This window comes from Lonchura striata, chromosome Z (genome assembly GCF_046129695.1).
Source record: "Lonchura striata isolate bLonStr1 chromosome Z, bLonStr1.mat, whole genome shotgun sequence".
Classification (NCBI taxonomy): Eukaryota; Metazoa; Chordata; class Aves; order Passeriformes; family Estrildidae; genus Lonchura; species Lonchura striata.
In genome coordinates this window covers 3,232,139-3,376,317 of record NC_134642.1, presented here as the reverse complement: position 1 = coordinate 3,376,317, position 144,179 = coordinate 3,232,139, and the positions used below count along the sequence as shown (strand labels likewise).

Here is a 144,179-nt window from a genome sequence, read left to right as displayed (position 1 = left end):
GGTAGCAGGGCCTAGACCAATAAAAGTCAGAATGCTGTATAGCTTGTTCAAGAAGACAAGGCCCTCAAGAAAAAAATTCTTCTGCAAGTGAGTATATCTTTAAAAAAGATTTCATTGTGATTTTCCTAGGAGTCAAAAACTCAAAACTGCATCCTCCACCACATGCAAAAAATTCTGGAAAAAATTATTTTTGTAGTCAGACAATAGTCTGACTACAGCAACAGTCATACAGGAGGTGTTTCTCAGCCTGCCACTCATTTCAGCCAAGTCACTTCATCTCTCAGGGCCCCAGTTTCTTGCTCTCTAAATTGAATAAATACTCAGGTTCATCTGAGAGGTACTTTCAGCTTTACCTATATATGGTTTATAAAATAGCTCTCCCTAATTGTTCTTCCTTAAGAAATGCATTATTAGGCTATTTCATTCATGTCAGTTTCGTTACTAAGGCCAAGGATTTGTTTATTACAGTAGTCAGAGGATGTCTGTTGAGAGGGCAAACCCTCTAAACCACCCTCTCCCTTCCTGGTTCAGAAGAACCAGGAAGGGCTCTAGGACCACTGATTTATTCTCAAATAAGCTACTTTTATGCTTCTTAGCTTGTAAAAGGGGCGACTCTGGCTGTGTATCTGTTCACTCTTTCCATTTTCAATTTACTCAGGAAAGGGTTTGGTTAGATCTCTGTCTGGATGCTGGATATGGCTTTCAAAACCAGTGGACTAAAAATTCTTCTCAAAGTGAAACATGTTTTATATGTGGTGGGATTTTTAACACAACTTGCCTTTTTTTTTTTTTTTCCCTTAAGCATACAGTTCTCAGTAATTACATTTCATTTTTATTATCAACCTTGAGTGTATTTTTAGCTGTCTATATATGCATGCAGGATCACGAATATCTTAAATGTCACATATAAATGGAGTCCTTTTTCCCATCATACTGATAGCACAGCTGGTGGCAATCATTCCAACTTCAAGCTAACTAAGGTCATCCTATTTAAATTTCTACCAAGGATGAGTTTAATAAAGAAAGATTCGTGACAACAGCCAAAGCTTTGCAGAGACTACAGATCATTGGACCTCCTGTGATTTATTTTTTTATTGAGATGGAGTCTTCCTGTCTATTAATTCTGATTTTTATACCAGCTTCCTGTCTATTATAATTTTTCATGGCCTATCCCCAAATTTTTCAATAATCCTGATGATTCTTTGCAAAGATATCTCGCTAACTCCACTAAATTAAAGTCAAATAATCTGTGGCAGACAAGAGAAACATAGTTAGAAGAAGTTTAATAACAGTATTCAATATTCACATTCATGTGTGGGTTTTTTTCTGGCTTTATCTCTCCTGGTGAAATTCAATTTTTAATATCTCCTGAGGTGTTCTTCAGCACAGTATGGCACAATATAATAGGACTTACTAGATATAATTAAAATCTCACAATTCTGAACTCAAACGTCTTGCAGGAAGATTGCCTCCCATTTCTAGAGACCTATTAAGCACCCACAACAGCAAGCAGCCTGTTGGCTAGTACAAATTGTGGTGAGACAGGTATAATCCTAAACCTGCTACTGCCTCAGACCAGGGCTCATTAGCCTGTCAGTGACTTAGCTGGTTTGCTAGCATGATTTACACCTACACACACACCTGTGGGTATGACAAGTACCATCGTGGTCTCTGTGCCTACCTAGCATCCCTTCCCCATTCCTGCCCGTGGTTCCCTGACTCACTGCTGGTGTAGTTTGGTGCTTACTGCAGACACACAGCACTTATGGACTCATCCCACAGCATCCCTCGCTCACGGGTCCCCCAGATCCCAGTGGGGACTGACCACTCACCTGACAGCTCGGAGCTGAGTTGAAGTGATAAGCAGAATAAATAAATAGACTCCACAACTTGATGTAGTTATGAAGTAGGTATGTATGTCAGCGCCCGGCACAAGCAAGATAGCTCTCCAAAAACTTGTGCCCCGAGCCTCAGCCTGTCCCACATCTTTATTCACAAAGGTGTTCCATATGCAATACATTACACAACTTTTCTATGCATATTCAACCCCTGGCCCCGCCTGTCCTCGCCTCTCATGCTAAATAGGTCCATGCCCTTTTGGGCATGCATGGTTCGCTGTGGTGGTCTCACGGGGGTCCCTGGTGGTCTCTGAGGCCGAAGGTCATAGTCTTCCTCTGGATTGAACTTTTGAACTTTTGCCCTCTGCGCACATGCTTTTGGTCCTTTGGGGTCTTATCTGAGTATGTCTGTTAGCCTTGACATGATTGAAGACAGAGGGGTCTCCTTATCTGGGTTCTTTTCCTTCCCAGAGACAGATGGGCCTTTGTCTGGGTCCTATGCATTCCCTGGTTTTCCCTGGTATTGTCTTTTATGCAGGAAGCTCTAAAGATTTATGTTTCCCTATGTCCCTTGTCTCATGGCAGAGGTTTCTTTCACGATACATTCATCTTGTTAGCTCAAGTGAACTTCGAAAATCTCTATTTCAGTGTCTCCCCTGTCATCAGCTGGTGTCAGCCTGAAGGCTGCAGTGGGCACACACACAAGCACACACACATTCACTCATCACTCCCACTCCCTCTCCATGCAGGCAGGACCCGCTGCAGGATCGGTGCGGGGCTCCCAGAGCAGCCACGAGCAGCTCATGGCAGCGGGGCCCTTCTGCACCTCTGCCCATCCCAGCTCTGCTCCTCCTGCTCCTCCTCCCTGCACATCTCCTCCGTGGCTGGCACAGCCTCACCGACCCACCGCAGCCTCCTGCATCCCCAATTTGCATCCTTTTCTGTGCACATTGCCAAGCTTTTCTGCAGGCTCTTGATTCCTCACCAGGTAGTGTGGCTGACCAGATTTGTTTCTGGTTATTGCTTTCAGCAAAGGTAATTGCCCATATTTGAGTCTGATTGGTCTTTTTTTCTTTATTTATTGCCACAGTTGAGAAAATAAAGATTCTCACACTCCACGTAGCCATACAAAAGCATCTAATTTATAAGCTTTTCTGTCTATCCCTGTATTCTGCCCTTTTCTCCTGTATGTCCCTTATGTGTCTGTACAACTCTTTTGATACCCTCACTTTCCCCAGCTGGTGGTCTAAGAACAGCTTGGATTGGAAGGGACCGTAAAGATCACTCAGCTCTTAGGACTTTGCTGTGACAAGGACATTTTCCACTACAGTAAAGCTGCTCAAAGTTCCATCCAACCTCATCTTGGGCAATTCCAGGAATGAGGCATTCTCTAGGCAACCTGTTTCATTGCCTCAACACCCTTACAGTGCTTTGCTGGTATAAAATTCTCCACTCCACTTCCTTCCTTACCAATCACCCTTACATTGCTTTGCTGCTACAAAATTCTCCACTCCACTTCTTTCCTTACCAATTGGTGCAACTGAGCAGGCTTCTTTTGGGCCACTGTCTTTGTTCAGCACTTGATCAGGATTTCTGTCCTCTGAGACAGCCATTTGCACCTTCCTATCATCCCAGTTTTGCAAAGGCTCTTGTTGGAAAATCTTCTAGGAATAAAGATTCTCATACTTCCTATATACTTTCAGTATTGTGTAGCAGTTGTCTTCAACAGACTTGTCAAATAAATGGAAAAATTCAGGAGTAGGCATTCCAGTTATTCATCTGGTCTGCCAGGTCAGGCCATCAGGTAGATCAGTTTGTTACTTAGTTTGAACAGCTCCCAGATTTCCAGTCATCCCAACTATCTGACAATTATCTGGGCTTTTTTCCACAAATTAAATTATTCAATCCTGCTGCAAATATTGCTTATGTGTGTTTTCATTCCAGTTCAGGATAGAATAAATTGATATTTGAAAACTTGGTGCTTTTTCCAGAGAATTGAAAAGTCAATTTTCTAGCCTACTCTTGGTCTTGATCTCCTTCCTAGAAACTTGGTAAAGTGCTAACTGCAGTATATATAGTCACATACTGAGGAATTAATTATATTTTCTTGTATGCATTTTTATCACAGACAAAATCTCTCGGCCATCAGAAATCTCTAGAGTTTTCTGTGTAATCTCACTGAAAATATGCAACTGAAAAATATTCAGGAAAATATCAGTCAAGGAGAGGAAACTAGCTTTGTATTGTTACACCTGGCAGATTGATGGCTGAGGGAAGAACTAGGATTCTAGCTAAGCACCTTAATGAACTGAACTGAATTAGATGAAAAGTACTTAATTGTTAGGCATCATGACATTTCTAATGCAGTGAAATATTAAGCACAGGAAAATAACTATCCATTCTGTATCCTTTAGTACCTGTCAGGGTAATGATCAGAAATTCAGTTTGAACAGTGGGAATGATCTTTTTAGCAGAAGAAATTCCAGGGGCCTTCTAGTATACACATTAATCTTTCTCTTCACAAAAACTCTGTATGAATTCAGCATACTAATAATAATGCCATGGTAGCTCTGGGGCAAAGACCACTGCTTTGTTGTGGGTGCCCCATAACTTGGATAGAATTTGGTTAATTAATGGCCATTCAATACATAATTTTCCTTTCTCCAGCATCAGCATCCTTCTCTTAATATGCAACTGCAATATGGTTTGGAAATTTTGGTTTGGGAAATTGCAGGAGTTCTATATCCAACCATTTGAATTAACCAAAGCCTTAGGGCAGAAGAAGCTTCCAGACATTCAGGTACAAGTAAAGTCAGACTGCTTCTTTCTAACTTCTAAAGTTCAGTAAATATTTTGTGAAAAATACAGATTTTTGAAGTGAATGTCAGCAGAGCCCTTTCTTCGGTACAAGACACCTGTATTTTGAAAGACCTTTTTATCTTGTTTTGTCTTCTTTGATACAATGTCCAGTGTAATAAAAATGTTGTCTCTTGATCTCTGCATTCTCATTTGTCTCTCTCTGTTTATCCTACTGCAGAGCGGATCTGGACAGCTTTATATCAATCAAAAAATATCTTATCCCTTTCCAAAATAGTTATTTTTCTCTCAGCTTGCCTTTTCTTTCTTTCTTTCTTTCTTTCTTTCTTTCTTTCTTTCTTTCTTTCTTTCTTTCTTTCTTTCTTTCTTTCTTTCTTTCTTTCTTTCTTTCTTTCTTTCTTTCTTTCTTTCTTTCTTTCTTTCTTTCTTTCTTTTTCTTTCTTTCTTTCTTTCTTTCTTTCTTTCTTTCTTTCTTTCTTTCTTTCTTTCTTTTATCTCTTTCTCTTCAGAGTAGCAACATGAAAACTCCATAAAATAGCAACAAAATTCTGGAAAAATGAAAATGCCACTGCTTTTCAAAGTTCCAAATCAAAATATTATTGAAAAATCTGAAGGGTTTCATTGAAAAAAAAAAAAAAAAAGTTTAAATTTTTAATAGGGCTTTTTGTCCAGAAGGAGCGCTGACAAATAGATGAGAATCTTTATATGGAACACCATGTACCTGATCTTTTGTGTTTCTGACACACTTCAGGTAGTCCCCATTCTTATTCTTTCTGTGTCCCTCCCATTTACATGCATCACAGTCATTATTTCTGTGGGATTTTTTGTCCAAATCAAGTTTTGAACCTTCCAAATTCATCAGCTTTTTTGCCTCCAGTCCCTGACCTGCAGAATGCTATCATTGTGTATGTATCCTGGGACATCATTATGATTTCCAGTAGTTTACAGGCACTAGGCCAATTCAGTCAGCTTTACAACTGATTTTATTAATGCATGGATACAGATAAGTGTATTTAGATTCCTCAGTCGTGCCTACTTGAAGCCATGTGCAGCATCTGTCTGGTTCTGGTGTTTCCAGAACAGATTCTGTCAGTTTACACAGAATATACTTTCACATTGTATTTCTGCCTTTTTAATAACATTTAGATTTGTTTTTACAGCTAATTCATTTTCTAGGCATTGCAGTTGTTCTGCCTTACATTTTAATGGGTTAATGAAAATAACTGGACCTGGTATCATTGTGCCCTCTACTTGTGAGCAATTCAAGTGTCCTTAGGGGTTTCCTTTATGGAAATTACAATCTTTTTTCATTTGGCTTTTATTGTTCAATTTCTCCCTAATGAGATTAAACTTTTTTACACCACTTTGGGATACTTTTTAGCATTTTTGTCTCAAAGGTTATGATTATTTGGCTGATTCAATTACATGGAGGAAAAATCCAGAGAATCTAACAGAGCAAATGTTTTATCTCCTAAATGGGAGCACAGATTCCTCATGACTTCTGCTTGTCTTGTACAAATTTCTAATGTTTCATAAGAGTGTGAATTACATAAGCCTTTCTATAAAGCATTATTTCTCCTATTAATTGAAGATAGGTAAAAAGCACCATATGTAAATATAAGAATGTCTTTTACTTGCACAAAAAAAACACAAACAGGAAAACATTTTTATTGACTGAAAACAATGGTTAGCATAGAAAATATAATAGTGATCCTGCCCTTATAGTGAGCCTTAGAGAGACACATCTGGAGTTCTGGGCTCCTCAGTAGGAGAGAGACATAGAGCTCCTGAAATGAGTCCAAAAGAGGGTTATGAAGACATTTGAGGAATAGGAGCTGGTCCTGTTCAGACAACTTGGAGGGGGCCCCATCAATATCTATCAGTATCTGAAGGGAGGGTGTCAGAGAAGGGAGACAGAGGAGGGAGCCAGGCTCTTTTCAGAGATGCTGAACAAGGGGCAATGGGCAGAAACTGATGCATAGGGTGTTCCATTTGAACATGAGGAAAAGTTTCTTTACTGTGCAGGTGACCATGCACTAGAACAGGCTGCCCAGAGAGGTTGTGGAGTCTCCCTCACTGGAGATATTCAAGAAATATCTGGATGAAATCCTGTGCAATGTTCTCTAGGATGACCCTGCTTGAAACTTCAGCAGGAAGGCTGGATCAGATGCCCCACTGTGATCTCATCCAATTCTACCCATTTTGCGAGCCTGTGATACATTTATAAAAAACTGGTTTTGAAAAAAGTATTTGTTGAAATTACTTGATTTTTGCCCTTTAAATCTAAATGCATTCTCTGTCCATTCCTTATGCTTTTTCCGAAATGTTTTCTAATTATCTTCAGAAGGAGCAAATATTTTCTGCAGATCGCTCAGAGTTGTGAAACATTACTAAGACATACTAGGATGTATCACAATTAATTAAAAGAACTTGGGAACATTATTCCAACACACATGTGTTTGATAAGGTGATGGTTGTGAATGAGACACTGAATATTACCGACTGAAATATTTACCTCAGGTTGTGGACCTCACTTGCCCTGGGAGTTGAGAGGCATATCTATCCTTCATGTTGATGGGTATGAATGAGGTATTTGTCACCCTTCTTGTGGTGGCATTACTCCACTGTGCAAAACAGCCCCGAAGAAGTTAGAGCAGGGAAAAACAGGCACAAATTTGCTCAGTGAAGTACCATGGGCCAGGTTAAGTTTCTTACTAAGTACTCATGTCCATACCATTTTTCTCCCAGGATGGGTGAGTGATAAACCTTCTGCAGAAGACGCAATATTACCAATGGCAAGTCCTGAAACTCTTTTGAAGTCTGGAGTAGGTAAAATTTGCAACTGTGCTATTTTTTCTTTCTGTGCAGCAAAAACATTCTATTTTAATAGGTTTATCCAAATTTATATCTCTGTTTGAGCTGTATCTCTGTGCAAAATGCTACAATACCAATATCTACACTGTGACTTTGTGCAGCATCTGTCACACAAGAACCAAACTAAGCCTAACATGCAAAGTGTTTACTACGAGTCTTATGAAGGCTTTGCTAGAAATCATGGCAGCAAGAAATTATAATACATATGCATCTGAATTCCAGACATTCCTGAAGTTTCTGCCGAATCATGAAGACTCAAGTAGAATGTATGGTTATAAATAAATGGGACAAACTTTGTTTTGGACATAAAAAAGTTCCACAGAACTGAAGTATTCTGAATTAAATGAAGAGAAGGATGTAAAGAATGTAAGGAACATTTACAGCCTTACTCAATTAACTTCTGAGTGGGAAGGTGCCCCATTTTCAGCAATGCATTTTTGAAAAACCAAACTAAGATTCAGCTGCTGGGAGTAATTTCCAATACTTGCTCTCAGCATCAGAAAAGATTGCTTACATCTGGCACTTCAAGGTGTCTCTAGCATTCACTGTAGCTGCATATATTCTGCATGATTTTGATGATAAATTAGATTTCTGAGAATGAAGGGTAGTAGAAAACAGATACACAAATACTGGACTCTATATGAAGGGCAACTGGTCTTGGTACAAAAGTCCTCTTTTTGGCTCTGGCAAAGCCTTCAAAGTTGCTCAAAAGTGTCATACTTGATGATGGAAATATAATATTTTTGGTTTTCATAACTGGTGATAGGCTGGGGAAAGAATTTTAAAAACAAACAATAAAACAAACGCACACAAAACCCCAAACAAACAAAAACTTAACAGCAAAAAAACACAGAGACTTTCTGAAGCTCTTTTTCCATGATAAGCTTTGTGATCGTGCTCAGCTCCAGGAAAATAACAAAAAAAAAAAAAAAAAGATATGTTATTAAAAGGAAAACAAATTACAGAAAGATTAATTGTCTAACAAGAATAAAAGAAGGCGGTGTCCTGGACCAACAGGTTGAGTGGCTTTGAAGTGCCATTGAAGTTCTTGCTTCTACAAAAACCACAATCCTCTATTGGAAGTGAAATAAAGATGTAGCAGTAGAATTGTTTGCCAAAAAAAAAAGTTATGAAATGCACATGTAGAAGGAAGAAGGGCTAAGCCACTTGAACTTACTTGAAGTGCACTTGTCTTAGTCAAACAAAGTGCATGTTGTGGCAAGCAAAGAGCAGTGTTTTGTAGACTTCTTTATAGGACAAGGCAAGAGGGAGAGAGGGAAGGTGCAGAATGCAGAGGACTTCCAGGTTTCGGAAAAAATTCTGTGTTTATTGAAGCTTGGAACCCAAAGACAACCTTATGCCATCTGCAAGACTAAAATGATCAATGATATTAAAAACATGTTGTAAGAGAAGTATTGAATTTTGCCAAGTTGTATACCTGTGGATTGCTATATGACTTCAGTTGGAGGCCAAGTGGGGACTGCAACGTCTTCTAATATTTCTTAAAGTCACATTTACAGACAAGAACTAATCCAAACAATAATTTTTCTCAAATTATAGTGGTCCATTATGGACACAGTTCTGCAGATGAAATCTTTTCCCCTCCCCTGGAGTGTGGATTCAATATTTTTATTAACACATCCCAAAACAGGTGGAGCAGAATCTTGCTGTTCTTTGTGAGTTAGTTTCACCCTCAAACCCCTAACACCATACTAGACATCTGGTTGCCTTTCTCATATGTGACCTTTGTTTTTTTCCCCTCAAAATATATCACTTGTCTCTGTGGCATTTCTTCTTGTTGACCCCAGGTTAATTGTCCAATTTGTAGAGATCATTTTGAATTCTGTTCCAGTCCCCCTGCGTGCAACTTTCAGTTTGGGTCATCTGCAAATACTGTAAATGTACTGACTTTTCATCTTCCTAATCATTAATGAAACAATTGAATAACACAAGGCTCACAGAGACCCCCATGGAATCAGTTTGCATCTCTTCCCACAAATTGCAGTGAATCTTCAATAAATATTCTGATTGTCTTCTAAGAAACAAGTAGACTACCACCCAACTGGGTCTCTAGATAGCTCCCTAGAACCATAGGTTCATTGTGTCCTAACAAGAAGTGATGTGCAGGTTTATTGAAGCTGTTATGTATTACACCCATTGAGTGTACCCTTACAAGAGAGGCTAAATACTCCATCCTTAATTACCTTTAATTCTTCCTGTCTCTGTCATCTTTTCCTCTGTGGTGAGCTCCATTGAGTCCCAAATTCTGTGGTTTCCATAGCTGAAGTGAGAATGAATACCCCAGAGCTCTCAAAGGATCAGATTTCCCTTTTACAAAAGTAGGTGTGCGTTTGCCCTGAACTTTCACAGGGCTTCACATTCCCTCTACTACTTTTCAAAACCAGTAATCCTCATGATTACTTTGCCTGTTTCCTTCACTGTTCTGCAAAATTGGCCAGATTTCATGGCATTTTTATGCTGTTCTTTTCCTTAGTGTAGCCAGTGGTTTTTTGTGCTATAATGTTGTCTGATGACAATTTAGTGAAGATTAGTTAGAGAGAAAAAGAAGCACAGTATTTGTTCATATCACCCATTGTTTGCTCTTTTTTCTTATGCAGCAACAGATTTATTCTTTGCTTTCAAATATTCTGTTGTTCTAAAGAAGCCTTTTTCTTTGCTTTCTCACATGTCTCATACATATTCCTCCCTATTTATAACATTGTACTGTAGCTTTTGAGCCTCTAGGGTAACATTTGTGGTAACAGCTGTGAAGACTTCCATTGGTGGAAAGGAAATTCTCCTGAAGATGAGATTATCAATAAAAATGCAGATGTGATGCTATAAAAAGTCAAAATGTGAGGAGCTGATGGGGCAAATATTAAGGGAGGTTGGTAAGGTCATAACAGACTAGTAGAACAGATCTGTGAGAGTAAGACAAGAACATACCCTCACGATTTTGCATTCCCTTTGTGTTGCTCTATTACTTATTTTCGCCTTGTTAGGATGTGGGCTGATCAAGAAATAGATGGGGAAATAAGAAAGCCTAAAGAATTTGTACAGTACACTTATTTTTGCTGCTTTGATATAAGTTTTCTAGGCCACAGAATCAGCTCCAGTCAGTTCACTAGGAATAATGTTAGGATGTGGGCTGATATGATCAAGAAATAGATGGGGAAATAAGAGAGCCTAAAGAATTTGTACAGTACACTTATTTTTGCTCTTTTGATATAATTTTTTTAGACTCAGCTCCAGTCAGTTCACTAGGAATAATCACATGTAGTTGCTCTCTAAAGACAGCTGAATATCTTAAATGGCTTGGTGACATAACTATTTTATGTATCTCTCTCAATGTGATGTTCCAGCCTAATGCATATTGCAGCCTGCGGAACTTCAAGTATAAATGGTTAATCAGAGTAACTGGAAGCAGTTTAGGACTATGACATTGATTGAGAAGTAATATTTGCAGTTTTAGACTAATGTAAGAAAATTAAAGATCAATCTTGTTGTTGGCCCAATCTTAAAAGTGAACGCCCACAAAGTGACAGCACAGATGTCTTGCAAATCTTGTAAGAGAGAATTGGCATTAATTGCAAGGCTGAGCTGGAGAAGAGTTTCAGATTCTCACTGTTCAGTTGTGGTTTCCTATCGCAAGACTAGTCATTACATATCAAACTGGATATGAAATGAATATCCAGTGGCTTGGTACCTAATGGGTAGAGGTATGAGTGACAGTACCTGATCATTACAGTGCTCATTCCCTAGTTGCCATCATGTCTGCAGATGCTATGGTTGATGAAACATCACAAATTTATTTTTTTTTTTTTTCTCAGTGAAGGTGGCTGACACAGCTTCTTGTGCCATGTTCTTCCCTATTTAGGAATTCTGACCTAATGGCTCTGATCAGTGTATACTACAGTGATGATCAGGAATGGCTGCATGTGAGAAGACTTCTTCCATCAGGTCAGCTTCTGCTCATGTGAATAAGAATACAATGTGGTCATACCCAGCAGGGTCACATCTGCTCGTCTAAAGAGCTGGTAAGATGATCTTTTAATTTCTTGGGAATAAATATGAGGATTCTTCCAGATGGCCTCATTGAGGATTTTTATTATGAGTCTGGTCATCAGACGTGTGTTGAGTAGGCAACAGGCATCATATATGTGTATATGCTTAGCTGACTGATGTTGTGTGGCCTATTTGGTTTAAGCAAGTTTGGAGATATTATGTGTTTTTACTTCAGAACCTATTTCTCTGTAGAATTAATGTTTTTTGTAGACAAGACAAGAAATGAGCCATAACTGACACTCAATAAATATTTACATGTAAGTGTAACTAATCTACACTATGGCAGAGATTATTCTTCTACAAGACTACTTCCAGTGAAACAGTATTATGTATAGGATGGCTTTTAACATCATGGAAAATTGTTAATCACACACAGAATCACAGAATCACAAAATCACAAAATCACAGAATCACAGAATAATGAGGTTGGAAGAGACCTCTAAGATCATCAAGTCCAACCTGTGCCCTAGCACCACAACTAGACTATAGCACCAAGTGCCAAGTCCAGTCTTTTTTAAACACATCCAGAGATGGTGATTCTACCACCTCCCTAGGAAGACAATTCCAGTACTTTATTATTCTTTCAGTGAAAATTTGTTTCCTAATATCCAACCTAAACCTTCCCTGAGACTGTGTCCTCTTGTTCTGCTAGTTGCTGCCCGGTGGAAGCATGCCTGCTTGGAAAAAATACTCTGAAGTCTGAATTAGAAGAGCCCTGTCCCCATTTCCAGCATTGTGTTGAATATGAAGCCAATTAATACTTGTTTAATGGGATTTGGATAGTCCACACAGGAAGTTAGAGACTACAAATGCAAATTGCAAAGTGTTTGATGCTGTCCCACACAACATCCTTGCCACCAAATAGAAGAGACATGGACTTGAGGGGTGGAGCACTTGGTGGATAAAGAATTGGCTGAATGTCTGCACACAAAGGGCTGTGGGCAACAGCTCATTTCCTATGTGAATATCAGTGGTCAGTGGTGTTCCCCAGGGGTCAGTACTGGGGCTGACACTGTTCAGCATCTTGTTAGCGACATGTACAGTGGGATCAAGGATGCCCTCAGCAAGTTTGGCACCGACACCAAGCTCTGTGGAGCAGTCAACATGCTGGCAGGCAGCAATGCCATTCAGAGGGGCCTGGACAGGCTGGAGAGCTGGGGATGTGCAAACCCCATGTCGTGGTTTGACACGGAAAGATAATTTTTTCCGGAAGGAAGAGGTCAATTTAGATATTGACCAATTGAAAGTAGACACGCCTCTGAGAACACAGAGGGGTTGAAAGCAGAATTCCCAGGGGAACTCGCTCTCTTTGGCTCCGGTCAGCGTGCAGTGCAAACCTCCCCTGCCCAGCCACGAGCTGGGTGGGGGAGGGGAAGCCCCATGGCTTGAGAAAGAGTTCCTCTCCCGAGAGGGAGAGAGAAAGCCACAAGGAAGGAGGAGCAGGGGGAGCTGCAAGGTGCCCAGTGCGTGGGAGTTGCTGGATGTCCGGGCATCGAGCCATCCTGGGAGTTCGGACTTTTAACCCTTCCTTGAGAAATGAAAGCTTGTGAATTTTCCTTTCCCCTCCTCGGTTTGAAAGAGAGGAAGAGGGACACCTTGGACCCTGGGATGGGATGTTGGAAGGAGGAATTCTGGATGGGAGGGGGACAAGGAGTGGCTTTTGGCTGGACTTTTCCGTGTTAGCCACAACCTGAACCAATCTTCTCCTTCAAGAGGGACTGTGTTTTGGGAGGATGCCAGTGAGTCAAGAGACCTGCTTCAGCTGGGAAAAAGACAAAAGTGGAGTGAACAGAGAAAAAGTTAGGGGGTTTGTGGTGGCGCCCCCTTGCCCTGGAAAGGAAAGAGAAGAGAAGAAGATCTCTGTTCTTGAGCCCTCGGCCCCAGGGGAAAATGGGGGGACTGTGGTCCCAAACAATGAAAAACTGAACTGTTGTTTCCTCCCCTCTTGGCAGGGCATCCTTGAAAGGAAAAATCCTAAAGGCAGTGACCATCCATGCATTGTGGTGAGAGCACTGTGCATGGAAAGGAGAAGGGTCACCATGGCAAACTTTTTCTCCGGGCGGTGCCATGTGTGACATGGAAACACAGGATGTGGAGCTGTGTTTCTTGGGGGGTCTGTGGCACAGGAGAGACTCTGTTCCCTCGATAGACTGAGTATCGATTGCTTGGAGGGTGGAAACCTGATTGGGGTCCAGATTGTGTCTCACTGTGGTTTGTTGGAGTTGGGTGGTGTGGGGAGGAATGTTTTGCAAGGTTTTCATTTGGATCTTTGTGTGTTTTTTTTTTCCCTTCTTTAGTTTTCTCTTTTCTTTTGTAGTGGTAGTTTAATAAAGTTTTTTTTCCTGTTATTAAGCTTGGGCCTGCTTTGCTCTGTTCTAGATTCCACTTCACAGCATTCAAGGTAGGGATCACATTTTCATGGGGGCACTGGCATTGTGCCAGTGTCAAACCATGACACCCCATCAAAATCAACAAGTCCAAGTGCAAGGTCCTGTACCTGTATCAGAGCAACCCCAGACACAACTGCAGGTGGGAGCAGATCCTGCCCCTCTGCTTGGCTCTTGTGAGACCCCCACCCTAAACATTTTAACCAGCTTTGGTGCCCCAGCATAAGGAGAAAATGTTGGAGCAAGTCCAGAGGAGGGCCACGGATCTGCTAAGGGGGCTGGAGCACCTTGCCTATAAATACAGACTGAGAAATTAGTGTCTATTCATCCTGGAGAAGGGAAAGTTGTGTGGAGACCTCCTAGCAACCCTGAAGTGTCTGAAGGGTCCTCCAGGGAAGCTGGAGAGGGATTCTGCATCAGGAACCCCAGTGTAATGTCAAGGACTAATGGGTGCAAACTGCAAGAGGGGAAATTTAGGTTGCATATTGGGAAGAAATTCTTTACTCTGAGGATAGTGAGACACCAGAACAGGTTGTCCTGGGAGGTTGTGGAGCTCCCAACACCATCAGGGTTGAAGTCCAGGTTAGAAAGGGGTTTGAGCAACCTGATAGAGTGAAAGATGCTCCTGCCCAAGGCAGCACTGTTGGGACTGGATGATCTTTAAGGTTCCTTCCAACTCTTAATTTGTGATTCTATGAATCTAACTTATACAGCTTTGCCTGAGTTTTCTGTACAAATCTTCATGTTCCCTCTACTAGAGTTTCTCTCCATTGGAATAGGCAGTCTGCCATCCTGGGGTTTCTCTTTATTTCCTTCAGCACATCTCACCACTCATGGCTGTTGCTTCTGCTTTCACCAAGTTTCAGATTGTTTTGTTTTAGTCTGAAGAGCACAATGAAAAGTTACAACCTGTAAATTCTGGCTCTTCCACCTCAACCAGGAGGCACTTCCTTTCCTTCTTCTGTTAGAAAAAAAAAAAAGAAAAAAAACAAAAACAAAAGAAATCTGAGTCTCTGTTTTATTCGTCTTCTGGTTGCCTTTAAGAAGTCTTAATTTTTCTGCAGTTTTGCAGGGCGAGACCAAGAAGAGATGAAGCAAGACTAAGGAAAACTATTTTTTTTCATGCTTGCTGCCTATAGGACTGTCCACTTCCTCCATTATAGAGCCCTGAAGACTTTTTGTTTTTCCCTTTCTTCTCCTTTCTTTTTATTTCAATTCTCCTCATTGTCTTCAATCAAGCCCTTGAATTTATGTATTCAGTCCCATCTGCTCCAAAGAAAGTGGATGGGAATGTGTCAAGATGGAAAATCAGTTCTTAATTACAATATCATAATAGAAGAAAAAGAGGTTATTCTGGAAATGTTCCCCTTTATCATATTTCTTCATAGCATCTGTGAAGACAAGCTTCATTCCAGGTTCTCTGAGGACAGATTTACCAAATATGCTTCAACAGGAAGGGAGGAAATTGAGAAGTAAATTTTGGAGTTATGGATAGTCCTGCAGGTCTTGCAGATTAGATCTATGTGGGACTATCAGACTATCTTTAGCATAATATTAGATGTGAGGTGTTCTGTTTATTACTGGTGAATGAAAAGCCTTACTGCAAGAAAAGTGCAGTTTCCAAGGGAAAAAAAGAAAACTCCTCATGCTTAATTGACAAATAACATTGTTTAGAAATGAAAAAAAAAAAAAAAAAGTCAAGGGAAAGGGTCCATATAAGATTTGAAACATTCTTTTTAAGGTATGAGATTTCTTTGAAGTTTGACTTTAATATCAAAAGGTTGTACAATCAAAGATGGTATTAGAGTCATTTATTTGTTTGTCAGGCTCAACACATCAAAAATTCAGACATCTTTGGTTAAATGACAGAAGAATTAAGGGGGAGGAAAGTAGTCCTGCACTTCCACACTGCTTCTGCAACTCAATGTGGACCCATGTATTTCTATATACAAAAGGTAGGTTTGAACACTGGCCGAGAGCATTATACCAACATATGCAGATGTCCAGCACTCCTTGGTTGTGTAGGACCTTTCACAACAAACAGGTTTACACATGTCTTAGTTTGAAAAGGCAGGAATCTGTAAAGGAAGGCAAGAGCCTCCTCTGAAATGGAAAAGGTAAATCCCCTTCCACCGAGTTACCACAATTTCAAAATTAAAAGGCTCTCAGGCAAAGATATGGGAATGGAAAGAACAGTTCTTTACTAGGAAAAAAAATAAATAAAATAAAGGGGAAAAATTTAATTGGTACAAACAAAACTACTGATCGAGTAAGAAACCTGACTCCCTGAGGAGTCAGGGTGTTGGAAGTAGTCCAGTGAAATGGTGGCTGCTCCTCCTGGAGTGGCAGCTGAAATGCTGAAGCGGGGATCAGTAGAAGGGTGAAGTTTTCTGAAGGTCTGGTGATGGAACAGATGGGCCTGGTCTTCCTCTGGGAATCCAGCAGAGAAGAAGCTGCTCCTCTGGGAATCCAGCAAAGGGCTGCTCGATGCCTCAAAACTGCTGATTTTTTGGAGGTAAGAATGCTTGGCTCCTCCCTCTGGGTGGAGCATCTCACCATGGGATGATGGAACTTTACCAGTCATGAAGTGAGTCATTAACAGAAAATGTCTCTCCAGAGGGAGACATTGTTCTTGGAAGAGATAAGAAAACTGCCCAACCTCCAACAGATGGCAATAGAATACATGCTTATCTTACAAGCCAGGACAGCACAGTTTGGGACAGATCACAGATTATATTGGGCTATTTTTGTTCAGCACTGGGAAGGCACATCAGAGCACCCATGTGGTAGGCAGTGCTAATAATGCACAGCAAGCAGAGAAGGCAATGCTGCAGTTTCCTAAGAGAGAAGGCAAAGCAGCAGGACCCCAGAGACAGCTTTGGACAGAGATGAAGGAATTAACAGGCATAAAGAGCTGAGAAATATCTTGAAATACCAAGTTCTGAAGAGGGTAGGGTAGAAAAATCAGAATTTGCTACAGAACATGGTGACTGATCGTGAAAACTTCATTAATTTTACAGCAGTTCATTTTTTAGCACTAATGGAATGCATTCATAATATATAAAGTTAAAAGAAAGTTTCAGGATAGCCTTAGGAAGCTATGAACAAGAAGGTAATTAAACCATCTCTAACTCAATACTGTACTTTGACTAACGTGTAGAAAAAAATGGCATCACAGCCTTGTGATGAAACAGGGTAAAGCATAAACATTTTTGAGATGGAAGAATTTGAAAACTTCAAACATTTTAAGAATTCAGTTTTGCAGCAGAAGTGGCGATATTTCCTAGTGCAAATTGCTTCTGAATGAAAAACAGGTTTCTATTTATGGAAAATATGTTCTGTTAACAACTTCAGAAAAAATTTTATGCCTTTGCTAAAGGAAGAAATATGCAATCAAAAAATTCCTGACCAGGAATAGTTAAAAAATTGTGAGATTGATTTCTTCTTTTCTTCCATACTATTAAAACAAAATGCTATCCATGTAACTGTGTCTTTTGAAGACTGTGCTTTTGCTAACAGCATAAATCACCAGGATTTCCATGTCCTTTGAAGGTAGAACAGTGAAAATGTGAGGTCAACCAGACATTGTGTTAAGTATAATCACATTGAGACATAGAAAACAAGCCTACTTTCCTGCCAAAAAGAATTGGTTCAATAAAGAAGGGTTTTATGTGTACCTTTTATCCAGGAACAATGCAAAGTGCAAGTTATATAAAAAGGTTGGGATATATTGACTGTGCGGTTGCTATCTGATTGTGATAAAAATTGCGAACAATTGTGCCAATTAGACAGCCATAAATCACCCATTTGAGACTAGATGCTGGTGGAAGCAGCTGGAAATAAATGATCATGTCTGCAAGCAGTATCTTATTTTCTAGAAGCAGGTGAATCAAAATGAGCATGGATCAGGCAAGTCATGTGTGCCTGTCAGGTGTGCTGTGGAACACTGCCAGTTGTATTGTGTACTGAAACAGATCTCTGGAAAAACTACATCTTATTTTCCTTTGTCTCATTTCTCATCTTCTCTCAAAAGGGAGAAGGCAGGTCCTGGCCTCTGTACAATTAGCAAATGTTCTGAGAGTCATTTCTATTTTGGTTTTGGTGTTTGCTCTTAGCTTTCCCTGTTAATGGAGCTGCCTGGAAGAAAAAAGACTATTTTCTTCTCAACAGTAAAGAATTAAGTATTAGTTCGTTTGGGTTTTGTTTTGTTTTGTTTTGTTTGTTTTTTTTATAATGTCTTGATGAAATTAGCATTTTCTTTCACTGTCAGTTTCCAGAGGGGAATTTAATTTTGCTCGAATTTATGGGAAAAAGAAACTTTTGACTGGCAAGTTTCCTCACTAAAGAGGACACAGTAAACCCTCAAATGGCATGAAATATTTACCCAAATAAAGCTGAAATATTTACTGAAAGAACAAGAACACTTTTGATGCTGCTACTGAAAAACTGCAACAAGCATATTCTCTTTTCATGTTCTTTCATCTTGTCCAAAAACTCAGAAGAGAATAAGAAGTATTGTAGAAGAATTCTCACTGCCTCTGATAAGATTTTTTCTACTTTAAACCCCAGAAGATTCTTTCATACCAAAGTGAACGTTTTTAAGAAGCTCAGACCATTCCAATGGCATTGATGTCTCTGGGATAAATCTGACAAAGTGAAAGGACCTTCCCTGGGGTTTACTTTATAGAGCTAACCAAATTACCTATGGTGTTAAACCAAACAATAATGCATGCACTCTTTCACCTGGATTTTTGGAACAGTATGTGCTCAGTTTATTCCAGCAGAATTCTGTTGAAAAAATGACACAGGAGAGTTCAGAAAATAATCTCTGGGCACCTGCAGCTCCTCATATTAGTTCTTTGACTTTCTTTGACTTTCTCCATCTTCATAGACACCAGAAGGTGTCTGAAAGGGGACATGAAGAGGATCTGAAAGGTATTCAGAACAGAATGCCTTTGCTACCAGGGGACTTCTCCACACTTTCAGGCTTCACTTAGGAAGGCATTTGACCATGCTTTGTGTCTTGAGAGAAACCTCTTCTTCTTTCTTGTGCTTGGAATTGCACACAGTACATGCCCTTTTACTGGGAATGGGAGGTGGCCTATCCAGATGACTTTGATGTTTGAGGTTTGTAAGGTTCAATGCTGTCCCATGCAGGAATCAGGGAATAATTGCCCACTGCTTCTTGCTTGCGTGAAAACAAGGGCCTGGAGTAATGTCACTCAACATGGGCTCACCAAGACTATTTTCTTCCACTATACAACTGGAAAATGAAAACAGAGTACCCAGGAATGAAGGATTTCTTTTTTTCTCCAAAACACCTCTCCTTGCCCACAGATCTGCTTTAAGTACAAGCTACTGTTAGCAATAAGCATGAACTGAATCCATGGGAGATGTATCATAACCTTGAACTGGGGAGCAAATGTCCCACTTGGGCTGCAGTGGCCCTGTTAAGCATAGCAGCATCCCTAAGATAATTTATTATCCAGTACAACTGGGATTTACAAGGATAAATATCTGATGGAGTCTTTTAGTGTGAGCAAATGTGATTAATTCATTTTGATCCCTATACTGGTTGGCACAGGCACTCTGAGACCAGCACATTTGAGAACAATTTCCTGTGAAATTCTGTGATGGTAAATCATTAGGGAACCTAGCAGGAACAGGTAGCAGCAGCAGATTCTTCAGCTATGCTCCCAAAAATGTTTGTTAATGTTTAATATTGCTTTGATATAGCAGGTTGGGTTTTCTTGTACATTAATTTTAAGAAATATATGGATCCTGATGAGTAAGTCTCCTACCTGAGCTGTTCCAGTTCAGGAGTTGAAACTGAAAAAATTATCTAGATTTAAAGAACAAGAAACCCTTTAGATTATTGTCACAACCTTAGTGGGTGGTGACAGACTGACGTGTACTTTGGAAAAAACAGTATTGCAAACAGAAAAGGGTCAGATTTCCCCAGCTGACAAGAAATTTATAAAGGCCCTAAACCTTTTAAAAGCTTAGTTTATCAGGGATTCCACTTAAGCTTTCCAGGGACCAAAGGAATTAGTATTTGCTCAAGGAAGGGATCAGCTTTCTGCCGCAGCTGTGCTTCCCTGTACTGAAAGATCAGAGCAAGCCACAATGATATTAATGTCAGCAAATGACCTCCCTACTTAGTACTGACTTACACTTCACTGTCTCTCCATGTAATGCTGTAAGGTTCAAAGAATTAGCTGTGTTCTGTACAAGATGAACTAAGCAATCAGTTTTCCAGGAGTGCTTTTTAAGTACCAATTTTTATAAAAGCTGGTATCTTAAAATTGATTTTGCAATTTTATCTCCCATGTAGTGATGAATCTGCCTGCTCTGTACCCCTGTTAAAACCATGCACAAAACCTTAACTCTTGCATCGGGTTTTGGTTATGATGTTATTTATCCTTGTTAGTCCAAGGGATACCAAATTACTGAATGGGAATAAAGAATGACAGCAGAAGGACCAGTAAGTAATTTCATCTGCATGGAGGAGCAGGCCTAGTTAGTAGTTTGTGCTAAACTAAGGCTAAGGATTTTTCCACAGCTGCCATGGAGGAGGGTCCATGCTTTGTAATCCAGTTCACAGCATTACTGTGTGTGGCCTGAATACAAGATAATCCTTGGTTAGTAGCTGCACTATAAGAACATGTACTTTGAAGATGCTGTCAGAAGGAACTGGGCAAAGCTCATACAAATCACAAGAAATACACTGATTTTCAGGACACATCACAAGAGCCCTTCTCTTTGTCTAGATCTGCATCACATAACCACAAGGATTTTAATTTTGCCATCCACATAGATAATATTCTTCCCAGAGTGCTGGCCTAGGGATTATGTGAGTGTCATTTTTTTCTCTAGTCTCTGGAGCTTCCAGGAGAAAAAACCCCAGAAGAGAATTTACTTCAGTTGCTGTGCAATACAGCCAATTTTTGGTCACAATCTTCTTAGAGCCTACCTGTTTGTAGTTTTACTTCTCAAGGAAAACTAAGGGGTCAAAAACTTCCGTCTCTCCTAAGAAACTCCCACTTTACAGGAATTCAAGCATCCACGTTAGCAGGAAGAGATGCAATTCATAGAGAACATAGGAATCCACTGTGGTCATCATGATGGCTATTGCAAAAAGAACTATTGAAAAGGACACAAAAAGGGAAAGAATCAAGGAATTCTACAATTAAAGCTTTAATTCAACAGAACAACAAAAAGCTCAAAGCTGAATTTTCTTCTCTCCTTACTGATCCTTTGAATACTTCCTGTCTTCAAGGAAAATGCATTAATTTTGATGGAAACATATTATTCACTGCTTCATTTTACCTATAAAGGCCACAGACAAATGCAAATTATAAAGAAAGCACTAATGTGAAATGGCAATTTCATGTTACCATTTATAAAAAATACCTGGAGGCAGTAAAGCCCAATCTGAATAGCTTTCAAGGCTGTAATTTTCAAAGCTATCCAAGAAATGATGAATTTTTTTCTTGATTACCTTGTCTGAAAAATCTCTTAAGCTTTCATTCAAAATCTCAGTGCTACCACTCATAAAAAAAGTGTGAAACAAGAGATAAATTAAGCAAAACGCTACTGCAGAATGGTGGATTTTCACTCTTTCTCCACATCTGTAAGGAAGAAGTAAGGTGCCAGTGAAAGCTGGAGAGAACAAATACTATTTTTTTCTGGTTAAGGGAGGAAAGGAGAACAAGGAAATCCAAGGTAAAACCTTTTTCTCAAAGTGATATCTAGACCATTTTTTTTTTACATGAAGTCCATGGAAAACAAGTTAACAGAAAAACAGAATGCACTGGTCTCCAATTTCCACAAGAAAAGTGACTAATGACAGGGAACATTTTTGCAGAGTTATTGGACAATCTACTCAATTGACTACTGAACTACTTAAAAAACCCATAGAGGATTATCTTTCACATTTTGGATGAAAGACCTGGAAAGCAAAGAATTATGTAGGTTTTAAAAAAACTCTCTATGAGACAATGAAAATACCCTTCCCTTTGATGGTCTTAAGACACTTTAAGTTATTTTCAGCTTTAACTTTTGCCTTACTGTGGCTGAGTTGGGGGATTAACACAGTGCATATTTCATAAAACTATATATATTCTCTTCTGGGAGAACACTGTCCCTGCTGTGCCTCCCATAGCCTGCTTTCTCCTGGCATGCCCATTCAGAAGATTGATTGAAAATGAGTCATTCTAAAAATACATTGTTTTTTAAATCTTCTTGCAAACTCAAGAAGATTTAATAGTGCAAATATATCACTGTGACAAATTTAATTAAGAAAGAAAAAAAGGCAGATTAAACCAATGTCTTTCCTAAATGATATGAAGTTACTTTCATCCAATTAAATGATGTCAGCTTCTGCTAACCATTTTCTTGAGAAGTATAAAGAGAAAAAAGGCTCCTCCAAAGATAGCTGAGAACCTGTAAAAAATGTTCTCGCCTGTGCTGGAACAACACCCTTTAAACTCCATTTTAATAATGTTCTTAGAGTACCTGCATCTTTGTGGGTCTGCCACTGCTGAAATCCATTCATTCTAGAAAATAAATGCTCAGCTGGAATTACTTTTAATATGCTAGGTGTTTAGTGACTCATTGTATCCTCAGAAAGTTGTCTCAGATAGGTGAGATTAGTTTGAGAATGATGCTGATCCGAATTTGACATCCTAGTTTGCTTTACAAGGACTTCCTCTTCTTCCTCCTGCTGTGGGATGAGAACTAAGCACAGGTCCTGTTTGAGACAGAATTGGCATTAGTCCTCACTACTCAGCCTAGCACAAGCACAAATCAGTGTTAAACCCCCTGCAAACCAGGACAGGAGGAGGGTGAGAGCAGAAAAATGACAGAAACTGGATTTTCAGAAAGGCATCAGGATTTATCCATGAGGAAGAAGAACCAAAAAGGGATTCAGAAAGAGCACAAAGCAGACCTAAAGGCAGCAGCTGTTGAAGCAGGAGTTCAGAGCTGTACAAAGTAAGGAATGTAAGACAGTATCAATCCTCCACCAATTTTGTTCTGCGGAGAAGCAGTTCTGAAAAATCAACGAACAATTAATTGATTAGAAGATTACAGCGAGCACTTAGCAGCAACAGGGATTAATAGTATTCTTAAGACCTATAAACTTGTTCATGTTTTTAATTCAGTTAATACACAAACACATGGAAAGCTGCTCTTCTACTAAACTCCTTCATGGAATCTGTCAACATCATAAGCCACACTTAGAAAAACTGTAGAAGGAAATTTATCCAAGATTTACAAAGCTTGGAGATGGTTTCAGTTTTATGTCATTTACCTTACAACCATATGCATAAGTTTATAAATTATATCACCCCCAAAAAATAATATCTGACACAAAAATTAAATACAAATTGATTAATAAGTGGAAAATTTCAGTAAATTACTGTCTCTCTGCATCATTTCAAATGCAAGAGGTTTTCTATTTCCATTTTCTCACCCCGTATTCTTTAGCTCATTAACTAAAGATCCTATCATTGCTCTGCTGCAGTTAAGCTGTGTAACTAACTCTATTCTGGTATTCTCATCAATTTAAAATAGCACTGTCATTTCTTAACCTGCAGCACATTGAAATGCACACTAAGCATGTGGTTAAAATCCAGTATTGCCCAAGTTTTGTCAGAAAAAGTTTTTACTGTCTGTGGATCTCTCATTTTCTCAAAAATCTTGATGGTTATTGATCACAGGTCTAAATTTTATGCTTATTCTTTTGTACAAGTCCCATCTTCCAGCACATAACATAAAGATGAGAGAACATTTTTCTATATGTGGAAGCATCCCCTTGAGCATTTTGATAACTTTAAAAATTGAATACCCTCATATATTTTGCATTCATCATTCATGCAGATTTCAGTCTGAAACAGCCTTTTTCTGGAAGTTTCTGCAGAAGGAAATCTTGGAATCCCAGATGGTTGTTTTTTCCTTGCAAGGGGAATCTAATAATTAATCCATACCACAGGATATAAACACCCAAATTCTTTGGATTTCACTTTTGTCTTATTTTGCAAGAAGGATCAGCTCTGTCTTGGCAGTTTTTTCCTTCAATGTAAATAAATATCTATATAATGATTTATATTCTAGGAGTGTCTCATAATCCCAGACACCTGAAGCCACACTGGCACACAGCACCTGAAAAAAACATCAATGCAAAATTTGTAGGTTCAAGGTGAAAGTAAACAAAAAGAAGAGGCAGAGAAAAGCCACACAAGCCTGGTCTGGTGACCTAGTTCCTAGTCCACCTTTTTTTCTCCATGCTAGTGACACTCCAGCATTCTTCCTCTGGCATGTAATTCATCATCTTTGGAACAAGCCAGATTTTCCCCAGGGCATGAAGAAGAGAATTTTATTCCTCTGACAACCTGTACTCATTCAGTTTGGTTTTGTCTCAGGCACAGAATATCCTAAGAGCAGGATGAGCCACCAAACCCTGTATCTTCATCTTATTTTAGTGATATCTTTTCCCAGACAGGTCTCAAAACCAAGAAAAAGGTTCAAGTGAAAATAAGCATCATGTCATGTTTGTCAATGAGAAAGGAGAATTTTGCTAGCAAGAGCTCAGTGCTTGTGACATATCTTCATCAGGTTTTCTAGTTGGCTAGGATATTTTGTCTGGCATGTTTGTGTATCTGAATGTGTTTGACTGCTTGCATGTTCTATAGCAGCCTTTTCTCCCAGGAACTTCACATGGCTTGTGGACTTGCTGGGTAATTTGAATAGATCAGACTCACTTATAGCCAGCTCTGACAAGTGCTTTCATCTGCATCTTCCTATTAGCTCCACAGTGTTTATTCAGTTCTTGTCCTTAGTACGGGAGGGAGGTTTTCAGGGCTGTGTTTATTGCTGTGGAATTAGTTCCTCCACTTCTCCCACTGGTTGTAATTGTTATTTTCAAGCAATTCCTTGACAGTGACAAATTTACACTTGCCTACAGGTTTTCTTCCTCAAAAATGTGACTGCAATGACATCCATACCTCATTTGTTGGTCTGTTCTGCCTTTATTTCCCCTGCTTTGTCTTGAACAGTTTAACTTTTGTACAGTCACAAGAGCAACAGGGATTCTTTTAAAGTACTGGTAAGCTGTAATGCTAAAATTCAAAGTAATGCCTAGCTTGAATGTTGTGGGCCCACTGGATTCTTTTCTGTAGTGACTGCTACTAAAATACCAGTGCTTGGTAGTGAGTACTGCATTTAGAAGTTATTTTCATGTAGAGTGAACATGGTTTTGTTATTATGTTTTACCCAACAATCTCACTGTGTATAGCACATTTTGTGTGGAAGAGATCTAAGGCAGTGGCTAAAATGAAAAATCTATTCATTTAATTTTACCATTTTACATGCAATGTTATAAGAAATCATCCTATGCTTTATATCTGATCTTGAATTTAAGAAAAAATTGCTATTGCTGAGTAATTGCCAAGTAAATTGATAGATGTGGTTTTGTGGAAATAATAGGGGAAAACTGCTAACTGGGGCTTCACTCTTAGCTTTAGACCATGAGTTCACAGAAAATGTGCAGGACTCCAAGGAAGGTGCAACCTTGTTATTACAAATTTCTTTGTCCTGTGCTCCATCCCATCTCATATTATTTTGGAAAACATATGCTACTTTACATAAGGACATTTGGTTGCTCTGTTTTCTCAATGTCTTCTTGCCAAAGAAGAGCCAAGCTATATCTGGTGATTCACAGACATATAATAGCATAGTCTGTTCTTAAAAAGACATTTCCACAGCAAACCTGACCACAAGGGAAGATTAGAAGGAGGGAACTATGGAGGGAGCACCTACTCTGTGGAGCCAGGTCTCAGTGGTGCACCATAGCCATGCATCTTCTGCCTTAACTTTTCACAAGAGCTCATGACACAATTAGAAATGTTCACTAGCAACATGTTACTGGAAAGAAATCTGCCTTTAGCAGTTAGACTGCAAAACCTGGTAGTCTCCCAGTGTTGTCTGGTTCTCCTTTCCATTAATCTAAATGTTATTTGTACCATATTGTGCCCACACTGGTGCCTTGGTAGTGACCAAAAAAACATTACAGCTTCTGTTTGGGTATGCATGACACCCATGGTCCTGATGGAACGTGTTTTTCTATAAAGTCTCATTGCAGAGGGTGAGAGAGTAACACAGTCATGTTGAGATGAAGCCTGCTCATGTTACCTCAGTGCCACCCAGAATTGCTTTGAACCTAAAGACCTGGATTTGGATGCAGTGCATTTTTTTTGTTAAGACAATTCAAAGTTTTAGATATTGGAGGGTTTTGTCAGATAAGTATCTCTGATCCTCCTGGGAAATGTGCATTGTTTGATGAATCAATTAAAATTAATTTCCCCACAGCCAAGCCATCTTTGGGCTTATTAATATGGGTAAATTTCTTGTTAATCTGTCATTTTTCATCACATTAATATCATCCCAAGAGCATGGGAAGCTTAGTATAGTTAATCCTCTTGAAGATGAGAGTTGCTGGTTTTTTTCCCTCCCTAGAACATGAAGGTCTTCCTTGGAGAAGCATAAATAGAGTTTCTTCACTGTCAGCTGACAAAGTCTATTGGCAATAGCAAGGCAGTCTGTGAAAGATGTAAGCTTAAGTCTCCACCAATTAATGAACCAAAGCACTGTTAAATGCCAGCAGAGACCCAGGGCGGACCAGAGCCAGACATTCTCTGCCAAACAGCAACACACTGGGGAAAAGTGGATGTGCATTACCTCTAAATACGAGCTTGCAGATGTGGCTGTTATTTTTCTTATTTAAACATTCCTGGGTGACTTCATTTTAAAATGTTGCATAAACCTGGGTGAAGCTCTCACTCTTGGGAAAGAAATGGAGCAAGCCTGGCAGAGAAATATGTTTCTTAAGCCTACCACTCACAATAAACAAATCCTAGGCTCTTAAGCAAAAGGACTGTCCTGGCATCTTTACCACAAAAGCAAGGAAGCTCAATGAGAGCTCAGGTGTCTTTATTGAGGGAAGAGATTTGTTTCAAATGTCCCTTTTTGGCCTGCTTATACCCAGAACTGGGTTCTCCATGGACATATTGATAACCAAATAATCAGGATGACATTAGGCAGAAGGAAAGTAGGGAAGCAGAAAGCAAAGTATGAAGATGCTGTGTGTTGTCACTGGCTTTCTGTGTCCCCCTGACAGCTGGGCAACTTGCTGGCACAGTGTGCAGTTTCTGGGGTGGTCTCCCAGAACAAATGTGGACATCAGCTTGCCAAGATGCTGTTGAAGGCCAGGCTGTACAGCCTGCTCTGTTGCATGATTTGTAATTCTCATCAGCTTCTTTTCTGCCTGGAAAAACCTTCTAGCATGCCTGACATGGCTGGCATAAGTGATAAGGGAACAGAGAAGCTACTAATCTTGTGAACTGGTAGTAGTGAGGGCAGAGGTTCCAGCTCCACATCAACAGACAGACATAGAAGGAATGAGTCCTGCAAACATGGCAATGGAGATACGAGTCATTTAATGCAAGAGCAGAGCTGGCCAAAACTGTTTCCACCTGGAAATGTCACATCCTTTCTCTTTACAGGTAAAAAATCGGGAGGTTTGGAAAGCCAATTATGTGATATGTAGGTTTGGGATGTGGTGTAGGGTATATGTTTCTCTGTAATCACAGGGCAGAGCAGGAAACAGCTTTCTTTGCTAGGCAAGGAAGGTAAATGTGTTTTCTGGCAGAGATCAGTTGACATGAGAGATCAGTTAAGACAATGAAGCAGGCTCTATGAAGCTCTTCCAATATTTCCATAGCCAAGCTTCCCAGGTTTATGAAACCTTTTCCCTGGCAACTGCAAGTCCTTCACTGTCAGCAAACAGGAGTACTGCCAAGAGTCACTGTGCAGAGACTCACAAACTGCAGAAAGGAGAGCTATGAACCCTTGCCTTGTCTCTCTAGAACATTTCAAGGATCCCTGAGCCTTGCTCAGCAGCCTTTCCTTGTTTCCATAACACATCACTATTAGTGTGTTTGTGCCCTTCTTCACACCTTTTGCTTTTATTTAGTCACAAAATATGTGTACTCTGGAAAGAAGCAAGCCAGGAATTTACCAGCTAGGGAGGTTGGGGCTTAGGAGGTCTTTCATTGTCATCAGTGGAGAAATGTGATGTGAATTTAGCACAGTAAGCCACTTTCTTCATGTAATGCTCTCTCTCTCACACAAATCTCTGCTCTCTTGACCAGACAATCATGCTCTGGCACAGGAGATATGCTGGGCACTGGGCTCCTGACAGGGCTGTGCCCCTATCCCAACTACAGCTAGTACAGATATCTGAAACCTTGGATGCAGCCCAGCCTGCTTCCACGGGGAACTGTTCTACACTGGAGGCTTCATGTCACCTGTCTGACAGTGACCATGACCAGTCACAGGACTGTGGAATATCACTCATAATGAACTTGGCTTTTTTTCTCTACTAAGCGTTGTTTTCCATGCTGACTACAGCCTCTCTTGGACCCTCACTCAAAGCTACTAATAGGAAAGAGGCAGAAGAGGTCTTGGCAAAATTTTTGTTCTTTATTATCTCTTATGTTATTCACTAATATGTAAAGTCTTTAGAGTTTTATTCTTCATCTGCTTTGACTAAAAAAAAAATAATTTTAAAAGCCAAGAATTTTGCCTTCTTGCTTTTCCTGGAAGATCCTTGGCCTTGATTTAGAAGAACTCATGAAAACGTCCTTGGCATTCTACTTCTGCTGAGACTTACTTTAACAACCATTTAACAACCAACAACATCTGCTGAATTCCTTGGGTTGTGCAGGACTGTCTTCTTTCAGCACTCAAAAGAGGAAAAGAGGACTCAAAGACATGTTTTTGAGTGGAAAACACTTGGAGTGTCTGAGAAATAAAGAAGTTCTAAGTGAAAGATGGCCATTCTCAGCTCACCTTTAAAGAGGCTTAGATCAGCTCATGCAGAGGGGAAAAAAGTCACCAACAGGTAAGATTTACCACCCATGAACATTTAATTGTATTGAACTGACTATGCCTGCCCTGTTTGCTAATATTCTCTAAGGGAGCACTCCATGTGTCCTGCTGCTTAAGTATGGAGTAGAATTTAAAGCAGGTAAATAAATTTCCATCTAAAAATACATGTATTTAAATATCTGACTATCAGCTAGGTTGCTTTAATTAATATTCTTGGTGTTATAACCTGCAGCAACATTTAGTAAGTGATATCCTTTTAATCTGCTGCATCTCTTCGTTCCCAGGAGTCTTTCTGACACAGATTCCTGCGATGTTGTTGACATCTGTTTCAAGAGTCCTCAGAGAAGACTGCTTATGTAAAGGACAATCTGTCTTGCTGGAACAGCTCAAAGATGGTTCAGTATCATTCCTCTCACTTCATCAGCAGGTGAAAATTATTAGCTCTGTTACTCTAGCTTCCTACTCAGGCAAGTGAGCTGACAATGGGTCATGCTCTCCCCTTTTGCTTTGCATGAGGGTGGATCTCCACAACCTGCTTTTGTGCATGGTTTTAGTGTTCATGCTCACCTATCCTTCATAACCACAGTAAAAAAAAAAAACCACAAAAACTTGTAGAGTTTGCCTAGGAAATTTCCACTAAATTCTAGTAATACTATACTCTCATTTTTCTCCTCCAAATGTAGTGCAGAGCTCTGTTGAGTTAACCAAAAAAAGAAAAAATCCCAAACCCATGAGCAATTACCATCTGCTTGCCCATTATTTTAAATGTGTTGTGGGCATTTTTTTTTCTCCTCTCGTTGTCAGAGCCTATTAAGCTAGTCTGGCTCATGTCCACACTAAAAAAAGCTGCAATACCACCAGAAAAGGAATTATTTTATTTTTTAGGTAAAAATATGAGATCATTAGGAGTTTCCTAACACTATACTATAACAAAATGTGAAAATTTTCCAAACACCTTGCATCTCATTTCCATTTACCACTGTGAAACCAAATTCTTTTTTTAATCATATAAATAAGAAGGTCTTTCAGTCTGTAACTTGATTGTCAGTCGGCAATACATGTGTTGGAATTTCTTCAAATATTACTTTGAAAAAGGCAATAACGGGTTTTGTCCCCAAGCGCCCCAGATGAGTTTCAGTAGCAAGATACTTTTTCAGAGAATCAATCTCTACTTATCTATTTATTTCTAAGTGCATTCACTTTAAAATGTTCAGATTTAGTCTGAGATTCCCACAGCATTCTCCTGATGAAATGGTGCTTCCATGGTGCACTGTTCACTTGGTAAAAAACTTTTAGGATGGCCAGGCCCAGAGAGTGGTGGTGAATGGAGTTGCATCCAGCTGGGGACCAACCACAAATGGAGCTCCTCAGGGTTCAGTTTTGGGGCTGGTTCTTCACTGATACCTGGATGAGCACGTCCAGAGAAGAGCAATGGAGCAGGTGAAGGATCTGGAGCACAAGTCCTTTGAGGAGCAGCTGAGGGAGCTGGGGTTGCTCAGCCTGGAGAAAAGGAAACTCAGGGGAGACCTTTTAACCCTCTACAGCTGCCTGGAAGGAGGAGGTACCAGGTAGGGGTGGGTCTCTTCCCCAGGTAGCAAGTGACAGGGTGAGAGGGAATAATCTCTAGTTGCCCCAAGGGAGGCCTAAACTAAAGATTAGGATATTCTTTTTAATTTTTTTTTCCCCCAGGAAGAATTGTAGAACATTGAAACAGATTGGAGCAGGGAAGTCGTGGGTGGAGTCACCATTCCTGGAAGTATTCTAAAAACACCTCAATACAGCCCTCAAGGATGTGGTTTAATGCTAAGCATAGTGGTGGAGCTAAACTGATGACCCCAAGAGTCTTTTCCTTCCATGATGCTATGATTTGTCATGCTCAGTCTTCACAAAAAAGAGGTTTCTTTGTGGCTGAGGGGAGAATGTCTGATTTGCATCTGCTCAGGTCTTGACAAGATATGGAAACCTGAAAATGTGTCTCAATTTCAGTAATTTAAAAGCAAGCTGCTAGATATTGGGTTTGTACATGCAGAAAATGCCCCGCTTATCCAGCTATGAAACTGATAGTCCCATATCAGCCATACACTGGCTTCAGGATGATGGAACACACAAACAAATTAGAAATCATCATACACATACTTTGGCCATTTTCAGCAAAAGTAAAGTGAAAATTGAAACAGAATATGAAGTAGGAATACCTTAATTACATTTCAGTACATGTTCTCCCTTTTTGTGCAGACTGACCTTTCTTGGGTTCGACTTTTTTGACCAGCAGTTGACAAATTGGCAAGATATGTTCTATTATCTATAAACTTAAAGATATTTCTTAAATTAAAAATGTAATAGAAATGAATTATACTTTCATTCAGACAGTTGTTGTTTGTGATAGCCTAAGCCTCTCATAGCCCAGCTGAAATGTTCACCACACAGGTTTAAATAAGTCGTTTTCTAATTCAAAATATGCCCAGCTGCTGCAGCTCGAGGTTCCCAAATACAATGTTATAGCTGACCCTCTCATACAAAAATAGATTTTCTGAGAAAAGCAAATCTCAAACGAAAAAAATGTTTCCATCTCACAGCACTAGCAGAATTCAGCTTCCCAATACAAAGGGCTTAGCAAAGCTTGGGTGTTTGACATCACATGTTAAGGCCATTTGTCTTTTTCAGATATATTTTTACTACCTATCTCAAGCTGTCTGTAAAATCACAGGTGACAGGCTGTGGCAGAGTTATCTTCAACAAGGAATTCCCCAGTGCAGTTACAATCGTGATGTGTGGGGTTTTTGGTGGGTTTTTTGGTGGTGGTGGTGGTGAGTGTTTTGGATTTTTAATGAAAAGGGGTTAATTACAGAATAAATAAAAACCTCAGTTGGGATTTTTTAACTGGGGATGTTTATGGTGGCCACAAACCACCTGGTATGTGAATATATAGAACAGCATCATGCCAACATTGTTCAGTAGCCTTCATTTAAATCACATTTCCAGAGAGAGCTTTATGGACTTTAGATCATCCGTGGCACTTCAGGAAGAAAGTGAAATTAAGACATTAAAATGGACTTAATCAGGACTATGATGAGTATCTTTCCACCCAGACTTTCATTTGGAAGTTAAATATTTGCCCCAAGTACCTAGTCCATGCCACCACTGCTGTCAGTGAAGAGAAGGAGCTTGCAGTAGGGCTAATAATTTCATCCCAGGATCAGTGTCTGAGGAATAAATCACTAATGCATCTTCATAAATGGAGTAATTTTTAATTCCAGAGGTCCTAATAATGTGCTGTGGATTTCTTTTTTTGTTTTCCACTAGAGAGGATTTTACCTGACAAAATGTACTTTTAAAATGGGAAAAAGTAGATTGCACCAGTCTAACCACTGTAATTTAACCTTCATTTTTCTTTTCTTTCCTTTCCTTTCCTTTCCTTTCCTTTCCTTTCCTTTCCTTTCCTTTCCTTTCCTTTCCTTTCCTTTCCTTTCCTTTCCTTTCCTTTCCTTTCCTTTCCTTTCCTTTCCTTTCCTTTCCTTTCCTTTCCTTTCCTTTCCTTTCCTTTCCTTTCCTTTCCTTTCCTTTCCTTTTCTTTTCTTTTCTTTTCTTTTTTTAATAAGAAAGCAGAAACTGTTTAAAAATAATAATTTACCTCCATTGCAAAATGAAACCTGTCAGTATCACCTGCTTTCATTCTTCAGTATCTGGCTCTTGTGCCCAACACTTGTCTGATATGATAGTTCTGGTTCCCTTAAGCTGTCTGTTTCTTGGGGAAACCAGTGAAAAATATTTTCTTGCCTTGTTATCTTCTTCACAGAACTTTCCATGGGGAGCCTGCCCTTGAACTCACAGTCTGCATTAGCATGTGTTAATTTTAGCAGTGTTGGGTTAAAATTCTGAGTAGGTGTTCTGGCACGTAAATAAAATGGGCTGATTCTCCACGACAGTTGTTTGGCTGCTTCTGTTAGTAAAACACCCAAAAAAAGGTGAATGATCAAACAATGGTCCTAGGGAAGGGTAGGTAAAAAGGTATTGGGTTTTCCTATGAGATGTATGGCAATATGTTTTTCTAAAGTAATGCAACACTTATATGCTGAATATAACAGTTAATGATTTGCCTGAGCAAGTAAAAAGCTGTGTGGAACTTGCCATTCAAAACCATGTTTCGATTTCCAAATGTAGCCTGACAGGAATTTCACAGGAAAGCATTGCAAACAATTTATGAAATCACTGGGGTTTTTTATTGGCTGTGATTCCATTTTAAAAGAACATCATACCATTTACCCACATCATGCAGGAAAAAATACCAGGAAAATAACAAATTAAAATCACATTCACAATGTCTCTACTTTAAATCATCCTCAAGTACTGCATGCATCTGAAAGAAAGCTGGGGAGCATTTCTACTAGAAAATGCATGACTAAGTTAAGTTTTGTTCTGTGTGTATGAAAGAGAGAAACAGGCAATTTTTTTAATGACAGTACTGAAACATTTTACTAACTCAGTGCATGAAGAAACAGTTATCTTGATAACATATATTCAGAACAAATACAGACAACTTTCAGATACAGAAGACGTTACATTTAGATCACAACAGCTAATTTCTAACAATGCTTGTTCTAGCACAAAAAGCTTGGCAAAAAGATGTATTCAGCAGCACTGGTATGGTCTTTCTTGATGAAGGAAAGAGGCTGGGAGGGATCTAAGCCATGTATGATACTAGAAACATAGACAGAGGAACTCCAAAGTGATTAAGCACATGATCTTATATTTTGTTTTATTCATTTTAAACACAAGAGTAGCATTGATAATTAATATTGCAGTCTGATTTCATATGGCTTTCTCTACATATAAATGTGAGTTCACAAGGTCAATGGCAAACTAAATCATTTACCCTCCAAATGAGAAGGCCCTTTGACTGTTTTTTTACTAACCTGTAAGGTCTTGGAGTTGTGAGGGAAAATGACTGCAGTGTCTAGCCAACAACCTTTCTGTGTAAATAAAAACTAGTTATAAAACTAAAATACCTCATTTACCTGAGATTGAACAGACCAGTGATGCAAATAAAACAATGTCATGAAAGACAAAAAGATAGTCAGAATCCAAACAATGAACCATACTTCTCTTTGGTCTCTTAAGTGCTTCATCACCTGCTTGAGTGCCAAGGGGAGAAGTGTGTGAGACAACGCTTCTGACTTCCACACATGAGCCAAAGGTGTCTGTGTCCCTTGTTACCAGCTCTGAGTGGGAAGGGAAATAGATGGGCAGAAGAGAAGGGAGAGTGCCTTGCTCTTGAGTCTGTTCCACATGGCTTAGGCACTTCAGGGCCGTGGAATGACTTGAGGACAGATCCACTCTCATGCAAATGCCAGAGTTATGTGAGGCAAAACCAAACAAAACCTATCCAGGACCTGTGGTAGATCTTCTGTCATGTTTCTTATGGCAAGAAAAGGGAAATGGGAACCAGCACACACCTGGATGAACTCTCCGCTGTCAGTGGAGGAAGGGCTGGTGCAGGTGTGGCTAGGTGAGAATACAGAAGTGATTAAATGGCTGAGCTGGGAAGCCCCCACAATGAAAAAGACTCAGTAAACACTATTTAATAAATCACCTTCCCTTTCTCTCTTGTTTTGTGAACCTGGAATGAGGCCTACCAGACTCAGTATAGTGGTCCTATGTCTCTCTTCAGGGGTTCAATCCAGATGTTCACACAGCTCAGGAGCTCAGCTCACAGGGGCAGTATTTTCAGTGTTCTGAGCCCAGGGATAGCAATACTTGTTTAAGAAATTTTAGTATAGTCTACACAAGATCCTGACTTCGACCAATCATTCAATACCAGCAAACTGCTGAGACACAATAATCTAAAATGGTACTAAAGTCTTCCTTTCTCTCTCTCTTCTCCCCATCTTCTCCAATTTCCTCACCTGCCACAGATGTGTGCACAAACACGTACATCAAGCTGTCAGAGAGACTGTGAAAACAATCAGCACTAACACTCTGCAAGAAGAATGCTGGGTAGAAAATTCTGATTTTATATCAGAACAGTCTTTGGTTGGATGAAGAAAGGAATCAGTAACTGGTGTTAGGGAAAGGACAGCAAGCAAGTTGTAGAGAAAAGCCCAAGTAAAGTGGAATAAGCTCATCTTCTGATTTGTTTGTTTGCAGAGTTCTCCAGCACAAGGCCAGGGGAATATATGAATGGATGTGTTCATTTTAGCACAGGCACACTTCTGCTGGTTTTACTTATGTATTACAGGATGAGTGCCACAGAGATTAATCAAGGCATTTCAAAAGTATTGATGTTTCTATGTCAGTGATGTAGGATAGGAGATAGTGACCAATGAGTGGCTGAAATTAAGAACCAGGCTCTGCCTTGTAGCTTTTGGGGATGTTTGGTACTCTGTAGTAGAGCATCAAAATAAGCTGCTGCCCCTGTGATAGAAAGAGAGTTTCCAATTTTGTGAGATTTACTAAAACAGCCTCAAATTACTAGTTGCTGAATTTGCATGGAGTGAGTAGGACACTCTTCCTAGAAAATGGTAAATTGTTCAACACTGCCATGCTGTACTGATTTATAGAGTGTTTTGGGTTTATTGAAAGTCTCAGGAGGGAAGCAGTCATCTTGTTTTAAATGAAAGTTAGGCGGAAAAAAGTCTCACTGACATTATCCAAATGAGTAAAACCTGCCTTCTGGATAGCCCTTGGCAGCTTGTACTTGAACAAACAAGTCTTTTTCATAGATTCAGCTGGAAACAAGTTGTATCTTTATCAACATGTTCTGACTTGTATATCAGCCAAACCTCTTCAAGCTCTGCCTTGGATTCAATAAAAAGTTACATTTGAAATTATTTGAGAAGAAGTGAGGACTATAACACCTGAATAAAAATTGTGCAAAGAGGGCATACTATATTTATTCTCTTTCAAAATACTCCTTTCCTATTACAACAGATGCTACTGGAAGGTACAGATCTCTCATGCTCAATTCCTTAATCATGGTACAGATTTCTTTTGCTTATCTGGAAAGGTGATAAATGTTTCTAAAATATCTTATTCATTATAATATTAAGGTGTTTGCCTAAATTTAGTTGCACTGAACAAGTGTAAAGAAGATACATTGAAATAAAATGGTTAATTTAGGCACATAATGAAGTGTCTGATATTATCCTCCTTTACCTTGCCATCAGAAAGAGTGTATTTGCTTTCAAATTTCATCCATGTACTTAGGAAATTTTTGTTGTTCCCAGGACAGGGACAAGCAATGCTAGTTCTGCCAGCCAAACCCTGATTCTCCTGACAAGATTGTGAGACTGAGATGGCATGTCTACAGCATCGACTACAGAGACCTAGCCAGATGCAAAATTTCAGGATTAGTTCTTCAGATGACAAGCCAGATACCTGATCAAGAGAACCTGTGTTCAAAATAGGTCTTTTTATTGAGTCTATGTAGGTATTGGCAAGTCAACATCTCCCACAGAATTTGGATTTTCTTATGCAATTATGTGATATCTACAGTGTTTTTTTGAGGAGACCTCTGTACCTGTGTCTGCAAAAGGCCACAAAGATAATGGTGAGAAAAAAAATCAATCTTCTCCCACCCTGCTAACATCAAGGGATACCACACACTTCTGTAATTATTAATTAGCTCCTGCACAGCACTAAGAAGCATCCTCACTTTTATGCCTTTATAGTAGGTAGAGAATGAAACCTACATTTTACAGGTGCACAATCTCAGTGGGGCAGAAAATAAGTGACCTCCCCAAGGCAATGCAGTAATTTAGCACAATAAACAACATGGATATTTATGGATCTGCCATGGCTAACATTCAGACCACCACACACTCCCATACACTGCAGGAAAGGGTGGGCAGGACACAGCCACCACAATGTGCTGGAACCCAAGCACTGCTGGAAAGGGGATGGTTGAAAATGGCAGAAAGAGGAAGATTGGTTAAACAGAGCAGCAAATACATTTGTCATTGGCTTCAGAGGGGTTGGGGAGGTCCTCTGCCAGAGCACTATGCACTCTTCTATGGTTTCAGCTCTCTGTATGGCAAGTGCCTGACCAATTTTTCTCATTCAAGGTAAATGTATGGCTAATTCCCAAAGTAACATGACTCTTGCTTAGATTCTGAGGCATTTAACTTCTACAGCATTTGAGGGCAGATGACTCACTTCTTCCACAATTCTGAGTGATGTCAGCTGTGTAAGTCATGCATGATTTACTTTCCAAACAATCTTTTATTTATGTCACAGATGGAATTAAAACAGAAAAGCTCTGCTTCCATGGGACAACTGAGATATCCCTTCTGAGAGCAGATGTGCTCAACAAAAAATGGCTAATGTGACCCAATCAATAGGAACATTATAATAATGACTAATTATTATCAATAATAAAAATAAGATCATTTAAAAAAATTAAAGAGGCCACTGTTCATACTTAGTGAACACTCCTTCTTGCATTGGATGGAAATGAGATTGTTCCTTTTCTATGCCTGATGTGCAGTTGCCTTATTTAACATACATAGTACTATGGCTTATAATAAAAGTTGTGTAGTCTGCAGCTTTTTAATCTTTACATCCATTCAGAGGCATCTACTGGATGTGACTATGTACAAAATTAAGGAATGGATGAGTCTTGGGGTGGAGGAAAGGGAGAGAGGCAGTTGGGAGGGAATGGGAAGCGAAGGGACTCCTAGTGAGCAGTTGAGGGCAGAGGTGGGGAGGACTGCGGGATGAATGGCAAGATTGTAAATCCCCATTGGGCAAAAGAGAAATCCTTTGCAGTACTGTTTATGCCCATCTAACAGTCTGCAGCTGTTACTTCTTGAACATGTCCTGCAGGGGCCCTGGTAAGTATTTGATGACTGTGTCTAGGATGCTCTCTTCTTCTTCCTCCTCCTCATCCCCACAGCCAGGAGGGATTGCCTTCTTTGGGCGTGTCAGACTCCCTTCAGCATTAGCTTCCATTGCAGCCTGGGCCTCTGCTTCCTTTTCTTCCTTCTTCTTTATCCCATACTGCAGGGGAGAGATAACACATTGTCTGAATCATAATATGAGAAATAACACATCTGCTGAACAGAGCGGCTGATGAAGCCGACCATTGCATGTGGTGCCTCATATTCTGCAGTAAGAACATCACATTTGCTCATTTTGCTCTTTTACACAGACACTAAAATATCCATTCTAAGAACCCTGCACTAGGTATAGCCCAGTGAATCGATAGTTTTCACAAGAAGCATCACAAGATGCTGAGATCCCTTAGAAGCAAGCACAGGGGAGAAACTGAGACTTTGCAGCCAAGGGTCACTAGTAAAGAGAATATAAGCTTTGTGTTAGTGAAGAGTTAGAGCAGCATTCTACTGATGTTGATCCTTCTCTTTTCTGTTAACAAGTCTGATGCTCAGGTCCATCACCCACAATGATTTCTAAAGTCCATCTGCAGCATTTTATAGTTTATAGATGTGGCAAAACTTCAGGGAAAAAATAGATACCAACAAAAAAAAGCAAACAGGTCAGGACAGACAGGACGGAAGTGAGGACAACAGTTTTAGATATTCTCATGTCGTACATATCCTATAACATTCATTCATGTTCTCTTTGTACACATGGGACAGAAAGATCTCTGTGAGAAAATCAGCTGACTCATATTATTTGAAGAGAAACACTCTGAACCCTGTGAGTTCAAACCTTGAAATTTGCTACTTCCACTAAGAATTGGCAGCATGCCACTAAGACATTACATGAGTAACCAGAGTACATGAGTAGCCAGAATCTTATTTTATTACATTACATTCAAGAGGCTAGATTTAATACAGGGTTAAACATATGCACATGCTGCTCTTTCCATGAGTGTTTGCACTGCTTCAGAAATTAAGGTGATACACAAGGAAAAAAAAAATTCAATTCAAACTGCCACATGCAAATCTAGAGCAAAAAGTCTATGTGCAAGCTATCCTCTGTATTATTAAATCATAGAATAGGCTGAGAGGTGAATTTCAAAGCCATTCAGTCCAAGCAGTGAGAAGGAACATTTTCAGCTAGATCAGGTTGTTCAGAGACCTGCTCTGTTTATTGAGGTCAATTCAAATTTCCCAGAGTGTTTCCAACTTTTTGGATGATAAATGGAGGTTAAACTTTCTTGGTACTGTGATCGTGATGCCAACTCAGGAAGTGTCCCACTTCTTAGTGCCCAGCTGTGCTTCAAAGAGGCCAGCTGTACCTTTCAAGGATGCTTGCAGCCCCCAAGCTCACAGCTCCCATTCTGGCATCAGTATTCTTCTGCTTATCCTTTTCACCTTGTGAAAAGGTACCTTAGTGGCTGCTCTCTAGCAGCTCCTCAGCCACCAGTCACCTCACAAGCACCTGCACAATTGCTTACAATCCATGTTGCATGAATATGCTTGAAAACAACATTGAAAAGAAAACTGAATATGATTTCAAAAACACCAAAGAATTAAGTTGGTACCATGCACTCAGTATTTTCAAGAACCAATAAAATCTTACTGCTGAATAGATATTAATTAGATGCTATTTTCATTATTTTTTCTTTTCATTTTTTCTACTTCTAAAATTAGAACAAATTGTTAACCAGTAAAACCAAACGTGCACTGCTGCATTCATGACTTTTTGATTTCAGAGGGCTGTTGGGTGTGACTTTTCCTCCTAAATATTTCTAGGCAGAGGTATAATTTTTGATTCCTTTCTCCATTGTTATTTATATTTGACAACCTGCAAAGTAGAAAGCAGTGGCTTCAAAACACTCTCACTCTCTAAATCAATTTTCTCATGACAAAATTTTCATTAAGGACTTTTGTCTTATAATTTTTGTACCTCCTGGGTGCTGGTTACGCCTGATTTCACAGGAAAGATATTGCAGACAAATGATATCTCCATTCACATGTGAGACAAAGAAAGAATTTGACCAACTTATAGTTACAGAGCTGTACACCACAAAGGGAGATATCTCTAGGTGATTTCTGTGTGATTTATACACAGATTGCTCTTTTCTTCCCCAGCTAGAGTGGAACAGTAGTGGAGACACCAAAAATCATAGTAACACACATGTATCCTGCATGTTTTCAAATCCTCCATCTCAAAACAAGTATCAGCTCAAGATGTATTGTTCCCCTAGCTCAGGAACTTGCTGAACAAACATTCAGCTCACAGGAAGGAGTGAGTGGAACAAAACCAACCAGTTAGTAGAATCCAGTATTATAATTTAAATTTGGTAGTATTTTGTAATGCTTTGCATTAACAATAATGTAAGCTGTGAAGATTCATAGGTGAATAAAATTACATACTTTAGGTTTGAATAGTTTCAGAGGAAATAAAATTATAGAAATGAAAGTCTTAATATAAGAAAAAAATTAAAATGTCTTCACATTAAATCATTCGTTTGACATCAACAAATTATTTTTAAAAACATGACTAAAAATAATCTTCCTGGTACTCCGGTTTTCCTGAGGATAGGAAATATTTCATTACTTCCAAAAAGTTTAAGGGATGAGAATAGTTTCATTTTTACTCAAAGTTCAACCCTACAAAATTTAATATCAAAAGTTTTATCATTACTGCTTGGCCTTCAGTCACATATTCACATTTTCTACTATATGCAGAATTATAGACCTAACCCAGGAAGATACTGAAACATTTTTAGTATGTGTACCCTCTTGCCACTCCTAAAGTTATTACTCTGTGGCCACATGGGGATTGTTGTCAATGGGTGATGTTAGAGAAATGCTGTCAGCCTGGAATCCTCAGCCAACAGCTGGAAAGTGCAGGGAAAAAACACCCAGGCCCTTGGCTTAGCCCACACTCACTGACTGCATGTCAGGAAAAGACCAGACTAACACACTAACACACAACATCAACCTCCTCCCCGTCTCCTTTCTTATGCCTGTGAAAAATGCATATTTATGATTGGCTTTTCGCAAATGTTGCAATGAATATTATATGTGTAATGTTAGAAAGTTATGCTGTATTAATTCTCTTACGTATTGTGTTAAGTGTAGCTTTAGGTTACAACATAATGTTAAAATAGAGACTATGTATGTGGGGGAAGTTTGTTTTTAGGAATGAGATACTCACTTTGAGGAACACTTAAATCTTCCAAAGGAGAGGAATTTATGGCTTCTTATCAGAAGAAGTTAATTTCTTCAGGCCTTGCTCAGACAAAAACACCAGGGGATTAAAGGGAACAGTTGACATACAACAGGCAGAGTTTCTTGTTTAGAATAGAATGTATGCATAACCATGAAGGATATATGAATATGCAACAAGTTTACTGTTTTAAGGGTGATTCCTTTGTTCACAAGGCATGCTTTTCCTGACTTAGTGTCCAAGAGCATATGGACCTCCATAATTCTTTGCTTTTCATTGTCTTGTAATTGTCCTAACTCTATTACTCTATTTGTATTATTATTTTTATAACCATTTTATTATTATTAAACTTTTAAAATTTTAAAAACCAGGTGATTGGCATTTTTCACATGTCTACAGTTTTTCACACGGCAAAGTAGTTTCATGAACTGGAAACATTCTGGAAATGTTGAGCCAATGGGATGTGCAGCCCAAAATGTGGACCTATTATAAATACAGATGCAATTTCTTAGGCCGACAGCTTCTACTAAAAATCAACAGGCCATCGAATGAATAAACAGTAATATCCAAGTTAAGAGGCTTGCAGAAGTCTTTGGGTCAGGAGTGGAACTGACTCTGCAGGAAGACAGCAGAAATCAACATTCAAGGGAGTGGTTTTCCTTGAATGAGATTTGTAACTGCCTACTAGAAACAAGCAATTTATCTGAAAAAACTGAAGAACTAAAAAAAGGAGGGGGAATACTGAAATAGAGATTTTCTGGAATTCACTTGAGTTAACAAAATGAATTAGGCATTTAAATTTTAGCTTGTAAAAATATGTGTTAAATTTTAACCTTTTACTTAAGAAACTTCTGCCTTTGTACAAAGAGCATAGGAAAATGAAAACTTCTGAAGCTTCTTGCATAAAGAACAATACCGGAGGGGACTAAGGATGCAAAGAGCCCAGATAAAGAAGCTTCTCTGTCTCCAAGCCCATCAAGACTGACAGATGTACTCAGATAAGCACCAAAGGACCAAAGGAGCTTGCACTAAGAGGAAAAGTTCAGAAGTTCAATCATGAGGAAGACCACAATCTTCAGCCTCAAGAGACCACCAGAGACACCCACAAGACCACCACAACAAACCACATGTGCCCAGAGGGGTGTGGACCTCTTTAGCATGAGAGGTGAGGATAGGTGGGGCCAGGGGTTGAATATGCATAGAAAAGTTGTGTAATGTACTACATATAGAACACTTTTGTGAATAAAAGTGTGGGTCAGACCAAGGCTCAGAGCACAAGTTTTTTGGAGAGGTATCTCACTTGTGCTGGGTGCTGACATACATACCTACTTCATAACTACCCCAGGTTGTGGAGTCTATTTATTTATTCCACGTATTACTTCAATACAAAGACTACTTGAAGACTATATGGTAGGACAAGAGGAAAGTCAGGAAAAAACTCTTCCCTCCAAGGTGTTCTGAGAGCTTGAAACTGGACCTTAGTCCAAATATTACTGCATATGAAATAATATTGTGTGAAATAATACTGTCTATCACATAACACTGAGCTTTGTCTTCTGGGAAAAGGCTGGCATGTGAATTGTAGTGGTTACATCTCTCTTCAAGGAATTGAACTTTGTAGTGCTTTTGCACAGCTGCAGGTAGAGAAGTGCTGAAACTATGTCAAAACAGCTGTGGCAGATACAGCCATCCTTGGAATTACTATTATATTTACTAGCTAGGGTTTGAAAAGATACTGAGAGTTTTAAATGCTTATTCCTTATCTTGCTTCCTATAAATGTTAAGGGATATAAAATAACAGCTCTGTTTCATTCATATTCAGAGGCCTGCAGGCCAGAATAAAAGCTCTGGATTAAACCCTCCAGCAGAACCAACTCCTTCCTTCACCATAGCCTTAAAACCTTCTCCAGAAGAGGGAAACCTGAGGAGCGACCCTCTGCGAGGGAAGCTCCATCCTGGACTTGTCTCCCTGTGCCCGGCTGCAACATCCAGCTAGCCAAAATGTCTCTGGGGTGAAACACCACAGTGGCCACCATTTGGTCCAGCAGCAGGGCCAGACAAGCCAAGGCAGCTCCCGCTCTCAATATTGGTACCACCAATAGCCAGACTTCAAAGCATATGGTTAGAAAAGACACTGGAAGGGCAACATGCTCTCCATTTTATCTCAAGAGTTAACTTGAACGGAATAAATCTTTTTCCTAGACTCTAACTACTGAAAATCTCTCACCTATTCTGGAACTTAACTACCCTTTGCAATTAAAATATTTATCCTCATGTCTAATTTGTTTTGCCATGAAATGCCTTAAAAAAAAAAATCTGGAAAATTTGCAGCGACTGCAAAAAGATCTATCTTTCACCTGTCCTTTTGGACATTATTTATGAATTGTGCAAAGTTCTTATTCTTCCCTTACATTACCAAAGAGAACATCAGCCCAATTTAGATCTTTCCATCATTAATGCATGGAATTTTCTGCCAGGAATATATGATATATGTAGGACTGAAACAAATCAAGAACAATAGGTAGAGCTCAGCACTGACCTTTAGTTCCACAACTGTAAAACTCTAGGGTACAGAAAAAGACTCCCCTTTTATTTGATTTGTGCAAACTTGGAAATCTTTCTACATGATTTCTTTGGTCTCTCTGTGAGTAAACAGGCTGTCAAATACAGGAGGTGAGAATGCTGAAACCCAGAGCCCCAAGTACACTGTTGTCACCACTGTTTAAAGCACAGAGCCTACTTTGATGTAGATCTGCCCAAAAATGTGCCCTGGCTTTTCTTTCACCTCAAATCTGCTAATTTCATTTTGTGCTAAAATTGGCTCTTTTTGATTGCTTGTTTTTGTTGGTCTATGTGTCTTTGTAATCAGTTCATTCATCCTGAGTTTGATAGTGAGGATTAGTCCCCAGAAAATGTGTGGGAGAGCCTTTTAACACATACAAAAGGAAGACATTCTCTGTCTCTCAAGTAACCCATTTAAGTGCAAGGTCTGCCATGCAGTGTTAGAATTACAGACAGTTTCAGGCAATTCAGACATGGTGACTCTAGATAACCCCTTTGCTTTCTGAGGAGTATGAATGAAGAATCAAAACTTGCCACGTGGGCAATCATGCCAATTTCAAGCTGTGGTAGGGAATGAAAGGTATGAGGGAGTATGCAGGGTGTCTGAGTCCATGACACACCAGCAGGGTGTGTGGGGATGTGTGTGGGGGCTCTGTGTGGAGTGAGTGTAGGTGTGGGCATTTTCTTGTCTCTACATGCTTCTGACCCTGTCAATGTATTAGCAGAAGACAGCTGATTAATAATGGAAAAGAACAAGGCAAAGTCTGGCAACCGCAGTCCTAAACTACATTGCTCAACTGTGTGTGAGCCAAATAGGAGCACAGCTCAGGAGAGAGGTGGCAGAGAGAAAGAAAGGAGGACAATTAAACTTCAGGTAGGGGACACTTGAAATGCAAAGCCAGGGCCTCATCTCTCCTGGAAAAGATGTTCTGAAACCATCTCCTTGGGGGCTGTCAGCATTTTCCAGGCAGTTTTCCAGCAGTGATTATTTGTAAACCTCACTCGTGTATCTTGAATCCTTTACCTCATCCAAGATTCCACTTCCCCATTAGCTCCCTGTGGCTACACATGTCTTGCTACTCTGTGCTTGCTCAGGCTTTCAGCTCTGTCAAAATCACAGCAATTCTTCTTGCATGACCTGTCTTGTTTCAGGTCTTCCAGTATGTTCTTCACTCCTACCCCCCTGTTTCTCTAAGGGGGCTCTTGCACCACAAACACAAATCAGATGCCAACGCAGATTTCAAAGGGCTCAGCTGATCTTCATCAGGCTCCATCAGCATCTTCTTCTGGTGACACTGGGTGAATCTAGCAGTCTTTCCTTCTCCCCCATAGCAATATTGCTACCTGAGAACCACACCCCTGGTTTCCATCCCAATTAGCTGTGGAACTGCAGAACAATCCTATGGGAATACCCAGTGCCCCAGGCATCCAAGAGTAATGCTATCCTAAACAGCAGATGAAATTTGCTTTTCTGCTGCTCCAGAACAGATGGAGTGCAAGATAAAGCACTGCTCTCTGGAGGAAATCAAATCTGTACTCAACATCATATCTGTCCACTGTCGCTGTTTAAGTGAAAACCAGAACAGCATCAGGTTCCTGGTTGCAGAAGCCATCTCTGAATCTTCTGCAGATCAAGGGGAAAACTCAGATCAAGGGGAAATGTTTCATTGGTTTCCGTGGAGACCGGCCCAGACAAACCTGGTTAAAAGAAAGGGATCATAGGATTATAGAATGGCTTGGGGTGGAAGGGATATTACAAATATCTCCAAATCATCCCAAACCCCCTACAGGCAGGGACACTTCCACTAGACCAGTTTGCTTAGAGTCCAACCAGCCTTGGGTGAGAGGAGAGGTGTACCAGCCATCTAATCATCTTTGTGACCCTCCTCTGTCCTTGCTCCAGCAGCTCCATGTCATTCTCATGTTGAGGATCCTGACCTGGACACCGAGCTCCAGAGAAGTTTTATGCAAGCACAATAGAAGGATATAATCACTTCACTGGATCTGCTGGCCAAGCCACTTTTAATGCAGCCCAGGATAGGATGATTTTCTGGATAGTAATGTGCACATTGCCAAGATATTGCAAAACTCTTATCCATGCTCAAACCCTTCTCCTCAGTGATGCAGCATTTCTGAGAGAGAGATATCATGATTTATGTTTAGAATGAGATTTGATCTACTCCAGTCAAGGCCTCAGATTTGGGCCTTGCAAGGCCTTCCAGCTTCTGACGCAGTTAGAAATTAAGAGTTTGTGGGGCAGTTAGAAATTGTATAAAGGTGTAATGGGGAGCACTGGGCTGTCTGGGTGTGAAGTAGTATAGGTTTATAGTGTAAGGTTTAGGCCGCCTTAAGACAAAGATAAACAATGTTAGCTTGCCAATGAGAGTGCCTTTGTAAGCTGTAAACTGTGTAGAAGTGTATAAAAACTGCCATCTTCTCTTGAATAAACGAAGAACGTTCTGTCCAGCCAGCTCCCCCGATTTAATGAGGCCCCTGGCTTTTCCTCAGGGCTACTCTCAATCCATCTGTTTCCCAGTCTGTATCTGTGCTTGGAATTGCCCTGGCTCACATACAGGACCTTGCACTTGGCCTTGTTGAACTTCACGGGGTTTGCACAGCCCCACTTCTCCAGGCTGTCCAGGCCCCTCTAGGTGGCATTCCTTCTCCGCAGCACATTGGCTGCCCCACACAGCGTGGTGTCTGTGAAAAACTTGCTGAGAGAGCCCTCGATCCCACTGTCCATGTCGCTGACAGAGATGTTAAACAGTGCCAGTTCAACACCAAACCCTGAGGACTCCATGCATCTCTGGTGCCCACTTGGACAGTGAGCCTTTAACCACATGGAGAATCCTAGAAGACAAGGAGGCTAAATGTATGTTTCAAACACTTAGAGCCCAATAGCTGTGGAGCCAACCATGCCAATAATAACAGCCAAGAATTGTTAGTAGTGGCCATAAGGAGGTAAGTGCAGAACTTTCAAAATCCTTATTCTGGCTCCTGTAGATAAGCCCAACACAACCACACGAATGAGGTCAAGAAGTGGGCATGGACTGTAACGGGGAAATAAGAACATACATGACCCCTGATAATGGAACCCATCCTTCCTTCCTTCCTTCCTTCCTTCCTTCCTTCCTTCCTTCCTTCCTTCCTTCCTTCCTTCCTTCCTTCCTTTCCCCCCCCAGTCCCTCACTCCCCCCCTCTCTAATTCATGTCTTCCCTTCTTTTTTCCTTTTCATCTTAACCCTTTAACCAAAATCCACTGCCATGTGCTTATATGGTAGGTCAGGGACCAGCTATTACCAATTTCCATGCCGCTATGCCAAATGTGTAATTTACTAATAAAATATTCTGAGTTTTTGTGGAGCTTTTGACTTTTGCTGTTACTTCTGACCACAAAGATTTTTAAATTTTGCATGCTCCCTTCCCTGTAAGGATGGGATGCTACAGCACAGCTCTTCATAACCATCCAACCAATTCTTTAACTACCAAGTGGTCCAGCCAACAAATCTGTGTCTCTTCAGCTTAGAGGATCCACGATCTTGCTGGGCATCTTTGTTGGGATTCATCGTTCCTGAGTTTGGAGGTGGAGACCGTGTATATTGAACAGTTTTTTTGGACTCCTATTCACTTCAGATTTATCCTCTGGTATTCTGCCAAGCAGATCTCTGAAGGGCCTAAGGTCTGCTCTCCTGATATCCAGTTACAGGAGCCATCCACAGGGACTGTGCTAAGTTTTCCCAGCCTTTTTTTCCCATTACTACACACAGATAGTGTGAGCTACAATTTGTGAACAAATTTACTACTCTTTGGAAACCAGGACTCTGAGAAACAACAGATGTGGGTATCATATACCATGAAATCTTTGAATACTCAGCAGAAAACACATTTTCATTCTCTCTGTATTTGCAAACATGTTTGTTTTGTTCCTTTTGTGTGTGCAGCATCCATATTAAAGCAAAACCTTTCAGCAATATGGTCAGCCTCAGCGAGAGGGAATGAGGTCTTGAAAGCTTCAGGAATGGAGATAATTAAATTACTAGCAAAGTTCTTTCATTTTGTAATCAGAGAAAAAATCTCCAGAGTAAGCAGAGAATATCTGACTCTTGAGGAAGAGCATAGCACCAGAGGCTCCAAAATACTGATTTTACCAGAAGGGTGGACTGAAATCAGTGCACTGACTCATGACCACAGTGCCCAAGATAGAGTACACACTGAAATCCTAAACCTGTTGGGTCCCAGTGGAAAAAAATCTCCCCCAGAATCCAACTTGCAGCTTCAGTTAAGAAAATCTGGGTCAATTTTATTCTTCAAAGCAGTTAAGCAGGATAAGAAGAAAGAAAATTTACATATTCCACAGTAACAACTGCAGTTTAATTGCTCATAGGTTACATTAAAAGTTTAGATTTGCTTCATGATCACCAAGATGAGGTCAAGCTGCAGAAGGTTCCCATGAGAACAGAGGCATTTTCCAGTGATGCAGAACTGGTGTGTTCCTAGCCAAAGAATGTTATGATTTCTTGTGTTTCCAAAGTCTACGTTTAGTTTTCCACAAGAAAATCTTCCCAGAGGCCAATGGCAGGATCCTGGAAATGGGTAAATGCAGCTGCTTTTATGAGTTTAGAAGAATTTATGTTATAGCTACATATCTGAAAGCATAAATAAATCCATAGGATATATCTTTCTTTATGTGTGTGCTATGTAAGCTCAGAACATGGAGTATAAGTTTCTCATCCTTCTTCCTGACTCCTGCATTTATTTCCTTTGCCAAGCCTTTCTTTTAGTACAAGGCTGATATAATTATTTCCCCAGGAGACTGAAGCAATTTAGATTATACACAACTATTTCTTTTCTATAGCTTGTGTTTACCACATGCGACAGCTCTTTTTTGGTTTGGTTCTTGTTTGGTTTAGGTTTTCTGGATTTGTTTTTATTTTTACATTACTAAATCTTATTTTGAAAGCTCTAGTCTAGTCAGTATATTTTAAAAATAACCTAATACAAGTGCTCCAGAGGATAAAGACTGGTTCACCGCAGGATGAGGAGTCATATTTTTTTCTTGAAGTGCAAAGCATGATGAAGATCCAGGTAATTGCCAAAAGAAATACAGCTGGTACTCTCTTCGGCAATAGGGAATTCATTGTTAGCTCATGAGTCTTAAAAATTAATTATTATCCTGCCTTGCTAGGTTTGTTCCTAGTGGGGTTCAACATTTCATTGACTTATTGATCACAAGTGCTTTCACAGATTGGAGTTTGAAGACAGCTGAAAATTCAGAGGTTGAGCCCTAAGCAGCTGATTCATTTTAAGTTCAGCTTTCAGTAGGTAAACTGTGTGAGCTCTCTGCGTCTCATCTCTGCAAATCCTTGAGAAGCCATGTAAGGAAGATTTTTTTAAAAAATAGTTTCTTAAATATCAGTTTTGTTTCTATCATATTTCTAGAGCATTTCCCTATTAGTTATAGAGATTATGAAGCTTTAGGTACTCCTTGGTGTTTTGTAGTACACTAAAAAAGGCTCATGAACATGTAGCATGGTGTTATTAGCAGAGTAATAGGTTAACAGAGCTCATCACAGCAGAGCAAGAAGGAACTTAGGAAGGATTCTGGAAGTGGTACCTCATACATGACTGAAAGCACACTCCAGGTAAATTTGTGTTCCCTAGTGTAGTTCAGCACTGTGAGGGACAGCTGCATTTAATTGTCGTCTTCTATTAGACAGTAGTTTTGAGGGAAATTAAAAGGATAATTTTCTATCTAAAAATATTCAAGAGATCATAAATACAGATTATTACACACACACAAAAAAAAAAAATTAGAATAGAGACAACTAACAGTCCCAGGTATAAAAGTAGCACCCATATCACTACTGCTAAGAATTCAAAGAACTAGTCTGGGAGGAAAAGAGGCCCTTAGACCAACATTTAGGTATACATCCACAATTTTTCTCTGCTTTCTGTGTGACCACATGGGAGACAATAATTACTTTTTGGTGAGCAGAGAATTTAAGTAAGATTTACCCTTCTAAAGGTGCCACACAGAGTCTGTTCTGAAACACAGTCACATTGCTTACAATGAGGCCACACTGCAGTATAAGAAGTTGTTTCTGTGCCATTTTCATATGTTATACTATCCTCAGTAACTTCCCTGGGATGATAGGAAGAATTTGACAGGACAATGAACTGCCTCAAACTTTTCAAGAAGAATTTTTTTTTAAGTAACCTACACCAAAGTTGTAAATGCTTTGTGGGCAGCACAAGATAATGCAATTCAGCAATAAAAGAGATCAGGAAATATTTGTTAGGTGATTATCTTTAGTCCTTGCTTTGAGACTACTTAATTGTTGTCATCAATTCCTTGGGGATTCTTCTGTGTGGAACCAATCCTGCCATTGCAGCTAGGATCTAAATAGCACAGCCACCTTGCCAGTACATTTGTGGAGACCAAAGCATTGTCACAAACTCTGAGCCAAGACTCGGAAAAATCAAAGGTAGTTAATCAATTAGTTTCAAACCTTTGACACACTCTTGCCTCTGAAGTACAAAGAGTATTTCTCAATGCCATTAACTGGCAACAGAAGTGAGAACTCTGACATCAAAATGCTTTAAAAATAGGAAGAAAACTTTTGACATCCAAAAGAGCAAGTAGGAAATTATGAGTGTTAATTTATATGCTGCAGCTTTTCAGAAGGACATAAAAAAATTAAGGGCAAGTCACTTCTTTTTCTCTATCCCTTTTTGAACAGGCACACCAGCCTCTTCCTTACAAAATTCGAGGTTGTTTTCTTGCTTCCCAAGAGACTAGAGAAGACATGTTTGTAGTTGGTAAGGCAAAATATCTGGTTTATATTAACAATCCAACCAAACAGCAATAATGGTGTTGAAGTGGAAGACCTTCTCAGTCTGTATAGTTTTGCCATAGCTGGGTTGCTATGACAAATCTGAAGAACTATTTGCAACTGTAAACAGCCATGGCATAAAAAAAATCTCAGACCATTGCAACAGCAAGCAACTAGCTCAGGCTGATAACTCAAAACTCATTCTAGAATTGAGGTGCATGTTTCTTATTTCCTCTATACAGAATCAACTGCTGAGCTTTGCTCATCCTTTCTCTTGGGTGGCCATGGTCAGAGAACAAATGTTTTGTATTGTGAGCTCACAGCCCACATCAAGCTAAGAGCTGTAAAGCAGAAGGGGGAGATGAACCTTACACTGAGGAGCTTTCTGTGTCTACTGTACATTTCTCCCAGGCATACCTTTGTCCCATGGCATCAAGAAAAAGGCATTTCATCTCCTACCAGCATCCATTCACTAAAGTACCTAAAGGAGCCTTTTCAAAGGCTCTTTAATAGTTTCAATAAATTTCAAAATTTTTCAAGTTCTTGGTTGCAGTTTTCAGTTTTGCTTGCTCTCTCCATATTTGCAGGACCTCACAGCAATTCAGACAGAAGGGTATGGAACAGCTAAAGTGTTAACCTCTCAGTGCATGGAAGCATTCATCTTCCAGACAGTGAGTCAAGAAAGAGTAACAAGCATATTTTCTTTCTCTTTCTTCATCTAATTGGGTGGGAATATTATGTCACAGTAGTGGATGGAATGCATGCAGCTCGTTGGATTTTTGTTGTTCCCATGTCAAAAAGCAGCAGCTCAAGAAACTTACTTAAGGGGTTACTGAAACCCAGCCATGCTCATCTTATTCTCTGCAAGCTAAGCAAAGGGAAACTGGCTATTTTATTTTCATATTGTCGAGCACTTTGATGTCATTAATGAGACTTCCAATAGTTGTGTGTGGGGTGTGGAAAGTAGAGCAAGAGGGTAGAGAGACCTTTAATCACACCTTGGATGACCTCAAGGGGCAAGGAGTGTTGGAAGGGAACACTTCAATAACTGAGCCTGCACATAAATGTGACCATGCATATCACCAACATGCTCAGCTGATTATGCTACTCTGCATCCCAACCACTATTTATCCTTCCCATCATAAAATATCTCTACATGCCTAGCAATGCCATGAGCCACTAGGAATCTTATTACTTAAGAAAATTATATCGCTTCAGGCCATTAATGAACAATTATTCTTCACGTGTCAAAAAGGACTAATTTAAAAGGCCAAGTAAGAATACACTTGACTAGCTTTTTTGGTATCACATTGGCTTTATTGCATCAGCTGGTTGGTGTTTTTGGCCAAAGCCTCTACCTTTTTGATAATGATCATAGTTAATCCAATTGCTGCCAAAACATGGAATCTTTTCATGCAACAGTTTTTGTTGAGAAACTGGAGAAAAGCCCTTTCAAATCTCAGTCTTTGCTGCTGCAAGTCCTGTGTTAGTGGAAGCACGCCTTTTAGTAACAGTAGAGGTCTTTAAAAATTACTGCCATGCATGCAGATGTTAGTATAAACCCAGTGACAAACCTAGGAACTCTAATCCTGAGAGAAGGAACACTGTGGCCTCTGAGATGCACCTGAAAAAAGGGATCTATGTGTGCAGAACAGAGAAGCCACCAATAAGTTCAGCTCACACTAGAGCCTGGGCAGGACAAACAGAAAAAGTAGAAATATTTCCCTGTGTCTGAGCTGTCTGGGCTGCAGGAGTGAAAAGAGGTGTTGTTTCATGCCCACTGATGGACAGGTCCTGGCCCCATGACAACAGGTCAACCAAGTATTATACCTTTGTGATTACCTTTCAGATCTTGCTTAGCAGATGCTAATGTTCCAGTACTTATTGGTACCTGAGTTCAGACACCAGAGTTCAAGTACTTATTGTTCTTGACCTTATGTGCTTCAAGGATAGAAATCTGCAGGATTTTTGTCAGAGAGATTTGTAGAGTGTGGGAGGGTAGGAAGTTTGCACATTGGCAAGAAACTATGCAGATCTTTAAGTTGGGCACAAGCTTCTAATTCTGGAGTACTTTCAAGAAGAGTGGGAAACATGGTGTGCATCTCTTTGCTGATAGAAAATCTCCCTTTTATTTATATGTTCATGCATTCTCGGCATCCTTACTGGTAACAGCTTGCCTGTCACTTTCTCAACGTGGCAGGTTCCTCAGCCACAATTCCTGCTCTTGTTTGACTTCCTTCTCACCATAGAAAAAACTAGCCCCTCCTACTTCCATGTCAGGAGGAAAAAAAGTGTAAGTCTTAGAGAGACATAGCCTCTGATTGTCTGAAAACTCAATGACAGCAGGATCATAGCTGGCTCTACAAGCACCTGCTTGCTCTCTAGGCTATCCATACTCCATCTCTCACCTGCTTCCCAGTGCAGCCCCTACAAGCCTGAGGACTCTGTGTTATTATTCAGTAATGCTGTGTGAAAATATTATTTGTTTGGTTACTCAGCCTTGTGTTTGGAAAATAACTTTTCTGGGGCACTAACTTCATCAGCCTTTATCAGAGCAAGTATGTGGCTCCCAGGAGAAGAAGGTGCCAGCTCATGCTGGAGGGGAGACAGAAACACTGCAGACAATGGAGAACATAGGAAGCAGAAAGATTACTTGCTTCAATGAATTTAATTAGGAGACATTAACAACATTTTTCCACTTTGCCCTGTGGCTCCTCCTGCTTTGATACAATCTGAAAAGTATATTTGAAACAAAAGGCAAACCTTCAGACACTAGAAAATTACCCTCTGAACCTTACCTTAGAAATGCAGACCATTTCTACAGCAGAAGAGATGAAGTCTGGGAAGCTACACAGCACTGGGTTCATATGTCTGGGTGCTGACAGCAGGGGTCTTACAGGGGTGGCCTCTGTGACAAGAATTCAGGGGCTGCCCTTTGCCAGACACAGCCATCTCCAGCTCCAGAGAGAGAAACAGACTGCAAGCTGGTTTAAGGCCACGACTAAGATTAACTAAGCTGCCTATTTAGCATGATGCTCTCCCATTTTGGGCGCTCCTCTACAAAAGGGCTTTGCAGTGAACCTGGCAATAGAAGATAAGGAGTGAGCATTTGCTCAATAGTTTGACAGCTACAAGTTAAGCATCTGTTCAAAGCCCTTCTAATCAGTGGGGAGAGGCACACACTGTGGGCAGAAGTACATTCCATTCCAAGGTGTGCATCTGGGACATCATGGGACATCTCAGATATGCATTTCTCCCTACTGAGTACAAAGGAAGAAATGACTGCCAGGTCAGGTGGAGACAATGAATAGTTCGATTGTTAAAGGTTTGTAAGGCAAACTCATTGGTGAACCTGGTGATCCCTATAATGATCCCAAATATTACCAAGCCGTTCTCCTCACCTTAATTCATCTCTCACTCTGATCTCTGCAGGTGCCCATTGTGAATTCGTTCAATTTTTTTAAAAAACATATTTGATTACCCATTCTCATTCTGACTGATACACTAACTAGAAAGAATTGAGATTCTTCTTCTATTTTCTCCCTCCCTCTCTCTCTCTCTCTCTCCTCCCCACCCCACCTCCTCTTAGGCATTATCCATTCCTTCGACAGAAATGGAAACAACCATAAATTTGGGTTCAGCTAATGAAAGTTGGTAATAGCAGTGAGATAGACTTCCTGCAATTCTCATTTCCCTACAAAACCTTTTTGTTGCATGCCAGACACTTAGCTCTTTTTAGATGTGGTGCCTATCATTTTGAGCAGACCAAAGATAAGTGTCACTGTCTCTGATGACTAATATGAAAGACCTTCCACAGAGTTAATGGGTTTCCAGTCAGGATGCTGATATTCACTACCTGCCCTAAATTAGAATTTCAGCAGGGGAACGTACAGTAGGAATAGATGAACTCTAGCAATGTCAAAGCTTGATGCCCCACCTCACCAACCCTCTTCTTCCCCCTGTAATCCCCTGTTTTCCCCTGGACTTTTTTCAGTGATGCTGCTAAGCATCACTGGATAATTCCTTCCAGGAAAAAGTCAAGGAATGACCCTCAAATATCTTTCTCTGCACAACCTGAGCCACAGTAAGAGCCATCTTCCCACAGCTCTTCCATTTGGGTTCTGGCCTGCCACCACTACTCTCCAACAATCTGAGGTCCTTGCAGAGTATCTCCTTCAAAGGAGCTTCTTCAGATTTGCATGGCTGCAGGGTATTTAAATCTCATTGGCTAGTCAGATTTTTGGAGAAAATTTTATGTTTATGGTGAGAATTAAGATATTGCTCCAAGAATGAGGTTTCATCAGATGCCCCTTTATGATAGTCTGAAGAAATTATGACTGTAGCTGTGTGTTGGGACAATCTGTGAAATTGAACACCATCTATGTTTATTGCAGAAGAGGGGGGTAAGACTGAAAGAGAAAGGAATCTTGGGCAGAGTGTGTGAAGGTCCATAGTTGTCAGAGTCAAGTCCAGAAAGATAGAGCACAATGCTGTGTAAAAATATTAGCCCCTTAGTATTTGTCTGGTGTGTACTATCTAGAAGACTACAGTGACTTTGTCCTCCAGCCATTACATTAAAATTTTATAGCCCTGTCTCAGCATCCCAAGTTATTTCCAGTCCTGGCATTCCCCCAGCAACTTTTTCCTTCACTGCAGAAGATTAAAATGCTAGCATGTTCTTCTGCTGGGCTTCAAGCAGAGCAGTTGTGCTATGATTTGAACAATGGATCCCATTCAGGTTCCTTCCTTTCTACCTTACAGTACTCAGATATATTCCTTAGGTTGAGGAAGAATGAGGAGAAAATTTGAAGTAGAAAATATGTATTTGTGGTAGAGAGATTTCTATGCCCACCAAAAGTGGAGGGGAGGGGAGAGGAGGAGAGACACAGTCACGGGTGTTAACAGCACAGACTTGCTTTCTTTGTATGCAGTAGGGATGAATCACTGTCTGGAATTAGAAGGAAAAGAAAGGAGGAGAAAACCCACCACAGCTGAAAATGTGTAGCAGGAATACAGCGGCACAGGAAAACTGTAAATACTTGTACAAAAAGGATCCAGTTAGATAGCCAGAAGTTGCTGCTCTGAGGAAGATTGCAAGAGTTAGGGTAATATTAAATGATTCTGCCTCTGGCAGCAACTACTTTAAATCATCAGCAGTTGAGGGTCATCATGAAACCAAGCTTGCATTTGCATTGTCATATTTATCTCTTCTCCATGAATGGATGTATATTATTTTTATCTTGTTAAATTTCTCATTTTCAATTCTATTTAAAGACTTCAGAAATGATGCTTGAAACCAGATGCAACCTGCACACAGCACTGCTGCAACACACCTGAAACTGTGACAAGGATTTCATAAGTTCTGCAAAGCCTTACATGCCTCCTCCTCTGATGAGCTGCTAGGGTGGCTTGCCAAACCCCACCCTCACTGGGCATCTCTGAGAATTGGCTGAGGTGGGTGCAATTGTCATAACATTCTTCTGAGCTTTCATTTTGCAGCATCACCCCTCAGGTGCTCCTTCAACAACCAGTAGAGACTGAACTACTGCATTAAATTATATTTCAGAGAGCAGGAAAGAGAGTGTTGTGGGTGGATGTGAGCACTCTTTAATCTGAAGGAGTACTTGTTCACTAAAAAGGTTGTTATTCAACCAAATGTAGCACAGTTAGATAGCCTGTTAATCGTACATTATATTTATTCAAAGATATATGCATAGGGCTAACTCTACAGACACATGGAAATCTGAGACTGAGTCCTGGAGAACATCCTTCTACCTGGTTTCTCTCACTCAAAGCTTTAGTGCAGAGTTGGGACATACACTTAAAAAAACACTTTGGTGCTCAATCTTCCCATTCTGTGTATTTTACATTTTTGAATCTTTTTTTAAAAATCAAGTGAATGTTAAATATTTAGTAAAATTAGTTCTTTCCAATTCCTCATTTTTCTTCTCTGTCTTTTTTCTAGGCAAAACCAAAAGAGTTTTCCAGTATGTGCATGTCACAAATACTGGTAATTTACAATTGGAAGAAAAAAGCTCAGAAACACATCAGCTCTTTGCTATGTTTTGGAAGTGTATAATTAGAAAGAAAAAAAAAAGAGCTTTTGACATTTCACTAATTGCATACCAAATAATCATAAAATCTATCCTATGCATTTACCATGCTGTTCTTTATAATTGAGTTAAGTGTTGTCATGGTAAGACTTTACTAAACTTACTTAATACTGGTCTGAATAAAAAGACACAGGTCAGAAATCTTTCTAATTTTCTAGATGTACTAATTTCTAATTGCTATGCAAACTCTTTTCTGAGGTAACCCCATCCATATCCTTTACAAATTTACATTTTATAAATATTAAAGACACTGGGGCCATATTTTATTTATTACTTAGTGTCCTCTGATCTTCATACACACTTTCATTTCTTCATATAGTTCTTAATATAAGATTGCATTTTCAACTGTGGTTTCTAGCTAACTTAATGCTCAAAAAAAGATCAATTCATTCCAATTAACATTAATTAAAGTCTCTCAGTGATTTCTCCAAGCAGGGATCAATCTTGGGGCTCTCCTATTTCTTCTTCTCATCTCTGCTCAGTTGAATAATTTTTACAAATATTGCTCTGCTAATTTCTTCAGAGCACTTGCACAAGGCAGTCTGTTTTGCCCAGTCTGCCAAGATCTAATGTACATGAGTGCTCTGCCTTTCTCCACACCACATGAATAGTGTCTCAATCAGACTCCTTCTCTTCTTACAGTATTGGAAATCAGTGGGATTACTGACTCATGCTGTAAATCCATAGAGTTAAGCAGGCATAGATGTTCAAGGAACATGGAGTTTTTCCAGCTTTGCCACTAAATTGCCGCATCATACTGATGATATCACTAAACTCACTTTTTCTCCAAGTTTTTTGTCTTTTCTCAGCTATCCTGAGATCCTTATGAGCATTTTTTGACATTCCCTAACACCACAGAAGTCAATGGTACATTTGCTTTACCTTTGGCTTTAAAAAAATCCTTGAACTTTTGCAGTTTTGACAAACAACGTTCCACGTTTGATTTTTTTTTTCTTCCTCAGAAGCTGAATTTAATTGTTTTAGTAAAATCAAGACATTCCACTTTTACTGATTTTTTTACTTGCTGTCAACAGGCCCTTATTTGAAGAGCTAATTCAGTGTGACATAAAACAAGTGTTTTCTGAGACAGGGATGCATCATCAGGCTGCAAGCACTTGGTTTGTCTCTTGTAGATCAAATCTCCTTCAAACTGAAGGAGATTTTCTTCAAGGGATTCCAACACCAGTTGAAGACATTCAGCAACATTTTCTGCTCTGGCAAGGGGTTGATGGAACTTCAGAGCTACCCACTGCATACATTCTTTCTGCTGAACAGTGATTTTGCTTTAGGTCTCTAATGCTCCTTTGATGAGAGTGGAGATATGCTTTTGTCAGTCAGCTCAAATTTGTCCAAAATTCATCCTGTACCTCTCTGTTCCTATGGGAAAGGCAAGGAATTTGAGCCAATGAAGCTGCAAGTACTCCTACCAGGAAAGGGAAAAAGCAACCTGAAACCCATTGATATTTCAGAAAGGTGATTCAATTCTGGCTGAAAGCATCAATAGCTTAGGGGTAGCTAAGTGAAGAGAAGTCATCAGTAAGCAGAGCTGGTCTCCTATCCTAACATAATTCAAAACATAATTGTTTCATTCTTTCCTTTATTTTTTCTGAGAGAATGCAAAGCAATTTTGAGCTGTAGAAAACAGTTTTATCATTCAATGCCTTTTTCCCCTTTTTCTTTCTTTTAAAAATAATACATAATTTTAATGAGATTCAATAACGGTTCTCAGTAAAGCTGCAACTTTCAAAATAATTGGATCTGCCTTTATTTCCACCACTGAACCACAGGCTTGATTGCTGAAATGAAACCCACAGCCATTGTTATGTCACATGATGATTCAGATGAATTTTTCATGGCACATAATAGTCTTAAACTGTCCTGCACTCAATCTGTCCTGCAGAAGAGAAAAAAGATTTCTCTTTTTTCTATACACAACTGTCTGTCTCCTTAATAAAAACATTCATTAGGTCTAGGGCCAAGGACTTATCATCCATAAGACTTAAAAGCTACCTATTTGACAAGGATTCTGTTGGCAAAAGCTTTATTCCTTTAGTAAGTATTTCAGGCTAAAAATTTGGAAGAGATAATACACCAAGTCTAAGAATGTCCTGTTGTAGTGTGAACCAAACTTCTAACCTCACACAAGATTCAATTCTTCCAACCTCATATCATCAAATGCAGGCTGACTGCCTCTGTGTATTTTTATTTCTGTTCCTGGTAAGCCTGATATCTAGTACCTACAGTCTTAGTCATACAGGTTTCCTCTTTTCACTTCAGTGCTGTTAGCTTGCATCATCTTTGGCTGTGAATGGCTTTTTAAAATTTTAATCTCACACACATTGTTTGTGTCTTCGTTACCTGGAAAATAACTTCCAGCATTATTAACAGCTGTGCAAAATATACTTAATAGTCAATTAATATTATTGGAACTATTATTTTATGGGGACTGGGTTTTTATTGAAATAAACATTGTATTGTCTTTAATTCTGCCAGTTTTAGAGTTCTGCTTGTGCTCTTATTCTTCCATTACTAATTCTGGTTCATTTTAATAATAATCTTGATGGCACTATTCTTTCTTTTCACATTTTCTTCATTCCAGTGTATTTTCTATTTTTAATACAGATTTTTTTCCCTCCAAGGCTACTAGGATTTCTGTATAATGTGGGCATGCACATTAAAACATTTCTTCAATAGTTTCAAATTATTAATTATGTTCTCCTAGCTAAATATGAAGTTCTAGCTCATTTAGCCCATTATTGTTTTGTACTTTCTAAAGCCACCCACCAGAATATTTTAACTTAGCCTTGCAAACATATTCAGGCCATAATCAGTTGAATCTGAGACTATTCCACCTCAAGCATTGAGAGGGATCTCTACTTTCTGTCAAGATAAGGCCTTAAGATAGAATTTCCCTGGGACTGGCCAACAAGTAGCAGAGATCTACCACCATTTGCACACACACTGAAGTTTCTTGCATGAGTTGTTGACACAAGTAAAGCAAAATTCACCAGGACTTTAGCAGCTCAAAGACAGAGAAAATACTGGCAACTCAATACATAGAGAACATCTCCAGTCATGTATGAAGATATTACATATAGTATCAGGTTGTGACAATTTATTGTCAGTTGACATTTATTGTTTCAAAAAAGTGTAATCACCTACAGACTGTGTAGAAAACAATAATGGAGCAGAAAGACTGATATCTTGTGTAAGACAAACCATAAACAACCATCCCATGAACGCATACACCAACAAAACACATTTAACTCTCCTCACAGAAAGCATTGCAAAGCTTCCTCCTTTGCAGAGCATGTAATGTACATAGCAAAACAATCCTGCACTTCTTCCCAAAGATTACACTGGTTCAGAACAAAAAACACAGGCAGTTCTTATTCAACAGACAGGAAAAAAACAGCCTTCAAGTGGAAAAGACAAAAACTATTTGGATTAGCATAAGAAAAAATATTCATGTATTGATCTATAAATTTGCCTTTAAGCTAGTTAAATACTGTAGGCCATTTCTCTGTACTTTCTAAATAAAATTATAAATAAAATTGTCAGTTACTTTGAATTGTAGATAACATTTTGGGCCTGTTTTTCAAAGTGGAAAAACATCCATGCATTTATTATCCTGTTTAAGCTTATAATCAGCAACCTACTGTGACTCTGAATTAATTGGCATTCTTTATTTTTTTTTTTTTTCCCTGCTCTGGGGATGGTGTGGAATCCAAATGTGATAACAGTCATAGACTAAAAAGAAGCTTGTACCTGTTCTTGCTATGCTCTGTGATGGTTCCACAGTGGGATGTCTTTTTAAATGAATGGTGTAGCACAAGGGGTAGGAACCATGACAGATTTAAGTTATGCTGTCATTATTAGGATAACACTGTATAGTAGAATGATTAATAGCAATTCTCTATCACAGTATTACTCTCCCAGCTGTGGTATCATCTTCCTAAAATGTCCTGCCTCCTAGCTCAAGGCAACCAGCTGAATAAAGGAGCCAGAGATGGAGCTGCAGCACCATAAACCAGTGGTTCAAGTAGGATAGAAGAAATCCCTGGTCTCTAGCAAAAGCCCCATCGTGTAGCCAGACCACACCACAGCCCATCTCTGCATCTGCTTTTCCTGTCACTTCTGGCAGCTCCCCAGCATTGCCCACGAGGCAGCAGCAACCCTGACACAAAGCATATGCTGCCCTTCCCCTGAAGGACTGGGGAGACCACATCAAACACCTCATAGCCTCATCTCAGACAAGAGGTGGGAGCAGAAGCTAGTCTGAGATCACAGAATCGTGCAGTTGTTTGGAAAAAGACTTTCCAGATCAAAAGTCCAACCATTTCCCAAGCACCACTGTGCTCACTTCTAAACCACATCCCCAGCTGCCACATCCACATGTTTGTTTGACACTTCCAGGGAGCCTCTTCTCCAAGCTATGCTGGAGGTGAATGTGACATAAATGTTACTTCAACTTTCACCCTATCAAAGTCACCATAACTTCTATTTTGGAAAGCCTGAGGCTGCTTACTGATTATAAAGCTGCATTTCCCAGATTATAAGGCTGCTGCAATTCCTGAATTTTCACAAGCATTACCCATAGCTGCAAATGAGGTTCTTTCATTTAAATTTCTACTTTCATAAAAGAGAAACTATCAGAAGTTTTGGCCACTGTGACTGGGATCATATTGCATGCAAGACTGGAGGTTTTTTAAAGGTGCTGAGCTGCATTTAAATAGCATAATTGCTAGAATGTGAATAGATTACTCTTTTAATGAGACTTGTGATAACAAGTTTTGTATTCTGTTATCAAAACCATGATAAGACAGTCCAACATATTCTTTGGTTAGTTCTTCACCAACTTATAAATTAGTCTTTTTCACGAATCCTGTCCAGCTTCTAGTTTGATCTTTCGTTCATATTGTGATGCTGTTCACTGTGTCCTTGAGAGCAGTAAAGCCAGGGAGACCTGGCATCTCCTAGTGAGACCCAGGTGCTTTAATAACTTTTATTCCACTTAGCCAACACTTCAGAGCTTTCAGGTTTGATTTTAATTAGAGGAGCTGTGACATTTTTAGTATCTTTTAAGCAACTTACTTACTGCACAATCATGATGCTCTGATTACAGAAGACTCAGCAAACAGGCACTGTGCAATGCTGTTGTAAGATAAGTGCACTAGAAAGAGCCATAGTTTTGTCCTATGGGGCTTTTACCAAACTCCTCCAAAGCTGTAGTTACCCAGAGTTAATCTTTGAACTTGTATTTTGGATTTCTTTGTCAGAACTGTGTACTGAGGTATATGTGCACAGCAGTGCAGAGCTTATCACGTTGCTTCTGAGTCATCACTGAGCAAATGTCAAGAAATTCTTCTAAAACAGTAGAATTACATTTGTTGCTAAAACTTGAAGGGTGTATGGGTGAGGGAACAGAATGGATTTCCTGCTATTTGGTGCTATCAGGACAGACAAAGCACCTGCAGTGGTTTCTCTGCAGCTCAATTACCTCCATCCTCTGGAAATCAATAGCTGATTCCTCAACTCCATATTACATCATATTTGGGTGGAATTGAATAATTTTTACATTTAGATTTTAAACGAAAAATCTAAATTCATTTCTGAACTACTTTCCACAACTAGAGGTAAACAGTCCATGTCAGCCAAATAAATAATTTCGTTAAATTTGAGGTATACTTTTCTTCTTTTCTGGATGTCCTTACTAAAAGTAGATGACAATTCAAAGACAGTCTTTCATAGAGCTATTATGGTTATGCCAGTGCTCCTATTTACATTGCTCTGTGGTTAAGACACTTGCCAAGATACATGTTGTAGAATTAGACAACAAGGAGCTTCAGACTATCATGTCCTACCAGGACTTAAAATATTGGTTTTGTCTGCCTCAATTATATAGGAAAAACACAAGGGGTGCTCAAAGCACCAGGACAGGAAAACAAATTGTTTCAAAACTGTCCAAGTGGTGAGACCTCTTAAAAACATAATGTCACCTAGCTTAAAACCTTTGACAAAGTCGTTTTATCAAAAGTATGGTTTTGCAATTGTCTTAAGCAGATTTAATTTCTTTTAATGAGTTCAAACTCTGTGTTACTGTCAGGTATTTGCTCTTGTTAGCTGTTATGTGGCAGCTCTGACATGCATGCATTAATGCATGGATCATTAAACTGAGCAAAAAAAAGACAAAGAGTTTAGACAGGTCAGTTCCCAGTTACACAGTGTGGGAGTGCAGAATCTAAGGCCTGCCCTTTGTGGCTTTCCTTACACCCCTGTAAGTGCTCTCAGTATTCAAAAGTCCCAGGTTTGCCCTTGAGAAATAGCTGTATTTTGCAGAGAGAAGCTGCCTGTTGGAAACCCAGAACCAGCCAGGAGAAGGAAAGGAGCACAGTCTTGTTCGTTTTGGAGTCTTGTTTTACTTTGAAGTCTGATACTGCATTAGTGAGCCAAGAAGAGATCAGAAGTAGAGCTGGAAACATGAACTGACCATTTTATTTGAGCCACACAAGTGAACGGCCAGAAGGCAGAAGAGAAAAATTCAATACAAATGTTGGTCTCTTGAGTTTTCTCATAATCTGTGATTTCTTTTGCCTTATCACTGTGATGACTTCTGCCAACCAAATTCACTCACAGATTCTTGTAAAGAATATTGCTGATCAGACCTGTGACTCCAGTTCCTGGAAGGGCCCAGAGGATATTAAATGCCTTTTACACAGGCTCCAGTGTGACATCTCAGAATGAGAGGCAGATTATGAGTAGCATGACAGGCCCTTCTCCTTGACACTCACTGAGCCTGTCAAGCAAGGTCAAGTGCTACAGCTCTGAGAAAATTGAAGCTTAAACCAGAGACAGCACATACCTGTCAGGGGAAAGAGCCTTCAGAGTAGTCCTGAGCCAGTAAAATTCCTGATCCTTCCCTCACAGTGTCAGATGCCCTGCAGGAACCAGCACAGCTTGCCAGCTTCTTATTTGACATTCTCACACCAGCTTCAAAGGGAAGCTATCCCCTACCTATCTCCATCTCCAAATCTACACCTAAAGCATGTGGCACCACAAAGTTGTCTTAAACCACTTGCCAGACACACAGCCTGAATGACAGAAGAGTGGACTTTCATCCAAAGGTGGATGAGTGCTTTTCCATTTGTTTCTGTTTGCAGATCACCCTTCCCTAGCAAACATCTTGGAAGTGGAAAGAATACCTTCACCATGCACTGAAATTTGACAATAGCACATTGTTCTCCTTTGCAACAACCTGTAAAAAACATAACACCTATTCTTATGCTAACCCTGTGATTAAAACAATTGTTTAAGGATGGTATGATCATTTTTAAAAGATCTGTAGAGACACGTATAGCATGTTCACTGCCCAAATCACAATCCTCTAACAAGAACTTAACATAAAGCCCATTTCTGGCTCTCAGCTCAATCTGTGGTCCTCAATTCCTCCTCTGGAATCCACCTTCTTTCTTAAGGTAAATGAAGAGCACAAGTACACGTCCAAGAGTGAGAGATTCTTTCAGGACCACACACAATTTATTGCCTTTTTATTGAAAGTTAGGATGAAAACCAACTCTCTCTAATAGGAAAGACAGATTTGAAAAGGCTGAAAGACAGATGACACATGGATAGAAGACAGTGGTGATGTACTTCCTAATTTTCAAAGCAACATCAAACTTTCAGGAGTCAACTAAAATGCTTTTGTTAAACAGCATCAGACTGACAGGGCTCCGTGAGAATTCAGGGACTTGTTCACTCATATTTCCAGAAGACTCTCTGTCACATCCAAGGGTGTGTTGAGATGGAAGCATGCCTCAAAAATATCTTTCTCTGTTTGTTCTTTATAACTTTCCATTCACCTCTCATATTGGAGTTGATCAGAAGAAAAAACACTGCAGGAAGGAGTTGTAATATTAGCAATGAAATATGGATAGAGACTGTCTCAGAAGATCTGGTCTTCTAAGACATGCAGCCTCACTTCTGGATTAAAAATCAGAAAAATTTAAACCACAAGCTGGAATTCCCAATTTGAGCTAAACCCACATGTTACTGGAAAATAACTCAAAGTACACATGGACAGAAATATCTTCCTTTTCATTCAAACAGAGACTGTCTGCAGAAACTGGTGGTGCTGCCCTTTCTTCATTGAAGGCAGTTTACTAGATCTGTCCCTTCTAAACAACCCTAATCCCTGCAAATTACAACACCAGAAGGCAGGAAGCATGAATTTTCTAGCCAGGTATGCAGCTGTATCAAGCACACAGACATGTTTAAGCTGATTCTCTGCTTCTCTGCAACACTGCCAGGTTTATGGTTTAAATTGGTGGGTTCTACCTAAAACATCTTAGTCACTCATTAAATGGAAGAAATAAATGCTTTCAGCACCATCTACTAGTCAACATCCAGAGATCCATCAGAAACCTCAGAATATGAGGGATTTTCAAAAAGGGTACACTGGGATGCCTCTATCCCCAAAACAACTTGGCAGCAGCTGGAATAAACTTTCAATCAGGCATGCAAGTCCTGATTAAAAAACACTTAGAAACCCCACTGTGCTTTCTGTATTATCCAAGGGGCAATTTATCAGATGATTTTCTCACATCAGGCCTTGGATTATTTTTATTTCTGTCTGAAGACTCCTTCCTCTAAATTACATTCAGAGTGTTAAACAAGAAGAAAGAATTTACATCCCTATAACTGAGCATGACAGAAATAATCCAGCACGTGTAAAATTAATAGTGAGATCCTACAAAACTACATGGTGTCATTTTCAAAAGTGAGCTCAGCCCTGATATGAACAAAACTCCTAAGGGGCTGCTGGGAGGTCTGGCTTGGGACCCACAGCATAAAAGCACTGTATATACTCCACACTACTTGGTTTAGGTTGATATTTTTGTGAAGACCAAGTCAAAAGTTTCAGCAAATTATGGGAAAATGGGACGTGATGGCCTGGAGTTGAAAGGCTGCATTCTTCCTCCCTCCATCCTAATCAAGGAAAATAAATTCTTTCATGAAGCCTTCAAATTAATAACCCAAGTCTGTACTTCCCAACAGGAACAGACACAGAGAGAAGAATCAAGGCTGTACTGAAAAGGAAAGGAGAGAACCCTAGAAAACCATAGACAACGGAAATGACGAAAAAGCAAATGTTTCACAAAAATTTCCTGTTCCCATCCCAGCAGCAGCCAAACTCTCCAAACTCTCTGTCTTCTCCAAACTCTTACACAGTCAGAGGAAGGTCACAGCCTTCCTTCTGCATCAGCAAGAGGATTATCCTGGCCTGGAGCCCCAGAGAGGGCACTTTGCACTGAGGTCTGGTAAGATTAAGTTGGCCCTATTCATGACTGCCTCAAAACTGACCTGTGAGGGAGAGAACTCTTTGATAGTAAAAGGGTTTTAAAATCATGGGGATTTAGGGTCAAAAGGAAAATTAAGCTTAGTAGGCCCTAAAAAAATAAATACCCTAGGTACATGTAGGCCTTGTACCTTGCTAGAACTGTACCTGTGTAGCTAGTACGTGATGAATGATATAATTGTTAATTGTGATGTTTGTTTAGTAATAAAATATAATTACTCTTTAATCATAAGAATAACCATGAGAAACTGTGGTCAGGGGCCTAAGAAAGATCACGAGAAACTCATGTCAATGTATACAATAGAACAATATAAGTTTAATAATAAATATGTGAGTTATATAACGATAGAATATAAAAGATGTTCAGCTTGAAAACCATGTTGGAGTCAGATTTGGGTCTGTACCCCAACTCCCAGAGCTCTTAATAAAAGCACCTGCATATAATCATATCCCATGATTATGTGTGTTCCTGAACACTAACATCTTGAGACCCTCAGGAAGGCCACAATCACTGTGAACAGGGCATGCAAACTGTCCTGTTCTTTCCCAGCTTAACCACAGACAAGAGTCTGCGGGGGATGAAAACACCAAACAAGCAAGGCTACACAGCTGTGACAGTGAAAGTGGTTAAAACTTTATCACCCTGTCCCACGCATGAACTCAGACCTTGCCTTGGATTAGCCTTTCTTCTTTCAGGCATGGGCTGGCTAATCCCCTCTGACAGTCTCAAACCCCAAGCTGATGTAACTGAGCACTGCCAGAACAGATGCAGAACTTCTGATGCCAGGACAAAGTCACATCTTGCTCTAAGGAAGCACCAGCATTTCAAAAGCTCAACCTGGCTCTGATGACTTTCATCAGAAGAGAATGATGCATCCATTAGCTTAGCCATGGAGGTGCCAGGCTGCATTCTCAAGCAGGCATAACTCCACTGGTCTCATTAATTCCTGGTGAGTTATCTGATCATTCAGGACTCAGATAACAAACTGACAAAAGAAGAGACATAATGTGGCTATTGCCTGATTTGAAGAACTAACGGCAGCTCTTTGGCTGCAGCAAAAATGGAACATACCTTTTAATTTTGTTTGGTGACCTTGACAGTCCTTGAATTAGCTTGTCAAAAAAAAAATCGACAAATGTATAAGCCCTTCCCCTTGCATCTGATTTGTAAGCTAGGAAAACAAAAGTTACATGAAAAAAAAAAAATGGTGCAGCTGTACTTAAGAGAGTCAATGGTACTGATCAAATTACTCTCTTGTAATCGTCTGCATTTTGAGGCTGACACAAGTAGTATGATCCAGAAGGATCCAAAGGACAGAGCTGTCTACTTTTAAAGTTAAGATGAATTAAAGATTTAAAGTGTCTGTGTTTGAAAAAACTCAGAGATCCTCCAGCCACTTAGTCAAATTTTATACCATCCTAAGTTTTTGGGTTTTTTTTTTCATCAAGGAAACAGTATTTTATTCCCCAAAGCAGCAGAGCAGCCAATAAGCTCCTCTGCTTTTTTATGTTTTCCCTTGTTGGATTTTAACCAAGCACAGATTCCCTGTAGCCTTAGCTCTACTGGCTAAAGGAATTCCAAGTAGACAGGAGTGGGCATGGCAACCAGTTCTAGAGACCCGTGACAATGGGAACATGTGTCATACAGACTCTGGGACAGCTTTGATTTTTAAGTTCTTCTGCTCCTTGTGGAGGTGTGCATGTTTTCAGGAGGAGAAGAAACCCTATTTACACATGGTTTAGACTATATCCCTAGGCCTTCAACACAGAAATGTTATTTCCTCTTCAACCACTGCATGATTTTGGGCAGACTGCCCAATTTGTCCATCTGTAAATCACACACACAAAAAATTAATATTAATTACATTATTATTTAAATTAATAAATACTACTTAATACAGTCTGTATTATGTTATACATTATATAATCTATATAATTTACATATATAGAATAGAAAGAATTAAAGTAACTAATAATAATTTAAAAATTAGATTTTGGAGATATCTTTGGAAAAATCCCTTCCTCTGTGCTGCTGGGTCTTACTGGCTGATGTGAGTAAGGTTCAGCCACATTTATAATCACAAAGATGCATCAAAAAGCTAGAAACTGAGCTAAATGGTATTTCAGAGGTGAATGCAGAGTTGCACTGGTACTGGAAAAGAACTTGCAGATGACCATTTATTGATGTATATATTTTATATGCCAAGTAGATGAGCCAAATGCTTGGAGTTTCAACGAGTCACACCCAGGAAGGTTTGAGACACCATTCAGATACCATTCCTACTTGAATCACAGCACTTCTAACTGCATATCCTATGTTTGGGGTTATTTCTCACCCAGTTGTTAGTGATTAAATTCTCAGTGCTGTGTCAGCAATGTGCACAGGTTCTGTCAGCCAACAAGATAAAAGTTGTTTAAGTGAGGATTCCAGCTGAATCACTGCAGAGGACACCCTAGTTAGTGAGTAACAGTAAAATAGGCTGCATTTCAAGAGTCATTTCAGAAACTTCAGAAGCATCACCCAGTGGGACTTCGTTAGCAAGTATCCAAAGTGACATCTACTGGTGCAGATTTGGACTAGCGCAAAACACAGAAGAAATCAAGTTAGAGAAAGGCAGAGCTGCACAGAGAAGCAGACTAATGAGCCCCAGATATACTAGTGGAGTAGTAAGCACCTGCTGGGTTCTGCTGGATAATTGAACCTCTAACTATTATGGAAGCAGATGAAAATTATGGCAATTTTATTCCAAGCTCCAACGGTTTGTTAAAGATGCCTTCCCACGACAAATTTTTTTTTAATGGTCTACAGCTACAGCACAGGAAGGAATGCAGGCAGGTTTTCCCATAAGGGAAGTTCTGTTAGTTTAATGCCAAGATATAAGGCCTAGAACACATATTTTCCTTCAGACCGTCTCTGGAATTCTGTAAATCTACATGGTCAGATTCACTAACACCAAGACATGATGCATATCTTGGTATTCTAAGGAAATATAAAGATGAAACTTCCCAGTTCAGATGAAAACAAATTTTTTAAAATGCCCCTGAATATAGCTTTGTCTAATAATGGACTTGGAGGTCCTTGGCAGGAATATCAATCCCTGTTCTGTGCTGAAAAGTGTATCTGGGAAGGCATCAGTTTTCTCTCAATTTGTGACACTGATAAACTTGGGCATACCCAGATAACTTTATCATTTTTTTCAATTTGTGGTTGTATTTCCCCTTACTGGAGTAGGCCAGTTGGTTCACCTTTCACAAAAAACAGTCATTGCCTTACAGACAAGGGGATGTTTTTGGAGGTACAAACCAGAAAATTAAATTTTGCCTGGTATTTCCAAAGGTAGAAAGTGCTAAAGAAGTAGGTGATATAGTAAAATTGCAAAGGGCTGCCTTTTGGAAATAAGTTTGATGGTGAAGCTTCGTGCTACTCAAATCTGTGTAAACACTGATAAAAGAAACTCCAGAATCTGACTCAGAGGCAACACAGGCCAGTCAGGACATCCTTGCATACAACTGGTTGAGGGTAAAAGTTCTGGCAGAAGGTCAGAAGCCTAGTCCAAGTCAAATCACTGTATCCCCCCTGGAAGCCTCTGAACACCAATATGAAAATGATCTGCAGGGTTATAATGCTCTTGAATCACAATGCAAATGTGTTTCTTTCCTCCAAATCTTCCCAGACTTCCTACAGCCTGTCCTCAATAACCAGCATATCAAATGTGGGCAGCACACCAAGGGATGTTTTCCTTGCAGTGTTCTTCTTCCAGGACAGCCTGTGACTCAATGCTGCAAAGAGTGCAGTTGTTATCAGTTTTCACTTTTAATTCTGGTACAACTGTTCCAAATCATCCCACTCAGCCATTTCACTTAATGGAAGGCACAGAATAATCCCTGTATTCCAAAGCATCACACTGGGACTGTCATAGGCAAGTCTTTTTCTTTCTCATAGCCAGAGGACCTGTGACCCAGTTGTAAGCACATCTGTCTATACCACAAAGAGAATCTGCACTGAACTAAACTAAGTGGGATAATTTTTACTTTTTTTTTATCCTGAATTATAAAAATACACTGTAGAAACAGAAGAATCTGGTTAATGATACCTCTGCATCTGCCCAATCATATAGATCTCTGAAAATTATTTTAAGGCCCCAAAACTGAACAGTAGTCTCATCTTCATTAGATCACAATGGCTGGATTAAAATTTACATCATTGGTTTAACATCAATGATTTAAAAGGGAAGAGATCAGACAGAATCTTCATGTACATAGTAAAATTTTTATCTTTGGAATTACAGAGATTCATTGCTGAGGAAAATATTTTCTTTGAGATCTTTCATTTTTTGGCATGCAACTAACACGACTTCTACACTTTCTTCAGTTGCTAATAGTCTCCAATGACAGATATACTATTATATTTCTTGCTCACAAGGCAAAACTGCAGTATCTAAATTACATTTTCAGGCAGTGAGATTTCAATTCTTTGTATAGGGATTTTTAAAGCCCTTGGCAATATCTGCATCTGAAATTATACAAGAATGAAGAATGAAACACCGTATAACGTCTAAGAGTTTAGCTAATAGTGTGAAGCTATTTTATATCAACAAAGTATTACCAAATTTAAGTTTGTACTCCTGAGCTGGGAGTTTAGTTTCAAAGCTCTGATATTGCTGAAGAATAGACCCAACTCACATTCTGCTATTTTTCCTCTTCTAAAATGGGATTTTAGGAGCTATGCACCAGTTACATAAAGAAATATGCTAATGAAATATTAAAATTAAATAATTGTATGATGTTGCATCTTGATTATCTGACATAAAAATCTAGGACTGCAGCTATAAATCCTGATTGCCTTTTTGTCTGAGTGATTTAGTGCTAAAAGTAAGTTCAGCAATCAGATTTAAAAACAAAAAAAAGAAAAGAGAAAAAATGTTCCTACATTCCAAAAAAAAAAGTAAAATCCATTATCATCTGCCTTGAGCCACAGAAGACCAGGAAATTACATTAGTTATATATCCATAAGGAACTGAATAGTTTGGATGGTTTTCCTGGGACATAGAGTGCTGTGTCCAGCTCTGGGGACTCCAACACGAGAAGGACATGGACCTGCTGAAGAGAGTCCAGCAGAGGGTCACAAAGAAGAGAAACAAAGCCTAAATAAAGTCTCCTGTGAAGACTGGACATGAAACCTTCTTTTTTCCAGGTTTCTTCCCTGAAACCTTCTTTTTCCCAGGCTGGGGTTTTTTCAGGCTGGAAAAAAGAAGGTTTCAGGGACACTTAGAGCATCTTTCCAGTGCTGGAAGGAGCTACAAGAAAGCTGGAAAGAGACATACACAAGGTCTTGGAATGATAGGACAAGGGGGAATTACTTTGAATGGAAAGATGGCAGGTTAATATTACAGAACAGGTGGAAATTCTGTACTGTGAGGGTGGTGAGACACTGACACAGGCTGTCCAGAGAAGCTGTGGATGTCCCATCCCTGTCAGTGTTCAGTGTCAGGTTAGATGGGGCTTTGAGCAGCCTGGTCTAGTGGCAGGTGCCCCTGACCACAAGAGGGAAGGGCAGGAACTTGATGGTCTTTAAGGTGCCTTCTAACTCAAACCCTCCAATGATTCTTTGGGCAATTCCAAATATTGCAGAGAATCTTACTGTCTAACCATTGAGAGTATTAAATGGCCCAGTAAGAAAAATGGGAGAATTAGTGGCACACAACCAGAGACAGAAGGGAAACAGAGCAAGGACTGCACATTCTCCTGATGTGTGATATGCTGCCTACAGCAACAAATTTCAAACCTAGATTTTGCCATTCCTCTATTGCCTGCAAAAACACAAGCACTTCTGAGCATTTTTTGCCATGCCATTGAGGCCCACTAACATTGTTAACATTCTTCTCGTGCCAAAGCTTTAATCACATAACAACCCTTCTGCATTCACACCTCCCAAACAGAAAAATCTAAACAAAACTCTGTCCCCCACCCTGAAAAATACCAGAAGAAACTCTGCTTAGGGTGAACTGACCTATGTTCAGTGAAAGCATGAGAATTAAATCCCCAGATGAGGAAATCCATTATATTGCCATTGGAATTTTGATATTGCATAGTAAATGCACTTGAAAACATACATTGTAAGACACATGAGATATGAAATACTGAACATCTGTTTATTAAGAAAACAATTAACTTTGACTTATGCAGTGGGAGAGTTGAGGTTCCTAGCAGTATAAACAAATTATCTTGCACAGTGTCACACCTTTACACAGCATCCGACAAGGACAATTGCAATAGTAGAGACCACTTTCATTCTTCCACATTAGAATTTTCCATTTTTTGCTTTTCCATACCTTTCCTGCAGATTTTATGCTCCATTGGAAGGGCAGAGACCCTTATTAATATAATTAAACTTCTGCTTTATTGGACATAAACTATGTCCTCCATAGGACATGAATCCTTAATAATGTAAGCACATGAATCCTTATTAATATAACTGATTTTCTGCTTTATAGCACATAATCCAAGTGCTATAAACCATTTACTATATAGCACATGACAGCATGTAAGGCTGGTTAAAGACAAGCTGGGATAGAGACTCTTCCCCCTTTCTTACACTCAGAGAAGTGAGTGTATAAAAAACATTCTTTCAATCCATTTTCACTACCAGATGCTGGACCTCGATATTGGGTAGTAGCTAAGACAACTGATGGTCCAGTTATTTAAAAATGTCATGTTCAAATGTTATTCCTAAAAATTTGTTTCCAAATGAAAATGCAGCATGTTTTTAATGGTGGGGGGTGCAGTGGGGGAACCCAAACAACTAATTTCTGTGTAATTCATACTATGTCTCCCTAAGTAACTTCTATACCCAGCCCATGCTGGGTTGGGGGCATACATGTCTCAATTTAACAGATCAGATTTAAAAGTTAACACAGGCTGGAATGTGTCTGTGGTATCTATCATCATTCCTTTTAAGCCCTGCCATAGCTCCCACATTTCCCAAAGCCCTAAACAAGAGAGTGCATTCATAACACTTGTTGGAAAGTCAAGGCAAAAAGTCAAAAACAGCAAATATGATGAGTCCCTCCTTTCTCTAGTCCACCTAGAGCCCTGTGGAGCTCACTGGTGAAGCTGTGATTCCCTGGATTGCTTCCCTAACATCCTGCAGCTGCACTAAGGAATAATTGTGACTGTGGGTTCATAACCTATGACAAACACTTTCAAACTTTTATTCTGCATAAATAATCTGTTCCTATTCAGTCACTCAAACTAATTGCTCATTTTTCACTCTCTCACACGAGAAATGAGCAAATATCATAATGGAGCCTTCTAACTTAAAATGTCTTTGATTTTATTCATACCTGCTAACAGTAACTTGTGCTTGTATACATACCAGACAGAACACAGGTTTCAGTTTTCTTCTTTTCTGCATTTTTGCTCTTACTGGAGTTAGAGAAGAAATTAAGGTAGCTTCTAAATAATCAAGTAATACAGGAAACAATCCAGCTATTTTTTTATTTTTTCAGTGTTTGTTTCATATTTCCAACCACCAATCATCACTACTAGAAGACAGTCTTGTATATCACCAAATCCACCTCTTTGTCATGACAAGGCAAGAAGAGGAAGAGGAAGAGAGACAGCTCCTTTCTACAGCTTTATCCATATTTTCTGATTCTGCAGAAAATACCTTCATCTTTCAAATGCATGCTACCTGGGATTACTCCCAGGAAAAAGAAAACCACAGGAAAATGAGTTCACAATCCAGATGCCTTGCCCAAAGCAGGATTTCCTGATGCTAATCTCAAAGGTACTCCACCACACCAGTCCAAAGCCTTGACTGAGGTCAAATAATGTTTCTCCAAGTATTCTTGTTCTCCTTTTCTATAGACCAAACTCCTTGCCAAACTTTCAAGGATTCAGTGCATTTCTAAGAGATTTTGCCACTCGGTGCTCAGCCAGCTCAGCAAAGTCCAGAGAGTTGCCAGTATCATAAGGGAAATCCCCTTTGGCTATACCTCAGGATGTATGCATCCTACTCATGAACAAGATCACCTTGAAATTATAGCAGAGGCCATCTCAGACTTTTTTAATGCTTCTACAGCAGTTTTCCCAACAGCAAGAAAAAGGCAGCCCTTATCTACATCTGGGAACAATTCAGTGGTCCAGAAGAGACAGTCACTGGTGAAACCCTGGCATTAGCTCATTTGCCTGCAACTGAGAAATTTACTGCTCTTTTTTTTTCCTCTCATGACCTTTGTCATTGCTTAGAAACAGTTCTACTGTAAACACAAATTTAACATATTATGCACACACTGATATGCTTATATTAATATACTAGATACCCTAGGTATATATTCATTAAATACATTACTGCTGGGGTTCTTCAGAGAAGGTTCCAGGGAGACTTCACTGGAAATTTCCACACCTTGAGGGGGCTTATAAAAAGGAGGGAGAGAAACTTTTTATACAGGCATGCAGTGACAGGACAAGGGAAATGTTTTTAAACTGGAAGAGGATGGGTTTAGGTTAGATATTAGGAAGAAACTCTCTCCTCAGATGTGATGAAGCTCTGGCACAGGTTGCCCAGGGAAGCTGTGGCTGCCCCATCCCTGGAAGTGTTAAAGTCCAGGTTCGAAGGGGCTCTGAGCAGCCTGATCCAGTGAAAAATGTCCCTACCCATGGTGGAGAGGTTGGAACTAGATGATCTTTAAGGTCATCCTTAAGGGTTCCTTCCAACCCAAACCATTTGACAATTCTATGGTTCTATGATTATAAAACAACAATTTTTGACCAGGTAGATGTTCTGCATTTCTGTCAACATGTAGCCTCTTTTAAATGATCATATAGATACCTTTCTCTGGCACTGTCAAATTCCCTCTAAGTCTAGACAATTCCCTCTAGTCTCTTCCTTTCTTAGCAGCATAATCCCAAATTTCTTTATTTGCAAAACAGCAATTCTCAGTCATTCTCAGTAACTCTTTGTGAGCTGCACTGTGCCATCAGGGAAACTTGCCCTCATTGATGCTTCCATTGTGAATCACAAAACTGGGTCAGAAGTTTGGCCCAATGCAGACATAGTTTTGTTTATGTCTGTTCCAAGACATGCTCTTAGAGCACAGAGGTAGGAACTGCTCAGGGGAACAGCTCTTATACTAAGCAAGACTTTCTTGGTTTATCTACAGGTATTTTCTTTGGCATGTGATATAGGTCACCTGACAAGCCTTCATCATTAGAAACCCCTTGTCCAACCATATCCCACATTTCTTTCCAAGATATTGGAACACCAGGACATCTTCTTACAAACAAAAGTTATTCTGAAAAGACAGTTTTGACCTGACCTGGAGGGTGAGGCATCAAAACTGTCTTCTCCCTCTCCACATCAACCCCTAATAGTCAACATATAAAAAGTTTATTTCAGAGTAATCCCATGTGAGTGGTAGAAGCCTAAATATTAGCATTAGAGTAGATTTGTCCCATATCAGTGGTCAACACAATAAAGTTTTGGAATCAATACAGATGATAACTGCAACAGAAACTCACTCTGAGAAACTCACTGAATTATGAGTCTTCTCACAAACCACAAATGCAAACTTGGAAAGCATCCTCAAAGGGACAAGGAAGCCTCTAATACTTAACATAATGTGTGCTAGACTTAACAATTTGTGCATAACAGACGATGAAAAAAATACATGGATTTCTCCCCTCACCTTCACTCTCTATTTCAACTTTGCTTTTCTGTGTGGGAGGTGTGTTTAAACAGGAACCGGGCTCAAGGAAGAACTTAGAAAGTTCTGTGTGGCAGAGTAGTTATCTGGTTCTATCCAGGCGCCTAGGGAACTAGTCACAAATCAGCTGAAAACAGGTGTTCTTCACTGGGCATTACAAGCTGACCAATGTGTGTTGAAAGCCAGTATCCTAGGTTATAACATTGGGGTGTATTCCATTACCACCTGGAGCTGCAATCCCTTTCTTTCCTTATCTCTGACTCAGAGATGAGTGCCTCCAGGAGGACCTGTTCTTTTAGCCACATGGCTGAGAAGATTCTATTCTATCATTCTATTGCGAGATGCTCTGCCCAGAGGGAGGAGCCAAACGATGCCATCAAGGATATAAGCGGGGTTGTGGAGACAGCAAGCAGATCCCCTCTTCCAAGAGGAACAGCTGAGACCTTCTCTGCACTGGACCTCCAGAGGGAAACTACATCAGTCTACAGGAGCACTGCTTGGACAGAACCATATCTGCTACCACTGCCCCAGCCAGCGTCAGGTTGTGTCTCTAACTCTGTCAGTGGCTCTTCTTTTCTGCTATTGTATATATTTAGTTCTTTGTTCCCTTTTTCCTAATAAACTGTACTTCTGACTTAGCCTCTCACTGGTTTTGCTCTTCAAACCAGGACAGACAGTTACCTACCTTGTCTCGAATACCTTGTCTCATGACTTCTCTTTCAGCCTCCATCTTGGCATACTTGGCTTTCCTCTCCTCCTCTTGTTGCCTCAGGGCTTCCTGTCGTTCCTCTTCTTTCTTAGCAGCATCTGGGTCTTTCTCCTCATCCCCACCCAGCATCTTCCCCATGTCTTTGGTAGCCCCTAGAGAAAGCAGAAGAGAAAATCAGCCCTGTAAGAATGTGGTGACACCCCCCCCAGCTCTCTCCTTCCACATGCTCAGGACCAGCTGCCATTCCCTCTGCACCTGGAAAGGTTTCTCCTTTCACTGGGAAGGCAGCACACACTCCCCCCAGGCAGGAGCTGAGCAAACCTGATCAGGTTAAGTTTCCTGGCACTGGAAGGAGATGCATAGCAGCAAAAGGAAGAGACCAAATTTGTAGATTTGCATGATGGCAGCATAGTTTGTTTGCAGCCCTGGAAAGGACAAGCTGCCATCCACACTATGTTTTCACTTTATCAGCTCAGCCAAGTGACTGAAGATTGATTTTGAAGGGTCTTTAATGTGATAGGCAGGTAATACATCCAGAACAAAATGACACCAGGGCTGGGAAAGGAATTTGAAATCTTGATTGCAGGGATGAGTAATAAGACTCTTAATTGTTGTCAGAAATTACACATCCCATGACAAGGAGGACCACATGGCATTAGCAAACAGTTGGAGTTGATGAATTCCAGGCTCCTGCTGTGGATCAAAAAGTAGCAGCATCTCTGCATGTCTCTTACCAGTCCTTGGACACCACTACCTCTAATGCTTAGTACCTAGGTGAGATCACAGCTTTGTCTTGTTCCACTGCTGAATACACATCGCTCCTAAGTTTTCATTCCCTGTGTATTCCCAAGGCAGTTTTTTGGTGTTGTGCAAAGGCCTTGCAGAACCATGCAAATGAGGAGGAGGCTTCCTACATGCCCTTTTATCCCCAAAATGCTGCATAAATCCATTTGTCCTGTACTTCAGAGGCATTTTAATTAGCAAATTACTGTCAATCATCCAGCCAGGAAGAAAAACAGTGGCTGAGGAAAGGGGAAGAGCATGTACTGTGATACAGCAGGGCAGCAGCAGGATCAAGCCTGGTTACATGGATAAAGAGAAGACACATCCCTTTGGAAGCAGTTGGACCTTGCCTGCAGCAGGAAAACACTGCATATTTTACTAGAAGAGGTTCCTTCATCCTGGAAAAACACTGTAGGTCCCTAATGCTGAGTCAGGACACCTCCATATTGGCTCGCTGAGATTTAACTGATTTAATCTGAGACAGCCTTGTTCTTACACAGTCACAAGTACACATACTCAGCATCTCTTGTTTTCCATAAAGCAAAGATTTCTGGCCTTTACAAAGGCTTGGGCTGGAAGGAGACACTACCAAAGAACTGACAAGTAATTTTTGCTGGTTTCATCAAAGGCTAAGTGAAGGAAAGAGGTTAGCAGTACCCTTTATAAATTACCCCTATAGATTACTCTCCAGTGTGTCAGCTCTGCTGGAGGACTGTGATTGCTCTCACTTTCCACATCAGTTCTTGGGATAGTGATTGTGAAACCTTGATCCTTGAGGGAAGAAACATCTGCAACTTGTCACAATGATTCCTCCTGAATTGCCATAGTGATGGCACTTACCAGATCAACTATTGCTTCTAATAACCACCAAGGAATTTGTGAACAGCTAAGCAGATCCCTTTTTTCTCCACACTTCTTTTCCAGGTCAAATGTTTTCCCAGAACCCTAAGCTGAAAGCAACCCTGAATCAAAAACAACCCTCCAATCCCCCAAAATATGACAGAGAAATGTCCCTTTTAGATCTGCCACAGAGAAGCATGGGGAAACTGGTAATTTCAAGCCTTACAATATCTGGTTGTAATACAAAAGGTTTTTCCTTTTTGCCAGGTGGGAAATAACAACAGTAAACAAGAGTATCCATATCCAGCTGCCTAACCACAAACCCCTTGACACTTCCATTGTTAGGAAACCTGTGGCTTAAAACAAAAAGACATCTAGGGAGCCCAGACAAACCCCACCTGGAATGGTCCCTGTCTACTGTCAGCCTTCCTCTACCATCATTTTGCATCCTTCATTGCAGGATCAGAGTCATACAGAAACTCTTACATATTGATGGAAAATTTACACAGACCATCTGGCAATTTATTTCCTGTAGTGCAAGGAAGGCTAACTGAAACTGCAAGTAAGCTAAAATTTCACAGCAAGCAAAAAGGAAATACAGCCTAGTTGTGTCACATCCAGGTACTGCAGGAACCTCTCTAAGCAGCCTTTTTGTGCAAACATCAGTGATCACAAATCTCACTAGTACCTTTAACTTCTGAGTCCCCCTCAAAAGATTTCTTCACTGATTATCAAACTAAATTGGGTTCAATAATCTATCAAGTTTATCCCTTTTTAGCTTTCCTCCGGTTAGAGCTATCCAGCATTATACTGTAGTTACTTAGGAAACAGAATTCAGCAACAGAGATTTTTTTTTTTTTCAGCTCTAAGCACTACTTGTAGGCAATCATGAAGCTATAATGTCAGCTCAGCTCATCACATAAGAAGTGAAATAACATTACTTTCTTTTATTTCTTAGACAAGACCAAGTTTTTAAATGCATAAGGCATTTTGTTCTGCAGCCATTCAGCATACAGGACACTTAAAAGAACAAAAATCAGGATCCTCATAGATTCTCTTAATTCACCTGTGATTGCAAAGTAACTTTCTAAGTGTTTGAAATGCTGCACTGTTAACTAATTGGAAGGAATGTATTACGAGAACCAAAAATTTACACTACATTTTAACTAAGGAATTTTGTGTTACTTTTAGAAAAGCTTTTTTTTTTCCATCTCCTTTGTTTTTCATCCTAAATGGTAGACTTTGTTGTTAACATTCCCTGGATAACAGCTTCTGGTTTTAGCAGTACAGCAGCAAAGATTCCAGAAAATTCATCTACGTGCAACTGAAGTGCATCAGTTATAGGCAGAAGCAAAAGGAAAGAGCAGTTGTCGTGTCCTTAAATCCAATTTTGAGGCTTCCCAGGAAACAGAAGACGGACATACTTAGTGAATCTGTTCGTATAATAAACCTGGGAGGTTTTGTCTTTATTTCATCTTCTTGTCTTTCACACCCCAACCATGACATATACGTTCACACAAAGAGAAGTCAGAGACTGCTACACTATTCATTAATCAGTTAGGAGTTTCAATCAACATTATTTCTAACATCTTTAGAGAAGGCTACAGAAAGGAAACACAAACAGCTAGAGCTCCAGGACAACAATTGCCAGTTGTCACCTTTCTGGTTACAAACAGCCCTGCCCTCAAAGAATAAAAAACTTCTATATGGAAAAAAATCCCAGAAGTAGTGTGAAAATAAGTGGCATGGCAGCTGTCACAAAGTAATAATAATTCCTTTAGTCCATATAGGCTAAATAGCTAACAATCAGATGTTAAACCAAATACTATGGGTGTACTCAGATATGATGTGCTGGTTTTGGCCAAGGTAGAGTTAATTTTCTTCACAGAGAACTACTTATGGGTTGCATTTTGGACTTGTGCTGAATATGTTTTTTATACATTTTTGTTACTGCCTAGCATGGCTTAGGCAGAGTCAAGGCCTTTTCTGCTTTTTGTGCTGCCACTGGTGAGGAAGAATTGGGTGGTGAATGAAAATTGGGAGGGGAAATGGCCAGGACAGGTGACCCAAAGTGACCAAAGGGGTATTCCAGGACTGTATTAAACCTGGGCACAAGAAGGAGGAATGGGGAATATCTGAGTGATGCCATTTGTCCTCCCAAGTCACTGTGAGGGGGCCCTGCTGTCCTGGAGATGGGAACCAGTGAATTAATTCCTTGTTTTGCATTGCTTGTATGCAAGGCTTTTGCTTTCCCTGTTGAACTGCCTTTATCTCAAATCCACAAGTTTTCTAGCTGGTGGTGGGGGGTGAGTGAGCAGTCGCATGGTGCTTGGTTGCTGGGTTGGGGTTAAAATATGATATATGCATTTGTGTGAGTTTTGCTGGGTTAAATTGTCAGTATGCATCTGAAAAAGAGTAATATGGTTGTTCAGGTACATGTGGGAGACATTCCCCAGCAAAACAGCAAAAAAGTAAGCCATCTGTCTGGAAAGCAGTTTTACAGTGAAGGCTTTGGGGTTATGGTGGACAAGAAGCTGACCACGAGCTCACAATGTGTCCTTGCAACAGAGAAGGTTAAGTCTTCTTGGCTGCGTTAGCAGCACTGCTGTCTAAAAGTTGAAAGATCCTGCCCATCTACTCAGCCCTCTTGTGCAGAAATTTGGAGTGATGTGCCCAGTTCTGGGCTTCAAGACACAATGACAAGGGAAGAGATAATGTGTACAAACTCAAGTACAGGGAATGCAATTTAAATATTAGAAAAAAATAAATCGAGTTGCAGAAAGTTACAGTGGAGTCCCCATCTGTGGAGATATTTAAAAATTCATGAGCCACAGCCTTGAGCAACCTGCTGTAGGTAACCCTGTCTGAGAATGAGGTTGGACTAAACAACCCTAGTAGATGAACAACAGCCTTACAAGTGTTTTGAATTACATCTGAAAGTGACTGAAGTTAATTTTGCAAGGAAAATGGTGAAGAGTACATGCTCAAACATATCCTGTATCTGAAGTAAATTCTTAACTGCTAGATCTCTGTTACAGAAGCCCCATCAGCCATGAGCTAACCCCTCAATAGCTGACTGACATCAATCCAGCTTTTATAAAGAAAATGAAAACTCACAAATCAGCTTGAAAGAGTGCTGTTGAATTTGATATTTGATTAAAAAAAATAAATGTCAAAAATATGGCAGGCAAAGTTGTGTGCCGGGAAAGCTACAGGATTAGGATTACTAAGGATGACTTCCAGAGAAATAGAAATATCTTAGGCCTCCTTAATTAATTAAAGAATGATGGAAATTTTCATGCAGCATTGTTTTAGGTAAGATAATTATGCGAAATCAAAAGCTTTTCCTTTGCAAATATCTCATTTCATATTGTAGACAAGTAATACCCAAACCTGTCTTTCAGAATGTGTGCATGTGTGTATGCTTAGATCAGAGAATGGTGCAAAAGTTCTCCCTCTCAGACACAAGTTTCACAGGAAACACACCTAAAAAGGCATGTGCTGAGGGAATTTTACGGGTTTTTTTTTTTTGTTTTGGTTTTTTTGGTGATTTTTTTTTTTTTTTGGAAGTAATATTTGTGCCTGAGCCATATTTAGATTGAATAGACAGGACAACAGATTCCTCAGAATCTCTAAATCTCTCTTTATCACATCATCCAAACATAAGGAGCTAATCACAGAGTACTGCTTTGGAGCAGGAATGGGTCACTCAGTTTTGCAGAATCACTTCAGAATCAGAACTAAGTACATTTTATTGACATCAGTGAATATCATCAAGGCTATGATATAAAGCTTATGTCTGGAAAAAACAACCAAAACATGTGACTTCCTCCTGCTACAGATTCAATAAAAGTGAAACACCCTTTCAGGAATGTATTGTGTAACATTCAAAAGTGGTACTTCCATGAACAAAAAAACTATGCTTAAATATTAATACTGAATAGCCCTAAAGAAACCATCACAATTTATCAATTAACTAAAACTAATACACCTAAGGAAACTGATTAATGATTCCTTTCATAAACAAAGAACTGATGCCAAGTTCAGCTGGGGAGCTCATTTGAGAAATTATAGTACCTTGGAGAATGTTGTTTTCTGGTCTTTTTCATAATGTGGGGATCTCTGATAAGGACTATTAACATTTTATTAAATTAAGAAATTATCAATTAAATTCAAAGCTCTGAGTAGACAGAGATATGCTTACTTTTCCTGATCCACTCATCACAAATCTCAACACAACTGAGATAGGATGCATTTGTATGCATTTCTGCTCCCTGGGACAATCTATGAGTTTATGCTGATTTCTAGGTCAGTGAGAAGCATATCCTCTTCAGCATTATCTTTTCTGTGATATCATGGGAAAGACACTGGAAGGATTCCAAGAGGTTCATTTAGACATGTCAAGTGAGGATCCATGGAGCACGTGTCCTGCACAAGTTATGCAGTGGCAGAACAAAAACAGGTAAGACAAAGGAGTAAAAAAGGAGCACTCAAAGCTCCAATATATAAACTTTGTTTATGAATCAACACTACTGAAAAATGGTCTGCTACTGGGGACCTTCAGCCATGCTCCGTCCCTAGACTCAACTTTCTCTGTCTCTGGTATTTTACTTAAATCTCTCTCTCTCTGTATCCAACCCAGACAAAAGATATTGCCAAACAAAACTGTTTTTTCTTGCAGGGAAACAAACTGGTAAACTGAGAAAATTCTCTCTAAAGATACATGAGATATTTAAGGATATTTGGAGGTATTTAGAACACCAACTATTTCAAAACATCACCACTATGGTAATGTGTCATTTCCCTTGCAGACACTGAGGTAGATTTTAAAGGCTGATGTTGAAGAGCCTTTTGCCAGCTTGGTACAGAGCCAAATGGAGGCCCTTTGTATTTTCTAGAAATTTTTTTTCCACATTATTTGAGGCAGTAATAAGTTGAAACAAGTGCAAGACCTGTATTTCACTCTGCAGATGGGTATTGAAGCCAAAAAGTGAATGAGGTAGATAGTCACTTTAACAGAAAAAGATTTTTCTTACCTTACAAGCTGCTGAATAGTCTTCTTTGCTGGATAATGGAAAGTACATTTTTACAGCATGACTCTGTCAGCCTCATTAAAATAATTTTTTAACTAAAATCTTAGTCTCCAAGTTTTTATCTCTGTAATCTCCATCTGCACAGTGACAGCTCCTCTCTAGCTACATAGGGACAGTACAGTACTTGAACACAAACCAACATCAATCTCCTGGTACCTGCACATTTGTGTAATTAATGGATCAATTCCTTTCCTATTGTCTCCTTCTAGCTTGCAATTAGCAATTCGTATTTGTAAGTGAATCCTTCACTTAGTATATTATTTATTTCTTTGCACTGGTGTGATGTCCTTTTAATACAACTATAACTAAAACAGTAAAGTTCCCCATGAAATTTATGTGGAGACATAAATTTCATCATTTTCAGGTATCATTCATTTCATCTCATATTAGGCCTGCTGTCCAATATCCTGGACCTTTGGAACTCTCTTATTTTTCATGGAATCATAGGATCATGTAAGTTGGAAAAGACCTTTAAGATCATCAGTTCCAACTGCTAACCTAACACTGTGAAGTCCACCACCAATCACGTCCCTCCACCACCAATCACGTCCCTAAGTGCCATGTCTACGTGTGTTTTAAATGCCTCCAGAAATGTGCACTCTACTGCTTCATGGTTACAGTCTGTTCCAATGTTTAAGAACTGTTCTGCTGCTAAAATTTTTCCACATATCCAACTTAAACCTCCACTGGAACAACTTGAGGCCAATTCCTCTTGTCCTGTCCTTTGCTACCTGGGAGAAAAGACCGACACCCAGGTGGCTAAAACCTCCTTTCAAGCAGGTGTAGAGAGTGATGAAGTCACCTCTGAGGCTTCTTTTCTCCAGGAAAAACACCCCCAGCTTCCTGAGCTGCTTCTTGTAGGGCTTGTCCTCCAGACCCTTCACCAGCTCCATCACTTCACATCTCTGGACATGTTCCAGCACCTCAATGTCTTCCCTATAGTGAGAAGCCCAGAACTGAGCACAGAACTCAAGGTGTGCTCTCACCAGTGCTGGGTACATGGGGACAATCCCTGCCCTGGTCCTGCTGGCCACACTATTGCTGACACAGGCTGGGTGCCAGTGGCTTTCTTGGCCACCCGGGCACGGTCCTGGCTCTTGTTCAGCTGCCATCAATCAGCAGCACCACGTCCTTCTCTGCTGGGCATCTTTCCAGACACTCTGCCCCAGCCTGTAGCACTGCATGGGGTTGTTGTGACTGAACAGCAGGACCTAGCACTTTGCTTGTCATCTGTTATTGAGGTTTTTAATTGCCAACCACTATTTCCATTTCATGACAAATGAGAAACCACCACTTGGCTAATACATATCTGTTATTGAAAATGATCCTATGGATGTTTTTCCAGGCTGAAGCAGGTGCTACATTTTATAATCAGTTTCTGAAAAATCTCAAACACTCTTGATGGCCTGTCAGTTGTGTCTGATTTGTATGCATCATAGTTAGTGTTCTTATCTCATACTGTGCCATGCACTTTTGATTCAGTATAGTTAATATCTCTGAGAAGTAAAATATTCACTTCAGTTCATTCATTCATTTGTGAAACTCCTCTGCTGTAAAAAAAGATGAAAAAAAAAAACAAAAAAAACAAAACAAAACAAAAACCACCTACAAAAAACACACACTCCCTAGCTGAAATATATTTTACTAATATCCTCTGATGGACTCTTTCATTCTCCTTCTGCTCTGTAACCTTTCATGAAGCCTACCAAGCAGCATGAACAATTGTTTTCTGATACAAGAGTGTGCACCAAATAACCATAAATATGATGACACCATTTCATGCTGAGAACTACAAGATGGAGGTACATTATGTACAAGATGGTAGTACATTATGAGATGATTGACACAAACATACAACACAAATGTGCAAAGACTGAAGCTGCAGGAAAGTTATCAGATACCTCTGGCTTGGGTAGGGTAAGGCTTTGCAGAAGAAACTTAGGTTCACTTCCATATATAAACCCATTTCACATTCTGCATGGGTTTAATTTTCATCTGACTGCATCATTCTGCAATTGAAATAATGGTGAAGCACTTCTGCCACTGCCTTTGAAGACACACAGGCTGTTAGGATAAGCTATTGCTTCAGTCATTCATAAAAGTAATAATTGCATTGATTGGAAACAGATTGTCTGGAAATGTTGTGAGTTCACATAAACAAGTCCTGCTGAAGATGAGAAAAAACAGTTGGATCAAAGAATAGAATTTTAAAACATAATTTATATTCCAGTTTTGTTATACAAGGTTCTACCTCAGTGTGGATATGTGTTTAAGTAGCACACCTGTAACTACAAACTTGTCATACAAATAAACACATACAAGGTCAGTGTTAGCAGTGCCAATGTGGCTGGGTCAGCCTGACCCTAAAATGTGCCTTGGGCTGGGGGCACATCATCAGACAACTGCAGCTCATCATGTTGCTGGCTCAGATCCCTCCACAGATAGAACTGAGGCTTTTGCTCACACATACTTCACACAAATATTTCAATAAACAGGCACTGTGACAGAGCACTCTCCCTTACCCATTTCACACTGATGCCTGTGCCCACTGCAGAAGAGCTTGAGGTTGTGAGTCTTCAAGATCCTGCAGCTGTGCAAAGAGAGGAGGAGGTATTTTTGTTCCAGAGGCCAACACACACAGCAGGCAGGTTCCTGAGACTCCTTTTACCTGCTTCCTACCAGTTAAATCCTGCTTCAAAGTGGCAAGAGGAAAAAGCAGAAAGATGGAAACAAAAGCAATCATCACTCTCCAGTACCTAGCACTAAGAGAATATTCAACCACTGTGCTCCCGCTGGCTACAGGGAGCTTGCACAGGAAGAGAAATGAAAATGATGCAGACATCATGGGGAGTGATTCTGGGTTACCAGACTGAGCTGCCAGCTGAAGAGCACAAATCTGACTGCTTTTGGAGGGATCATTACTACTCCAAGATACCTGGGGGGCCACAGTCTCCTACTTATGCTGCAAAGTGTGTGCAAGCCTAGCTAAAACGCACTCTGCCTTGCTTTCAGGCACATTGTATAAATACATTTCCCAGTGCACTAGATGAAAATAGCAACCCACACACTGTTCTTTTGAACTATGACACAAATCTTTTCGCTAAAAGACAAGGTGATGTCTTTTATTACATGGTAAGGGATTAAGAGACGTTTTAAGATTAAGAAGATTTACAGCAATTAAGATAATGTAAGTTTCTGTTACTGCCTCTGCTCCACAGATGCTGCATGCACCTTTGGGAGGTACTCCCATTTCTCCTTCTCGTGAATTTTGTTGATCTTCATTGTTTGTGTTGTAAAGCCTCTCAATGCAGGCAATTTTGAGCCAGATCTACACCTGGAAGGGTTCAGTCCTTTCTTCAGGGGAACACTCCATGCAACCCCACTACCATAATGCAGGAACAGCTCCCTGTATAGCATTAATGCAGTTTCTTGTGTTGCAGTTTTGATCAATAATCCCTGGCAAATGCTCGTCCTCCTGACCACTATGACCCAGCTAGAATGTAGCTGTAAATAATCTCTGAGCAGGTTCCCCATCTAGTTCATGGAGGTCTACTCCAGATAGTCACAGATCTTGGAATGAGATTCTTCAGGCCAAGTGGAAGCACCTATCTTAGGAGGAGAATTCTCCTCTGGGCTTGCTTACCTGATATCTACTGATGGAGAAATTAATGTAGGCATCTTGTTCACAGGACCCCACCTGCACTGCTGCATTCTGGCATTAGTCACATGCAGCTTGTAGTTCCAGCAGGAAAAAAAAAAAGGACTTGAAAGCAGATCTGCTTGCCACAATATTTATCTGCCTGTGATTTATGATTGTTTCAGTCCTGCTTTCCTGCTCCAGAGAAATTATTCACTTTGGCACAGAAAGAACAGCTGAATAATAATAATAAAAAAAAAAAAATGCTAACTGTGTAAATCTCTGCTGCTCCAACAGATTTCCTAAATTCATCCTGGTGACAGATTCCAGACCTTCTCTGTTGCCTTGGAAAATGATGGTCTTCTTCTGGCTAACAAGGATGATGAGTCTATTCAGAAAGCCCAGAAACATCAGTCTGCAAGATAATCCTGCTGACTGGAATCTTCCTGTTGCTTTAAAGAGAGGTTAACAGAAATTGAAGCAACACCATGAAACACTACATTTGGTGACACATTTAGTACATATATGTAGAATGTTTCTGAATTGGCAGCCAGCCCAAACCTACCTGAAGACAGCTGTGAGACTGAGGAAGTCAGAAGAACGTGACACCGCTCTGGTGGAAGCAAGTCACCTATCTCTGCTGCCCTGGAAGGGCACATGCTGCTCCTTTATGGACCTTCAAGTTCCAGATTACTCAAGTAACGCCTGGGGCAGGGGTGGAGGAGGATGTAGATTAGATGACCTTTTGAAGGTCCTTTCCAAAAAACTATTCTGTGATTTCTTACCAGATGCCTTAAAATAATATGTTAGCTCTGAAGCCAGATGAATTTTTTAAGTAGCAAAAAGAGCAAGAAAATATATTTTTAATAATAATAATAAAAAATAATTTAAAAAAATAATAAAAATAATTTTTAAAAAACCCACAAAATCAAACAAGCAAACAAAATAAACAAGAAGACCAGACATGTTAACAAGATATTATGGCTGCCTCAGTTGCTTCCTCGGGTGGTAGACTGCAAACTGTTCCCTGGCCCCCCAAAGATTTTCCAAGATGGCTCATCTCCTTGAAATAGACTAATGTATTGGCAGGAAGAAATGACACTGCATAAGGGCACTGGGATGAGCCATAAGCTAAGCCATCACTGAAACACAACTTTCTCGCACAAGAAAGTCCTAAAAAGATTCAGTCAAATCTTCAGGAAACTTTATGAGCTTTCCCCAAGTAGTTGAATTTTTATGATGAGATGTCATTGGGAATTTCTACATAGCAGCAAGAGAAGTTTAAACAGCTCTAATGATCTTAGCTGGTAAAAATACTTATATAACAGGAAAGATAGGTACTCCTTAGAAATAATTACTTCACCTTCACTTATTTCTTAATATACTTCAAGAAATGTGGGTGCTTGTTAACAGCAGGGTAGCAATATGCTGGTGCTGTGGTGCTTCTTGGTAGCTACAGTGATTTCAGTGGGATGATACTATACCAGAGAAAAACATTCTTTGGAATGCACTTTTACTCAAGTCAGGAGCTTGTAAGTCCCATCTTACTTAATAGAATCAAGTTTTCTTTGAAAAAATATTAACATAATTTCTGCCAGTGATCTGTCACGTTTTCTCAAGCCTAAGGGCCACTAGGCAGGCTGTGAGTGGAGGAGACAGGGTTTTTATAAGGAGCTGTGGAACTTCCACAGTGAAGCAACACCGGTGATTGCAGACACATTGTGACCAGGAAGAACTCTTTAAATTTGGGTTGTTCTCAGTGATTTCTTCATACACCCATAGACAGAAGCATAACACACACACTCACACACACAAAAGCATTGTATTTGCTAGACAAAGTAGCTCTCTCTCCTTTCTCTGCAGCTTGGGTTATTTCAGTTTTATGTGGGAGTTCCTTCATGGATGCAGAACTGATGGAACAGACCCATCTATCCAGAAGAAAAAATTAGAGACTAAATGTCTAAGTGTGCCTCCAGGACTTCAAGAATAAAAACTATCCAAAAAGTTATTAACTTCCCTTAATTAAAAAAAAAAAAAAAAAAAACTTCAGAGATGTGACTTCTCAAATCACTTATTAACAGATTTGACATCACATTACATCACTGAGGATTCTTTTTCAATAACATGTAGTGGAGTACTTTTAGACATCTTCAAAAATGAATAAAAGTACCCAAAAATAGAAGAAGCACTGCTACAGTACTTGGTCCCTTGTCAGTTCAAAGCTTTCAAGAGATCTGAGATGCCAAAACTGACATGAGAAGAAAATAACTGAAGTCACTTTCAGTCTAAGATTTAGGGGATTATTTGAAACAAAGTAATAAGAAAAATCAATGGCAAGGCAGTCATTAATGTATTACATCATTTCATATTCTAACAGACTATAGATGCAAATACAAAGTTGAAAACACATTCTTTTAAAATAGAGGGTAAAAATAAAGCAAGATAAATAACTTATAGGAAAGGTCTGCTGAACTGTTAATGCTTCAAGTATGATAATTAGATAAGATGTATGAGGTCCTTTTCAAAGCTGTCATTGTTTGGTTATTATGTGGTGGTTGTTTTTCACCTGCAAATCTGAAAATCTTTGTGCTGGCAAGATGCAGATTCAGTATGAAACCTTTGCTCTGCGTAAACTTCCATAAACAAGTTGCCTTCACAAGCATGTAGATAAAGAATGTCAGAATGTAAATCCCCGTGTCTCTGGACTGAGGAAACACAGCTCTCAGTAGCTCTGTGGCTATTGTCTCTTTTCATACACACCACACTCTGGATTAGCCTTTAGTGTTGATTAACACAACTCTGAACTCCACATCATTATCTTCCCCTCTATGAAGGTGACTTCACAATTTTTTCACTGCCTGCAAATGTTTTTCAAGGATCTCATTACACAGTTTGCAACTCAGGCCTTTGAACATCTCAACAGAAAAATTGCCCCAGAGACTGTGAGCAGTAAATCTAATGTGACATCCAGAAAAACCATTTTTCAGACTAAGAAAGTCAATTTCCTTAAAATATCTGGAAAGAGAAAGAAACATCTCTTCCCAAACTGATGCAGGTATCATTCCTGTTGTGCATGTTCCTGTTTTGTAGGCAAGCCTTCTCTTCCACTCCATTTGTGCTTCTAGGTCCTGAAGACCCCTATGGGTCCCACCCTCAAAACAAAGGCTGCTTTTCCTTTTTACAGGGCAGAAACAGATTTGTGAGGCAGTTCCCCAGGCAGGCTTTATCACTTGTTGACAAATCTAAGGCCACTCCAGCTATCTAACATTACTGAAGCCTATACTTCAGCTTTGCCCTTGGTGCCTCTTTCATATCCTGGTGTTTTGCTCAGTCTCCATCACAGTGGGAATTGCACAACCCATTTTGAATATGCAGACCTCAGTAAAGGAAGTTAGGTACATTTTCTTGCAGAATTTTACACCAATTTGCTTCAGGAGACAAAGTCCCACAGTGCTGATGAACACTCAGGGAGCAAAGACCTCTTGTAAGTCACCTTGTAGCCTTGATTGAAGAAGATGTGCTTGTTCTATTTTCAGTCTTCCATCAGTAGCTTTTTCTTTCACCTTTTTTAATATGTGGGCCATGCCTCCTATTGATCCACACATTTTTCAGCATAGTATGGTGTTACCTCAGTCTATAGAATTACTCAGAAAAGCTCAAGGGATCAGGAGATAATTGAGCAAGAAAAATAATTGATGCAATTTCTGTACTTTTTACTTTTTACTTCAGGAGAGTCAAAAGAAAATTGAAGGGCAAGAAACACTTTTGAACCACAAGAAAATGGTTTTGGAAAACTTTTCTATGAAAGACTTTAAACTGTTGCCTAATTTGAGATTTCGTATCTTCATTTAAGGATAAAAGATGACAAAAACAAGATTTCAAGATTTCTACAATAACCTCAACTCAGGGGAATATTACATAAGTGAAAAGGTAGCAATACAGTACTAAAAAAAAAAAAAAAAAAAAAAAAACCAACCAAAAAAACCAAAACAAAAACATTTTTATGTATGCCTATCTAGTGAAAAGGACAAGGGAAGAGTTGTGTAAGCCTATTGCTCTGACTCCTTGAATTCATCTGGATTTACATGGAGAAAGCTGATATATAAAGAAACACAGCTTTATATTCACCCTGCATTCATTACTTGTATGAATATCACCTTCTCCCTTGCTCCAAAGATGGTGGAGATGATGGTCAGGGCTGCTCGGACAGCTATAGCTCAAGCAAGAATTTCTTTTTCCTTTGGAAAATGTTGTCTATTGTTTTAAGTCTCCCAAGCCTGCTTTCCAGACACAATCTGCCCCTCTTCTTTCCTGAATGAAAGGCACAGCAGGAGTGCAAAAAGCAGTCCTCCACAAGGCTCTCTTTACAAGCCACAGCCACACCTGTTGCCTCGTCTGAACAACAGAAAAGTCAGAGTTTGAAAGAGCCCAAAAAATTGATACTACACTGTGGCAGAAGTAGGGCAGGAAGTATAATATATAGTTCTAAATTCCCAAACACCAAATCCAACACAATCAATAGGGACTATATCCTGCTTTCTCTAAGCATTTTAAGGCAGGGGTAGCAGAATCCCTCAGAGCCATGAAGAAAGGACTACCATATTCATTCAGTGTATAAAATAACTTCTTCCCATACCCTGCTAAAAAGCTGCAGTTTTTTTTTTTTTTTTCTTGTGACAAATAGATATTGTATCCAGGCACATTGGTCCTTTGTATTCATAGATTCACATCTGAATTACTACCAAACCAATTGTTTTACAAATGTGCAGTATTCAGTGGTTTGTCAAGCAGCTTAATCATGTTATGGAGGCATCACAGCAGGGTCTCTTACCTAGAAGAAAGATGACTATCAAATTATCTTTTTCCATTTTTTTCACAATATATCCTCTGTGGACTGTATTGAAGGTAAATATGACATAATATGCCATTACTGCCAAAATGGAACCAGAAATTATGTTATTCAGACTTAAGGATGGACTAACTGGAAGGTAACATGAGACTTTGGCAATAGCTTAGCTTGAATAGAAAATTCTGCAGCTCCACATTTGGTGCTGTTTGATGTTTCTGTCACCTGTCCTCTAGATCAGGAACAATCCACACACATGTGCATTGGTTACACTGACCTCTCCTTGCTGTGATTCTGAGCACTGCAGTATTAGCGGTTGGTAGGAGCAGCAAAAACTGTCCTCAAATGTCAGGACAGTATTTCTGGTGGCTGCAGAGCTTCTCCTGTATCTGCTGTAGATGTATGCTCACAATAATAGCTGATGTAGTTGAACCAACCCAGATAAAACATACTCATACTAACAGATTCCTTCCCAAGCTCTTGCTACTTGTGCTGCTCAACCCAGACATTCCCAGCCAGCTGGGAGCCCACTGGCTACACAAGATTTCCAAGAGACAGCAGGGATATACTAGAGCATTTCAACACATCTGTGATTACCTACAGAGTCATCAAATCCAGAACAATCCTATGTTCACTTCCCTACCCTAGGCCAAGAGGGAAAAAGCCCTGGATTTTTAATACCTACTTACTATGGCAGGATGTGGAATTACCATCTCATAAAAAACCCTCATCCCTGTAGGATATCAATCCATGCCCACTAACCTTGAGACCCAAGGGACCACAAAGACCAAATTTAAAGCTTTCATTACCAAACAGAGACCCCAGGCCATTATGCTTCAACTGGAAGAGAGTGGTATGAACTCCACTGTCAGTAAACCCATGCTTCCACAGTGAAAGCCAGTGATGACAAACAGAATGCATCATTTGCTACAAAGAGACTTGTTCAGGGTAAATTTTTTTTTTTGTAACCTTAGTACTTGCTCTGGAATCAAAGGTCGCTGGAGCAAGGCTGACATGACAGCACAATCAAAATCCTTTCACAGCTATAGCTTGTTTGCTGCTTGAAACATAATCCAACATGTAGCCAGCTGCACTAGCTGACATGTAATGCTGTAGTCACACACACAGACATATGCAGAGGAAAGGAGGGAAAGGCACAATTACAAGCCTTGCATAGGAAACAATACTGGTCACTCCAACAGACAATTAAATATATTTAGGATCATCGCTTACAAACAAGAATGGCAGGCATAAGGAGGGATGTAGTTTCAGCACTGAAATATTTAATACTCTCCAGAAGAATTGGAAGAACTCTTATTTTCAATCTGTCTGCGATCACAACTGTAATTGGAATCAACATCATTTTTGCAGACAGATGGGCTGCAATACTGAAAAGCCACCAATTTTTTCCTGTGAAAAGCCAAGAGCTGGACATTCACTCTATGCTCGGGGAAAAAAGTGAATTAAAAAAACATTTAATGTTTATATATCCTCAGCTATAGGAAGTGAATATATTTTAAATAGAATCAAAAAATGCATCCTAATCAAAGAAGATCTTTGGAAATATCTTCCAGCAGCTGAATAAAATTTATGAGTTCACCTAGAGCAGTAGTCTGAAAGAGTAACCTAATAGCAGAACTGTGTATTTTGTTGGGTGTGTAAGCAGATAGTACTGTCATGAATAGGTGCACATTCATGGAAATATGTAATTTAGAGTCCTTTTGCACTATATGAAAGGTCTGTGCAGCTTGTCAAGGTAAGTGAGATGCCACAAATGTAGGTCATCAAGAATGACAGGAATGTGACAGCTTGGCTACAAGAAACTATTAATAGAAAAGTGAAGATGAAAAGGAAGAGAAAGGAAGAGATGTATTAGAGAGGAGGGAGGGAGGGAAGGGAGGGAGGAAGGAAGGAAGGGAGGAAGGGAGGAAGGGAGGAAGGGAGGAAGGGAGGAAGGGAGGAAGGGAGGAAGGGAGGAAGGGAGGAAGGGAGGAAGGGAGGAAGGGAGGAAGGGAGGAAGGGAGGAAGGGAGGAAGGGAGGAAGGGAGGAAGGGAGGAAGGGAGGAAGGAAGGAAGGAAGGAAGGAAGGAAGGAAGGAAGGAAGGAAGGAAGGAAGGAAGGAAGGAAGGAAGGAAGGAAGGAAGGAAGGAAGGAAGGAAGGAAGGAAGGAAGGAAGGAAGGAAGGAAGGAAGGAAGGAAGGAAGGAAGGAAGGAAGGAAGGAAGGAAGGAAGGAAGGAAGGAAGGAAGGAAGGAAGGAAGGAAGGAATTTTATTACCATTTATGGAAGCTGAGACACATCATGTTTCCAAATGTCTTACCAAGACATGATTTTTTTTGTTGCCATTGGAAAAGTCTGTGGGTATTTGTGTGAGTATTTTACACTGTTGCTACTTGATATGGATAATTTTTTGGTGATTGGAAGTTTCAGAAGGGCTGTTACCATCAGAATACTTTGACATACCAAGACTATTCTGCCAGAAAGATCATTCAGTAAGTGAAATTCTTGCTTCCATCTCTTCCCCAAATGGGGAAACATTCCTTCAGGCCACAGGAATGGATTCTTGTCAAGGGAAAGATCATGATGGCATCACTTTCACAGATGAACTGAGTGCTGCAACAAAAGTCTCTGGATAAAAATTGAACTAGTCCTTTCTATCCCTCAAATACACTCACTTCCAATGGGATTATTTTGTCCTTCTTGTTCAGGAAGAAACTGTATTCAACACGGAGGCAGTAAAATGCAAGGAAGATATAATGACAGCCTGACATTATATAGCTAAAATGGACCTTATCTCTTCAGGGCAATTAAGAATAACCTTCTAGCATTCTTTTTTTTCTACCTCACATATATGAACTGCATTTGTGGATGACTAAGTAGATATATGAGGTCTAAACCATGTAATAGTCAAATTACTATTAGTGAAGGCAAAAATAGAGCTAGACTAAAGAGAATATTATCCTTTAGCATGTGGAGCATGTTACATATTGGCTTATGAGTTTAAGAAGATAAGCATACTGTTCAAGATAACCAGCTCTTTGGTTACAGACATTCAAATTAAGCATTTGGATATTTATTTCTGCTAGTAATTTAACAGCACAAGCAACCTAGTCACTCAGGAAAAATGTCTGAAAGATAGCATCCCCAAAACCAAATAGAGCCATTTTTGTCATAATTTTATTTTGCCTTGAAAGTCAACACTTCCTCTGTTAGCTGTGGAACATGCTTCTATCAAACAAGAAGTTTTTAAATAACTAGATCAACAAGATATACAATAATACTTTGGAATTTTGAAGTACCGTGTTAAGTCTGCATATGGAAATCCAAGGTTTTTGTAATTCAATATGTAGACTAACACTGTACTTCAATGTAAAACTGAAGGCCACAACAGAAATTAAAATGAAGTTAAGAACACCATCAGAATTTGTAGCAGGAAAAGGAGATCACTCCAAGCCCAGTATCAAACATTTTATTTATCCATTAAAAGATTTTATAATTCAACAGAAGGAAAGATGCTTATTTTTCATACAACTTCATTCTTTTGCAAGAATATAGATGCATATTCTTTAGTCCTGTGAAGTCCAGAAGTTTGAAAAGAGTTCATTTTTTTAAAAAACAAAGAAATCTCATGATATAAGCCTACCATTTCAGTAGGCTGCATTTTACCTCATCAGTATTTTTCCGTCAGCAGTTGTCAAACTTCAGCTGGGAGGGTTCATCTGTGATGTATAGTGTGCTGTCTATATGGAATACAACATGCAAGAATCCTTCATCTCCCCATCTGCTGGGTGACAGAATTACAGGGCACCCCACTGGTCATGCTTCCAAATTGAATTGCTAATTTTGTGGAGCTCTTTATCTAACACAAACTCTCCTCAAATAGGCATTTACAGTTAGTGGACTGTTCCCTGAAGAGTGAAGAATGGATATATATCGATTCAGGGTTTTTCTATGCTTTATTTTAGCATTTCCTTACATTCCAGGTTCTAACTTTGTGCATGTGTTTGATGATTGCCTGTGATCATACTGTTGTGCTAAATGCTGTTCCACAGTGTAGCTGAGATATATGGATGCAGAAAAGCTTGTCATGAAAGAGTCTGTTGCCCAAAATCTTCTTTGCTTTTTTGTAGATGCAGCTAAACAATCTCCCGCCAGGCTAGTAATTTCTGCTGTTATTCATCAAATTAGACATGCTGGTTGCTATTTTTTTTTTTAAGTCACAAAAATGGATTAATTCCTAATTCATTCCTCTTACTCCATCCTTGCATTGTAATCCCAAATGTCCCTGTGCAAATCTATCCCAGGCTCTCCTGAAGATTGGAATCCACTACAGGCAACCTCATCAAGGGGGAGTTACCAACTTCTGCTTCAGATACAGGAAACATCATGCTTGCAAGCTCTCTCCTGGTGGGAAATTCCAACCACCTGGCCCTCTGCTCAGCTGGCTTCAAGAAACCCAAGGGACTTGAGGAGTATGCAGAGACCATCCTCCTGGTCCAGGTATCAGACCAGCCAGCCAGCAGTGGCGTTTCTGGGCCTGGCACTCAGCATTGCAGAGGGCTCATTGAAGAGGTCATGGCTGGGAGCAGCCAGGGCTGTAGCAGGCACAGCCTGATCATTCCTGGATCTCAAGGAATATGAGGCAGCAAAGAGAAACTCCAGACCCTAAAATTAGAAACAGTGAACTTCCAGATGTTTAAAGCGTTAGTGGATGAGATCACCTGGGAAACTCCTTGAGGACAGAGGAGGAGATTAGACCTGGAAATTCTTTAAATACATTTTTCTTAGAGCACCAGAGCTTTTTATTCCTGTGTGAGAAATTGAGCATGGCTGGGTGGAAATTGGCATGGCTGAGCAAGGATTTTTTTAAGATGACAGATGATATAAGGAAAGTAAATGGACATTGGTTGAATGTGTAGAAATGGGCTCAGGAAAGCTAAGGCAATACTGGAAGAGAACTTGGTAGGGAAAAAGTATACAGGTCAGAAAAAAAAGGCCAAGGAGGGTGTACTGCCACTGATGTGGTGCAAGGGTGAACTGGTGACAACTGATATGGAGAAGTCTGAGGTCATCAATGAGTTCTTTCCCTCAATCTTCACAGGCAGTCAGGCTTCCCACTTCTCTCAAATCCTCTGAGTGAGTGGTGGGTGGGGAGGGAAGTCCCTCCCACTGTAAACAAAGAGCAGGTTCAGGATCACTTGATGAAGCTACACAGCCACAAGTCTATAGAACGTGATGGCATACATGAGGAAACTGTCTGATGTTGTTGCCAAGCCATTATACGTCAAATCTGACAATTCATGTTAGTCAGGCTAAGCCCCCAGGTACTGGAAAAAGGAATACCTCTCCCATTTTTAAAAGAGGGAGACAGGAGAATTCAGGGAACTACAGATGGGTGAGCATCCCCTTTGTGCCAGGGAAGATCACAGACCAGATCCTCCTTGCACATTTACCAAGACATATAAAACACACAAAAGTGACCTGGGACAGCCAACTTACCTTTACTGTAGGCAAATTGTGCTTGACCAATCTGGTGCCCTTCTATGATGCAGTGATGGCAACTATCTACAAGACAAGACTGGTTGTCACCTATCTAGACTTCTGTAAGGATATTGGTACAGTCCCACATCACATCCTTATATCCAGATGGGAGAGACATGGATTGGATGATGGATTCCTTATCAGTGGATATGGAATTGGCTGGATGGATGCCACCACATAGTTGTGCTCTATGTCCAGGTGGAAGCTGGTGACAAGTGATGTCCATCAGGGCTCTCTGCTGGGACCAGTGCTCTTCAATGTCCTCATCCATGGCACAGAGGGTGGGATTGAGTGCATCCCCAGCAGGTTCGGAGATGGCACAAAGCTGAGCAGTGCAGCTGACACAACACAAGGATGGGATGCCATCCAAACAGATCCAGTCAAACTTGAGAACTGAGCCTATGAACCTCATTAAACTCAACAAGTCCAAGTGCCAGGTGCTGGACTTGGATCAGCAATCCCAGACATCAATACAGACTGGGAGATGAGCTCACTCACTGAGTGCAGCCCTGCGGAGAAGGACCTGGGGTTTTTCATGCATGAGAAGCCAGACACAAGACACCAGTGTGTTCGTGTAGCTCAAAAGGCCATCTGCATCCTGAGATGCATCAAAAGTAGCGTGGCCCAGCTGGTGAGGTGGTTTTCCCCCTCTGCTTTGCCCTCAGGAAGACCCACCCGGAGTCCTGCCTGAGTTCTTCAACACAAGACATGGACCTGCTGGAGTGATCCAGGGAAAGGTCACAAAGATGATCAGAGGGATGGAACGCATCTCCTATGAAGACAGACCAAGAGAGCTGAGGTCGTTCAGCCTGGAGAAGAGGCTGAGGCAAAGGAGACCACATTACAGCCTTTCAGCATCTTTAGGGGGCTTACAAAAAAGTAGGGAGAGAGAGATTTTATATGGGCAGACAAAACTGAAAATTTTAAACTGACATAGGACAGCTTTAGAGAAGATGTTAGGAGGAAGTTCTTTACTCTGAGGGTGATAAGGCACTGGCACAGGCTATCAGTGAGAAGACGTGAATGCCCCACCTCTGGCCATATTCCAGTTCAGGCTAAATGGGGTCCTGAACAACCTGACTTAGTGAATGGTGTCTCTGCACATGGCAGGGGGCTGGAACTAGAGGATCTTTAGGGTCCCTTCCACACCTAAATGTTCTATAATTCTATGGATGGGAACTTGTGACAGAAGAAATTGTTTGGAAGCATATCTTGCACTATTTGCTTCACAGCATTTGAGGCTGAACATAAAACCAGACCATTTTTCAAAAGCCTCAAAAATCCCATAGCAATTTAGCTCTTTTCAAAAAGCAATCCTCTTTGCTGTGTACAGACCACATACATATTGCTAGGATTCATTGTGTTCAGGCATTAATTCCTGTCCCTTCTTTTTCCTACCAGAAATTATCTTCCTAAAGTCTTCAATTCCAGCCATGTGGCTGTGATCCAGGACGACTATGAAACCAAATTGGACTGGTCTGTGAGGTCTCCAGTGTCAATGAAGCAGATGAATAACACTTTTCTGATACTTCAATATATGATTCAGTTGTACAAGAAATCTTGCTATGAAATACACACCAATATAAAGGTGCTTCCAATCCACTGTTAATTGATGCCAGGCCAGGAAAAGACCAGGTTAAATTATACAAAGTCTGACTGTGCCTTTGAATGCAGTCATATTATTAGCATAATTATGTAAATATATAATTAGGTAATTATACTGGTATATTTTCATATTCATCTAGTAATTTTTCTTTGAGACCACACTCCTAGTACAAGAGTACTAAGACTATACAAAATACAGTTGCCTAATAATAGACTCTGAGTTACCCTATGTATAGCTCAGACTACAATAATAAGAGACTCCAGCTTAGTATTCAGTGACTACTCTCAAAAGCAGTTACTGCTGCTAGTTATAAAAACTTCCTGCTGACCCAGGCACCACAAACACCACTAACAGCCACAAAAGGATGTTAAATTATTCCATGAGACTGCTCCATAATAGTCAGTAGCACCATAGTATATCTTTTCCAGTATATCTTTTCCAGATCCACCTAAATCATTAAGGACTATTAAGCCAAGATTTTTCACAACTAACTTTGTTCTTGTCCCTGCCAGGCTAGACCGTGGAGAAAAAATGCACTATGTTCCAAAACAGAAATATCACAAACAAAACATTTAAATCTCTCCATACAAGGCTAGGGTTTGTAGAGACAGTCTCTCACAGAGGGCCTTTGTTTAAGGACACTGGGGAAACATCAGAAGGACCAAGATTCTTGTGATGTGCTGGGACAATCTTTAGAAGAAGCAGAGAACTTGCTAACCTATTCAGGCCAGAGTATTACAGCTGCACTCATGCAGAAGCAAAAGTTGCAACAAAAACAGAGAAGAAACACTGACTTCAGTACACAGTGGAACATATTACATCTGTGAGCACTAACAAAACTCCAGATTTCCTGATAACAGGAAGCCTAGTGCTCACAATGTCTTATGAGCTGAGTAGGGTTCTGAGAGGAAACAAAAGTGCTAACTTCTGAGACAATTTTTGGGTTAGACTAAAGCTGCCAGTATTGAACTTTTCCTCTAATCCTTTGGAGACCTTGTGCTTCCTGCTGTGGGAACAATTATCCCTTCACAGGTTTCCCTGACCATAAATTACTCATCAGAGGACAAGATAACCTTCAAACTAGCACGTAACATAGAACTCAGATAAAGAGTTCTTTTAATTAGTTTCTAGGTTACCACAGCATACATTGCCTGTACTCTTCTGCATTTTTCTTTTCAGAGAACATAGACAAGTGTTGAAAGTAACCTCAAATATTATTTGGTCCAAAACTTTCTTGACAAAAGCACAGGCTAGACAAGATGGACCAGCAGCCTGTCCAGATGGCTATTAAAAGTCACCAATGCTGGAGTATTCACCACTGTCCTGGGAAATTACTGCAATTGTTAATTTTTCCCATTGTAAGAAATGTTCTTCCCATGGCCAATTCACCAGGATCTCACCAGGAGGACTTTGTACCCTTCTTCATATTTGCCATGTGATTTACTGTTGAAAAGGAGTCTTCACCTTCTTTGTAGTCCCACTTTAGATACTGGAACATGGTGTTAAGTTCTTCCCTAAATCTCCTTTCCTCAAGGATGAACAAACCCAGCCCTCTCAGCTACTCCTCATATAATGGGTTCCTCTGTCCTTTGATCTTGTTATTCTTCTCTGGACCCTCTCCAGTCAATTCATAAGTTTTTTTCTTAGAATTACAGAATCATTTAGGTTGGAAAAGACCTTTAAGATCATCAGCTATTAACTTAACACTGCGAAGTCCACCACAAACAATGTCCTTAAATGCCTCATCCACATGTCCTTTAGATAAGTCCAGGGGTGCTGAATTCAACATTTCACTGGCCTGGTGTAATGCCTTCTGCTAGCAAATTTTTTCCACATATCCAAGCTAAACCCCCGTGGAACAACTTGAGGCCATTTCCTCTCACCCTGTCCCTTGTTAGGTGGGGGAAGAGACCAACATGCAGCTGGCTAAAATCTCCTTTCAGGTAGGTGCAGAGAGATAAGGTCACCTCTGAGGCTTCTTTTCTCCAGGCTAAATTATCCCAGTTCCTTTGACCACTCTTGATCAGCCTTTTGCTCCACACCCTTCACCAGCTACATCACTTTTCTCCTGATGTGCTCCAGCACCTCAACATCCTTCCTGTAGTGAGGGGCCCAGAACTGGACATAGACCTCAAGGTGTGTTCTCACCAGTGCCAAGTACAGGAGAACAATCCCTGCCCTGCTCCTGCTGGTCACATTATTGCTGATACAAGCCAGAATGCCACTGGCCTTCTTGGCTACCTGAGCATTTGATGGTTCATGTTTATCCAGCTGTCAATCAGCAGCCCCAGATCCTTTCCAACTGGGTCACTTTTCAGCCCCCAGCCTGTGTTGCTGGATCCTCAAACAAATGGCCTCAGCACTGCCCAGAAATCTCTGCAGAGTCTTCCTACTCTCAAGCAGATCAGCACTATTCTTATGTTCCATCACATTTGCTGCTGGCAAAACACACCAAAGCCTTGAACATCTTCTAGGCTCCACATATTGGCTCTATTTGTCATTTAGTGACACATCTCAAAATGTAGCTGTTCTTAAAAAATTCAGGAAAAATCACAACCTTCCTTCTTGCCCAAACTGTGAAATGAAGGGATTTTCCCTGATTTGCCCACCAAGTTGGTTGTTTGGTTGTTTTTTTAACTAATCATCAGTTCTAAAACATTACATATAGCTGGCAAGCTCCATCAGGCTTTCTGCTGATCTCCCTGCAATGTCTGCTTGTTTTTCTCCCTCTGTCATTTCTCTTGTCTGTAATACAAAACATGAACAAAGTCTAAGAGAGAATTGGCAAGAGCTTTATTTACAATGTAGATAATGTTAGATTTGTATGCAGCCATCAGAGAAATCTACTCTGAATATTAATCTGATATTGCTAAAAATGTACTGCTATAAAACAATATATTGGTACAGAAGCTTACATATTAAGATCAAAAATCCATGAAATGAACTTGTCAACATTTATAACTAAATTAACTATTATAATAACTCTAAATACAATCCTTTTTCTGAGTTTCAGGCTGCATTCAAGGCATTAGTCAACAAACTGCAGTGGTGCAGCCTGCATACCATTAGCTGGGCTACAACTCACAATATGCAAAGCACAGCTTTTTTGGCAGAGCTCCTTGCTTCTATCCATATTTCTAGCCTTTCCTGAGTACTTCTTCAGGTACCTTGAAAAATATCTGGTCTGATTCTAATGTGGATTTCCATGTAGGATAAAGGATAAGCAAGGAAAGAAGACCCCTTCTTACACTTTTGCATGAACTTTCCAATATTATTGGTAGCCCAAAGCATAGAAAGCTGCTAATATTTACTGTCATAGTGGTCAAGAACACATGTTGCACAGAGGTAAATAAGAGAATAAAGAGAGGATGGGGAATGCCATCCTATTCTGACCATGCTGGAAGTATAGCTCCATTTTAAATGAGGCTTGTGTTTTTACAGCTTAAATTTGAATAGAGAATTCAGTTGTTTCCACCAGAAAGCACAGGCAGGCCCTTGACTACAGGAGTGCTACCCTTGGGAAGAATGCTAGGCCTGATATAAATTGTCATTATAGACTAGTCAATCCTACCCTAGCACTATAAAGTGATCATTTTGATTCTTCCCCCAAATCTCCAAGGAGCCATTGGGAGGCAGGGTCCAGGTTCCCTTCTTTCACAGGCTGGGCAATGAGTTCACCTCACCAACAGCATGATGAACATGTCAATATGAAACACAGAATCTAAACTTTCTATTACAGACTTTGCTGTGCACCTCTCCCAAATTATGTGTCTTTGCACTTGCAGCATCCTAGAAAAGCTGCAAAACCTTTCCTGGCTAATTCACCAAATAAAAACACTAGCTAAAAAGCACCTGGAAAGAATATTGCAGATAATATGGGCAGTTTTGGCAAATCTGTGTCCAAGCAGCCCTAATTCTCTGAAAGCCATTAAGCCATTACTTAGCACCTGGCATCAGTGTGCCCATCCAAACAATGCAGATTTTTGTGGCACTTTTCAGGGTCATGAGACCAGCTGAACAAACAGCAGCATGGTGATTTACATCTACTTTTGTCTGCTCAGCACAGGTTCCCCAGCTGTTCCCTTGCCAGTCACCTAACAGTACACAAACTCATGCCTTCTGTTTAAAAACAACATTCTGAGACAGACCAAGGATTCAGCTTTAGCCTTTCAGAATATGTCCTCATGTATTCAATAATATTTTATATCCTTAGATATTCAGTAACACCATGCTGTGCCTACTTTCCTGTGCTCCAGAACACAAGGTAATTGGGTTGCAAGAATACTGCAACTCTGTCTTGCATGTCATCCCATTTCCAAATGGATTTGGTTTAGTATGACATGACAGAATTTTAAAAAAATACATGTCGACTGGCATTGATTAAATCACACACGTTGAAGTAACTTACCTTCCTTGTGTCAGACTTTTTCTCAATCTTTCCAACATACAGATGAAGTTGGGTCATTTTCTTTCCCTCTCAACATTTAACTGTGGAAGTAATACCAGTTTACTTCTGGACTTCCCGCAGTATTCAAATAATGTGCCATGAAAACACAATCTTACTTTTTCAGATTTCCCTGGGCAGCAATTTTGAGATCTTGCAAAAGCTCTCCTTATCTTAGGATGGAAATATTTCACCACTTTTATGCACTGTGACTGCACCATTTGTTCTAGTAAAAGTACCTACCAAATGCATTCCTTTGTGTGCAGAACACTCCAAGCTCAGATGTCATTGAAGAAACAAGGTGTAACTATTAGCCCACTTGGTATAATTTTTCATGCCTCCCTTTGTGTTCGATTGAGTTTTCCTTTCTATGCTAGCTTGTGCCATTTTGCTCATATATCCACACAATTCACGCTCATTTATTGACAGAAAAATATTGCTTCATTGGAAGTTTTTGCTCAATATATAAAGTATGCACATAGCATTTTTAAAAAATAAGGGTGAATGGTGATCAGGCAAGAAACATGAATTTGACACTAAGAAAAGTATTTTCTCTTTTCCAAGAAAAGCTGCTTTGAATTACTGCTTTTACAGCTGTACCAGCATGTAGATAGTTGTTTGCCTAGGCATCATTCTAAAATTAACACATATTTTCTCATTTCCATTGATAAGAATAAATGCTTTTATTAAAAGAAAACAAAACATACTCTCAAAAAAGCCCCACAGTGGCAAAATTTTTTACCATCAAGTTTTCAGCAGCTAAATCTGATAGTAGCCATAAACTTCCTTTAATCACTGGTAAGAATTGGTAGCTAGTGTGCTAGTATGGTCAACAGTCCTACAAAATGCAATTTTCCATATGGCATTTTTCACCCAAACCTTCCTTCACACAAAGAGGAATTGAAAGCATCAAGTGGAAACTGTTTAAAAGAGAATTAAAGTACCCTGGACTCCAGCTGATTTTGGAACTGGCATGTCCAGACACACAAATATTCCCAAAAGAATTGTTCTTGAAAAAAGAAGGTTCAACTATAGCTTAAGAGAAGATGTGTTTGATTGCATTTCTTTTTAATAATTTGCAGAGTTTGATTACTGACAATGACTGCTAAGAAGTACTGGAAATATCGGTGGAGCTGCCAAACCCAGGTCTAAATGTACAGAAGAGAAAGTGCAACAATTCTAAACTACAGCAGAAGCTGGAAGAAAAAGAACTTGTAGGTCTCTAGTCTTATGAATGCAAGCCTAAGATCACCTGGAAACACAAGGCTCTATCAAATCTGTTCTACAGAAATGCTTCATCACAAATTCCCCTGATTTGAATCAAAAATTAAAAGCTTGCCCACAAGAGAGGAAAGACAAGGACCTATCCAGTCCCTAGTTATATTAGGAGATCCTTAAATCAACAGAAAGATTTTTGTGTGACCTTAGAGCAGTTGACAAGGGCCATTGCATTACAGTGACCAATAGAACAAAATTTAACACTGGGTAAAGAAGAATAACAAGGACAGGTCAAACAAAAAGCTTGCAGAACTGACAAAAAATGTTGTCCTGGTTTCAGACAAATCAGAGTTAATTTTTCACAGTACCTGTGAGGGGGTGGAACTTGGAGTTGTGTAGGCATGGCCAAGACACAAATGCTATTTGGTTTTTCATCATTAGCAGGTGCTAGGAAAAGAAGGATGTCCCTTTCTGGTCAGGAAATCAAGTGTGGTGGGCATAGGGTCTGTCCACCATTGTTTCATTGTCCTGGGTTTGGTGAGCTTTTTGCAAATAAAGCATTCTCTCTTTGTGCACTTTTAATATTAGTATTGTTGCTGATGTTTCTGTTCAATTTCTTATCTCATTGCTTTCCCCAGTAAATTGTCCTTATCTCAGCCCATGATCTTTGCCTTTTGTGCCTCCAAATCCTCTTGCCAGCCACCCATGGCAGAAGGGGAGAGGAAGTGAGTGAGCAGCATGGGGTTTTGGAGTCTCAGGGAGGGGGGAGACTAAATATGGGGATACCATTCCTAACAGCTACAAATGTGAATTGAGGCACTGACAGACCTTGCCTTTTGAATAGAGTCTATCAACCATTTAAAGGCCTATCAACCATTATCTTCTTCCTCTTCCCCTCCTCCTTTTTCCTCCAATGACAGACATGAAAGTATAGGGAAGTAGGCTGCTGAAACACATCTGGCACCAAAGCAGGATTTTGGTGACAAAGGTTTGGAAGGAATTCTAGGACCAGCTCTCCCATGCACACCATCTGCTCATTTCTGATCTGTCCTTCAATTCTTATCCCCATAGTGCACAGGATGGGCTGACAAACTCAGGTCTGTATCACTAGCTGAAAGAATAAGGTCTGAAGCACTTGAGGCTTTAGTGCAGCATCTTTTGGTTGTGGGTACAGACCATCATGCTGAATATTTGGGAGCTCTAGAGGGGATTATGCTATGCTATATGCACAGGGGGTCACACAGTCTTTATGAGCTCCCAAAACTGATTTTAATTGCACTATTTCTTGTCTGAGCCCCAGCTCACCTGTTTTATTTCATACATCTCAAGGTCAGAGTCTGAGATTTCACACTCAGTACAAAAGAAATTAGCAGAAAGTTTCATCATGTCCAGAACTTTTTAATGACATTGGGGCTTTTGAAAAGCTCAAGTAATGATTGATACCTCCAGTTTCTAAGTTCAAGCATTGAGCTCTGATAGATCAGACCATCAAGATTTTTCAGTTTGGTACTGATAAATCTCTGCAGTCCCTTGACTTTATGCTGTCTTTTGAGAAATGGATGTTCCTGAAAACATAAATCCAAATCTATATTCTTTTTCTCTGCCTGCCTTACCTGCTAAGATCAGCTTTCCACAAAGGTACAGTTTGTACAGTGAACTGCCCTGAACTCTGTCTCTTTTTCTCTATTTCTGTTCAGTGGTGATGTGAGACAAGAAGTCTCCAGGTGTTCCCCTACTATACTTTGGCAATTTCACCTCTGCAGTCCCAATGATTAATTCTCTTTTTTTTGGTTTTTTTTTTTTAATTGAGGAATATATTCTTCAGGAAAGCCAAGGCCTTCCAAGTATGCCATCTAGAGAAAAACACAGTAAAAAGTCCATAATATCCTCCTATGACTCTGACAATGGCTAAACCGCAGAATATTTCAAGCTGGAAGGGATCTCTGGAGACCTTTAACAAAAAAACTTTAACAAAAGCCTTCTTTAAGTAAGGCTAGCTACAAAGTTATATCAGGCTGTCTAGAGCCTTGCCCATTCATGTTTTGGAACTCTCAAAGCACAGGAATACCACAACTTCTTCCTTTAAGATTATTTTTTTCACCTTCTAAGTGAAAGTGCAAGAATCATAAATGTTACAGAGGGTGTTTGCTCACCCAAAATAACTGAAGGACAAAGCCTCTTCTTCATCCAGATGTCTGGTATTCTTCAAGGTCCACATCCCTAACATCCCTGACCAAAATACAGGATCATAGCAAGATCCTCAAAAATGGTTTGAGATGTTTATATCTGCCTCCTGTCTATCATGCTCATTGGCACTTGCACATCTTTGACTCCCTTTGGAGAAGCACTGTGAAGCTCTGTTTTGAAACTACAACAGACTGGGTGACTCTTTAGAGTGGTTTATTTCCAAAGGTCTCCACCCTTCTGTTCTAGGACTGTGTTGCTACTGTCATGTCCCACCCTTGTTTCCCCCCCATAATTTAGTGACATTACTTGTTTTATCCTAGACACCTGTCATACTCAAGAAACTGCTCTCATCCAATTTACTCCCCAGCTCTGCCTCTGTCCTTTTTTTCACATTATGCTTTGTAGATAAATTAAGGTCTTCAAAGAGAAGATCTAGGAAAGAGTCTTTCTTTTCAGCCTTCCCTCCTATTTCTGTCAGACATGGTTTGATGGTGACACAGACATTTTGTCATCCCTGAAACATAATAAATAGCAGCAGACGATGAACTGCATCACGTGGCTCAGAGATTCAGTTGGCTACTTAAATACTCAATGCCTCAGAGGTAACACTTATTTTGAAACTGAAAAAATGGCTCGGTCCTGCAAGAAAACTTCCTTCATGTTCTCTAGGATCCTGCCTTCTTTGCTGCCTTTTTCTTTCATTTTTGCATTAAGTACTTCTAGTCCAATAACATAAGATCTACCTGACTTCAATTTTATGTTTAAATATTAGCAGAACGGTCAGATTTTCTTCCCATTTTAAGATTCAGTGTACCCTGGAAGGATAAAGAAAAATTATTTATTTGACTTCATTCTCTTTAAATAAAAAGAAGAAATCCTTAGTAAATAGCAGAATGGGTTGGCATTATTTTCTGGGTTTTTTTCTGTTATTAGACATACTAGGCATGAGCTCAAAAACCAAATATCATACTGAAGAGCTAACCCTAAAAAACCCAGACAGCTCTTATATATGGCTCTGTCTGAAATTTGCTGAAGGTATACTTCATGAAAATATGTTCCAGGTCTCTGCAGGTTTCCAAAAGCTCTCCTCATTTTATGGTCCACAAAAGAATGATTCTGCACATTACCAAAGTCTCTCTCCCTGGAGCTTCACTGAGTAAAACCACTAAATTTTCTTCTGTGGTTTCCAAGGAAGAATGTCTGAACAAGAAGTCAATCCCACATTACTTCATAATGATCACGAAGAGGGAAACTCTTACAGCTCACTTCAGGTCTTCCATCATATTGATGCTATTTCTTCCACTGCTTAGGTGGGAGTCTGAGAAAGGACTAAGCTTTAAAAGTTCTAGGGAGGCAATAGCAGGCAGATTTCCTGCCTTCCACCCCTCCCATTGTGTCTTCTTTCTGCTGCAAAGCAGGCCCAGCTACTGTAAGCAAGGTAAGCAAACCATTTCCAACACAGATACAGTCACACTTAATATAAAGATTTGGGTTCTGTATGAGGAGCCACCCAGAAACCTTGCAATGGAAGTGGAAAGAGCTGATCAGGCCAACCACACATCCTTATGGCATTCAGTCTTCTGCAAAGACTGCTTTGCAGCCAGGTATAACCCATGCAGGTCTCACAGTGCAGAAGATCTGCTGACAAGGGATGTGGCCACAACAACACTCTGGCTTCTTGAGTTTGGTCACCAGCAATCAGGCTGCACAGAGCAGAGAGAGCCCTGCCTAAGCAGAAGAGCTTTTTATTTCAAGTCATTAATGTCCACATATTTTCATTCTGCTAGTCTGATTTCTTTATTTTGCATCTTCCAAGAGCATGACAGAAGGCTACGCAGACTTTGCTACATAAATAATAACACAGGTGAATGGAGAAGGGGGTGTCATGCTGCTTCTGGTGTGGAATAATGCTGAAGCCAGTGACTGACTCATCAATCCCAAGGTTAAACATCCTGGTAGTGAGGTGCAGATGTGGCAGAGAGGGCAAAGGGCCAGATAAAGGAACAAGTGATACTGCTGGTGACTTACCTAATGACACTGAGCTGACACAGCTGCCTGGAGACTCCTGACTGACAGTCAGTTATTTCAGTCCCACTTTCTAATGGCAGTCCCACTTTTTAACATACCCCTTCCAAGTGTGTGTATGGAAAATTTTCTTCAATATAATTGCTTTACTATAATTGCATCAATATTGTTTCAACAATCGTGCACTATGCTATACTAGTGCTTATAGCTATTTGTGCTGTGTAGTAAGTAATTCTGATTAAGATATCTTAGTTTAATTGGTACCATAATAAATCACTTATATTTATGTAAATACATCTGGTTTGCCATCCTCAAACATACAAGACAAAGTTGTATAAAAGTTCAATTATGCCTATACAATCCTTTAATCATAAATCATTGACAAAATCTGGGGCTGAGTGGATCCAGCCACACAGAGAAGGAGTTAATAAAGCAAGGCAGTGCTTTCTGCACCTTGTGGGACGGCTTCTCTAACCAACTTGTCTGAAACTCTGCCCACAACAAAAAGGGAGAAAACACAAAGGTTAAAACAAAGATGAGAATATCTGAGGTCCAAGTTTCAGCATCCAATCTTCCAGCTGGGCCTGTTCAATGTCTCATACACATAGACAAGCAAGCTGAGTGGCTCACCCGAGCATGTACAAGGCTTAAGGTGTCAGTCAGCATAAAGGCCTTGCCCATTCTTGCACCACTTATTCTTCTAAACACTTGGGATTTGCATCCTAGCTTTGCAATACTACAGAGATGCAGGGCCAGAATGGACAAAAAAAAAAAAAAAAACCTGCTTTTTTATCAATAGTAGATGGGAGGTTTGATCTAGAGAAAAAGCTTCTCATAAAATACCTGCCTTTGGAATGTGCTGATCGAAAAGATGGTAAGAGCTGAGCATTGCACCAGAATTTTGCAGGAAGATCATAGGTGCTCCCTCAGCTGCCAAACAATTGGATCCATAATGGCTCTGCTCTCACTCAGCACACCTCCTTTCAAAATCAGAAAGAAGATTCCCTGCATTTATGTTTTTTATAAATGGTGGGAAAGTATTACTCATTTCAGCCCTCAGCACCGGCAGAGGTCAGACTGCAGCAAGACTGGACAAGGGGGTGAGCAGAGCAGTGCTCATACCACTGTGAGCATAAATGAATGCAGGTACACTTCTACCCCCCTAAAAACTGTTCAAAACAGGATAAAGTTATCTAGGTATGGCACATACTGTATTTGGCTTTATGCTCTTAGCATTAGGCACAATGACAAATCTAGTCCTGTCTTGGGAGCTTATTTTGCCAGTCAGTTGTCTCTTAGGGTTTGTGACAAAATAATCCAACCACAGAGAAGATGAACTCTGCAAGTTTTATGACTGGTAAAAATTATTCTTTATTTCTCTGACCACACAGGTTGGAAACCTGAGTTTTGGATGAAACCTATTTTCTTTTTCAAGTTTGGAAAAAAGAAATTATAGACTGGTATATTCCTTAAATTTCTCTGTGGCGTGAAGGAAGTGATTCAGTAAACCTAGCAACCAAGCTTGAAGATTTGAGCAAGATCAGTTAATTCCCTGGTTAGGCTGTGAGCCCTTGAAGTGCTTTTCTCATTATCCTCCTACTTTGATTTCAGTCTCTCCCACTATTGAAAAACCTGACTTAATTCAAACTAGCAGATTCTCCCTTTTCCACTTTAAATGAGAAGGAGAGCAGTAAAACCAGTAAGGAAAACTTCACAATCTAATAATAAGATTTCTGTATATCCAGATGTTCAAAGAATACCCCTGCAGCAAGGGTCCTAGTTACCAAAAAACAGCAAATTCCTGAAAAAATAATAATATTTCAATCAGTTTCTTAGTGTGGTATTCCTAAACCAGATGATTTATTCATCTACAGGCTTTTTTCTACATCTTTAAGTGATTACTTACTACAAAAGCATTACTTTCCTGGGGAATCCTGAGAAGCAGTCAAAACAGTTTATATTCAGTAAAAATATCTGGAATAGTTGGAGCACTGTCTTTCTCTGAAAGACCTCTCTTGGCAGGGCTGGATAGGACTTTTTTATCTCCTCAGGGAAAGAAAATATTAACTATATTACCTTCTGCATCTTTTTGTCTGATGTCTTGATTTGTTTGTTTAGTTTTGGATCTTCCCTGACTTTTAGCTTGCTTCCTTGGAAGCTTATTAATATGACACCACCCTGTGGTATAAACTATGCCACACCATTCCTCTTTCTGCTCTCCCACTGACAGAGGGATATAATTTCAGCCCTGTTTTCTAGTTGTGCACAGATAATATGGAGCAGGCCATGAATACTAGCTTTCTAATAGTATCCCAGCTACTTCTCATATCCTCTTTGTTACTACTCCACATTTTCTTTTTTCTTTCCTGTACTGCCCATATATGCCAGCATTGAAGAAGAAATGCAGACTGGTCTCCCGGCCAATGCCTCTTGGGATAATTCAGGTCATCATCCCTGTCCTTGTGGGTGCTCATTTCAGTTCATTAGTCTTCCCTTATCTTCTGCTTTTTACATAACAAATATCTTCTAAACTTACCATGACACACTGAGCAGTATTACTGTGATACACAGAGTCCTTGTTTTGAACAGTTTTACTTCCACCACCAAGTATTTCCTGAGAACATCCATGAATTATGCTATTACCTTCCTTCTTGGAGTAACACAATGTGAAATCTATCCAGCAATGGAGCCAGGAAATGTTTATATTTGTAATCAGCACCTGATGATGGTTTTACTCGCTGTCACAGAAACAACTGTGGTGGAAGCCAAGCTGGATCCTTCATTTCACATCACAAACTTACCAAACTTCACTGATTAACCCTGGAAATGGACATGTATACACTGCACGCTCAGAAGTCTTTGGGGATGACATCCCAAATGAAACCACAGTACACTGCAACCATTCCAGAAGAATAGCTGTCTACCAGAGAAAAATATATAACACCACCTCCAAAAACCTAAAACACTTAATAAAAATTTTTAAAGATAGAAAAAATATGCAAATGCATTGTATGGCAGAACTCAGGCTAGCTCTATAATTACAGTGAGAGAATTCCCACTCACAGGACTCCTAAGGAGATATTTGGAAGTCATTCCTCATTTTAACAGTGATCTCATCATAGTTTCATGCTCCTTTTTGCACCATAACCCATCTTATCAGAAACCAAGAAGCCCGGGCAAGGAAATTTAGTGTAACTTGAACAGACCAGGTGAAAATGCATCATCCAAACTGCACAGTGAGAAAAATAAATGTATCTTAAGGGAAGAAAAACTCAATGACAAACAAACAACTGGGAAAAAAAGAAATTTGGCAGGTCTCAAAGAACAAGTTAATTATTACTAATGAAGTAATTAACATTTTTTAAAACCTCTGAAAAAAATTAAATTGGCTTTGCAAGTTCTAATTAATACTGTAATAATTTATCACAATGTAAAATGAGAAATCTTTGCTCCTCATTAAAGCAATAACTCAGAAGAACTTTATCAGGAAAAACAACCACGGGAAATAGGGCTGGAAAAATCCCAAAGAAACCAAGAACTCCATTCTCCTACCATGACTAGAAAGCTGTTTCTGCATCATTTTATCTGATGGATTTTTTAAAAAACTGATATTTCTCTAGAGGAAGAAATTCTACCTCAGCCCACCCCCATGAGGGAATACAGATTTTTCTCTACCAAATATCTGAATTCTGTCCACTTTTCCCCTTCCCCTCCCTACACCAGTATAAATTTTGCCATCACATGCATGGAAAACAGTCATCTCTTCCTTCAGTAGTAAATATGGAGATGTTTCAAGCTTGTCTGTGTACAGTCATTAAACAGAGGAGTTTAATTTGTCCCTGCTTAAGCAGGGAAGTTGAAGATCTCAAGAGGTCTCTTTTAGTTCCTGATATTCTGTGCTTTTGTGATAAAAGAACAGGAATACCCAAACCAGCAGGCAGTACCTGTCAGGTAAGAGTTTGGTCCAAGACAGACCAGCTTGCTTTTCTGGGATGGAAAGAAGCTGCTTGAAGACTTCATTAGTTCACATTCTCTGGCAGTCATGACAAATTTTGTCAGACAGTTCTGTCCTTGTGTATTATAGACAGCTCATTCAGGAATCTGCCTGAATACAAGATATTGTGATGGTATGGACAAAAAAACGAGCTCCAAAATGCAACCATCATCTCCCTGTCCTCTTGGTGCAGCAAGGGACTCTGCTGTCACTGCTGTGACACCTCACCACACAAAACCAACACAGCACATGGTCCAGATAACAACTGTGCTCACAGCTGAAAAGGCAAGAGCAACTGAAGGACAAAGGAAGATTCACAAAGCTTTTTCCAGAGTGCTAAGGAAATTCTGGGCTGTTGTTGGTTGAATCACAAATAACAGTTTGCTGTTTGCTGTGTGCCTGCAACAACAACAAAAGCTTCCAGGGCCTCCACTCTTTTAGTTGTTTTCCCAGTTTTAGGTGCACTTTAGGGTTTAGATCAATTACCATGAAAAAGTAAAAAGCACAACAATAGCAATATTTCCTACAGTGTTTTTTTCTCTCACCACGGTGAATTATGAGCAGGCTGAGTGTCTAAATATCAAAAACGGATTTTAATTTTCTGCATGTGTAAAATTGTCTTTGGGATGACACATGAAAAGCTGTAAATGGGAATAACTGGGAGACAAAGAAGCCTTTAAAAGCTGGATACTTATGTTTCCTCAAATCTCTCATTCTATCCATGATCCTACTCACTCCTGCTGAACATCAAATCTAAATGGTGTTTCCTTTCCCTTGCACTCTGGTGATTGAACTGTAAACTGACTCTTTTCCTTCAATCAAGGCATCCTATCAAATGTGGTTAGCACCACGTTAAGAAAAGGAAACTCACCGTTCTCCTCCAAAACTACCCAGACAAGGGTAATATGTAAAAGAATGCTGCCACTAATTTCATCTGCTAGAACTCATATCCACAGCCAAATATTAAGGAAAAAGCTGGAACTTCTCTGTTTCAAAAGAATCAGCAGCCACATGTGTATTTTTTCCCCGCAGAAATTACTTTTTCACCAGATACTGTGGCCTGAAGAACAATGTGTCACTAATGGGATTTTCTTTGGAGGAGAATAACAAATGGAAAGGCACAGCCAACACTGTTTACCTGAGACCCTCCAACAGTTGCACAAAGACAATTGTGGACCACGGACTATGGCTGGTTTATAGACAAAACCCATCAATGTTTACACCACAGAAGCATGCTAACATCTCTAAGTTCAACTTCTTCATGGAGGACAAAGAAATATTTGAGTTTTCACTAGCAGGTTGACTACTATCCTGGCAAACCATTTCTAATATACCTTGACTACAGGTATAGGCAAAATTGTTGCAAGGCAAAATTACTTTTGCTAGAGGAAGGCATGAGAAGCAAGCCTGTTCTATAACCTGCATAAAATACAAGGTTCCTGAAAAAAGAAAAAATAAAACAAAACAAAGAAACAAAAAATCCCCCGACTAAAACAAAAGTAACAACAAAACAAAAATGAAAACTTAAACACAGCAAGAAAAGCACTTGTGCATTATTCTTGTACAGAACTTTCAATTTAATATCAGAAGAATTTTTATTGCCATCTCAGGCAAAAAAAGAGCCAAGACTTTACATATTCCAAGGCTGATCTTTATTCTGACAATTTTACAGATATCTTGTGCTAAAATTATTATACCAAGTTCAATAATAGAGGAAGTCTGAATTCCCAACCCATGAAAGTGTTTACTGGCTTAAGTAATGATTTAATCAACTAGAAAGTCTCTTGGAAGTTCTTAGGTCTCATGGCCACCAACATGATACTTGTACACAGTTATGTGTCTGGTTTTACCAAATGACAGAGGGAGTTATGAAAAAAATTATGCTGGAAAAGGTGGGCAGTTTTTTTAGACCATCCCATTTTGCTAAGACATGAGGTTCAGATATTTCTAAGCATGTACCTTTAGATTTGTTAATTTAAATTTGTTTCAAACAAGTGGCTCTCACAAAACCAGTAAAGATGAAAGATGCAACTGCCCAATTTCTGCTCCTTTATAAAGACTTTCCCATTTCAGCTTCAAACATTTGATTTACTCATCTGTTTCCAGCATTAGAGCATTTTTCTCCATTTTTTAAATTAATTATATTTTTTCAGATTAGTTTAAAAATTAAGTAAACACAGCAATAATAATAACAATAGCAATAATACTTTGAAATTACCAAGAGGAGCTGTCTCTTTCATCTGAAAGTAAAAAATATAGAGAAAGCTAATCTGTTTTCGCTGTTGCTTTTCTTTAAGAACCTTCTTTCTAATCAAATATGTGGGGCAGTGACTTGGGTTCCTATCTAAAGCTACACTCATCAACTTGTATAAACTCAAGTCATCATACCTGAGTAAAGTAGGGGAAGAACAAAAAAAGTGAGCCATACTCTAATTATTCCAAATACATTGTTATTTTGCTGCAAATTTAGCAGTATCATTCTATCTTCTTTAATATCTGATTTGCTGTTGTTAATTCTTCACCTTGCCAGCAGATCACAGGCAGATGACTGGCAAGTAATGGAGCTTTCAAAATTCATCCTGCTTCTTCTTTCTTACATCAGAAAAACAACTATTTATTTAGGTGAGAGAGCATTTTCTATGACTCCTTAACTGATCAAGTGAATATTTTGGGACAGCTTTGCAGAAATAGAAAGGTTTGCGGTAAGTAAACAAATAAATTCAATTAATTTATTAAGGATAAGCAAGTGTTGTATAGCAAGAAAACTGTACAGAGGCTGTAGTCTTGATTTATCAGATTCAATTACTGCTCAGGATCAGAGCTAGTGCTTTCAAGAGTCCCATTTCCTACAAGTGCTTTTCAAGAGTCTTTGTGAGCCTGCTTCAACAGCACAGCAGTGTACCCTGTGTCTTTCACAAGTCCTCTTAGGGAACCAGGAGACAATGTGGATTTTGCCATTTTCATTATGCAACCGTCTTCAATAACAACTTCTTGAATATTTGAAATGTGCCCTGGGAATCATGCACCTCAGAAGAATTCCTTTAGGTGTGGGGTCATAACAGACCTTACTGCATTTCACCATTCCAGCAAATCAGCTGAAAGATAAGTGAAGGGGAGAGGAGCAAAATACAAAGCCCTCAGGCACTAATGGATCTTCAGACAACAGCCAGCAGGCTGGTGGAACACCTGCATGTAGTGCTGCAGACACTGGAAGGTTCCAAAGCTTCAAGGATAGGCTGGGCAAGCTATAATAATAGCAGATAATTCCAGTGAAGATCATTAAACACAGGAAGCCTACCTATATTCAGAAAGCCACTAGACTAAAAGCAGAGAATGAGGGGGACAGGAAAATATTAGGAGAAGTTACTATTTTGCCTTGCACTTCTATTTTCATAGAAAGCATTCCTTTGGCCAGCACTGGAGACAGGATGCTGAAATACAACAGACCTTTGGTTTGATGGAGTAGACCTGCCCTCCTACACACCTTCCTGGAGTATTGGATCTCAGAACAGTAAAAAGGCCCTCCAGCGAGCAGATGATCTGAGACTCTGCTGAAGCAAACAGTGTCAGCTGCCCACACCACACACAGGATCAAAAAGGTCTGTGTTTCTCTGCTCAGCCTTTTCAGAACTTTACAAAACCTACACATTAACCTCAGTGGTGCAGGACGTAGGCAGACTTCTGCCTACCTCTTCGCAGAAAAGGACAGCCAAAGCTGGCATCTAAATGACAGTAGGCAACAGCTTTTTGGTAAGATTTTCTAAATATTATGTATCCTAATTACACAAATGGACAGCCAATGAGTTGCAAGTTCCTCAGTAAAGCCTGCCTAGCACAAGACATTTTAATTCTACCTTTGAAGTGAATGATTTACAGGAAATGAGCTAGAGATTTCAGAGCTGACTGCAATCAAGACCCTTATCTTTACAATAAGCATGATTTATTGCAATTTTATGCTAATAGCTCTCACCCGTCATTATCACAAGAGAGAATATATGTCAAAATTTTTTATTCACCCTAAATCACACATCAGCCAGGCTTCCCATTCAAAGTATTTGATTGGGACCTACAGAAGTGGAAGGCACAGCGTGCAGCACACAATGACTTTCACAGCCTTTTAAGCTCTCTTCTTACTTTAGGCAGCTTACAAAATGGCAGAACATTGTTTTGAATGACAAGCACAGTTAAATACAAACTGCAGGTTTGGGGGTGGATATCCACTTTTAGAAAATTGATGAATATCAAATTCTTGTCCTTCTTCAAACATCATATATAATTAATTTTTTACCTAAACATTTGCACTCAATTAAAGAACTATCAGGCATGTACAGAGATAACATGCAAGGATTTGAAAGCCACAGCTATTACAGGCTGAACTGCACTATGGGGTAGATCCCCACTACACTCACATAGTTGCTGCCTTCCCAACACATCCACTGTTGGAGGCAACACTGTGCTAGACAGTCCTTGCATTCAATCTGACAAATCCTGCCTTCTAAGATGCCTTTGAACTGACAACAGCAGAACAGATTGCACATAGTTCTTCTGGTGTGCTCGCTGTTCAAAAGGAAAGATTAAACTTGCAGCATGAGGGAATACAACAGGAATTAAATCTTGAGGGAATTTTAAGGATCATAGATGCAAAGCAACCCCTAGGAACTTAACAGGAGCTAGGGCACAGAAACAGAATTTTCTGTATTAAGGATTTGTCTGTCCAGTGCTTATACTCACTGGATTTGAAGTGAAGAATTTCAGCCTACATGATTGGAACTGTGTTGTTTTCAATGAGCCAGCCCAATCCCTCCGCTTACTGAGCAGCACTGAGTGCCACAAGGTGGTATCTTTCTTGCTCAGCACTTTTTCACTTCCTATCAGGATCCCCCTCTGTGTTCATCCTGCATCTATTTATAACAAATGCTTTCCTATAGGCCTGCTGTGCCAAATACCAAAAATTGCTCCCACTCACTGCAAGGCAGAAATTCTATTCCTGTGTAATTTATTCTGTCTTTACATTTCTAACCTGGAATACAGTGCAGATTAAAACCATTTGCAACCTTTCATTATTTTCAGATATGTGTATGGTGCAGCACTCTTCTCCTACACAAATTAGCTGGCATCACCAATAAGTAAGTGCATGTAATGGGGGCACAGAAGCTGATGTTTTTGAGAGACATACATAAAATCTGTTTTCTTGCATTTTGTGAACTGACTTGCATCTTTGTGAAGTCATATCAACGGAAAATATACCCTGGTGATTAGAGACCTGCAATCTATTTTGGTACATGTCAGGAGAAGTGCAGGACGGGTAACCTACATGCACAGTGAAAGTCAAAATTGTAGCTCATCCTCACGAATAAATCCTATTTTCAGGCATGTGCCCTTATTGCATAAAACTTGGTACTGGTTCAGGCTGTAATAATCAGTGTTCGATCAAGTATATATCCTTCCTGGGATAGCCTTCTTGATCATTTGTTATCAGTAAAAATATTGGTATCTTCTTCAATACCTGCCACTTTATTATTTTTAATCCTTTCCAACTAGATTGTGGATGCTGCCTGCTGACACATGTATTTTCTTCTTCAGGACTGTAAGTTTCCACATGAGAGTTGGGCCTTTTCTCAAATCCATAGCTGGGAGCTGTGCCCTATGCTCACCTGGGTGTCTACACTAAAATCATGCCAAAATGAACGGCTGACCAAGATGAGTTTCTCTGTGGGAGCTTCTCTGTTTGACATCTCCCTCACTGAGCACACCTGGTTGACCCCAAACTCCATTATGTGGATCATATGTGCAGAGGCACTTTCCATGACTGCTTAGCCACAATCCTCAGTTTGGTCAGTGCTATACAGGTAAGACCTCTCACACAGCATGAACATGAATATAAAGGTAAGAGTGATCATATGCACGTACTTCCTTTTGGTAATCTTGTAATAACAGGATGCCAAGAGAAGTTGTGGGTGTTCCATCATTAGAAGTGTTCAAAGTCAGGTTGGAAGGGTCTTGAAGCAATCTGATCTAGTAGAGGGCAGAGATGTTGAAAATAGACGATCTTTGAAGTACCCTTCAAATCCAAAACATGCTGATTCTCAGGATTGAGGAAGGATTCCCAATACTGATGATTCAAGCGCCCCCTGACCCCCATCAGATCAAAGACATCTTCCTCAGAACATCAAGGCACAATGAAAGAGGAAGCATCACAAAACAGGATAGGAAAACAGATACTAGAATGAGTGTTATAACCTAAGGTTATCTTAGCTACCCACCCCCAAGGTACAACCCCCACTCACTGAGTACAATGTATGACTAAAGCCACTCAAGCTCCACTTAAACATAAAGCAGTTTAATTTTTTTTTTTTTTTTAATACAGAAATGTTGAGGGGAAGATTCCATCATAACTTCTGGGATCTGTTGATATGCTGGACCTGTCTTCTCTCCCCCACAGGACCACCTATCAGGTAAGAAAAATACTCTGTGCCTGCTGAATTATTATCTCGAGAGAGAGGTTAGAGCTTGTTAGTGTATTGTTTTGAATTGGTATATTACTTTTAATATACTTTCACAGTCATATTTTCACTTGTTACAATTTTATTAATAAAGAGTTACTCTAGTCAAGATTGCAAATTCACCCTCTTCACATCTCAGTGATTGGGATTTAACTCTGAGCTTCAATTCACTCTTCTGTGAAAAACAGTAAATATCTTTACACCCTCCGGAAAACACCTTACTGTCTGGCAGTTCTAAAGAAGCAGGATCCATTATTAATACCAAAAAGTGTTCCAGTGCATGCAGAAGGGATTAGGAGGGTACCACCTCTGTGGCTGACAACTGTAAGAAATCTATCTGCTTTCTAAACAAATGGTTCATTTTGCTGCTGCTTATCAAATGAGCAGAAAATCAGCGGCTACTCAGCCCCAGGAGGACGGACAGCCTTCAGACATTGTAATTACAGGCTATCATAAGCTCCCCAAAAATGCAAATGAAAATATAAGTGTCTCTGTGAGCTAATGAGCCCTAAGCTTCAATTCCAGCTAGCAGCTGCTTATCACAATTTAAAATCTGCTATGCAAAAGAACCCAGAATCACAGCTGCATCTGAAGCAATACTGGATGACAGAAACACAGAGAACTGATGCAAATAAAGATGGGACATGACCTAGAAGCATGGCTGGAAAAGAATGTGACTTCACACTCTTCAAATGGGCCAAACACCAAATGTTCAAAATGGTGAACAAAGTTTTCTGCTGCCAAGAATAAATGCCAGTGGCTGCATGAAACAAGGCCTAAGAACTGTCTTATAAAGAGAGTTAGCAACTGATGACTGTAGCCTGGATCTCCTTAGAAGCCACAAAATATCATAGCCCTCACTGATGTTCTGGACAGCTGTCAATAGCTCTGCACACATTTTCAGTTTTCTGTCATGCAGAGATCAGAGTCTAAGCCAAGACAACAAGGAAGGAGCAAGTATAAAGGCTCAACAACTTTTAGTTTCCTCACAATGTACATAAAACAACTGAGCCCAAACCTAGTAAAGGAGTAACACATACACTTAATTTTATCTCAAGCTTTTTACTTTACTGACCATTATTTATAGCTTTTCAATATTAAAGACACAAGTATTTAGCTGGGATCAGAGCAATCCCACTGATCTACATCTTCCTATGCTAAACATCCCAATTTTTTAGCTGTAGACAAAGACAAGTTTTAACATTGGATGAAGCTTTATACGGTTAATGCAAGAATCAATGCAACTGTTTAAAAGCTGATGATTTTTCTCACCCCTTTTAAGTTTGTGGCAAGGTGAACAGATAGTGACTTAAAGAGAGATTGAGAGATGGAGGGAGATGGAGAATGTGTTTTTAAGCACTATTTTTATGCACTTTTTTAAAACACGATTTTTGCTTAGATATTAAAACAAAGTCCCAGTTTCAAACATAATGAAAGAGAGAGAAAACCAGAAAACCAGAACAGAGAAACATTTGAATGCTCTTGAGGTAAACTTTTTTGTTGAGTGTCATGCCTCAAATGTAAATGGGACAATCTGATTAATCCTTGAATCACTTCCATTCTGTTTCTTCCTTTCGCAAACAACACCAGTTATAAAATTTAAAAATAACAGACCAGGTTATCTTGTTTTGTGAACTCAGTACACTGTTTTCCAGTGCGGAAAGAACTCTTCTCACCACCATGCATGCAACCTACACAAAAGGCCACTACACTGGCCACAATCACTAGTAGATCACACTTCCTCCTAATAGCTGGGATGAAAAAATGATTAAATGTCAGTGCTGCTAGAATAAATTTCAAACATGGTCCTAAATAAGCACACCTGAAGAGCACAATGGGTTTTTCTCCTTACAGAATAGAGGACAGAATTAAGAAGCACCATCTGCCTCTTCAGGTGGGAAACTTGAAGTGTTTTTTGACCGGTAGGTATGTCCAAAATTCATGTGTCACTTGTAAGTTTATGCAAGTTATTCCTGTTCAAGAGAAGTGCAAATGTCATGGACAGTCAGAAAGAAGGGCAGTGGATTTTATTCACAGCAGCTTCAGGCAATTACTCAAGGGACCTACTCCCAGCATATGCCACTGTACTGTTTTTTCAACTCCTGTAAATCCTCTTCTTGTGAACATGGCAATCTCAGCTATTCCCCCCATAGCCTCACCTCTCATCTTAACTATATTGGCCCTCTTTTAAGACCAGTCTCCTGTTGATTCTGACAGCCACAGCACATAAAAATGGCTCATGCCAGTTATGTCTTCCTTTCAATCAGAATACAAAAGCAACATCCCTGAAATACTTACCACCATGCAAACTGCCTCTCGCATTCTGAATTAAGGGTCAGATGCTTCCTGCTCTGATATGAACACAGCACTCCTTTGAGAGGACCCCCATTCTCATAGAAGGCTTTAGTTTGTTCCAAAAGAGACTAATATCCATCAAACCACAAAGCAGATTGAGGAGTTCATGGAGAGAGGCAATAGCACACTGCTAATAAGCAATAACTTGTTCTTTGCACTTACCCAACACTTTAGAAGAATACTTAATCCAATACTTTAGAAGACATAACACCGATAACAACTTGGTTATTGGTGTTATGTTTTCTTTCAATCACAAAACACATAGACGCTTTTCCAGCATTCCTATCTAAAACCTAGAAGATGAGGGACATGTCTCAGTTCAAGGATACCAACAGCTCTGAGGCATATAATATGACCTGTCAGACACCATATTCTGCTGCCAGGATATGTCCTCACACTACTCTAAACCTTCCTTGGCTCCACAGTACCTCTCCTAATTCCACTGCCCTACCAAACTTTCACAGGAGCAAGCACAGAAATAAAAAAGAGCACACCATCACAATGAACCAATAAAGTTGACTGCTGTTTAGATTTGAAAGCAACTACAGACCTTCTTCTTTTTGCAAACATTCCACACCAAGGTAAATTGAGTCTGTAGCTGTGACCTTCTGCCAGGAGGACAATCCTGATAGGAGATGGTTCTCAGCTATTGTGGATATCCAGCAGCTATGGTCAAAAAACACTGCTGATGTTCTCTCCTATCATCTTAAGGGAAGCCATTGCCTCTCACAGGTTCCATAAAAGGTCAGTAAATATTGTTTCTTTGAGGGAACTTCAAGATTTCCCAGTTAACAGTAGCCATCAGTATGTTTGTAGAAGCTACCACAAAAAGGCTTTTGGAAAACATTTATTTTGTTCTGTCAAGTATGGAAGCTGATGCACAATTGATTTGCTGTCAGGTTGGAAGAATGTGCTGCTGGTAGAATATTCTGCAAGGTCTAGCCTTCATTTTAATTAATAGTTTGAATGACAACACGGACATTTATCCCATTGTAAAGTGCAAACAAGGTGATGTAAGAAAGCAACAGATGCAAGGCTTGTTAGGAGACAGAATACTTTCCATTACCAGGAAAAAAACAGAGCAGCTTTCAAGCACAATGGCCTTTCCACAGTTCATTATCTGGATGGAGGCAAGCAAAAAGGGGCTGCCACACAGAGCAAAATTAGCATTTTAAGTCTCCTCAAATAATGGAATGAAACAGACAAAGTGCAAAACCAACAGTGTCTACCAAAAGGGGAATATTCAAGTGCACAAGTATATGAACACTTCCTGCAATGACCTCACTGGCAGTTTTGCTGAAAAGGTGAGGACAGATGTCTAAATTACTGTCACAGCTAAGGCATGGAATACATGAGATTACATTCTGCCCTGCCCTTACAATTATTACAAGATAATGAGAGGAAGATCAGTGCAGTATGCCAGGAAATAGCTATACCGGAGTTTAAAGAGAAAAGCTACTAAATACAGATCTTCCTCATCCTGACATAGTGTGGGTATATCAGGTAGAAAATCCTCGCACTCTTCTGAGAAATGTTTCAATGACCTTATAACCTTCACCCTGTTCTTTTTATTAGTGGCCAGAATATATGCCAATGCTGTATTTTATCCTTCTCTAGCAAAAAAATACCACCTTTTAATCACTTCATTATCACTTTTTTGGGCCAAATAGGAACACGTGCTTACTTACAGGAAGAAACTGTAAATGTTCCTCAGAGATCTGCTTGGGGAAGACACAGTTTTTACATTTTACATAATGTAAATACTAGTCTCTAGTGAAAATGATACATGTTACTTTCTGATATCAAACTGGTCTATCCATTTGAGTTCTGTAATGAGCTTGGTCAAGATCTTCAGCTGGAATATTACAGAGACAAGTTAATCAAAATGAAGTTGAGATAACAAATAGCTTTTCATGACAAATACATCCTTTCACCAAAATGAGCTCAAGTCTCTGCATCCTTTGATATTGTGTGTCTATCTGGTATGAATACAGCCACGTATCTGTGCTTATGCTTAGCAGCATAGATCACACTGCTGTAGAACCATTTTTTTCAGACAGACCATGGCAGCTGAGCCCAGCCTACTTCAGTGCCACGACACTGAGCTGGAACACTAAAGGCCTTGACCCAAAAAGCAGTGATAGCACCACTGCCAGTCCAGCTGATTTCCTCTCACAAATCTCAGAAGAAACTGATGTTGGGTTGATGCACACATTCTGCCCTCTGGTATAAACCAAATCTCATAACCTAGAGGCCTGTTGACAATACACTGGCAGCCTTGAAAACATGTATAACAATTGACTGCCATCCAAGACCAAAGGTCAACAACATGTCGGGAATGAGAGCTAAAGAAATAGCTCTGCTTCTGACAGTGGGCTGAGACGATGGTGGGCAGACAGAAGAAAGATTTTGGATCACACCTTCTATTCCTCAATTTCCTTCAGAGGCCCAGAATATTCTGGAAAAAAGACAGGACTTCCCATATCACCTGTGAAAAGTTATCCTATGGGCCAGAAAATAAGAGAAAAATCCGTAGATAATCTGTCTCATTTACCATACTGGCACAGACTCGTGACCAGAGTCAGCTAAAGTCAGCCAGGTTTCTCAGTAGCTGATTACATGCATTTTGCTCTCTATCCTTAAGCAGCAAGGCTGCAAGGTCAGGCAAGCTTCTCCAAAGAGCTGACAAACTGTGACAGTACTCTTCTTTCATCTCACTATCCCAGGTGCTCTGCTTGTTTTGTTTTTGAGGACACGGAACTGTATTTAAATGAGAAGCAAAAACTCCCAACAAATCCTGTTCTGCCCAACACAACTAATTTCTTCTTTTTTAGAGGGCAATTACTGCCAGTTTTAATAAATGTCTTAATGAAGCCCGATTCATGAGCTGACTCCCTTATAGGGGCTTTGTAGTTAAAGAGACTGGGAATAGGAACCTTGTTAAAATAAAGCTCTACTGAGCATTTTGTATTTCAAGACAGTTACCTCTTATGACTTTCTCAATTTCGTTCTCTAATTAAAAGGTTAGCAAACATGAACAGGGAGTATTTTACAGAACATAGGGAACCTTGGGTCTCTCCACTCGAGCCCTGAACTGAATTTAACTACTCAGAGACTGTCAGTGATATAACCACGGCACATTAACCCTTATACATATGCTCCACTGCCAGTTGCAACAGCCCTTTCAGCAGCACCATGTGAATATTAGCCCTGTAATCCAGATGGTAAGGGATGCAAATTCATGGCTATCATTTCTCTGTCTTTGTCCCCACTGCTGGGCTCAGCAAACACCTGGCTCTAAATAGCAGCAAGGATCAGAATCTGGACACATGCTTGCAGGAAAAATGTTGGAGCAGTCCAAAAAAGGGTTTATTGGTGGGTAAGTGGAGAGCTGAGCCCTCAAACAAGAATTATTGTTTCACATCCCTCCTTCCATCATTGTGATGGTCCTGACAGATCACTGGTAAGAATAACCCCCAGAATTTCTATATAAACACAGACAGAAGCTCTAGCTGTAACAAATAGCATTAGCAAAATGTCAGCAGATTCATGCTGTTACCACCCACCAGCTGCACCATTAAAGGGTGTCTGCTCCTAAGGAGTGCATGGGAGAGGGATGCCCAACATTGCCATGGAGGTAGACAAGGGTGATTTACAGCTCTGTGCAGGGCAATGTCATGGACGTGAATCACCCAGTGCCTTCAGAGAGAAGCTAGATTGGAGCTTGTGCGGTGAGGAAAACAGGAAAGAAAGAATTATCAGGTCTAAGGCCTGCCCATCTTTCTTATATGGAATATGTAAAGCATTCTTGATCCTTGATTCTTTACTCATCTTTGGCATGACTAAAGAAACAAATCCCTTCTGTGCCTTCTCAGGACACTACAGCAGTCCTGAAGTAGCTGAGACAAGTGATGCCAATTAGATTCTCCTGTTAGGCACCACATTTTAGATGAGGATAGTCTGATCCTGGTGGATATATCTCAAGAGACAGTTCCTAAGCTCTTCTGTTAAGTGGTTGTAGTGCTATCTTAGCACAAAAATAAATCAAAGAGATAACATTCTGACATGAAGGCTCTTGGCATGAGGGAAAAAAGGCAACTGAAAGACAAGCCAAGGTCCATGTCTGTGCCTGTCAGCTATTGAAAGAAAATTAGCTATTATAGTCACTAAAAGCATAGGTAAGAAGAGGCACAGAAAAGAATATGAAATCATGTGTGTGTCTCAGATACTTTTAAATTTTGACTGGCACTCAGGCCATTTGAAATTAAGTGTGGCCTTCCCCATGGTGTCAGCGATCTTTAAGCCCAGGCCTTCTAGAACCTTCAGGGTCTTCAAATTACATGACTGTCTATTATATTCTATCTCTGATTAATCCTTCTCAACAGGCAAAAAATTCCCTACAAAGATGAATAGCACTTCACTCTTATATAACATCTGAAGATGGAGCAATGTGATCTTTCTCTTTTGCTCTAAGTGAGCTGTACTTGGAGCAGTTCTGGCCCTTGTCATAACCAATTAACTGAGTCATCAGCCTTGTACACTGTCTCCCAGAATATCTGCATGCTGCTTCCTTACCAGACCGTTCCTTCCTGATAGGGAAGTTCAGTACAAATGAAATCCTCAGCAAGGAGGCTTTCCAAAAGTTCTTGTCCATCAAGTTCTTCTCTGATTACTGAGAAAGTTGTTATGGTCCAAGATATGAAAGGCAGATTTTGCTGTAGATGGACACTTCTTTCCTGTTTTGCTGAAGCCAAATGGGGATCCAGGCAGGTAAGGAGAGCAGCCACCTCACACTGCAGAGAACAGACTTTCCAGCTATGAGATAGCTTTCAAAAACTGAAGTGGCAATTGAGCAGCAAGACACTGCAGCTTATATTGTGTAATAGCATTTTCAGATGCCTTGACATGAAGAAATATATTTACAGAATCAGCTTTCCCCACTGCCAGAGACAGAAGTCAGAGCAGAATTCCCATTGCTTTTTTTCACCTGGTCAAGTCATCATGCTTGCATGTGCCATAACACAGGAACAAGCCATGCTCAGCATCCAGCCCAAAGAGACAGAGGTGCTCTCCTCCTGGCTCTTGGGGTCCCTGCATGAATCTGATGCTGGGTTCCAACCACAGCTTAATCCCTGCTGCAGATATCTCCTCAGACATATTTGCCTAGAAATGTAATAAATTCTATGTGTCTTCAGGCTCTTCTTGAATTCTTTCACTCTCTAAATTTCATGGGGAGAAGAGTTTTACTTTCCAGGTTGTCCTGCACAGAACAGATTTGCTTTTGGTTTGTTCCTGGGCAGTGAGGGGAGAGATGAGGAAATTTACATAACACTAAGACAATGCCATTTTTCATTAACTATAGTGTTTTTTAGCATGGACCACATGCTACCTAGCTGGCATTAACTAAAAGGGTAATTTTATTACCAAAGACTGTAGGATGAGAGCTCCTCCTACCTGCATGATTTATTTACTCTCCTAATGCCTCTAATGATTTTTCAGAGAATTTGCACTACATAAAAGTTATAAATAATGCACAAGTGTCAATGTGTTTCATGTATTCCCCTCAAACAAAGTATGAACCATGCTGACCTTGGATTTGCTGACTTTGGACTTCTTTTGGATTTAAAGCTTATTTCAAATCTTTCATAATTTAGACTATGATTTTTTTTTATTGCCATTAAATGCACACCTTTTCATTGAATCTCTTTCTGCATTCCATACAGCCAGCCAAGGCTACTGTAAAGTATCTGTCACCCAAAAGCTACTAAGCCAAATGTTTGCCACTTAATCCTAATCATAATTCACAGCTAACCAGTAAGGCAAAAAAATAAATTACTTTATCAGCTCCACTCTCTTTATATCTGCTTTATTCCCAACTGTAACATAACCAGCTATAATTGAGTTGCTGTTTAATCAACTAAGTGGGCCACCCTGTGAGGAAAAATGGAAGAAAAAAAAAAAAAAAAAGTGGGGGGGGGGGGGGGGGAAAGAAGAGAGAATCTAGGTCACTCTGTTCTGAAGACAGCAAAATAGATAATTGCTTCACTCCACAGCACCCATGCTGTACTTGAGGTATGTTTGAGATCTTATGTAACTAATATTATCCCTAGATTAGCCAGACCATCCCTAACAATGTGCCATAAATACCTCTTCCATGCACATGAAGGTGATGGACCTGGAAAACAAGGAATATCTCAAGCCATGAGATTTTGAGGGGAATTTTGTGAGTTTTTAAGAGAAAGAAAACCCCTTTGATTATTTTATTCTCATTTGCAAGAAATTAATAAAAATACTGGTCTTCAGCTGCTGTAGATTGACAGATCTCTGTCAAGGAAGACAGATGAAATTTCTAAATTACATTATGCTGTGTCAAAGAAGTGCCTGTGAGTGCCTAGGATGTTGTTGTGCAGAATTGAGTGCTGAGTTTCCCTGGTCACTCAGAGATCATCCCTGTTGGGCTACATTAGTTCTACTCTCTTTTAGTTAGGACTGATTTTTTGAGCACATAAAAATGACCCAGTATAGAAGGATCTTGTACAGCACAAAGTAAAATGTACACTTAAGTGATCCCTAAATAAAAAATAGACAAATAACTACGTAAAAACCAATAATAAGACAGGATGCCTATAACAGAGAGAAAAAATGAACAGGTGTTATTAACTCAGGGCAGCCAGTTCACAATAGTCATCTGGAGTAAAAACAGGATTGAAACTGACACACTCTACATTTAAACCAGGGAGAAGATTCACTATGTGAAGGAAAGTCAAAACTTTGCACTTTGACGTCACTTTCCTGTGTGGAAACAGAACATTCCTGTTTGTGGTAGTGGCTGAGAGGATTCATTTTAACTCCCTATTTTAAGCAACTGTTATTGCATCTGCCAGCATAGCAGGAGCACATGCAAGTGTTTTGGAGGAGAGGTGCTGAGTACCAGGCAGAAGGAGTACCACCTGAAAATTCTACCAGATGACATTCAAAACACAAAACCAGAACTCCCAGTCAAGCACCTCAGCCATGAGGCAAGTCAAGGAGACTTGGCTGAAAAGTTATCAGCCATGGGGAAGGAGTCTCACAAGGCTACAAGAGACATTTAAGCCCAAGAGATTCAGTCCTGCATATAAAACATGAGTCTTTCTCTGAGTGCTGGGCACCCTCTGAAATCACTGCCTAGATAAGAGTAACTTATGCTCTAAGTCATGCTGTAATGTGAGCCTGAATCTAGAATACTGAGATGGCAGAGAGCAGTGCACACACTACAGAGGGTATCTGAGTCTAACGATCAGGAAAATAGTAAACATTGGTACTGAGGAAGATGGAACATCTTATTTTCAGACAACTGTTCAAAACCAGGGAAAGATCATAAAGAAAAAAACCAGGGAAAGATCATAAAGAAACACCTAGTCCTTAAATTATTTTTATCTCAACTGAAGTATAAAACAAAAAAAGTACCACATGCATTGAAAACAGCTGTTTCCCTGTAAATGGCAAGTAGAAGTCACCACGGAGCAAATTTTAAGCTATTCTTATTATACAAAACTCAAAATTCTCACCTGGGCTGAAACACCACAGCTGGAAAGATATCCAGTATAGCCATCTGTTCTAGAAATTCATTTGTAAATCCACCAAGTCCTTTGAAATAAAATTATTTTCAAAAAGCTGATTTCAAACCATCCATGAGCATGGACGTAATATAGATGACAAACCTTTCTGTCATACAAATACAAAGGGGCTAAAATATTTTCAGAAAAAGGAAAATTTACCACAGCTCTGTAACTTACATAGAGGAGCACAATGCTGGTTCCCACTAAGCTAGGTTTGCATTCTAGCATCATTAGATGTTATTACATATTGGTATAAAAATCAAATTTAGTGTAAAAACAAAACCACTTTATAGGGAAATTCTGTTATTATGGACAAAGTTACAAATAAGACTCAAAGACAGGAACTCTCTATTGAGGTACTCGGGACCAATAATTATTTCCTGCCTCACTGGCCCTACCTCTCTGAGCATGCACAATTATTTCAAATGCACCCAAGACTCAGTTTCCATTTATTCCTGCTTGCTGCAGCAGCAGGACTCCCCAGAGACAGCACCTCTCTTCTCTTCCACAAGTCAAGTGACAATAATTACTGACTCGAGGATGCTCATGGCCAATTTATTCACATTATCCTTTTACCAATATTGTCTCTCACATTAAGTAGTTCTTCCTTCACTGCAGTGTTCACCTCTCTCATGTATTTAGAGAGAGCAGTGGTGTCCCTGCTTAACCTTTTTCCTCAGCATTTTAATCTATCTCAGTGTAATTATAAATTTCCTTTCATGCACCTTTTAATCTTGTCATTTTGCAGCCTGGGTGACATGGAACAGAAACTTCTGATATTTAAAGGAAAATACAGAGGAGAAAGTTGCAATTGTCAAGTTTTTTAAGTATACAGAATTCAAACAAACAAAAACACAAATCAAAATTTTAAACTACTCATCTGTTTCTCATGAAATCAAGATTTTTTCTAAATATCCTTCCAATCATTTTTATTCCCAGTTAGAACTGTGTAGAGAAGGATCAATATATATAGGCAAAATCTCTAAGTGCTTCCTCCTTCTCTTCAGTTTTTTTTACTTACTTGTATTCTGTTTGGTTTTTGTTTTTTTAATTTAGAAAAAAAATAAATCTGAAGGAAACTGCGAAGAGAAATATAATTCACAAAGAACAAAACATTTCACTCAGACTCAAGGAAGAGCAGTATGCATAAACTTCAACATAAAGTAAATAACTGCCAAAGTTAAAAAAATACATTGGTTTGGACATGATATCTTAGTCTCATGTAGTCTTTCAAGTCTGCAGTATGTCTTCTTTTCTTGATTGCTGAGAAAATAAAACAAATTTAGGTATTTAAAAGCTTTTTATTAAAAATATAAACCAACACAGCCTTAGTAAAACCTTTCCAAAGTCCTCTTGCAAATTAAGATTCTGATTAATATATGCATTTTCAAAGAATTCAAGAGACAGACACACTTAGGACAAGCACTGGAACAGAGACCAGGCAGTCCCACACAGTTCCTGCCCCCTCAGGTGTTGCACAGAAAGTTTCACTTTTTACTCCATAACACCATGGCAGTGAAGTAGAAACAGCAAGAAATTTTCATTGCTAATATCAAGTCAAGGACAAATTTTCAAGTCCATTAAGACCAGAAGTTCAGCTCTGTCTAGCACTAAGAAGCAGAAGGAGTGATAGAAGAATTATTCGTCAACATAGGCATTGACACACATTTCTTTCCCATCCTTCTTCCTATAATTGTTCTTTGCTCTAATTCTCCCAGGAGACTGAAGTTATCAAAACAGTTCCATCATTCCCCACTTGGATTGGATTTTTTTTTTGTTTATTTCTTCCCTTATTTTCCATGGAAGGTAATTCACAGCCATTGGAATCCCAAATTTATGTTGATATTGCTGTATGTTTGACATTCTTTCAAGGTCAGTGTCACTGCAAATAAGCCACGAGACTCAAATCATGATGCAAAAATGTAAGCAGCGACTAAGCAGATTCATTCTTGTAGGCAATGACAAATTCAAATAGCAAAAATATGCACAAAGCTAGCAGATTAAATTTGTTGTTTGTATTAATGCCCTTCTGCAGTGACAGCATCCACCCAACTAAAAAACCTGCTCATTTAAACATACAGGAGAGGGGGAAACAAAAAAATAATCCTCAAATTGCACAGGGTGGTTGACAATTTGTCTGCAGCAGAGAGACACAATTTGTTTGAAGTATTTTTTCCTAATATGCACTGTGATTTGTAGCAATGGTAGATCACTAGTAGCCTTTGCCATGTCTGCAATTGCAGCTGTTACCTTTAGCAAACCACATGAGCATCTGTTCAACGATCAGCTGAAGCTTTCAGCCTTCTCAGCAATGTTCTGCATCCTGAGACACATACTCCAGACCCAAAAACTAACCTGAGAGAAACACAACTGACTACTCCAAGCCCTCACAATCAGACTGCACATGAGAAAGTATGACGGCAACCAGCAAAGTGCTCAAAGCAGCAAGTTAGCAGATGTTTAAGGTGCTGTGTTACCTTGATCAAGCACTTGATTTCAGCACATGGAATGAATATACAAAGGCAATGCAGAGGTGCAGCCTCACCTCAAAGAAGAGCATCCAAAGCTAAGGCAGAGTACTTTCTGCCCCACCACTGAAAGAGGAGCAGAGACAGAGGATTTGGAAGAGCCTTCAGCATGCTGCTGAGGGTCTTTAAAGTTGTTGGAAGTGGGCATATCAATTCTGCAGCTTTGAGGGACTAACATATCAGTTACCACTTCGTGAACTATATCTTCTCACAAATGGCCTGAAAAACAATGAATTGTCACCCTAGGTAACTAACACTAGAGCTTGTATTTGTGTCTGAGTCTCAGCATCAGTGTTCCCTCTTGTCTGAATCACATAAAGTTCAGAGAAGGGACATTGGCCATCAAACAAAAGAACATGCCTTTTTCATGTAGCCCTCTGACATAAGACAAGCCAACAGCAAAACACTGGAGATCTCTCCCTTTCTTTCTGCCAGCCTTCCCTGCTTATTGCTCTTCCAGTCTTCCTCAACAATTTGGCAGATTTCAAACACTGCTGGAGGACTTCTCATCTCCATTCAACTGCCAGATGGAATTTCCCGTGATACCATCTTGCTAGGGTGGATTTTTGTGCTGCTGGCTTTGGGGGTGCCCCGGGATGAAAGAGACATTCCCATTTCTGCTGGGGCAGGATGCCTGTCTTCCCTTAGTGGAGAGAGTTTGCAGAACTTTTGGAGCCCCTGCAGTGCTGACAAATACAGACCAGTCTTGACTTAAGTCAGCAAGACTTCTAAACCCAGGTAGCCTTCATAGATTTTATTTCACAGCTTTATGAATTCAATCTTCTAGTCAGAGAAGAAAGCCCTCCTATGTACATCAGCCTTTGTGTACATCAGTTTTTCCTAATGTCTGTGCTTTTGCCAGCACATGAGCTAGCGTGTAGGTCTCCATGGCTAACAGCTGAACTACAGCCTCAACTTCCCTCTCCTTAAGAGCCAACACGAAGACAAGCCAGCAGCTTACATTTCACCAGGAAGGTCTCAATAACTGTAATACATCATCCATTAGGCTCCTGCCCAGCTCCAAATCCGCTGCTGCAGATAGCATTTCCTATGCAACATAGGCTAAAATTTCAGCACTGACAAATCCTATTTGCGCCAAAACCATGCAGCTGGCAAGAAACCACCACTTTGCCTCTATCATGAAAGGGTTAAAAAAAATACAAGTCAGAAAGATGAAGGTGTACAGCAACAGATATTAAAATCAAAAGCATGTAGAACTTCCTTCAAAGTGGACAGAAGAACCAAGGAGAAGAATTCTTTTTTCTGCCATGAACCAATCCTAGACAGACTACTTAACATATGTGAAATTTTGTTCTTTCTCCCTCTCTGAGAGAGAAAACTTCCTGGTTATCCATGTCACTCCACTCCAAGCAGGCTTTTTTATTTTTTTTCCCCAAGATGGCCTGCAGCAGAAATCTTAGTTAAGCACTTTGTGGCCTACCTCTACAATCAGCTGAAGGTTGCACATTTCCTCCAAGGATACTTCAATAAGCACACTGCTCACAGTGCTTGCTTGTAAGTAAGACAAACATAAGTAAGATTCCAGCAGACACAAAGGAAGGATTTGTGTGATTCTAACAGCAACAGGCAAAACAGAGGCAAGCAAATATAAAAGGAAGCTTTCTCCAGAAAGGCACAGGAAAAACTGACCTGGTCAGCTTTTAATCTCCTGGTTTGGATCATGGATGCAATAAATCAGCTGACCACCACTGTAGTTGTTTCTCTGGCATCATCTCAACAGCAACCATTTGCTTCCTTGGAAGATATCTTGCAACTTAATCAAATTTCTCAAAGTAAATCTCTTTGCCACCAGTTTACATTAGGGGAAAAAATGGTTTTAATACCATTCCCTGTAAAAAATGTATGCAATAAATACACCAGCTACCCCAGGTTCCTGCCTCCCGTCACTGGATCCCAAGAAGAAGGGATCAACAACTCCTTCTCCACTTATTCTCTTCAAAAAGCTGTAGAGAGCAATGACCCCTCTGCCTCCTTTTCTCCAAAACAGAAAAAAACAGGTCCTTAGCCACCCCTCAGAAGACATTAATTCCAGCCCTTTCACCAGCTTTTTTGCCCTCCTCTGGATGCATTCAATGCCCTTAAAAATATTTTTAATTTGTGGGGCCCAGAATTATACACAAATCAGGTGGAAGTTATGTGAGAATGAAAGTGAATGGCCTCCCAACACCTATCACATGCTACAGTGGTCTTGAGATCTCATGCCTCCCGCCAGATTCTCCAGTCTTTGTGATTTGGATGCAGCTGACTGCAAAATGAAAGACCTCATGTTTTAAATGTTTCAAGGATTACAGACAAAATAGATGCCATAAGTCAATACCAGCACTATTTGTTAGCATTAGGACTTGCAGTTTTGCATTACAGTTTCTGTCCTGTTCCAGAACTCCACCCATTAACAAAAGCAGTGGAGCACAGCCTAGCTGATGAATGAGGTCCCAGTGCAGCACAGAGGCTCAGCAGAGAACTGGGAATGTGAGAAACAAGAGTGTGAGTTGGAGAAGACAGAAACCCCAGTGTTTGTTTGACAATGTGTTCCACCTTGAACAGATCTGTATTGCCTTTGACTGCACTCAACCTTGCTAACTTCTTCAGGAGAAATAAAGGACTAAATCCTCACTTCACAAGCCACTAAAGTCAGGCAAATGCAGCAGTAGAATATACAGAAGGTCACTGCTAAGATGTTAAACCCTAGTGTGGTTTTCATTCAGGCTTATCTGGCATTCACACACCCTCACATCTTCCCTAATGTTAGCTTAGCACAGGAGCTGCTCTTTCAGATCTTAAGTCACACAGTGACTTAAATCCCATTATTTTTATGAGGGCTTGGATCTGTCTGTCTTCAAGAACAAGGGGACTCCCTCTGGACTGTGTTTTGTGATATACCCAGCTGAAACAAAGTTCTGGTAAGGGACGTGAAGTAGGGAGTGCAGCCCTACCTGTTAGAGATGATAATCCAGTTGCATTTGTCTTGTGCCTGTTAATATTTTAAGAATCCTCCTGAACCAAAACAAGTGTCCACAGATTCTTGACAGAAGAAGCAGATGTGAAGCAGAAGTCCCCACTCTAAACTGCTGCCAATAAATCAGCAAATCATGCCTGTATTATCTATAATAGTGAATCCAGAAACTCAGATGTACCCTTCCTCCTAGTGCAGTTGCACTGCACTATGAATTCAAGGGGTGCTGGAAGTATGAGGAAATTTAGACAGTACTATTCATACACACATGTGAAAGGATTTGTATAATTTATCCACAGGCTGGCATTAAAAAAATACAATATTTAAGGCAGACATTCTAATCTTTTACCATCCACTTCTTGCCATTTGTCCCATTCGTGGCAATAGTAGTAGTACTTTAAATGGGCTCTATGCAGCATCATATTTAGAGCCACTTTGTGTTCTGTATACCAAAATTTCAGAATATTCTGGTCTGCAGAATGTTAGTCTCTGCAGTAGGAAATCTCTCTCTTCAAACACATCACAATCCAACATTCCTCAATTTCCATAGGTTTCCCCTTTTCTTTTTCATAAGAAAATATCTCAGGCCTTGGTCCTCAAATCACCCAGTAACAGAATGACACCCAGGAGAGCTTCATGAAGTTCACTGTCTTCTATTTTAAACCAGTTTCCCTACTTGTCCAAGCCAGCAGTGACAGAGAAGTGATGCAGTGTAGTACAACATGAGACTCAGGTGTTCATGCACAATTTACTTTCACACGAACTTAGCAAGAAATAAGCAATGCACAGTGAAAAGCATTACAGCTAAACTCCTTCAGGACCCATCCCAGATCCTCCAGTTCCTGCTCTCTCCTGGGAAATCATACACATTGGTCATGATAACATTAGCCCAGCTCTGACCTGACTTGGCAAAAAGCACTTCTAATGTAAAACATAGTCATTAAATGACTCTGATTGTCTTCATTTAAAGAACTGTCACAGGAGCAGCAAAGTGATAAATCACCCTGGCTACACACCTCTGACAATGTCTGTGAGGTAGCAGGGTCAGAGGTGCAAAACATCCCCTTGCTGTTACTTCTGTGGAAGAAGAAGCAGCAATTTTAAGCCTTTGCCCTCTTGATACTTTATTCTTGTTTTACACAGCTAATAAGCATCATTACTTCTCCACAACTTTTGTGACTGTCAGGCAATAAATAGTGTGACTTCCATATAGGGTGTTGAAAGGTCTGAGAAGCACCAAAAAAAAAAAAAAAAAGCTACAGAAGGAAATGAGCCAAATAACCTACTATTTTGTACTGTTTTTCCTGTACTACAGTCCCCACTGCTAATGAAAGGGTCAAGGATTTTGCCACGAAGAGGCCATGGATTTAAAAAGACACATTTCAAGCTCATCAACCTTCAGGCAGAAACTCTGCTGTCAACACAGCAGCAAAATCCCTGTGCTGGCACAGCAGAGGATGACCTTCCACTGCACAGAAAGACTTCTGCACACCCTCTTTAACAACGAGCCAGGGAAAAGACACATTCTACCTCAACAATACCTGTCAAACTGATTTCACAAACGCAAAATACCCTCATCAAACTTTCAAACAAAGCAACTTGTCACCACATAACTGCCTTTCCTTGGCTGCTAACTTGCTAACTTAGCTCACCTACCTTTCAAAACAACTCATTGCCTTCTTCCCCTATGGGCAAAACTCCAAGGAAAAGCAAATGTGATCATTCTGTGCCATTATAGGCAAGGCTAATGTCTTCAAAGTTTTCTTCAAAGGCAATGGCAAAACTCCCACAGAAGCATAAGGTTAGTTCTACTGTTAATTAGCAGAGAGTGAGACCTCAATAAGGTGGTAGGAGGTAGGAGAATGATATTTTTCTATCAGTACCTTATTTGACCACTCCCTATGACAAAACCTGGCTCCTAACTCCTCCACTGCTTCAGAGACCTGCATAGTCCTGTACAGCAGGGAAAGATCAAAAGCAACCACCTGCAAATAGTTTTCAAATCCAGGCTCTTAGTTATAATAAGATCTGGCCTAAGCTTAAATTTAGGGCTGTAGGCTGGGAAGAAAAAATATATTACGAAAATGACATACCCCTTATGCTCTGTCAAGGACATCCAACTGGCCCTCAGCCCTTGTGAATTTTCACCATCTGACATAGCTGAAGGGTTAAGCTACCTTAGCTGTAGGTATTTGGCAAGCAGAATCTATAGCAAGTCTGATTTTTTGTAAATTAGAGGAGACCTTAATGACAAAACTGCAGTATTTTTTTCTTTCTTCCAGGAATCCATAAGAGCTTATGAGAATAGTATAAGAACTTCTGCACAATTTAAAAAATCCTATCAAGCAGAATAATGAATTTAGATGTGTTCTGGGAAAAACCATATTAAACTAAAATCAAAGAGCCATGAAATCCACCCAAGGACCTCCCAAAAAGTGAGGATAATAAAAATAGTCACTAGCAGATCAGACCACGTGCCCTACCCAAAGCAAGCCTATTGACTAGAGGTTTGGTGGTCTGCTCAGTTTGACCATCCTTGTGGACACAATTCACAGATTAGTCTGAGTTGGAAGGGACCCAGAAGGATCACTGAGTCCAGCTCTTAAGTAAATCTCCCTTTGGATATCAGAACTGGCAGAAATAAAGGGTTCTGGACCCAAAACTAAGGAAGCAAACTATATCCTTTAGTCCTTGGTTTGCTGTGCCAGTCTGGCCAGCCTGGATGATTTGCATCAGCTTGGGCTTTAACTCCAGGGAGAAACCAGTGTCCAAAACCACTTTACTTTCCATATTAGATTTGCAATGGGAGATCTTGTTTTATCTTGTTGAAACTATTTGTAATTTAAAAATAGGACTCTGCTTAATGAATTAGCATTTCCTGGATTTTACCACTCTGCAGAGACTTCTCCTTTATTGAGTAAGTGGGTAAGTTCCAGACACATTAAGTCATCTGGCAGAAGAGCTGGTGCCCTGGACAGCATCTTGACTGACATCAGAAGCTCAGACTTCACAAAAAGATGCTTTTTGAATTTACCTTCTCAGAAAGTCCTATTACCATACAAATCCTGACCTTGGCATGCAACATCTTGTCAGAATGAAGGAGGTCTGCCCAGGGTGAATGTTGTTAAGCACGGGCAGACACTGCTTCCAACTCATGTTAAGTCACAAAGCTGCAGAAAAAAGCAGCCATGGTAGATGTTATTCCTTTGCTGCAGCCCTCCTCCCCCCACCTTTAGCTGCAGTCTGTGAGCATTTATGTCCCTTCACTGGATTTATGGATCTCCAGCTGTAGTTGCTGTATCTCCAGTTTGCAGGTACATTAGTTCAATTCTGTGCAAGCAACCTTGCACTACAGCAAACAGTGCAAAGTCTGCACATCTTAACACTAATTCTCCTTCAAAACAGGCACTGAAGAGTGAAATGAAGCACAGTGCTGCTGCCACACAAACCGCTACCTTCTCACGCAGATGTCCTCATACCTCACTGTTTCATGCAAAACAAATTCATCCCTTTCTTCTCCAGTTTTATCTCCCTATTCAAAATACCCCAACTAAAACTTTGGTTGCTTCCTCTGTTCTAAACTGTGAAAATTTTGCTCCTCTGGTGAAAAACACCCACCACTTTCAGAGATGAAAACATTATTTCCACACCATGGGATAGAGTCCTGCAGTAAATGTTGAAGTTGTATATGACATCAATATCACCACACATTAAACATTTACACAGCCCCATGATTCTACAGTTTCTTCAAAGCAAAAATAATGAAAAATGCACACAAGAAATAGAGTACAAAAGAGAATTATCAGCTTCCTCTGAGGCAAATATTTCAGTTCCCAACAGCATCCAGCATCACCTCAGGGATGCTCAGACCAAATGTCCAGGTCAAGCAGTCTAGAAAGTAACTGTGGCAGAAAAAAGGAACCTCATTCCCAAATATTTATTCAGTGTTTTCAATTTTGCCTACACGCATCCCTAACTTTTGTATTTCACACCGTTAGGTTAAAATAATTCCTCATACACGTAAACTAATATACAGAAACCCACAGAAGATTTGCCTTAAATCCAGGTAAAGTGTGTAGGAATAATTTATTATCATTTCCATCCTTATTGTGGCAGTGTCCTTACCAAAAACAACTATCAAAATATCAGAGACAGAAATTTCTGCACTGGGCATTTTTTGTTCAGGATTTGGCTGGTCTTTGGGCCAAAGATGAAAGAAGGTTTACACACATAGACAAAATGTCACTCTTTCTTTGGGCTTACTCTGCCTAAACCAGTCTTTGTCCTTTATAATATCTGCCTCAGTGTCATGGCATGAAGCAAATCAAGGCTTGCGCTGCACAGCAGGATGTGCATCCAGGTGGTGAGGTGCCAATTAGGCATGACCCAGGGCCCGCACACCCTGTGTGGGAGGTCTCTTCTCTGACATGGGGCTTTGGTCTCTGCTTGTTGCTGCCCTCTCCTGCTCAGATTCTCCAAATACTCCACTCCGGGATCATTAATCAGTGACAGGCATGCTCTTCCAAGTCCTCAATAAGCTATTCCAGGTGCAGTCCCTACTATAGTAGACCATCTCCTCTCTTTCTGAGTGGAAAGGGGAGGGGTAGGAGGGATTCAAGGCCCCTTGTTTGCCAATCACACTTACCTCCTAGAGCTTGTTTCATAACAAAATCCATGATTTGTCACTTGGGGTCCTGCCCACCTTCACACCTCACATGCACAGAGACTGGAAATCCTTGGAAGGCAGCCTGCAAAGAGGCACAATTAAAACAGGAATAGTGTCTCTATAATGCCTGATATTCCTCAGCTCTCTTCCCACAGTCTTCCTCCCTTTGTCTGAGTGCAAACAAGTTTCCAGCCCTCCATCCTTTCAGACCCTGCTTTGCACGGGCACCCCAAGGAGCAGAGCTGCATGTCAGCGGCTGGGAGGACTCAGGGGTACACGACGGCTCCCCCAGCCTGGGCAAGCGCCCGGGAGGAGTGCGGAGGAGCAATGCGGTCCCCCTTCATGGCTTTTTTCCTTGCAGACGGGCAGGAAGGAGTTAAACCTTTGAACTTTCCCGTTTTCCCCGCCTAGCTTCTCGCCCTCTCGGTTTGCTCCGAGGTGGCAGGTCCGCCCGGGACCGCCGAGGGGGCATTTGAAGGTGAAGCGCCCTGCAAGTGCCCGGGAGAACAAGCGGGGGATGCTGGGCGATCGGGATGCGGATGCAGTCCGGCTAGCGGGATGGAAAGTCCCCCTTCGGAAAGCCCCCAGCGCAACGCCGGCGAGGGCTGCACCTCCTCAGGGTGAGCCGGGACGGCTCAAGGTTGAGACCAGCCTCAGGTGCTGCACAGCTCCTTCATCCCACCCCCCGCCCGAGTTCAGCATCGGCTCACAGACACCTGGAGGGACAAGAGCTGTCCCCGTCTCCGTGCGCCCGCACCCCGCCTCTCCTCCCTGCCCTTCCCGGCTCGGCACGGCCCGCCCGCCCCGGCGCCGGTACCTCGCTCGGCGTGCTGAGACGGGCCGGGCCGGGCCGGGCAGGGGCTGCGGCAGGTGCCGGGGCTGCCTCTCCTCTCCCTCCTCTCCCCCGGGCTCCGCCGGCGCCCGTGTGCCCGAGGCTCGCCGGGGAAGTTGCGGGCGCGGAGTGGGGGAGAAGGAATGAGTCCACAGCTTCTCCCTACTTTTTTTCCCCCGCGCCCCTCTTTTTATCACAGCATTTCCGGACCATCCCACCGACACGGTCCCTCCTTCCTCCTCCCCTCGTTGCGGGCGTTGGACTCTCTCCCTCCCCCTGCCTCCGGCTCCCCCGCCCCTTCCCTGCGCCGCCCTCGCCCCTCGGTGCCGAGGATGCCGGCAGCGCTCCCCGACCCGCGGAGGGGTGCGAGTGTCTGCGAGTTGTCCCCCGCCCCATCCCTGCTGTCCCCGGCAGCCAGGTGTCCTTGTGCTGTGCCGTGGGGGGAAGGAGGGGCCGCTGTCAGCCCGCTGTAGCATTTTGCAATTGGTTTCCTTGCCTCTCCTCGGGAGTCAGTGTCTGTGTGTGCCAGGGGAAATCTCTGCAAACACGGCTTCCTGCAAAAAGGGGGAGGGTGTGGGAGAGCGTTCTGCATCCTCTGTTCTGAGTCCTTCCCCCAGATCCCCTCTCATTCCCTAGGTCCTGGAACGAGTTGGAGAGGCAAGGAAGAAGACAAGGGAGGGAGCAGACTTTCTCCTCCCTCTTGCTTCGCCTCGAATTAACTGCGGCCGGAGAAGAATCGCCGGCTGCTTGTCTCTGTGCTCTCGCTATCCAGGTTGGGGGGGCGAGGCCGGGGGGAGGGACGGGATGGGGGGAAAGAGGAAAGTCGTCTGTCTCCCTGCGACTGCCGCTGAAGGACGCCAGTGCAGCGACCCGTTGTCCAGCCCGGATTCGGGACGGCATCTGGAGGTGAGGAGGAAGGAGCTGTGCGAGCGCTATGTGGCAAAGCAGAGCAATATCCACTCCAGAGCACCGGCGCCCACCTTTAGGGATGCTGACAGCCGGCTTGGCGCTGGATGGGGAGGAGACGAGTTCTGCTGCTGATCCGCCCTCTTGTCGCCAGCAGGAGAGGTGGGACAGCAACCCCCAGAGTAATATATGGGTCTAAAAGGAAGGAGGGGGCTAGAGCGGGATGCTGCCGGCACACGGGGAGCTCGGGGATGGGGAGCAGCGGCGCCTCCCGGGGAGATTCTGGCACGGCCCGTGGGCGACATCGTCTGAAGGTCAGGAAGGACGCCGGGCCCGCACCTGGCCCCGCGGAAAGGCGTGCGGAGCCAGAACAGGCGAGCTCTGAACAGGCAGCCATCGGGGCTCCGCAGTCTGCAAAGCTTTCAGATGCCAGCCGCAGATGCAGGAGTGCATATCTCTACACTCAGAGCCGTGTCTACCACCTGGGTCTGCCTCAGTGCCCCATGCCTGTCAGTGCTTCAAAGGCATTTGGATAATGCCCTTTATAACACCACTTCATCCTGAAGTGATCGAGTCAATTGGGCTAGATTGTCTCTTTAGGTCCCCTTCCCCTGAACTGTTTTGTTCTATTCTATAGCCTCCCAGAAAACCACTTTTGCAGCTGACACTAATGTTAGTCCAAGAAAGTCACCCGGGTAAGCAGTGCTGCACTTTTTCTAACAAGTTTCAGGGAGGAAAAAGACAGGGTGGAAAAGCCTCTTGTTTTATACCTTAATTCACCCCCAGAGTGAGTGTTTTATACCTGAACAAGAGTGAGTGTTTTATACCTGAACTCACCATTCAAAAGGCATAATGCAGTATTTTTTATGTTTTTTCATACATAACACAGGAGTTTGTCAGCACAGATTACTGTGCTCAAGAAATGAACCTGGGAGCCTGCTGGAGCTGTGTGCCTGGGTTTCTATGCTATTAACACAGTGTTTCCAGATCTGTGGTGCCTCCCCAAGTGTCTATATGCCTTTGAGCAGGGTTTATAGTTTGGGTCTGTCATATCACACCTCACATTCCTTTTTCATCATATGATTGCTCCTAGAGAAAGGACAGCATCCCCATCCCAGACTAGCAAACCTCCATACGCACACCTTGCTCTTGTGTCCCAGAGTCTGGGAAGGAGCAATTAAATACCTTCAAACAGAAGGATCAGAAAAGTGTGAGCTGATAGAACACCCAGTTGCCTAAAATCAGCTTTCTTCTTCCTATTTTGAGAATCCTGGACCATGCTACATCAAGGAACTCCTGCAGCAGTCAAGGGTCAGCATAACCAAGTGGGGCTGCTGAGAAATGTCATTGTTCCTGTTCATAGGTTCCTTACAAACTTTGCAACAGCAATTGTCCTCCCCTCTGTGCAGAGAAGAGTGACGTCATCCACAGGGATTTCAGAAGCCAGACAAAACAATAGGGACATCCAGAAGTCCCTGAAAGATCCCTGAGCTTCTTGTTGACCTGTTTAGACTGGCTGGTCTGTTTCCAGAGACAGCCCACTCTCCAAGGGTCATGTACCTATGGTTCTGTTTCCAAACTGCACCCACATTTTCCAGATTACACAGCTGACACAGAAAATCATGATACTGAGCTCTTAACACTGACTACCTCACAGTTCCCTCCTCTTCAGGAGACCAAGGCACATCATCATGAAATCACGAACTCCAGTGAGATACTCTAAGTCCTAACTTCAGTATCTCTACCCTGCCTCAAGTGCCAGATTCCTTGTACCACCCACAGGATGTACAGATGAAAATCCAATCATTTGTGAGCCTGATTTGGGTACCTCCCGTCCAGGTGATACTCTGACTATTCGGTCAAGAAAGTTCCTACCAGTACACTCTTCACCACATGAGGATCAGGCACAGAGGCAAGAAAGCACACAGTCAAAAGAGATGATGTAATCTATGATCTGCATCTATTCATAGTCTTAGGAAGACTTCTTGAGAAGGCTTTTACCTCCGAGGCAGAGCCTTTCCTCAATTTTCCAAGAAACCCAGCTGGAAAGACAGTCTCGTGGGGATCTGCTAGGTGATTTACCTGCCATACATGATGTCTGATACACAAGAAATAATAGCTCCTGCAGCCATGGTAATGATATGAGCAATGTCACATGCATCTTCTTTCTGATGGCATGTACCAATATCCTAGGTTCATAAAAATTTATGTGTATGAATCTGGCAGTAATGCAATTTTATAAGATCTACTGGATAGTAACAAATCCCAGGAACAGCAGCGTTTTCTCACCAGAGTGAGGGATGGAGCCTGCGGTCTGTGAGTGGGATCTATCCCAGCACCATGGACAGAGAACAGCCGCCCTGACAGCTCCGAAACTTCTCCAAACACCAAAGCCAGTTCTTAGTCTGGATTGCACTGTGTAGCTGACAAATGCCTGCTCCTGATGGTAGGAATAGGCTTGTTCTTGCTTGCAGAACCAGAACAGTAGGAATCCACATTGTGACCTTGCTCGGTGCAGATGAAGAGTGCAGAACACTGAGCAAAGATCTCCTCCATGGAGTTTTGTGCATGGAACTGAGATTCCTTCCTTGGCCACCAGCTGGGAATCTGTGTAAGAAGTGGAATAAGCCAATAATTGAGTTTGGTGACATTTTCCATAGAAAAATTTATATTTGTATCTCTAAAAAGAAGGAAGGGTCTGTTTTCAGACAGAAAAAAATTAAATTAGTCAGGATGTTTCATTTCAACATCTTAAAACGCAGTGTTTGATTATTCATTTCCATATGGTGTTTGACTACTAAACTGAAACCAATGCCATGTGAAAATGATACTAATAAGAAAGCTCACAAACAAAGTGTAAATGTTATAGAAAGTAATTAAGCAGCCGCCCGAAATGAACATACTTAGTTTCTTTTTCTTTTTTCCCCCCTATCTTTTATTAGCTCTCACTATTGGAACTGCTGTGCTGTTCAGTAGGCTGCTGGCAAGACCTGCACAGGAGCAGGGTGATTAGCTTTTTATCAACACAGCTACTGAGACAGAGGAGTCAATACTTGCTAAAGGTAGTTTGTGTACAACAGTTGCAAATCCTTCAGTGGTTTAGTTCGCTGAACACATCTACTGAGACAAATCTACTGTTTGTTTCATTTTCTCTTCAACTGTCAATTCTGACTGCCAAAACATTTCAGAATTCAAGCATTTTTTACCTCTTCAAAAGTACTGCTTTTTTTCTTGTTACATTCAACTTACAGCAGGCTTTAAGGTTTTTATTTTCTAACCAATTTAAAAAAAAATAACATTCTTTTTAAGAAGTG

At 40.3% G+C, this 144,179-nt stretch overlaps 1 protein-coding gene across 1 annotated transcript; it reads right to left on the bottom strand.

Moving 5' to 3' along the window:
• Nucleotides 1-33,127: 33,127 nt before the first annotated feature.
• Nucleotides 33,128-140,201, bottom strand: CPLX1 (complexin 1). The gene is made up of 4 exons (XM_021533876.3): nucleotides 139,945-140,201; nucleotides 139,107-139,209; nucleotides 76,264-76,439; nucleotides 33,128-37,924 (listed from the first exon to the last, which is right to left on the bottom strand). The coding sequence occupies exons 2-4, from the start codon at nucleotides 139,135-139,137 to the stop codon at nucleotides 37,727-37,729; spliced, it is 405 nt and encodes a 134-aa protein (XP_021389551.1). The 5' UTR covers nucleotides 139,138-139,209; nucleotides 139,945-140,201; the 3' UTR covers nucleotides 33,128-37,726.
• Nucleotides 140,202-144,179: the final 3,978 nt, after the last annotated feature.

Excerpts from the sequence above, each read along its gene's own strand:
- CPLX1 (XM_021533876.3), bottom strand. The coding sequence starts at position 139,137 with ATGGATTTTGTTATGAAACAAGCTCTAGGAG. Across the intron at positions 76,440-139,106 it reads TATGAAACAAGCTCTAGGAG|GGGCTACCAAAGACATGGGG; the intron begins GTAAGTGTGATT and ends TGCTTTCTCTAG. Across the intron at positions 37,925-76,263 it reads GACAAGGTATTCGAGACAAG|TATGGGATAAAGAAGAAGGA; the intron begins GTAGGTAACTGT and ends TCTCCCCTGCAG.